General features: G+C 35.4%; 12 protein-coding genes across 22 annotated transcripts; 6 read left to right on the top strand and 6 right to left on the bottom strand.

Moving 5' to 3' along the window:
* Positions 1-12,952: 12,952 nt before the first annotated feature.
* Positions 12,953-17,373, top strand: LOC116119940 (phospholipase D alpha 1). The gene is given in 4 exon segments (XM_031405876.1): positions 12,953-13,013; positions 13,016-13,044; positions 14,687-16,559; positions 16,687-17,373. Coding segments are annotated over 4 exon segments (2,397 nt in total). The 3' UTR covers positions 17,121-17,373.
* Positions 17,374-20,759: 3,386 nt separating this feature from the next.
* On the top strand, positions 20,760-21,745 carry LOC116119965. The gene is made up of 2 exons (XM_031405904.1): positions 20,760-21,247; positions 21,347-21,745. The coding sequence occupies exons 1-2, from the start codon at positions 21,103-21,105 to the stop codon at positions 21,568-21,570; spliced, it is 369 nt and encodes a 122-aa protein (XP_031261764.1). The 5' UTR covers positions 20,760-21,102; the 3' UTR covers positions 21,571-21,745.
* Positions 21,746-25,263: 3,518 nt separating this feature from the next.
* On the top strand, positions 25,264-28,860 carry LOC116119958. Of its 5 annotated transcripts, none has more exons than XM_031405898.1 (6): positions 25,264-25,387; positions 25,565-25,615; positions 26,891-27,147; positions 27,352-27,442; positions 28,415-28,523; positions 28,607-28,860. In XM_031405898.1, exons 2-6 carry the CDS (start codon positions 25,611-25,613, stop codon positions 28,658-28,660), a joined length of 516 nt encoding a protein of 171 aa, XP_031261758.1. In that variant the 5' UTR covers positions 25,264-25,387; positions 25,565-25,610; the 3' UTR covers positions 28,661-28,860. The 5 variants fall into 5 exon arrangements, with proteins under 5 accessions (XP_031261758.1, XP_031261756.1, XP_031261757.1 ...); XM_031405896.1 differs by having other exon boundaries at positions 26,886-27,147; XM_031405897.1 differs by having other exon boundaries at positions 25,490-25,615.
* A 719-nt stretch (positions 28,861-29,579) lies between these two features.
* Positions 29,580-30,671, top strand: LOC116119957 (26.5 kDa heat shock protein, mitochondrial). The gene is made up of 2 exons (XM_031405893.1): positions 29,580-30,053; positions 30,165-30,671. The coding sequence occupies exons 1-2, from the start codon at positions 29,780-29,782 to the stop codon at positions 30,575-30,577; spliced, it is 687 nt and encodes a 228-aa protein (XP_031261753.1). The 5' UTR covers positions 29,580-29,779; the 3' UTR covers positions 30,578-30,671.
* A 14,622-nt stretch (positions 30,672-45,293) lies between these two features.
* Positions 45,294-65,368, top strand: LOC116119977. Its single transcript, XM_031405914.1, has 2 exons — positions 45,294-45,522; positions 65,036-65,368. Exons 1-2 carry the CDS (start codon positions 45,294-45,296, stop codon positions 65,167-65,169), a joined length of 363 nt encoding a protein of 120 aa, XP_031261774.1. The 3' UTR covers positions 65,170-65,368.
* Positions 65,369-67,752: 2,384 nt separating this feature from the next.
* Positions 67,753-68,816, bottom strand: LOC116119943. Its single transcript, XM_031405882.1, has 2 exons — positions 68,250-68,816; positions 67,753-68,079 (listed from the first exon to the last, which is right to left on the bottom strand). Exons 1-2 carry the CDS (start codon positions 68,814-68,816, stop codon positions 67,753-67,755), a joined length of 894 nt encoding a protein of 297 aa, XP_031261742.1.
* A 10,600-nt stretch (positions 68,817-79,416) lies between these two features.
* On the bottom strand, positions 79,417-80,270 carry LOC116119942. Its single transcript, XM_031405881.1, has 2 exons — positions 79,956-80,270; positions 79,417-79,842 (listed from the first exon to the last, which is right to left on the bottom strand). The coding sequence occupies exons 1-2, from the start codon at positions 80,268-80,270 to the stop codon at positions 79,417-79,419; spliced, it is 741 nt and encodes a 246-aa protein (XP_031261741.1).
* A 5,774-nt stretch (positions 80,271-86,044) lies between these two features.
* LOC116119961 (aspartate, glycine, lysine and serine-rich protein-like) lies at positions 86,045-87,695 on the top strand. 2 transcript variants are annotated; one of them, XR_004126473.1, is made up of 4 exons: positions 86,045-86,701; positions 86,807-86,979; positions 87,066-87,303; positions 87,450-87,695. XR_004126473.1 is itself a non-coding variant. In XM_031405901.1 (3 exons), exons 1-3 carry the CDS (start codon positions 86,111-86,113, stop codon positions 87,229-87,231), a joined length of 930 nt encoding a protein of 309 aa, XP_031261761.1. In that variant the 5' UTR covers positions 86,045-86,110; the 3' UTR covers positions 87,232-87,443. The 2 variants fall into 2 exon arrangements, 1 of the variants encoding a protein (XP_031261761.1); XM_031405901.1 differs by lacking the exon at positions 87,450-87,695 and having other exon boundaries at positions 87,066-87,443.
* Positions 87,696-91,219: 3,524 nt separating this feature from the next.
* On the bottom strand, positions 91,220-95,400 carry LOC116119969 (ubiquitin-conjugating enzyme E2 13-like). Of its 3 annotated transcripts, XM_031405909.1 has the most exons (3): positions 95,112-95,400; positions 92,246-94,623; positions 91,715-91,848 (listed from the first exon to the last, which is right to left on the bottom strand). In XM_031405909.1, the coding sequence occupies exon 2, from the start codon at positions 94,621-94,623 to the stop codon at positions 92,278-92,280; it is 2,346 nt and encodes a 781-aa protein (XP_031261769.1). In that variant the 5' UTR covers positions 95,112-95,400; the 3' UTR covers positions 91,715-91,848; positions 92,246-92,277. The 3 variants fall into 3 exon arrangements, with proteins under 3 accessions (XP_031261770.1, XP_031261769.1, XP_031261768.1); XM_031405910.1 differs by lacking the exon at positions 92,246-94,623 and having other exon boundaries at positions 91,220-91,848; positions 95,112-95,391; XM_031405908.1 differs by having other exon boundaries at positions 92,246-95,400.
* Positions 95,401-98,780: 3,380 nt separating this feature from the next.
* On the bottom strand, positions 98,781-104,880 carry LOC116119941 (G-type lectin S-receptor-like serine/threonine-protein kinase SD2-5). 4 transcript variants are annotated; one of them, XM_031405880.1, is made up of 3 exons: positions 103,554-104,041; positions 101,880-102,954; positions 98,782-100,419 (listed from the first exon to the last, which is right to left on the bottom strand). In XM_031405880.1, exons 2-3 carry the CDS (start codon positions 102,715-102,717, stop codon positions 99,149-99,151), a joined length of 2,109 nt encoding a protein of 702 aa, XP_031261740.1. In that variant the 5' UTR covers positions 102,718-102,954; positions 103,554-104,041; the 3' UTR covers positions 98,782-99,148. The 4 variants fall into 4 exon arrangements, with proteins under 4 accessions (XP_031261737.1, XP_031261740.1, XP_031261739.1 ...); XM_031405877.1 differs by having other exon boundaries at positions 98,781-100,419; positions 101,880-104,044; XM_031405879.1 differs by lacking the exons at positions 98,782-100,419; positions 103,554-104,041 and adding an exon at positions 104,842-104,880 and having other exon boundaries at positions 100,435-103,190.
* Positions 104,881-108,438: 3,558 nt separating this feature from the next.
* LOC116119967 (G-type lectin S-receptor-like serine/threonine-protein kinase SD2-5) lies at positions 108,439-110,532 on the bottom strand. Its single transcript, XM_031405907.1, has 5 exons — positions 110,322-110,532; positions 109,933-110,278; positions 109,736-109,790; positions 109,397-109,678; positions 108,439-109,326 (listed from the first exon to the last, which is right to left on the bottom strand). The coding sequence occupies exons 1-5, from the start codon at positions 110,530-110,532 to the stop codon at positions 108,439-108,441; spliced, it is 1,782 nt and encodes a 593-aa protein (XP_031261767.1).
* Positions 110,533-124,975: 14,443 nt separating this feature from the next.
* LOC116119978 (G-type lectin S-receptor-like serine/threonine-protein kinase SD2-5) lies at positions 124,976-127,727 on the bottom strand. The gene has a single exon (XM_031405916.1). It carries the CDS (start codon positions 127,563-127,565, stop codon positions 125,139-125,141), a length of 2,427 nt encoding a protein of 808 aa, XP_031261776.1. The 5' UTR covers positions 127,566-127,727; the 3' UTR covers positions 124,976-125,138.
* Between the last annotated feature and the right edge of the window lie 7,773 nt (positions 127,728-135,500).

Genomic DNA, 135,500 nt, shown 5'->3' with positions numbered 1-135,500 from the left:
AGATCTGTTTTATGTTGACGTCACCAATCTAACCAGCCGGTCGGACTGCCCAACCTAGAAACCGACTCCTTGACTAGGTCAAAGCCCGGGTCGGGTTTAAAAACATTGGAGACAAGCCTTGACAACAAGAGCAAAGAATTTGGTCTTCTCACTTGACAGCCCCGTCCTATCTCCAACCATTAACATAACCTTAATATGTCGACGTTCACAAACCCAAATTATAATATTTAGGTTAAGTCCTTGCCTATCTCTAATTTTTATGAACTGTTCTGTGCACAATCTTTAATAAAACAATTGATAATTAGAATGAGTAATTTTAAACAAAATAATTACTACTTAATTCTGCCATGCCCCCTTTGTTTGCTTGAATCCTTAAGGCAAACATAAATTATGGAAACAGCTCATGGTGATTTATATTTTAACATTCACAATTAACTAACGCCCGACTGTTAATAGTGGTTTTCGTTTGGTTCATGAAATTTTGAGTTTTGGTTGATTATTTGATAACTAAAAGTAACGATATAATGTAATCCATTTATATATTGTCCCTAAATAATATATATAGATGGTAATATTTTATGTGTGAACATTCACATTTTATTTTAATAATATTAATTAATGGAGATTAAAAATTTTAACTGGAACTTCTGTACTTCAGAACTTTTGTGTGTGTGTGGGCAAAAAATCATCTTAGGCCTGACGAAGCTCAATAACGAAATAAACATGTCACGGTCTGTTAAGATTTGTTGAGATTTAATTAACATTAGTTTTGGAGATAATCTCTACTGCACATATTTAGGAATTTGTAATCCCTTCTTTCAAGGGAATTAGCTGAGTTTTATCTTCTTTCCTTGCTTATCAGATCATGACTTGATCTGCATATGTGTATATATTATAGCCTTTTGGCAAAGAAAAGCAATATAGAAAAATACAGCTTTCTTAATTCTCATTTCTTTCACGGTCCTTGGTTTTGACCTAATTCTGATTGAGCTTACGCTTAAATTCACTTTGTGAATTGCCCACTCTATGAGTTGGGCTATCATACAAGTTAAGCTAAAACTGGGTTACGGCCCATTAGCCTACTACAGTCCATAAATAGGAAATCAAAATCTCATTTTATTTCCTCTTTTACTAAGATTTCAAATCTTACTCAAATTAGTAAACTTAATCTGATAAAGACAAAAATCATATTTGTCCTAATAGGATTTCAACCCCTTGGGTTCACTATATAAAAAGAGGCATGCCCTCTCATAATTCATTCAATCCCCATTGCTCAAAATCACCTACTTACTCCCAAGTTCTTGCTCCCGAGAATTCTACACCTTCTCGTTGTGATCCTGGCCTTCGATAAGACTCCAGTAATCCTTCTTCTCGTTAACTCTTATTAAATATCCTCTTTCGGCCTTATTGACTTGAGCATCGAAGTACCTACGGCAAACACCACCCTGGTTTTTTCCGTAAGCTTTACACTGTCTCTTCACGTGTACAGATCCTACGGATTGTCAGTAGCTTCAACCTCACGGGATCAAACTCTATTTTCGTAACGGTAGATTTTTTGCATCAACAATGTATGTGTATGTGTGTGTATATATATAAACAAACACTTGATGTAAAAAAGGTTTCAAATACAAACAAAATACCGAATATAATTTTCACAAAAATAATCCCAAGTCACCATGTTACTCAAAGCTACATAATATATTCTTATATCAAAGCAAATAATAACGTACAGACGAGATCGATAGAGATGGTTTTACAGTGAAAATTGCTCCATTCGCGGGTGAATATCATGTGAATTACATAATGTATTGTATTGCATTTGCATATATAGTATAATTAATATTTGGAAAGGACCACCAGTTTGAACACCAAAAGCTAGCCTTGTGAAGTTGTCATCGCATTTAATCAACAGCCGGACAAGATGTTACAGCTCCCACCGTTGTTGCCATCAAATCCAAAAGATTGTTGTGTAAGTTCAAGATATATGATATATTTCTATCCCGTGTGAAATAATTGATTCATTGTTACAAATTAAGAGAGCATTGAGCTTAATTAGTATTGTCACTATTGCATATGTATAAGATATGGTTTTCATGTGTTTTGGTTTATTGGGGTTAACAGTGGAGGGGATTTTTTTTTTTTTTTAATTATCGGGTGTATCGGGTCAGCTTGTGCACACCTTAACTAATCTACGGGACCCTGAAACTACCGACTGAATAAATGATCCAGTGGCCCAGAGATTAACATCAATTATAAGTTATGTCTAGCTATTTGAAGATGAATTTGGGTTTAATTTGACATATATACATATAGATCATTATCATGTACTAAAATTCTACATATCCCCAATTTCCCTCTGTGGTGAAACTGAAGGCTTTGTTCAGTCCAGTTTTAGAAACAACTTTTTTCTATTAATAAAAATTGGAATCTGAATTTTGTTTATTCAATATCTGAGAATGTATCTTTTAATATAATTGAGAAATAAGTTATGAGTATAAAACACATTAAAAGCGTGGTACTAGTATTTTAGAGAAGTAAAAGAAATGTTTTATGTGTTATCCCAAACTGTTTCCAATGGCATAGAAAATATCTCAAGTGGTTTCTGAATTTAAGAATAGTACTTGGAGAAGGAATTTTTGTACCTTTGAGATGTGTTTTCAACTACAATAACCAATGTGTTTCTTTGTATCTGTTTTTTTATTTGTTGAACAGAAAGCATGTTTGTAAACAATTATGAACAGACGCTATATTGTAACAATATTTTGGTTGATATTAGAATAGCATTTGACAGATTCGTCTCTCTGAAATTTTATTTGCTCAGTTTTTTTTTTTCTCTCTCCAATTTATTGCTTCCTTTACTGACTTAACTTATAGTCATGCCCTTTGATCTATCTGTAATACAGAAGTTAGTGATATTTTTTCTACTATTTGAATTGCCGTCAAATATTTTCATCTGTATTATTTGTTCATTTACTTTTGTAACACTTACTACATTCCTCCTTTTTTAAGTATCATTACAGTTTTTGCATATTGTTCGGGGGAATTTTCCATTTCAGTATTTTTTTTAGCTTTTAGATTCATTCAATTTTTTTCTTGTTGACTCGTGTTATGTGATCTGTCAATTGGTATTTGGTTACATATATCTGTTTTTGCACGCTGACTGGACCTTACGTCAGCCCTGCATTCTTTGGGCATAACATCATATATTTCTATCCCATGTGAAATAATTGATTGATTGTTAAAAATTAAGAGAGTATTGAGCTTAATTATTATCGTCACTATTGCATATGTATAAGATATAGTTTTCATGTGTTTTGGTTTATTAGGGTTAACAGTGGAGGGGATTTTTTTATTTTTTATAAGATATAGTCAACTTACGCATATCTTAACTAATCTACGGGACCCTGAAACTATCGACCGAATAAAAGATCCAGCGGCCCAAAGATTAACATCAATTATAAGTTATGTCTAGCTATTCGAAGATGAATTTGGGTTTAATTTGACATATATACATATAGATCATTATCATGTACTAATTACTTAATAATTGATAGATCTCTTGTAAATTTGAAAGTTAGGAAGATAAAAGAAAATTATTTGATTTGTTAAATTCTTTTAGATGTTCTAATGTTAGAACAGACATATAGAAGAGACTATACAAGGAAGCTCTTTCAGATTTGTACGTATAATGATCTATAATCATCAATAGTATTAAACAAACCCAGTTAAACTTGTTCCCCTAAGCTTCGGCAAATGAGATTTCGGTGCATGGGAAGAAGCGTAAGTTGGAGAAAGTCTCAAACAGAATTGATATTATATTATTTGTATACTCATCAATAGAATTTTATTGCCTATATATTGATTTTAAATTAACTTATTTTAATTTGATGGTACTAGATGGAAATAATAATAAAATAAAATAAAACATAATAAATACACAAGTGAATAGTTATTAAACGAGATACATGCATGTTTGTATAGATAAGTTAATACGAGGAGTTTATATATATGATATTATTCTTATAAAGTGACTTATAGGACAATGCAACCAACACAAAATTTCAAAATCCAAAATCCAAACGCAAAACCCTAGATTCAAAATAAAAAAATAAATTGAAAACCAACCAAGACATTCACCGATTTGTCTGAAGGAGGCGATGATAGGTGGAATTGATAATGACCAGCTTCAGAGTTGTGTATAATTAGAGATTCGTTAAAGTCAAAATGTGAGAAGAGATAATCGATTTTGGGTCTAAAGAAAGAAAAATCACAAAACTAAAGAAGAAGAAGAATTGAGTTATTTATATTACGAATCCAGGTTGATCCGCTTTCAATATTTGGGTCGGGCTAGGTAGGACAAATACAGGGATAATAGACATCTCTCCCCATCCTCGCCCTGTCCTCAGGGACAGGGAATTTTTTTATTCCTGTCCCTGATTTTTTTGAGGAATCCTCACCCCGTACGGGGTAGGATGGGACCCCAAAAATCCGAGGACAACACCCATCTCTAATTATGCTTTAACCCTAAACCCAGAGCCGTCTTAAGAACATTTGTGACCCTAGACAAAAGTTACTTTGAGGACCTTCTAATAATATAAGCATATATTAAAAAAATTATTTCAAATTTATTTTTCTTGCCTTTTGAGATGCAAAATCACTAGGAGAGGTGGACGACGATCAACGGGCTAACGAGGTCAGGTTGGTGGGGGGTTTTGGAGAGCAGATGCTGGAGAAGCGATGGGTGGTGAAATGGGTGATTTCCAATGCCAGGATTGACCGGAAAACACTTGAGAAGTCACAGCCCAAAAGGTTTCGGTGGCCGGCGTTTAGCAGAGTAAGCGGATAGGTATGATAGGGGTTTTGGTGAGAAGGCAGAGAGGAGGAAGATGGTGGTGTTGGGGAAGGCCAACGATGCCAAGTACATGCCGAAAAGGCCAGAAATTGTTGTCGCAACAGTAGAGCTAGGTTGCGAGATTCGTAAAAAATGGCCAAATCGAGGGCTATCAAGGCTGGAAAAATACTTGGAAAACGATAAAGTGATGGTTCCGATCGATTTTGGTGAAAAAATTCGACCGAAATCATCTCCAAACGGCCGGTGACGGAAGAGGGGTGGAGATGATTTATGTGAATGTTAAATTTTGGGATTGAATTGGGGTTGAATAATTTGAGACATATAAATGACCATTTTAATCTTTTATTGTTAAAAGAAATTTAATGTGTTAATTTAAGGGTGTAAATTAAAATATATGAAACTAGAGGTACAAACTTACTATTTCGTTAAATTTTGGGTGGGAATATATGTAAAATGTTAATAATAAATTTGGGTCTTTTTGATTTTTTTTTTTTTTTTTAAGCCCCTTGGATTAGCCTAGATAAGAAATTATATACTTTTTTTTATTTTTGTAATGTATTAAAAAAAAATTATAAAAAATTTGACCCATTTGGCCTTATGGTTTTGGGGGCCCTAGGCAGGTGCCTCAACTGCCTACCCCTTGAGCCGGCCCTGCCTAAACTAAACCCCAATTGAGCGAGACAAGCATTGACGCTTGGGTGGGATGAACATTGACCCATAACAAACTAGACATGGCCCATACGTTTTGGACAATAGATTTGATAACCCAAACTAAAGGCCCAATTACAAAAGTCATGCAAGATTCACCATAAAATTAGGTTGTCTAATATCAATTTAAAAAAAATAAAAAAAATCAAGGTAGATATGAATAAATTTTAATGATATAAACTTGTTTTGTTTATGATCTTTTAATAAATGCACTAAATTTTCTTTAAAAAAAAAAAAACAATTATAATAAATAATAATAGTATGAAGGCCATGGGTTATATTGTGCAAGCCTATTTAACATGGAAATAAATCCAAGTATTGAGATTTATTGCGGATCCCTAACACCACTTTGGATTTAAGAGAGAAAATATTAACATTTTCTTACTCACTAAATACAATACTTAGAATTGTTTAATACACCCTTTGTAATTAATAAACTATAGAAAAGAGTTTTATTCTCGAGAAAATATAAATTAGGCAAAATAAATTATTATTAAAACTCGATTGGAAAACGAAGACTTCAGTTTGAAGCAAATTAAATTTAAAGTTGCTCCTAGAGATAACTCACCCGGACAAAGACTGAAAATTAATGAAGGGATTTTGTCATTTGTCGGCATGAAGTAAACCATTTTAAAGAGGATGGATTTATAATTGGACCCATTGGCTCATAAGGTGTACCGACTACCGATTACACATTAGCTACGTGTGTAATGCGCAACTTTGCAGCCTGATTTTGGGGCAGTTACGTCAATAACATGTTGAAATTCTTAATGAAATTAATGTTGTATCAAGTAGTGTTTTAAAACTTGGCCCACCCTAGCCGATTCAATCAGTTGACTCGGGACTTGGGGCCTTCACCGGATTGGGTTATCACTTTTAACTATTCATCCTAAACCTTAGAATTATGGATATCGATTGGTAAGCATACTGTGACAGGGATGTTGGGGTTTTTGAAAAGGGAGTGTCGGTGAGTCCAAAGGTGGTGAAGGAAGTGATTTTCGGTGATTGAATCAAACTGGAAAAAGCAAAAATCGGTTGGCCAAAACAAGAGGTTGTTGTCGGCGATTGGCAAAGCGAACGAGAGAATGATGAGATGGGTTTTGGTCAAAAGGTTGAAGGGAGTGTTTTTGTGTGAGATACTGAGATGGGTCATACTTTTCAAGAGTTTTTTTTTTTTTTTAAATCGGTTAACCTAGTCACTTTGTCATGTTTCACCCTGGGTTGGCTATTAAAACATTGGTTCCAATGCCAGTTGGCTTTCTTAAGACATCCTTCAAAAGTTGCCAAGGAAAACTCCTAAGAATGGTGGTCACTTGAGTCCTCGAGGTCGTTTATGTTGAGAGATAGTATTGCAACGAGGACATTATAAGAAAATGTTTTATGTAATTAGAAATTTAAGATTTTCCTTGCAATCCCATATTCAATAGAAATAAACAAAGTGCATTTAAATATTTTAACTACCTTTGAGTGGCCGAGTACTCTTAGGTGTATTACTCAATGGGTCTTGAGTTTAAGTCTCTCATCGGTTGTTAATAAGGGTAGCTACTAGAGTTCTTATCTGATTGATAGTTTCAGGGTCCAAAAAAATTAATTGAAGTATGTGTAAGCTAGTTCGAACACTCTTGTCATCCAAAAAAAAAAAAAAAAAAGTGTTAGTGACTATTTGGTAGGTAGATATTATACCTAATAAACTATATATTTAATGGTTACTCTAAGCTCAACTATAATCAGGGCGGATCCTAACACTTGTTGATGGCCCACCCTCAATTTTTTTTTTTTAAATACATTTATACAATTTCTGAATTTTAGCCTACCCTCAATTTTAAAAAAAAAAAAAAATTATAATATATACAATTTCTGAATTTTGGCCCACCCTAACAGAAATATTAATAGATAAAAATATTAATGTGTAATTAGTTTTTATTTTAGTTCATCCTAAAAAAAATTTCTAGATCCGCTACTAACTATAATAACGACAACTTATAATTCAAATTAAGGAACCAACCAAGTTGGACAAGTGCTTATAGGAATTAAAAACAAAAAGGAAAAAAAAAAAGATCATATGTTAATTAATTCGTATTTATTTATTTCATTTTACCTTCACGTTTATAATTAGTATGATTAGGATATTGAGTAATCTTTTCTAATGGACATGACATATCCACTTTTTCGATTTTAACAATTTACCAATACTATTTCTTTAACTTTTTCTTAATTAATTATAATGTATTTGACCTTTTACTTTTGTCCTATAATTCATAAAGATAATCAAACTCACATAAAACGTTTATAATTACTTGTGGGCCGAACGTTGCACCCACCCATAGTTGCAAAGACAAGTTGGTACCCAAAAAGTTTAGAAATGACAAACGCCTACTTTTTGTTAATATTTATTCATTAAGTTTAACTGAAGAAGGATAAAATAGTAAATTTAAAAACAAATAAAAGGCAATTATGTTATTTTACCCATTTCTTCTTCAGTTAAAAGCTTGAAAGTCTCATGTGCATCAGGTAACTGCTCAGTCAAATGCTTGAACGGAATATAAATTAGATTCAAGGGATATTTTATAAAATTAATAATTGACAAGAAACACAAAAACGATTTTAATTCCTGATATGGATTCAAGCATTTTACAACTCATGACAACTAATCTCAATCAGTGGGATTGAATTGAATGTCAACTCAATTCTTTCTACACTATGAATGTTACATTATAAGTTCATATATTTTCTTGCCATTAAAGATCTCTTTGGTTCTATTCTTTCAAACTCCAGATATTTTTTGGAATCTGGATTTCTGGGTTTTTGTTGTTTTTTCTTTTTTCAGTCTCAGTTTGTTTCAGTCTATCTTTCTTCTTCAAAGCCACCACCGTCAGCATTTTTGCTGGCTTTCTTTCCATTTTCCTTTACCTTTTCAGTTGTTCTCACCTCCCATCACCATCCTCCTCCATCCCCAGCCGGTTTGACCACCCCTGTCACCACCGTTCGACTCCCCATCCTCTCCTCTTCAAAATCCATCTCTCCATTAACCCTCCCCACTCGTCGTTTGCCGCCTGTAACCCATATCTGCCGCCGTGAGACAGTCGCATTTTGCAACCTTTTCTTTTGCGCTTTGTTGGTTTTTTTGTGTTTGATCGGTGGGTTGCTGTTTATAAGTGTTTTGTGTTGTTGCTGTGATGTTTTTTAGTCGTTGGCCGCTCCGCCATCGCTCCAACCTTGTTGCTTCATCGTCACCCACCACGTGTTCGACCTTTTGCCGCATCCAGCTCCTAGTCTACACAACAACCAACTGTTGGAGTCTAGGTTTGTTGGTGAGTGATTGTAAGATTTCTCAGCCATTTCCCTACTACTAGCAACCAAAAGGTCCAAAAGTTTTATGGTTTTGAAAACGTCCACTTTTTTTTTCTCAACTAAATAAGCAATTACAATTACCACACTATCCTTTGGCAGATGGAATTCACTAACAGAACTTGAAAGAAAATAGGTATTTGTTATTTCTAAACTTTTTAAGTTTCAATTTGTCTTTATAACAAACCATGGGTAGGTGCATGTCGTTACCAAAGATTTCGAAAATTATAAAACCAACCCACTACGTGTCTCGTGTTTATAACCCACTAGGCCGCTACCTGCTGCAGAATAAACGACGGAGCGTGCCACGTCATGATCGGAGGACTGGTTAATTAATTGATTGAGGCTTTATAAAGTGGGCCATCCTTATCCTCTACTTAAAATCACATTTTGTGGGCCATGATTGGACTGTTTCTCTCACCTCAACCGTGTGACCGTGACATTAATTCACCACACGGTGTCGGCACTGTTTTTCTACTACGTGGACCCATCTTTATGGTCCACGCGGTAGGTTATTAATCAAAAAAGTCAATCTGATTATTATGACTAGCTTATGATAACCGTTAATTTATTTAGCTTTACCTGAGGCATGAATCATGTTCTGATGTGATAATTAAACTTTGATTAAATCTAGGGGATTTTTTACCCCCCTAAGGTATAATTCTTAATTATTCTTTAAATATTATTATTATTATTATTATTATTATTATATTAGATCGAGTGACTAATTACATAGTTAGTAAATACGGGTACGGTAAAAAAACGGTACGGAAATTTTACGGGAATGATACGGTAAACGGTGAAAAATACGTTTATAAAAATTCGGTCTTAAAATTCGGATACGGGAAAAATATTGTACGGATATATACGGGTTTAATACGGTATATTGTCAATAATACGTTTTGAAAAATACGGTAATATTAATCCTGATTTTAGTATTTTTTATGATCATTGAATTAATTATTCTCTATCTTTCTTTATAGGTGTATGATTTATATTTTTTTAATTATAATATTTTAGTTTATTATTATAAATATTATAAAAGTGATTAATTATTAAATAAAATAAATAATTTTATTTGTCTTTTAAGTTGAAGAAGAAGAAGATAAGACAAACAGTGGTGTTTGTTGAAGTATAGTTGAAGAGGAAGAGAGGTAGAGACGCCAAAAAAGAGAAGAAAAGAGAAAGAGGGCACAAAAAAAGGGAAGAAGAAAGAAGAGGGCGCCAAAAGAAAGAAAGGGGGCCAAAAGAAAGAAAGAGAAAGGAAGCGGGCGCAGAAAGGGAAGAAAAGGCGCCAAAAAGAGACTGATATTGCGCTTAAAAGATTGAGCATAAAACGACGTCGTTTTGATCAAATTTCACCTAAAACGACGTCGTTTTGACTCAGTAAATAATAAAATTTTATTTTTAAAAATATGATCGAATTATACGGGAATTATACGTGAATTATACGGCTAAGGCATATAATTCACGTATAATTCGACTGTGCTTATAGAATACGAAAATTCGTATTTTATACGCGGTTGGGCGTATAATTCGCGTATAAAACGCGAATTTACTAATGGACTAATTATTCTTTCTTTTGTCCTTGCAAAATAAATTAAATAAAATATTGACCAGTGGTTGAATGTGAAAGATTAAAGAAATCCAAAGCAGGACCCCACTACAAATAATAGCACTATAGAGGGTGAGATCTTCAACACGTGTTAGAATCTTACTCACCCGCAACTGTACCAAAATATCGTCAAGTCTTGGGGGCATGATTACTTTCCAATATTTTTTTAGGTGGTATAATTTCATTATCTTTCATTTGACACCCCAAAGTTTCACCTATTTTTTTTCTTTCTATTTTTTTTAAAAATAATACTAGATACATAACCTTCTCTCACAACCCTCGAATTGGTTAGTTCACAAATGGACAGGCAGAATCCATTTTTCGAGTTGACAAATGACGAGTTATCATGTCGGGGATTATAAGATTGGGTTATGGACTTAACATTACTTTTTATTAATCATCTTCCTCATACCAACCTTTTCTTCATCCAAGCAATTAAACCCAAATCAAATAATTCTCTTTTAAGGTTTTTATAAGGTAGAGCTCATTTAGGGATAATCAAATACTATGACACATGGTTTGTTCTTAGAAAACACCTATATGATCAAATTGATAACTATTTTATGTTTCCCAAATATTGTAGAGTTTGACACTTGCCTTGTGCCAAATAGCAATACTTTAGTCATTTGTATGGGTTACCTAGAGGTTTTGTATTCGAGTTTCACATAATGGATACCTACCATATTTGTAATTTACTTGGCCTATTGAATTTATTGGGTGTTCAATGGACCCAAGATGTTCAATAAACCTATGGATCACTTAATGTGTACGCAAACTGGTTTGGATGTCCCGGTTATCAGAAGAAGAAAAAAAAAAAAAAAAAAAAAGCTACCATGATACTAATTTAATCACTCGTGGAAGAAATAATTTCAAAGAGAAAATGACAAATTTGTTTGAAAGTTACTAAAGTAGAAAAAAAATGGACATCCCTAAACTCAAAAGTAGCGGCTCCGTTTGGTTCACATTGGGGTTTTTTGGGAAAAGTTTTTTGAAAAAAGTAAAAAAAAAGTTGAATTGGGCGGTATTACGATGTAGGATTTTAAATTATAAAATACCCCCTATATTTGTTTCTTTACAAAACACCCCCTATAATAAAATCTTAAAAGTTAACAAAACACCCCCAACCCAATGTCAAATACGGCAGCCGGCCACTACCGCCGGAGGGTGGCCGAGTTTGCTGTAACAAAAACATTAAAAATATTTAGGGGTATTTAATTGAATTACAAATTTAGGGGTTAAAATGTTGAATAAAGTTGAATATATTGTGGTTTTTGGGTATTTTACTGTTTACTTTTTTGGAATACTAAAAGTAGTATTCCCAATTGGCAACCAAACGGACCAGCTTTTTTGTTTTTTTGTTGAGGTGGGGGGTGGCGTGATTTTTTTATTTATTTGTTGTTTTTTATTGAGCCAATCGGAAAAATTTGCTGATCTTTCCTGTTTTTACATTAAATTAAAGGAACTCTATATGTAATATCAAATTAATGGTTAATCTATCAAGATTATTTTAATTAATCTATATACTATTATTATTAGTATATACTTGGAGATCCACAATATGCCTCCGCCATGTGCTGTTCTTATGAATATTTTCTTCCTAACCTTTTGGTCAATTGTTATCATTTGGCCTTTGATTTTCACAATTTTGTGCAAAACTATAAATTTATTCTCTTTCTTAATCTTTTTAATAATTAATTTGATTTTAAAAATTAAATTTTTTAAAAACTAAGGTATGGATTCTTAAGAGTTTAGTGAACTTGTAAGGGGTTAACATGAACATCTAAGGAGGTGAAGATTCTACATGTCCATCAAAAGATTTAAACAAATCATAATAATATTTATTATTATCTGTAAATTTACCAAACAAAACCGAAATTGTATAGTTTTCTGCTTTCCTTTTATGGTTGATAGAACGAGTAGAAATCAATGGGCTTCATTGTAAAACCAGAAAGATGAAGAGCCATAGGAATCGCACACACGTACTAATTATTTATAATAATAAATAATAAAAATAAATCTTTTTCGATACTCGTTTCGTTTCCTCCACGGAGAGAGAGCTTTAAGATCTGTATTCGCGGATCTTCTTCACTTCATTTGAGTGTCCCCATACTCTGTTTTGCCTCTTCCTCTTCTGCTTCACTTCTGCACAACCTCCTACTCAGTGTAAATCAATCTTCCTCTCTTTCTCACTCTAATTTTGATTTCATAATTTTATACGACAATCTCTATTTTGAATTCAGTATTTTTATTTCATGTTGTGATCAACTTTCTCGTTGGTTTGAGTCCTTTTTAACCTTTTTGAGTGTTGAAGGCGTTTCCATAGTTTGTCTGATATTATACATTGTAGATCTATGTGGGGGTGTTTGAATTCTGGATTCTGTGCTTTATTCTTCTTCTTTTTTTTTTTTGGTGATTGATACAGGTGAAAAATGGCGCATATTTTGCTCCATGGAACTTTACATGTCACGATCTATGAAGTGGATCATCTAAAAAAAGTAGTGGAGGCCACTTTTTCCGTAAGGTATAATATTCATACGATCCCAAGTTTCTTTTCAGATTTGTGTGACGGATCAAGATTTATTGAATTCTTTCTGCTGATTGCAGTGTTGATTCGATCCTGTTTTGCTTTGTGGTGCTAACTTTTTTTTTCCCTAAGATTCTGTAAATAATATCAGTGATTGATGAAGTTGTGTTGTTGTGTGGTGATCGATTTTAAAAATTAAGTTTGTGTCTTACTAAATGCAGTTTGAATAGTGATGATATACTATCAAGTGATCTAAATTTTGTAACTGTTAAAAAATTTGTACGTGAATGTGAAATAAATTTGTAGACTTGTAGTTTTAGTTGTCACAGTTTGTATATTGTGTTTACATACTTGACTGTTGATGATTGATGCATATTTCAATATCCAATCCTAATAAATAACTATTTTCCCCTGTTTTCTTGATTTATTCTATGTTGCCACAGGATGCCAAGTAATTTCAGTTTAATTTTTTTTTTTTTTTTTTTTTTTTGGGCTTTAGAAAGTTATTTTATTTATTGGATTTGTGTGATGAATTACCTTGACTATGAGTTATATTGTTGTGTTTACTCAATTTAATGGTAAATGATTTTGTTCTCATTAGTCTTTTCATCCCAAATAACCTTTTTTCAACCTTGTTTTAAAAATGACAGTGGATCTCTTTTTATTATGGTTCTGTTGCCTAAATTCTACATATCCCCAATTTCCTCGGTGTGAAACTGAAGGCTTTGTTCAGTCAAGTTTTAGAAACAACTTTTTTCTATTAATAAAAATTGGAATCTGAATTTTGTTTATTCAATATCTGAGAATGTATCTTTTAATATAATTGAGAAATAAGTTATGAGTACAAAACACATTAAAAGCGTGGTCCTAGTATTTTAGAGAAGTAAAAGAAATGATTTATGTGTTATCCCAAACTGTTTTCAATAGCATAGAAAATATCTCAAGTGGTTTCTGAATTTAAGAATAGTACTTGGAGAAGGAATTTTTGTACCTTTGAGATGTGTTTTCAACTACAATAACCAATGTGTTTCTTTGTATCTGTTTTTTTATTTGTTGAACAGAAAGCATGTTTGTAAACAATTCTGAATGGACGCTATATTGTAACAATATTTTGGTTGATATTAGAATAGCATTTGACAGATTAGTCTTTATGAAATTTTATTTGCTCAGTTTTTTTTGTCTCTCTCCAATTTATTGCTTTCTTTACTGACTTATCTTATAGTCATGCCCTTTGATCTATCTGTATGACAGAAGTTAGTGATATTTTTTCTACTATTTGAATTGCCGTCAAATATTTTCATCTGTATTATTTGTTCATTTACTTTTGTAACACTTACTACATTCCACCTTTTTTAAGTATCATGACAATTTTTGCATATTGTTCGGGGGAATTTTCCATTTCAGTATTTTTTTTAGCTTGTAGATTCATTCGATTTTTTTCTTGTTGACTCGTGTTATGTGATCTGCCAATTGGTATTTGGTTCCATATATCTGATATTTTGTCAGCTTCTCTCTTAGTTAATTCTTTTAAATTGCTAGCAATGGACCAATGGTGCTTTATGATGCAATCTTTTTTCATTATCAAAAGATATGGTCATTTGCTTACCTTCTGTTTCTCATGGATAATTTCTTCTTACAGCTAATTGGTATTGGCAGAGGAGAAAGTAGAATCTATGCAACTATCGATCTAGAAAAGGCTAGGGTTGGAAGGACCAGAATTTTATTTAATGAGGCTTCCAACCCCAGGTGGTATGAGTCTTTTCACATTTACTGTGCTCATATGGCTTCAAATGTCATATTCACTGTGAAAGATGATAATCCTATTGGAGCAACTTTGATCGGTAGGGCGTACATACCTGTTGAAGAACTCTTAGGTGGCCAAGAAGTTGATAGATGGGTTGAGATCTTGGATGAAGAGAAGAACCCTATAGAGTCAAAGATTCATGTGAAGCTTCATTATTTTGATGTAACAGAAGACCCTAACTGGTCTCGGGGTATCAAAAGTTCCAAGTATCCTGGGGTGCCATTTACATTTTTCTCACAGAGAAAAGGATGCAAGGTTTCTCTGTACCAAGATGCTCATATCCCAGATAATTTTGTACCTAAAATTCCTCTTGCAGGAGGCAAGTTTTATGAGCCACACAGATGTTGGGAAGATATTTTTGATGCAATCACCAATGCGAAACATTTGATCTACATCACTGGATGGTCTGTATATTGTGAAATCAGCTTGGTGAGGGACTCAAGGAGGCCAAAGCCTGGAGGAGACATCCATCTTGGTGATCTGCTTAAGAAGAAGGCAAGTGAAGGTGTTAGGGTCTGTATGCTTGTTTGGGATGACAGAACCTCTGTTGGTTTACTTAAAAAGGATGGACTGATGGCCACTCATGACGAAGAAACTGAAGCTTACTTCCGTGGTAGTGATGTGCACTGTGTTCTATGCCCACGTAATCCTGATGATGGTGGTAGCTTTGTTCAGGATTTACAAATTTCTACCATGTTTACTCACCACCAGAAGATTGTGGTGGTGGACAGTGAGATGCCCAATGGAGATTCAGAAAGAAGAAGAATTGTGAGTTTTGTTGGAGGTATTGATCTTTGCGATGGGAGATACGATACCCCCTTCCATTCTCTTTTCAGGACGTTGGACACGGCACACCATAATGATTTCCATCAGCCAAACTTTACCGGTGCTTCAATCACAAAAGGTGGTCCAAGGGAACCTTGGCATGACATTCACTCCCGTCTTGAGGGTCCTATTGCTTGGGATGTGTTATTTAATTTTGAGCAGAGATGGAAAAAGCAGGGTGGGAAGGATGTACTTGTTCAGCTTAGAGAGCTTGGAGACACCATAATTCCGCCATCTCCTGTTATGTTCCCAGATGACCATGAGACATGGAATGTGCAGTTATTTAGATCCATTGATGGTGGAGCTGCTTTTGGCTTCCCTGAGACACCTGAAGATGCAGCCAGAGCTGGGCTTATCAGTGGGAAGGACAATATCATTGACCGAAGCATTCAGGATGCTTATATCCATGCTATTCGACGCGCAAAGAATTTCATTTATATTGAAAATCAGTATTTCCTTGGAAGCTCATTTGCTTGGAGTGCTGATGGTATTAAGCCTGAGGATATCAATGCTTTGCATTTAATTCCAAAGGAGCTCTCTCTTAAGATTGTTAGTAAGATAGAGGCAGGGGAAAGATTCACTGTTTATGTTGTTGTCCCAATGTGGCCAGAGGGGCTTCCAGAGTCTGCCTCAGTTCTTGCAATATTAGATTGGCAGAGAAGGACGATGGAGATGATGTATAAAGATATTGCTCTGGCTCTCAGAGCTAAGGGCCTTGAGGAGGATCCCAGGACCTATTTGACATTCTTCTGCCTTGGAAACCGTGAGGTGAAGAAGAGCGGAGAATATGAATCTTCAGAAAAGCCAGAGCCTGATACAGATTACCTTAGAGCCCAGGAAGCCCGCCGCTTCATGATCTATGTTCATGCCAAGATGATGATTGGTAAGTCATTTATTTGAATTAGTTTTAAGCTAACTGGTGAGTGATATAAATTCTGTTTAACACAGAGACATCTCTCTGTTGCTAATATTTTGGTGACTGACAAATGGATTAACTCTTTCATTTGCAGTTGATGATGAGTACATTATTATTGGATCTGCCAATATCAACCAGCGATCAATGGATGGTGCTAGGGACTCTGAGATAGCCATGGGAGCGTACCAACCATATCAATTGTCATCAAGGGTGCCTGCACGTGGCCAGATCCATGGTTTCCGTATGTCACTGTGGTATGAGCATCTTGGTATGCTTGATGACTCCTTCCTCCAGCCGGAAAGCCTTGAATGTATCTCACAGGTGAACCAGATTGCTGAGAAATATTGGGACCTGTACGCCAGTGAGTCACTGGAGCATGACCTACCAGGTCACTTACTCCGCTACCCGATCGCTGTTGACAATGAAGGGGAGGTCACTGAGCTGCCAGGAACTGAGCACTTTCCAGACACTAAAGCTCGTATTCTTGGTGAGAAATCTGAATATCTTCCTCCAATCCTTACTACTTAAATGGCATTCTCTACTTGTTACTAAAAATAATTTTTCACTTGCCGCTAGTTTTAAACTGCTGTTTTTAGTAGCATAGCAATAAAACATGTATCAGAACCTGTGAGGTACGGTATTATATTTCTGCCGGGTGTTGATATCAGGATTTGTGGAGACGTGGAAGTGTGTGGTTTTGTTATTGACTGCTATAAATTTGTAAGCTGTTTTGATTTTATTCATTTATGTGTTACATGGTCCTAGATTTTGCTGTTGATTATTATCATACTATTTGTTGGTCTGGTTTAAATAACAAATCTATGATCAATCTAACATTGAATCACCCTAGAATTTCTTGTTACTAACTGGTAAATAACAGTACCCTTTTGTGCTCCAGATGAAGATGAAGATTCAAAGGTTAAACAATTACGATGTTCTTGTTATAAAATTGATGTCTTGACAAACAATCAACCACAAATAAGCGAAAATTCTAAGAGCGAAATTTAATCAAACACAAGATAAGACGATAGTTCACCCAATTGGACTACATCCTATGGTATGGTATGAAGAATATTTCACTATGACACTCAAGAAAAGGTTTCTTGCACCACAATTCTCATTCATTTACCGCACACAATTCTATCGTAACAATTTTCTTTAGGGCTAAAAATTACATTTATATACATGGCCAAACCATTTCACCAACTCTGCGGTCAACTTCCAGAATCTTCAATGCCACCATTTCAAGCACTTAAGTTGTCATTATGAGGTAGCTATGTCACCGTTCTGGTAGAGGAAATGAAATTTTAACTTCTTGTGGTATTTAGGGGTGTTGAGCAGCTTGACTTGACTCGGGAAAAGCTCGAGCGGCTCGGCTTAACAGACAAGCCGAGTTCGAACAGCCAAAGCTTGGCTTGCGAGCTGCAGCGAGCTTGAAAGGGTCCAAAATGTTAGTTTTATATTTATTAGGGGTATATGAACTTAGAAGGTTGTAAAAATGACAGAGACACCCATAAATCATAATTCCAAATCAATGAAAACAATGTAAACTCTCTTTAAAAGCAATTCAATAGCAAAAGAAAAATTCAAATTTTAGCCAGCGATTGATCTTTGAGATGGGTATGGAGTAGCCATAAACTGGCCATGCCATATCTGGCCTAAGCCGCGCATGGCAAGGCTAGATCTCACTTGAGCCACGCATGGCTAGGCCGGATATTGGCCTAAGCCGCATGGCTTGGTGTTAGACAATGAATCAACCTCTCAACAACCAGATTCCACCGTCTTTCTCTTCCAAGCCGATCATCATTTACCGTCAAGCATTACGACGGCCATGGCTACCACTTACTGCATATTTTTTTTTTTAAAAAACTTTTGTACTTTGATACGAACAGTCGAAGCTCAACTCGGCTCGGCTTATTTACACCTCTAGATTAATATTAAATGTTTAAGTGAAGAGGATTAAAAAAGAAGTTGGGTTCTTGTGAAAAAGGAAAATAACAACAATCGCAAATTGAATTTCGCCATGGTTCTAAAACTCAATCTGCAAACATTTTCAAACCTCGACGACTCTACATGTTTCCCATCTTCTTAAGAGTTATATGTTCTTGGCATTCGACAATGACATTGTTGATTGATGGTTTGGAATTCTTTCTTTCTTTCTATTTCCCTCATTTAGCATGCCAATTTTAATTTGCTTTCTTCAACTCACCACATGGATCTTATTTCATAAATCTTCACTTTCTTCTAAATTTTATACAAATACTATATTCACGTCTTTCAAATTCATAACATACTTCCTTTAAACACTTACTTCTATAGATAAGTCCATAAATTAAAAAATTTTCGATTTGCAATTAAGATAACAAGTAAGAGATTAAAGATTTCAAAATATATTTGATTTAAATATTTTTCAGATTTAATTTCTTAAAATATAAATAATTATAAAAAAAAAATTCTAATTTTTTAAAGATTAAAATCAACTACTATTTGTGGCTCCTAATGTCTAATGTTAATATAAATTTAATTATTTTTAATGACTGGGAGTCTTCAGACCAATTTACATTTACCTCAACTAATCATCTGAGACTTTAAAACTATTGATCGAGTAAGAACTCGAGTGATTGCCCATATTAACAACTGAGAAGGAACTCATGTTAATACAAACTGTTTTCATTGTCATTAATAACTAATTAAATAATTAGTGATAAAACTAATATTATAGATAATTCATTTTTCAATAAAGATTGACTCACAATCTTTAACGTGATAGTTCGTAATTAGGTAACTCGTAATTAAATAGATAAGAGCTGTTATTGAATAAATGATATCTATTATAAACTGACCAATTATAAATTATTAAGCCGAAATTATGGAAGAAAATGTGTGAAATTGGATTACAAATGAATTATTCTCTTTTTTCTTTTTTTTAAGTCCAATAACAGAAAGCTACAAGGCTCCACTTCAACCAAAAAAAAATCTAGATGACATTCCACTGCAAGTCACGGGCGAACTTACTCAAGAGTTTCAGTTGGGAAGGTATTGTTATTTGGAGGACACGTGTTGAAGGTGTCAAATCACGTACGCCTGATTCTATATGATTACTTGGAGACGTGGTAAAGGGTCATTTCCAACCCGTGGGCCTTCCTGTTCCTGACCTAATCTGCATCCACGTGGAAAAGGATGATTTTGATGATAAGGTTTTTATCCGCTCTGTTTAATTTTTTTAGCATTCTAAAATGGCCCATTTCTTTTATTCACCATTCACCAATCCGCCTTTTTCCATTATTGAATTTTGAGATCAGAAGAGAACCGTATAAAATCTTGTCGCATATTTGGTCCATTAATTATGTAAATTTTAGTTTAGCTTTTATTTAATTTATTCACTATACGAATACGGTACAATATGATGTTGAACAGTTCGATAGAAGCTTTTTGATATATTCTCAAGAGATTCTAAGTTCGAATCTTTTTTCGGTTGATAATATGAGTAGTACTACCACTTTTATCTGATAGATAGTTTTAGAATCCTAAGAGATTAGTTAAAGTACACATAAGTTTACTCGGATACTCCTAGTAAAAAAAGAAATGAGTACGATGTTTTAATTAAATTAAATTCTAATTTATAACTAATTTTAATAAATATATGTATGATGTAATTCTGATTTTGTTGAATTAACTCTTGAGGAAAACTTTGTTTAAAAAAGAGTAAAATTGCACAAATTCATGACCGTTGATTTATAATAATTAATGATGATTTTTAATAATAATTTTTAAAATTAGATATCGTACTGAAATAGTTTTTTTTTTTTTAATTGCTTTAAAGATTTATATATATAGTTAAAACTCTTTTTAATGATGATGATTTTTTTTTTTTTTGTGGGCGGGGGGTTTAAAATAATAAAAAAGGCAACTTATACTAATAAAGTATTATATTATTGATTATAGATTTTACGTTGAGTAATGTTACGCTTATAATATTTTTTTATAATTCTGATATAACAATTTATAATTAATCAATCATAATTAATCAGATTGAATTTAAATAAAATCTATTATAAATTAAAACATGGAGGAGAAAAATTTTGTAAAAAAATATACCAAAAATAATACTTAAAAAGAAGCGCTTCGGGAGGCTTGACCATTCCCATATTCTAGACACTCCCGACAACTCTTTTGACTACCGACTTCTCCAAAAAGCCCTTCTCCCTCCCTGCCTTTGCCGTGTGGTTCACACTCTGAACTTCTCCCCCAAAAACCCAAACCACAGCCAAACACAGCCTTACCACAACTCCAGATTCCCACGCAAAAATACATTCTTTTCACATTGTCTTCCATCTATATATATATCTAACACTTCTCCCCATTGCTTATTCTTCCACAAACCCCCCCACCAATATTTCAAACCCTTCTCAAAAATTACTTTTTCTGTTTGACGCAGCTGAATTTGGGTAGGCAGATGTTTTATGGTTCGTGTTTAGGAACAAGAAAGCTGTAAACTAGCACAATAATCATGAACTCGCAAGCAGTAGTTTTAGCCACAGCCATGGTTGTCTCCAGCACCGTTCTCTTTCTTGCTTTTGGAAAGCAAAAAGCTTCATCTACGGAGAATCAAGATGATTCTCCATGCCAAACTCTACGGTCTTGCTTGTATTCAGGTAAATATTATAATAAAGAGTTGTAAATAAACTTCATCAATTTCTTGATAAGTAGAACGAACTGAGGTTTAATTTGGTTTTTGGTTTGGTTGCGTTTAGAGGAGAAGAAGAGGCAAAAGAAGAAGAAAAGAGTGCATTTTGCGGAGAATGTGAAGGAGACGAGTGGTAATGGAAAGGAGTACAGGAAAGAACGCAGCAAGAATTTTATGAACAAAGTAGATAGAAATTGCAGGAATGAAATTCCAGGAATGCCAGCAAATAGAGTTGCTTTGTACAATGGAATTCTCAGGGACAGAGTTCACAGAACGCAATGCTCTTGTTGATCCCTATAATTTAATTTTCTTCTTTTATTTTCTCAGTCAGAAACCATGTAAATTTGTAAAGAAATATTAGGAGCTTTGCCCGATTAACCCTTTTTTAATCTAGAAAATTGGACAAAATCTGAACATTTCTTGTTGAATATTCAAGTTAGTTTCCGGTCCTCTCTGTACAGAAAAATAATTTATTGAGTACAGAAAAATCCAGTCACTTCGGCAGCATAATCCAATCTTAGATTAAAAATTTAACCAAATTGACATCCTCGAAGGTTTTAGTCAATTCAGAAGAATCCTATAAATTTGGACACAGTTGCTTCCAATTTTCTCTGTAAAAGAGACTTTTTTTTTCCTTTTCCAATCTTCTGCAGATTTAATCTCAACCCTTTTCATTTTATTTTACCAGATTTTTTTTTTTTTATTTTACAGTAAATAAAAATTTGTGGGGTTGATAGACATGGGTGAACAAATGGAACACAGAAATAGTTGAAAGAATTACATCATGATTCATGAATGATGTGTAGAATGAGAAGAAAACAAAGAAATAATGAATGGACCACATTGAATCTTTTAAAATTATAAGCAAGTTGGTCGTGGGATGGCCATGGTTGAACCAGAGACGATTCAATAATGGAGTCAGAGTTGTATGGGAGAAGTAATCCATGAAGCCGCCTAACAAATTTGACCAAACAACTACCTTCGCCTTTTATTATCAAATTTCTCTTTTATTTATTTATTTATTTATCTATTTCATAATTAAGAAAATACCTGTTTTGTAAGTCCGACTTTGAAATTGGAAACCTGGTCGAAAACAGGCAACTACCCCTATTAGTAATACACTTGGTCACTAGAACTAGTTTTCAAACCTTAAACTTTGTCTGAAAAATCTAAGTTTTTTAGTTTCATGAATTTGGATTTGTGGTTAAGGTAAGAGAGATATTAATGGATTGAGGGTTTTCGGTTTAAGGAAATGAAGAACAGCTGGGACGCCATGCAACCACAGGCCAACAAAACCTAATATTGTGGACAAGTGTTAAATTATTGAACCTCTCCATACTAAAGATGAAAATGAAATCTATTGAACTGAATTTTTTCCTTAACATAAAAAAGTTAACATATAACTACGATGCTCGTAATTTTAGTAGGTTTATTGAACATTTTACAAACTTAGAGATTAAGTAAGTTCATAATGTGATAAATGATTTAAGGTTTGAACTTAAGAACTAATAAAAAGCAAACTTTTTTACTATCAGACTACCCTTTAGAGTTAAAGATATATGATATAGTAAAATCACCCTAGTATTTTTTTTTTTATTTTTCAATCAAGTGTAAATATTAGAGTTAAACTTTTTAAGTGTATATATAAAACCATGTTGACTAATCTTTATCCACTTATTAATTAAAATCTAAATTGTAGTGGTTGGTGCCCATATGCTGCCACTTGTTATTTTGGTCGCCCATCATTTAAAGCTATTTAAAATAAGCTTTCCTTCTTTAATCACTTTAATTCAAGGAAATTTGTCTTCACTTTGCCTCTCTATAGAGTTAATTTGTGATGTATATGAATTCTTTAAAAGTGTTTTGTTTTTGTTTTTTTTATATGGTTTGGTAATTTAAAAAACAAAAATCTTAAAATGTAATTTATCATAAGTTTTTATTAAGTTTTATCATTTTGAAATAAGGTAAAAAGACGAAAAACAACTTAAAAGACCGGAACCTCTCAACCTTTACAACTCAACTTCAACGAAAAAAATTACTGTTAAAATTAAACCCAAGAAAGACTGGTCTAATAGGGGGTTAGCCTTAGCTTAAATACATAGTAGAAGTGTGAATCCTGATGTGGGATCCTAATATAATTTTTGAAAAATCTTTTTGCCCATATTTTCTCTTTCTTTTTTAAATACTCCTACATATAAATCTTATATTAAGTTGTATTGAACTGGTAAAATTGATACTAAAATATAGTTTATGAATCATAATAAGAAAAAAATCTAAATTTATTTTTGAGGTCATTGGCCTTGACCAAATGACGCTGTAGGTAAAGTTAGAAATAACCAGAGAAGAAAAGTTGTAAGATTAGATGAATAAACAAAACAAGATATTTTCAAGATGTAGTTGAACAAAAAAAAACTAGAATGTCATTAGCAAAACGACAGCACTTTGACAGAGCCATCCCCAAGTTTATGCAATATTCCCGAATTGTCACTAGCATGATTGGGATTTGGGACCCTCCATTTTGAGTATCTTATTCTACTTCGTCTAAACCATCACCAACGTTTACATCACTTTTTTTTTTTTTTTATTATTATTTCACAATCATTTAAAATACATATATTTTTTCTAATTTTTAAGAAAAGACTTTTATTTATAGCCTTCGTTTGAATGATTTTCGAAAATTATAAATACTTTTATTTGAAGGGTTTTTTTTTTTATATTTTTAAAAGTATTTAATAATTTTCAAAAATCATAACAGATCAAAATTAAATTAAGCATTAGGACGTTATTCAAGTATAAAATATATATTTTTTAATTATTTATTTATTTTTTATGATAGGTGTTTGGATATACTTGTGCGCACTTTGACTAATTTTCGGGTCATTGAATATTCTACAAACCTAATATTCTAATATATGTCATAAATGTGAAGATGACTTCAAGGTTCAAACTAATTTTTGATAATCAGGTGTTTTGACCAGTTTTAATATTTTACTAATCTTCAAAGTCTATTGAATACCTTACAAACTCAATATTCCAATATATGTCACAAATATAGTAGATGGTCCCAAGGTTAAATCTAAAAAGTCAATAAAAATAAACTTTTTAGTAGATCAACCCTTAGAATTTATAAAATTACTTCAGTGCTTTTAAAGAAGCACTTAGTGAAATATTCCACAACTTTTAAGTCAACCAGTGTGAAACAAATAAGAGTGAGAACTATAAAATATGCTTTTCATCACTTGGAAATAAAATATTATTTAATAAAATATTTATGAGTAAGAGGGAATATAAAACTCATTAATCATATTCCAACTTGAACTTATATATCCAGCTATAAATACGAATAATATTGGCTAACGGAGAGTAAGATATCAATCAAATTAAACAAAAAATAACTATATTATATAATATATATATAATATATATATATATAATATATATAATATATAATTGAATGAAAAATCAGTGGATATTTGTTCATAAATGGTTTAAAGAACTGATTTCCTAAATTGTATATTTTTAGTATGATATCTTTATTTATTTTTTTGGTATTTAGGGGTATTCGAGTCAACTTACGTGCACCTCAACAAATTTTTCAGGGTCCTAAAAAACGGTAGGTAAGTCTCTAATGCAATATCCCTTATTATATTAGTAGTCGTAACGAATCGAACCCATGACCTCTTGAGTAATATACTTAAGAATTTCATAAAAATGCCAAATTATCTAGAAGTAGTTTATGGTGTATGTGTGAGCAAATTATTGTTAATTGGTTCCTACCAAAAATAAATAATTTTTTTAACTTATTACTTGTTTAATATGTTTTCTTACTTAAGCCTTGCGAAGAATAAAACCCTTTACATAAAACAATTAAAAAAAAAAAAAAGCTTATTATGTATATACTTTATTAATATACTAAATAATTAATTAATATTAAAAAAAAATAAAAAAAAGGGGGTTAAACAGGCAAGAAGAGACGGACTGAAATTCACTGTAAGTTTAAAACATTTTCAATACAGAACAACTTTAAAGTCTTCCCATAAGCCATAATTGCCAACAACAAGAAGAAGAGATTTCAGGGAAAAAAGATACAGAGAGATTAAGAGAAAGGGTAAAAATTTAATCTTTACTTTGGAAGTTGGGAGGTTATATTTTATATATTTCTATTGTTTTGATGATGTTTATTTTATGAGATTCTATTTGTGTTTGGCAGTTCTCTCTGATCTTTATTTCCCGGAATTGGATTCTTATTCAACTTTCATTTTAGAGAAAAAGTGTTTATTTGCAGATCTATTTGGAGCTTTTGGCTTGTGGGTTTTTCTTCTATTGCATGCATGGGGTAAGTTTTTCTGATTCTATTTATGGGTTTGGAATTGTTAGGGGATATTTTTTTTTTTTTTGATGGATTTTGAGTTTTGTGGGTTTTTTTGTTGTCTCTGTGAGATGGAGTCTGTTTTGCTTGATTTGTTGGTGGGTTAAAATGTTCTGGGTGGGTGGGTTATTTTTGGCAGCCTAGAAAATGAGGAAAAAGAGATTTTTGATTTTGAGTTTTGGGTTGTGCTTGGTTTCTTAAAAGTTATGAAAATAAAAATTGAGAGATTGGAGATTCATATTTCTTCTTAGAGATTGAAACAATCAGCTTAGGTGTCTTAGTAAATGTGTAGAGCTCTAGTTCAATCTGTTTTGTGTTTCAAAGGTGTTTTATGAAGAGTTGTATTTAACCAGATATATGTTTGGTAAAAACTGATTCACAATTACAATCCTTTTGGGGTTTTATTATGTGGTTTAATTAATTTAGTTTTTAGCATGTAGGAATTGTTATTAGCATTCTTGGAGCTAATTGGCATGTACTGGAGTCTGGATATGGTAAACTGATTAAGCATCATACTTCTTGTTGGTTTTGGAATAGCTTTTGCTGTAACTTTTGATTGACAAAAGTTGAGGAATATTAATGGCATATATAAACTCATCTGATAGGTGTTACCATTGGGGTATTAGACGTAGGTGTTACCATTGGGGTTTTATGGTCCTATTTGAGGGACAGATGATTTGTTATGTTTTGTTTACCTGACATTTTGAAGTATATATTCGAGGATTATTTTTAATAGATTGTCCCAACCATCAGAATTTTTTTGTGGGAGAGTTTATTTGGTTAATCTAGTTGTACCACAGTAAAAGAGTGTTCGAGCACCAAGGTAGACAAACAACACTTCTATGAGATTACCTGGTGCCTATTACCTTAGTTGAGGGTGTTTTTAAGGGATTGTCTAATCATCTCCACCTGCATTAGGGTCAAGTTAGACATGCCAGTTGATAGTTTTTAGGTGGCTTTGAACTGTTGTTTATCCAAGTTTTGGCATAAACATTGCCTTGGGTGGTTTCTCGGGCTTTAGGCCTAGTTAAGCAGATATGCAGTATTTCAAGTGAGTTATAGATGATAATAATTTTGACATACAAGTAAACTGATATCCTGGTGCCTTTTTGGGCATTAGAAGGGAAATAATTGAGAATATACTTTCTATATGAAGTAATTAGGTATGGGATTTTGTTGTTTGAGCTTGTGGTAATTGGTATTTTATTGTTTTATGACTTTATCTCATTTGAAACAGAGCAGTGGTTGTCTTGGATGCTATACTAAGCCCGAACTGAATACCTCTGAAAGTAAGACATTGAAGGAAGTCAGAGTCAAAAGTCACTCAGCAAGGAAGCCTAGCTTATCAGAAGATTTTTGGACCACCAGCACTTGTGATATGGACAATAGTGCATTTATGTCACAGGGAAGCATCTCGTCAATTAGCATAAACAACCAGGTCCTTGATGCACATGGTGGTGCTGGCATCGCTAATGCACCTTCTGAGTTTGTAAACCATGGCAAGTTCTCATTGCTCTTATTGAAAAGAAAAAAAAGTTGTGATTGCTTGGATGTGTAGTGACTTAATCGTGTTTGCATGTTCGTAACTTTGATGGGGTTGTGTGCATTGGCACTTTTGCAATGTCTCACCATTTGGAGCCCTATTTTACACTGAACCAGATCAAGCTGCCTTTGTCCTATCTTATGTGACCTCTTGGTTGCAGGTCTTCTTCTCTGGAATCAAACTCGGCAATGTTGGGTAGGAAATAAAAGATCTGAGAACAGAGCACAGCAAGTGCGGGAATCCAAATTAAAGTGAGTTGCTTGAATATTCTAAATTAGTCAATTAATCAGGGCGTCGACTATAATATCTGCATGCAATACTTTTCGTGCCTACTTGTTTGTTTGACAATGGTCATGGCAGCCAAAAAACCAATTTCACAATTTCAATTAAGTAGGATATTTATTATCACATGGGAGCAAGTATTCAGTGTTATTCCAATTTGTCAGGTTGGAGATTCTAGGGAGTCTATGTGGTTTGGTAGGTCATGAAATTAAGACAGCTACAAAGGGCTTAGCAATGAGTTTGCCAGAGAGTTGACTTTGTTATTATGAATTAAGACCATTGATTTCAATTTTTGTTTTGGTTGACCCTTGTCCTGAGGGAATAGGAGATGTACCATTAGAACAGGTATCTCTCCGGTGGAGAGACTAGTGTACTGACTTGTGTAAACCTTTAAGAGAATAGATTTTATGCTGTTTAGGACCTTTAGGTGTCTCTAAATTTCACTTGATGTCTATGCTGCACATTTGCCGTTATAACTATATCTACCTCCTCTTTCTCAATTTAACGGATCTAGTGGAGAGACTAACATATTGACTCGTGTCTAAAAACATATTAGACACTATACTGGTAGTTTTCAATTCATGTCTATCCTACACTTACCATAATTTTCCTAAATACCATTGCAATTTCATGGTTTTTATGTTCATAAGTCTTGTGAAAACTCAATTAATAATAGGAAAGACTAGTTTACACCTCCTTGCCATGACTGATCCTAGTTTGGTAGGTGTGATTATGTGTTTAGTAGTGTATCAAGCATCTATTATGTTGGAATTGGATTTATACTTGTTAGCATATATTGTAACCTTTATGTATAATTGAAGAGTCTCAAGTAGTCAAGTAGGTGGCACATGTATGTAATACGAAACCATCTCTGGATTATGTACTTATCCTCACTAAGGTAGACAGTAATCATTCATAAATTGTTTTCTTTTACTTCTCAGCACTCATTGTCTCAGCATGGTTAAAAACTTCTGGCTTTGCAGTTGGAACGCGACATATGATAGTTTACTTGGGAGCAATAAGCCGTTCCCTCAGCCTATTCCCCTCTCAGTAAAGAGTCTCTGCCCCTCTACTAGTTTGTATTTTCTATATAACATGCTTAGCTTATCTCTACTTGATCTCAATATTGGCAGGAAATGGTAGATTTTCTTGTCGATGTTTGGGACCAGGAGGGCATGTACGACTAAGGCACAGAAAGTACAAGATATATCATATTTGAAGGTTGGTCAAAAATTGAAACCCATCTCAGCTGTAACATTTGATTTGCTGTCATAGTGAAAAAACAGTGAAGCAGAGCCATGGAATATATATCTATTATCAATTGTAACATGATTGGTCATACGCCCTCTGGTGGATTTTTGTTTCAATTTAAAGGCCTTTTCGGACATGATCTTGTTATGTGTTGGAAATTGGAACTAATACAACATTGGTCTGTTTTTGAGCAACAAGTTTTCCCTTAAGTTATGTTGTTCCTAAATGATTCATAGCCCTTAACAGCTGAGTGGTAAATGTCAACATGATGCTAAATAAAAGTACGGCATTTAAAACAAATGCTGAGCGAAAGCATTGCTAAAATTGCAGAACCTTGGGCTCTTCATGCCAGGACTGACTTGGAAGATCGAGAACTGGGCATGTTTGGTTGTTTTCAACCTTTTGAGTTCCTGAGGCAATTAATAGATTTTCATTTTTTTTAGGAACTTTATTTGAATGGATGATTTCATTGTTCCTGATGTGTCTTGTCATTCAAAATTTCAGTATACTTGACCAATTTATGCCAAATTACAAAATCAATCTCATGCTACTTCATTAATCAGCCATATTTGTTAGGTTCATCCTCATATTTAATCATGTTTAGGATTTTCACAAGATATTGCCGAAACTAGATGTAATTACATATTTTATTTGGCCGTAAATCTAAGCAAAGCCCTTCTAGAATCTCAGTTAAATGTCAACGTACCAACTAAACTAGTCATTTCCCTCAGTTAAATTTTATTGGATGTATGAAAGGGATGAATTGACAGAAAGTGTTGGACGTGGCATCAGATTCATTTCCCTCTGGAGCACTCTTCTCATTAGTTAAAGTATTTTGAATGTTTGAGAAAGACCGAGAACCATCTCCATGATGATGTGTAAAAACATCCCAGAACTTCTCAGAGACTTCTTTACTTCTCTAAAAAACCTCCAACTGCCCGACTCACTTCTCGCCCTTTTAAGAACTCTTCGCCTCGTTTCACTTTCACCAACAAGACAAACAAACCAAAAAAAAAAAAAAAAACAAACAATCTGAACTTGGAAGTTGATCACAAATGTCATTGGCTCGTTTCGCTTTGAGGAATTTGCAGCAAAGGGTGTCATCATCCTCGTCTTCTTTGGTGAGTCATAATAATAATGGTGGTGTTGTTGGAAGGCAAAGATGGAGTAATGAATTGTTGAAGAGGTTTATGGCAACTTCTGCTACTGGTGAGAAAAGTGAAGGGAAAGAAATCCAAGTGACTGAAAAGAAAAAGAAGTCCAGGCTCTTTCCAAGGAGAAGAAACAGGAAGAGTCTGTGGAGGCAAAATGACATTCCTTCTCTTTATGGTAATCTATCTCTTTTCACAAGATTTACAAAGAAACGAATTTGTAGATCCATTGAAAAGGGTTTTGTATGAAAAGGGTTTTGTACTAACTCATTTTCTTTTCTTTCCCCAGAATTCTTTCCCTCAGGGCTGGGAAACGCACTCTTGCAGGCTACAGAAAACATCAACAGGCTATTCGAAAACCTGAACATATCGCCTTCGCAGCTGATGGGCAGAGTTAAAGAACAGGATGAATGCTACAAGCTGCGGTACGACATGCCAGGGCTGGGAAAAGATGATGTGAAGATCACCATATATGATGGAGTTTTAACGATAAAGGGAGAGCACAAGGAGGAGGAAGAAGAAGGTTCGGACGACGAGTTCTGGTCAGCCAAGAGTTATGGCTACTATAACACAAGCCTTTTGTTGCCTGATGATGCAAAGGTTGATGATATCAAAGCGGAGTTGAAGGATGGTGTGCTCAATATCACCATTCCCAGGACTGAAAAACCCAAGAAAGATGTGAAAGAGGTTGCAATCCATTAATGGAGTTTATGTTCTTGTAAATTTTGCTGGCTGGTTTGGTTTGTTACTCTGTCGTGATTGAAGTAATGGAAGTTTGCTTTTGATTTATCAATGAGATCTTGAAACTATAGTTCGAGTAAGAACTTTATTAGTTATCTTTATCAGTAATCGATGAAAGATTTGAACTTCAGACCTTTTGAATAATACATCGAAGAATCTCTATCGAATCATTCGATCATTTAGAGGTTGATTTATCCAACACCTTCCAAAAGTTCGTACAACTAACATCTAACCGAAACCAAATTGAACTGAATAAAAATTTAAATGGATTTGCTTGGGTTTACTCTTTAATCCTAAACAAAGATTGAGCCGTAATATGACAATAATATTTCAAATGAATTTATCATAAATAAGTCTATTAAATGTGCTTATTATGTAGTTGTTGAAGACAAATTACTTCATTAGAATTTATGATCAAAATTCGATCAACTTTTAATTGTAACCTAAAGTCAATTGTATTGAAAAATAAAATACTTAATGATTTGTAATATAAATTTGATAAAGAAAAAAAAAAAAGATTTTATATAAACTTAAACCAAGTAATTTGAACAAAACCAATCCGATTTAAATTCGTTTTATTCGTTTTAAAACCCAACTCGCCAATTTAACCAGTCTAACCAGGACTTGGGGCCTTGGCCAGGGTAGGTTCCCACAATTTCCACTATTCACAACCGCAAAAGCAAATCCTAGATTTACTGACGGTGATCGGCACACAATTGGTGGAGGGGTTTTGGAGAGGAAGTGTTGATGAGTTGAAAGGTGGCGACGGAGGTGATTCCCGGTTAGTGAAACGACCAGAAAAGGCAAAAGTCACGCACCAAAACAGCGAGCTGTTGTTGGCGATTGGTGGGGCCAACAAGGGGAGGGTGAGATGGGTTTTGGTAAGGAGGTTGAGGGGAGTGTTTTCACGATGATAGGGAGTGTTGTCGACACCGGAAACATGCCTGATTTGGCTTAGGTTGTCGACATCGGCGATGGTGTTTTTTGTCACAAAATGGTTTGATTTAGAGCAGATCTTGGGCATATTTGTTGGGAAATGGCTCAAAAGATGAGTAAAATTTGCATTTGGTGTATCGTTGCTGTCAACTAGTCATCTGTCGATTTGCATTTAAGGTATTTTTGTTGGATTTCAAACTTGTAGGGATTGGTAGAGTTTTCTAAGAGTGTGTTTGTTAAATTTTAAACTTTTGGACATACTAATGTCATCGATTTGACCCCTCGATCAAACCGGTTCAACCGGTCAACTCGAGACTTGACCAATTTGTCGGGTCTCAGATTGGGTCGGGTTTTAAAACATTGTTTCTAATAAATATAAGTTGGTTTGGGTTTACCTTTTCAAACCCAAGAATATTTGGTTCCATTTGGTATTGGCAAAACTCTAAGCAAATCAGAATATACTCACCCTTAATCAAAGTAATTAAGAAAAATGAGTTGCCTTAATAATAAGCAAATAAAAAATTTGATTATCACAATGCATTTTATTTATAAGAGGATAATATAAAAATCATATCTTTCAATACATTAATCGGATCAAATTTTTTATCAAACATTGTCACAATGCATGTTAATATATATAATGTCTGAATTGGAAGTAGTAATGCATAGTATTATTAATTCTAATTTATTAAGTAATATTAAAGCACATGTCATCCTACCACGTGGCTAAATTAATGTTTGGCTTATAGGAAATTAATATTTAGCTTAACCTTGGTCAATGGTATTAATTACCTTTACCCTTATCTCCCTCAACAGAAACTCATTAGATAAAAGGGTATGTGGCACCATATATATATCAACGATTTTGTCTTTGACAAATAAATTTGCAGGCACCAAAAAGCGTCTAATAAATAACGAAATAAATTTGTAGCCATTGCTAAGAGTTGATCGTTGTTCTACTTTCTAGGGTATCAACCCATAATTGTGGTAAAACTAGGGTAGGAAAATGAAAATAAATCATTACAATGCTTCTGAGGTGCATTAAAGTTGACCCTTGGCCCAGGTCACCTAATTTAATGCGTCGTATTGTGGACTTGCCATATATGGGTCAAACATTAGACAATTGCACCAAACATTAGGCCAAATTCATAGTCCAACAGATAAAATAAACACTCCTACGTATTAAAGCATATGAGTGAACTTAATACATGAATACCCTTGTATTGTGCGTATGTCCTAAAGTTTTTACGTGCAGACCAACGGTGAGCGACCAATTATGGAAATTTTGCATTCTGTGAAGATAGCCCGGCTCTCACTTTTAGTTTGCATGTTAAAAAATTCAATACGTCTGCACAGGAGTCCACCAACATCCAGTCACAGATAATATATACTTCAACATTTCATCTCCAATGTATGCATGAAGGGAATTCTAGGAATATACAAAGGATACGGGGGACTTTCATCTTTGGTTGATGTTGGTGGAGGAACTGTGTTTTGCCTCCGTATGATCATCTCCAAGTACCCTTCCATTAAAGGCATTAACTTTGATTTGCCTTGTGCTGCACCATCTTGTTATGGTATTATAACATTGTTCCATAATATTGATGTAGAGTAGTTTTTTAGCTAGTTAGGACATACTCATATAATTTTTATCAAGACCATATTTAAACATTGTTGGTTTTATCTCATTGGACGGAAATAATTTTTTACACCGATCCAATAATATACATGCATGGTCCTGACAAAATTATATTAAGATGTTTTGACTAGAAAATTATCACATTGATGTATATCTTATAATTCGTAATGGATATCATATCTTTTTATTTTATATTCTCTAGGTCGTTAATTCTATGTAGGAATTAAACATGTTGGAGGAGATATGTTTTCAGGCAACCACCTCTGGGTGGCCAGGTGGACGATATAAACTCTTGGGTGTTATGAAGTGTTACTATGTAGGGAAAATTGATCATTATAACCGCAATATTGCCTGAAATACCCGAGACAAGCGAAAGTCCTATACATGTTTCGAGACTTCACAATGCTGTATTAATAATACTTGAAGGGAAAGAAAGGACACCAAAAGAATTCGAGACCCTCTTCAAGAAAGCCGGATTATCAAACTTTCAGGTTGTTTGTGCTGCTAATGATATCTGGGCAGTCATCGAATGTTATAAAGTAATAATAAGCCAATTAATCCATCATCAATCGTTCTTAACTAAATTATGTTTTAATTGTGTTATGTATTTTCCATTATCTATCTTGTTGTACAACTTAATTAATTTGATGTTTCTGTAATTAAATGTTGCCAGTTGTTTGTCAGAAATCAAGTTTGAATCCAATTGTTGTACCTGTAAAGTAGTAGTCAGTACTTGAACAGAATTTTCACTTTGGAGCACTGATGGATCGAAGTAATTTTAAACAAGCTTTTTCAGAGTTTCTTTTGGATTCCTGAGCCTTTTTTTAATTTAGTAATACCGTTGTTGCAAAAAAAATCTTATAAAAATTTACATACAAAATGAGATAACAAAAAATGAATGTAAAAGTAAAATAAAAAATCAAACTCATTAAATTCACTATTTCATTTATTTTTTACCACATTACTTTGTACGGAGATCTTTGTAAAATTTATTTGTAAGTGAAGTATTACTCTTTTTTATTTTACTAAATTTGGTAAAGAAAGAAAAATGATCAATGGCCTCATTGTAAGATTGAAAAAAGAAAAGGTTTAGAGATGAAATGTTGAAGTATATATTATCTGTGACTGGATTCTTTGGAGTATTTTTCTTCTTTTTTTTTAACTACGGTGTTTGGATCAGTTTGCTCGTACCTCAACTCATCCCTAGGATCTATTGAATACCCTAAAAACTTAAAGGATTAAGTAAGTCATAATATTATTGTAGTATGTGACTCCAAGATTTGAAGCTAAGAACTTAAGAAGTGAACAAATCGTCTATGACCGTTTGATAAACCCCTTAGGGTTATTCTTTGAGTCTTTGAATAAGGAAAAAGTCTTTTATGAAAAAGAAATTAATTTTTTTTCTTAATATTTTGACTGTTAGCAATTGAGAGATGGTTTATGAAGAAAAATTCCCTTGAGATAAAGTAAAAGGTTGAAGGTGAAAAGCATTTTCGCCTGGCCATTCTCAGAACTGTTTTCATTTCTTGGGCAGACTGTAGGAACTGTTTTCAAAATCTAAAAAATAACTGACAATAAATATTTCTATTACGTAAAGATATCAGATGGCCCTTACTGTACATCTGAAGAGAGAGACATTATATGGATTGTGTTCGTGCAAACTGTTTTCCTAAACGACAATTAATTTTGCTTCTCTATGCGTTAGAAGCAAGTTTCCACGTTCAAGCTCTGCTCTGTTTTGTTCTGTTCACCAAGTTAAAAAGAAAAAAAATTAAAATATTCTTCAGAGCTATTAATTAATAGAACCTTTTAATTAATGTGGGGGGTTTAAGAGGCAGAGTAATTCAGTTTTTCATTCTTTTGCTTCTGCATAAGAGTACTAATTAACTAATGCTGTCATAACATAATTCTTCCAACTTAATAATTTGAGTTAACGACTTTTTCTCACTCAAATCATGGTTTAATGATATTTTTTTGACTCACAAATTTTTTAAATATTATTTTATCACCTAAATTTATATTTTAACATCGAACAAAGAGAAAATTTGGTCTAGGCTATTGAGGGTTTTGAAGAGAGGAGGTCGATGAGTTTTTGGATGATGGAAGGTTAGATTTTGGTGATTGTGATTGATCAGAACTTGACTTGGGAGGGATAACTGCGTAAATCCTAATTACTCGATTGTCGGTGATTGGCAGGGTCGATAAGAGTAAGATTTGAGAGGTTTTAGTGAGTGATCAGAAAAAAGAATATAAATTTGGATAGTAAAGTGGTATTTTAAAAATCTGTGAGTGAAAAAGTTCATTAAACCATTATTTGGGTGTGAAAAAGTCGTTTACTCTTAATAAATTATAGCATTGATGAAGGTTTGATTAATTCTCTTATCATACGTGAAAATCAAAAGAAAAAATTAATGAAGTTCAAACATGCATGTGGTCTGATTAATTATAAAGAATCAACTTTATTTTCCTATGTTATCATTTATTAGTACGTGCCAATATTAAATAGCTAAATCTAATTGCAATTATATATATGCTGTTGAAGAGTTTCAGTCTCGGTGAACAGAGGGAAAAATTGCTTTATGGATTCACTTTGTATAGTTACTGTGCAAAATGCTTTATATTACAGTAAGATAAATTAACTTAACTAACTAGTTAACTAAAGTAACTCAAGTAACTAACTAACTAATTGAAGTGAATACAGTAACTGAACTGATGCAGTTATAACAACTATTTAACATATGCCATTAATGGCTTAATTTTTTGAGATGTCAAATTGTCGATACTTACATATATATAGCATTATATATTTAATTCTCTCTTAACATCCTTTTCTTCACTCTTAACTTTCAGAAGAAAAAAAAGGAATCTCAATCATGGTGAAGAATCCTTCAAGAAACTTCCCACTTGGCCCAAAAGCAGCATTTACTGTGGCTTTCATCGTTTTGCTCACGTTTCTGTCACTCAAATCTGGTAATTTTATTAATTTATAAGCTTTGTTAGTTTTGAAACTTGTGTACACGGCGTCGGGCGTCGGCGTATGGGGAAAGAAACAGTATTCCCATGCTGCCGGCGTCAGGGTTTTGCCCGCACCAGAGGAATATCATTACCCTGACGCGTCCGACATGACGTCGGGTTATGGATTCATTTGTTTCTTTTGTATGCAGTTTCAGGTGATGATGAGAGCTCTTTCGAGATGAAAATAGGTTCAAGTCCTCCAACTTGTGCAAACAAGTGCTTTGATTGCAGGCCTTGTACAGCGACTCTTGTTCGTATTAATGACGGTCAAATCCGTTCAAGGGAAGCACCAAATCATGATCTTCAAGATTATAAGAGCTACTATGCCCAAGTTTGGAAATGCAAATGTGGGAATAAGATCTATGACCCTTGAAAATATTAATAAATATATTATATCTATGTATATTACTAATTATTACGGATTGAGTATTTTATCTTTCTTTTTTATCATATTAAAGATAATACGGCAACAAAATTCAGTAAGATATATATATTACTAAATATTTATGCAGTATTCAGTAATATGTGCATTTTTATGGTACTCATTTACTTGTCAGAAATTACATATTTTTCTTTTAGTTAATAGTTGATACTAGAAATGGGAGTAGCTGTTGTTAGAAAACCACCCCTAAGTACCTGAGTGACAAGAGTGATTGACTGATTGAACAATGATTCTTAATGTATTACTCAAGAGATCATGAATTTGATTCGTTTCGGTTGTTAATAATACCCAGTATACCAGGTCATTAACTTCAGGGCTCGGGAAATTCTATTTATTCAAATGTTATACTTAGGGAATAGAGAGAGGAAACAAACCAAGATTTCATATTGTACTTTTGATCGTCAATCTGATTTTTTTGTAATTAATTAAGTAAATAAATAATTAATACATCATTTTAGTTGATTAATGGATTGGGATTATTACAATAGTAAAGGAAATTGAAATTCGTCCCTAAAGTTTGGTAAGTAAACTTCAGTCTTTGAAAATTTTCAGTAACGCTATAATGCGCTCCGTTTGATTCACTTTTTTGATATTTTTTTATAATAGTATTTGAAAAAAAAATAAAGTTGGTTTATCTTTTTGAAAAAGATAATAATTTGTTTGGGAGTTAAATAAAGTAAATTGAATTTTGAGAATATTGAACAAATACATTTTTTTTGTTTTTAAGATAGAATGTGGAATATGATAGGGTAATAATAGTGAACCAAAGGGCCTATTATGCAATTATTAATAACATTCTGGTCCTTCAAAAAATAGAAGCTTTAGGGACCAAATGACCAAAATTCCTACAAAACTTGAACGGATGAAATTGTAATTGTCCCTAGTGAATAGTGCTGTAAAGTCGACACTGGGGCCAGATCACTTAATGCGCCGTAAATAGTTCGATTGATGGTGGACTCCCCATATTTGTATGGGTCAACATAGAAAATGTACCCGAAATTCTTTTATATAAAATAATACATATGAAAATAAATAAAGCCTTATAGAGTTGTACTCTCCTCATGCAGCTGCTAGTTATAAATACGCGTTTTATACACGAATTATATGCTCAACCGTATAATTCACATATAAATACGTTTTAACATATGTATAAAAATTATCGAATTATATACGTTAATATGAATACCCGTATAATTCACGAATTATTCGGCGTATAATTTGCGAATTATTCGCGTATTATTGCAAAAAAAAAAGTCTATTGCTCACCCAAAACGACGTTTTATATTCGCGTATTATTGAAAAAACAAAAAAAGCCTATTGCTCACCCCAAAACGACTCGTTTTAGGGGTTTTAATTCAAAATTACACGGTATCTCTTCTCTTCTTCAGTTCTTCTCCTTCCTCATTTCTGCGAAGGATGACATTTTCAGCTTTTTTTTCCTCAGATCTTCGACGTTTCAGCTTTTCTGCCAATACTTCTCCTTCCTCAGCTCGGACGGCGACACTGGTTGAGATTTTAACGGGTTTGTGTTTGTGTTTGGGGAGAAGAATAAATTTGTGGAAGGCGAACTGGTTGAGGGTTTTAACAGGTTTGTGTTTTTGTTGGGGGGAGAAGAATAAGTTTAAAGAAAGGAAAGTATTGGCAAAAAAAAATACCCTGTAAAGCAGATGCCATTGTTGAACTCTGGAAGAAGCAGTTGGCTTTGTGGGTGAGACCGTGAGACACTGAGAGAGATTTATTGAGAGAGAGAGAGGAGGGGGTTTTTCAAGATGGTCCGGTGTTTAATTTGTGTTTGTGGTGGATTTCAACACTCAACACTGTACTGTAGATTATGTTTTATAATTCTATTGCATAAAACAAAATATATATATATATATTTCTATTGGTGGATAGAACAAGACATAGGCCTGGAATTTGTTAGGGCAAAGAAAAGATTAACGTTACCATAGGCAAAGGCAAAAGCAAAAGCAAAAGATTTAATTGAAGTTAATGCTGAGATACATAATAATTAGTTCATAAAATTATCAAACTAAGATCAATATTACCGATTTTTCAAAACGTATATGATAATATACCGTATTAAACCCTTATATACCCTTCATATTTTTTCCGTATCCGAATTTATGACCGAATTTTATAAACGTATTTTTCACTGTTTGCCGTATTATACCCGTAAAATTCCCGTACCCTTTTTTTACCGTACCCGTATTTACTAACTAGGGCTGTAATTAAAGTATTGATATTCTTCTACAAAAAATCCTTGGACATATTCTTATAGCTTTCTACCGAATACAATCCAGCCTCTTTTTGTCACATATCATTGAAATTACGTGGTACCCTTGTACTGTTTAGGTTTTCTAGTAAATAAGTTAAATATTTTTAAAGTATGAAGTGATTGCACAAAAATGGAGTTAAGCAAAGAGTATATATGATATTATTTTCAAACTTAAGGGTCTATTTGATAAAAAAAATGTCAAAGTTTGTTTTTTTTGTTGACTAGAGTGTAGGGTCAACTTGCATACACCTCGATTAATCTACAAGATCCATTAACACTTTATAATCAATGAGTCAGTAAGTCTTAATGGTGGTCATTTAGTGAGACTCGACACAAAACTTCTAGATAACTAGTCTTTATTCGGCCACAATCGAGTGGTTCAAAAAATATGAAAATTATCAGCAAATGTTTTCTTATAAAAAATGTATATGATTAAGTGTTTTTTATCAATTTATTGTATGAAAATCCACATGCGTATATATAGCTAAGTGATTAATTCTCAAAATAATATATTCCTTGCAGCTGCAGGACGTATGCCACAGTTGGAATGATGAAAACTGCGCAAAATTTATAAAAATTCCTATGCTTGTTACCAAGTAAAAGAAACTGATAACTATAACCACAAATATTGCTTGAAAATACCTGAGTGGCTGAGTCAAGCACAGTTGTATACATGTTTCGAGACTCGATAACGCTATGTTAACACAAGTTGAAGGAAAGAGAGACGACAAAGAATTCGAACCCTCTGTAAGAAAGCTGGATTTTCTAAGTTTCAGGTTGTTTCTACTGCTTTGATATTGGTTTTTCAAGACGTCTAGAATTAATCGAAGACTAAAGAACTTAATGCTACAACAGTATGTTTAATGAACTGTAATTAATATGGTAACATATATTAATAGAAATTCATTCTCTCATGGCTCCAATTAAGAAAAATCCATCATCTCTCCATAATTATAATTTCATATATATTAATAGAAAGTAACACACCTTCTTCATTGTTATTTATACCATAATGATCGATGTTTTACGAAGAAAATTGTATTCTTTCCTTGGGATAAAGTAAAAAATTAATTGAAGTTGTAAAGCAATTTTACCTGGCCATTCTTAATTAGAACTGTTTTCAAAATCTGAAAACCAACTGGCAATATTTCTAGTGTACGTAAAGATATCGAGGGACTTTTCTGTACTCTGAAGATTCATGAGATATTATATTATTATATATATTTAATATATATATATATATATATATTATATATATATATATATAATATCTATATATATATATGTGGATTGTATTTGTAATTGTGCAAGTGCAAACTGTTTTTCAAAATACGAGTTTACTTTTCTCTATACATTTAAGTTTCCACGTTCAATTTCTGATACTTTTTTTTCATTTCACCAAGTTAAAAAGATAGTTTTTGGGATAATAAATATATATATATATAAAAAATTAAATTTTAGAGCCAATGAATTGGGATGGTTTAATTTACAATTAATAATTTAATTAGTGTATGAGTTTAAGAGGCAGATTACTTCAGGTATTACAGTAAACTATATACTTAGTATTGTTCGTACTTTCAGGCATTTGGTCTAATTGATGATGAAGGTTTGACTCTCTGATCATCATATGAGAAAATCAAAGGAAAAAATTAATGAACTCAAGACATGCGGACTAATTTAAAGATTCAACTTTATCTTGCTATGTTATCATTTATCTTAGGCACAATTATGATGATCGATAGTCGAATAGACTCTTGAGTGTATTACTCAGAGGTCTGGAGTTCGAATCCCTCATAGGTTATTAATAGGAATAGTCACGGAACCTTACCTCTCGATAGTTTCAAGGTTTCGATGATTATTAAAATACGCGTAAGCTTGTCTGAACACTCCTATCGTATAAAAAAATAAAAAAATTGCGATCATATATGTACAATATATGCTATTAATGGCTAATTTTGAAGAGTCATTCAATAGTAATGTATATACATCCCTTACTTCCGGTGACTTTCAAGAAAACTACCTTTTTGGCCCAAAAGCAAATTCACTGTAGCTTTCATTATTTTGCTCACGTTTGTGTCACTCAAAACTGATAAGAATGAAAAAGTATACAAACCCTATTCATTATATTAATTTCCAGGCTCCGTTAGTTTAAAACTTGGATGTTTTTGTTTCTTTTGTCGCAGTTTCAGGTACAAGTCCTCCAAATTGTGAAACAAGTGCTTTATTTGCAGGCCTTGTGCTGCTACTCTTGTTAGTATTCCTGGCGGTAAAAAGCTTTCAAGAGCATCTCCAAATCATGATCTTCAAGATATTGGGAATTATTATGGTCAAGTATGAAATGCAAATGTGGAAATAGGATGATGACGCTTGAAAATTAATATTTAAAAATATTAATACATACAAATAATATTAATTAGTTATTCTACTTGATGAATGTAATTTTGTTAGGATCCACACGATTAGTGAGTGGTTTATCGACCCTTGGACACCTTCCTTCACAAGCTGGTTTTAAGGGTGAGTTTCTGCCCAATGGGTTTGTAACAATTTGTATCAAACCCAGCCATCCCGCGAACCCGTCCTCGTAGCAAACGGAGCGACCAACCACCATGTAGACACAGCCCTCGTAGAGGGCGAGGCAACCTGGAGGGGTTACCCGTGGGCAAGAGAGATTGTTAAGTCATCCAACTGGGAAGATGGCCACCGTGGGCGTCCTCCCTTTACAAGCCGGTATCCAATGGATTCGTAACATAATGTGCGCCCCCAAATACTGATTGGGTATACATCTCTATCTTTCTTCTGATCATGTGAAATTAAAGATCATACTGCGACACCATTTACTAGATATATATTACTATCACTTATGCATTACATATGCAGTATTCAGTATCAATATGAAGACTGCAACAATTGCAAGTTGAATTTGACATAAATATGATTAACCTTATTAGAAGTATTTTTACTGTTAATTGGTACTTAAAGAGATGGTAGAAAGCAAAACTCCCTTGAGATGTAAGTAAAAAGACGAAGGTGTAAAGCATTTTCATTTTCACCTGGGCCACTCTTGGAGCTGTTCTTCATTTATTGGCAGACTGCAAAAACTGTTTTATAATAAAAAAAAAACAACTGACTATTTCCTGTACGTAAAGATAAAGGCACCTGAAGAAATGCACGAGATGTGTATTTACATAATATATATATATATATATATACTCAATCTTTATGTTGTATTCATGCAAACTGTTTTCCGAAACGACAAATTTTTCTCTATACTTAAAAGTAAGTTTCCACGTTCACTTCTGCCATGTTTCGTTCTATTCACCAAGTTAAAAAAGAAAGTTTTTGGGATAATAAAAATATTCTTATCGTATTCAATGAAACAAAAAACTTTATTATTTTATACAGATTATATGTTTTATATTTTAATTTATCCGTGATTTAAGAAGCAGGTTAGTTCTCTTTTTAAGTAGTAATCCTGTTATAACTAATTATTCGTACTTTATTTTATTATTCTTTTTATTGGGTCATGAAATGGTTTTAAAAGGTTGATGAATTACCAATTAAAGTATCTCGAGTCATTCACAAAGGCCTAAAGTTCAGAGTTTCACCATTTCCGAAGGGAAAGAGTTAATATTTTCAACACAGGAAAGTGTTTGATTGGTGAAAAGCCATGGAATCAGAGTCGTGTCTCCTCTTCTACAGGCAAAACGGTGTTTGAAAAACACCGTACTTTTGTAAATATATCCTGATCTTCCACATCTATTCCTTCCCATATTTAATCAATACCCATATCCAATCCTTTTTCAACGTCCTCCTGTTCTTCTCTCTCTCACTCCCTTTCTTCACTGTAACCTTTCAGGGAAAAAAAAAAAGAAAAAAGAAACTCTATCAAATCATGGTGATGGATCCTTCAAGAAAAACTACCCACTTGGCTCAGAAGCAGCAGTTCTCACTGTGGCTTTCATCTTTTTGCTCATACGTTTCTGTCACTCAAATCAGGTAAAGAATCAATTAATGTTAACCCTATTCATTAAAATTATCTCAAGCTTATTATTAGTTTCAGACTCGCATGTTTTTTGTTTTTTTTAGTTTCTGCAGTTTTTGGTGAAGTTCCTGATGATGAAAAGAGTTTTTCTGTCGAATGAAAAAGAGATTGGGTTCAAGGCCCCGACTTGTGTTCACAAATGCTCCAATTGCAGGGCGTGTACCGCGACTCTTGTTATTTCTCCTGCCATAAAAAGGGTCGTCAGAGATCAGCAAAATCAGATCATGATCTTGAAGATGATGAAAGTTACTATCTCCAAACATGGAAATGCAAATGCGGCAATAAGCTCTTTGAGCCTTAGAATTTTTTTTTTTTTAATATTATCAAATATTAAATGTTATTAGTTGTCTCCTTCCAAGAAATAATGATTAGGTGAATTTCTGAGGGAAGGAATCTCCATCTTTCTTCTGATCACCATCATCATCATCATGTTGAGTGTGTTCTGTGTAAGATGGATGATACTGCTGTCCGTGACATAGTTTATTAAGACATGTAATATTATATGTTAATAATTATTACTTTACTTAATAAATTATATTTGGTGTTTCAGAATTTTTCTGGGTAGTTGCTTTTGTTTTCTTCATTTTTAATGCATGCATACTGTACAATCTAACATTGAAAAGACTTGTCGTTTCAATCTCTCTCTCCCCATTACTGGGAAAGAGACAGATCAAATTTTCATAAATGCGAATTCCATGTTTGGTTCAATGAATAAATTCGTAAATAAATTCAGATGATATCAAGTAATAATAATATAAATTCATAATAAAAACAACATAAATTTATTATAAAAACAAGATAGAGCACTTGGAGCTTGTCATGATGATTATAAATTCATAATATAGTGTGGTAGGATCACTCCGTTAAGAGGAAAATTAGGTGGATATGTGGTTTAAAAGGAGTTAAATACCCTCTTTTAACAAGCCGGTATTCTAAGGAAAGTTCTACTTAAGTCTATAAAAAAACTACTATCCAACATAATTTCTATCAAACACTCATTGTTTAATCAAATTCCTATCATTTGAAAGTGGGATACCATTAAATAGTATTAGAGTAGGCCCCACCTTTCGAGTTCGTGTAACAGGGCCCAATGGGCCCCTTGAGAAGGGATAGCCAATGATGGTGTTCCGAGTCCAAGCAATAGGGCTCAGTGGGGCCCCAAGGGGAGATAGTTGATTAGGGCAGACACTTTGGAAAGAAGAGTTATGCCCAATCCTACAAAAAGACCATTACCCAACCCAATAAGGAGTTTGTTTGGCTGAGTTTATGAAAATTAGCTTATAAGTAGCTAATGCTTATAAGTTAATTTGAGTTTATAAGTATTTGAAATATTAAGCAGTTACATATTTGATTAAAATACTTATAAATGATTAATAAATCGTTCACGCGTTTAGTAAATTATGGCTTATAAATATATTTTATTATTAAAATGACTAAAAATGATACTATTATTTTATCAATTAATAAATTATATAATAAAATTTTAAAATTAAATAAGAATAATATGATAACATATTTGATTAAATTAGCTTATAAACAAAATGCTTATAAGCCGAAAAGGAAGGAACATTTTTTGTCTTCCGGGTTCTATCTTAAATTATAGTGGCACTGAAATTTGAAAGCTGCCTTTGTCTTATGAATGTTCATAACTTGAATTAAATGGGTAGTTGAATATAGTCTTGTATCCAACAAGGAATAAATGCTACGTGCATCCTATCTGCACCTCAAGTTTCATAAATACTTTGGGACAGATAGGCTATAAAATTAATGGACAACTACTTTTAAAGCTATTGAATGGTTTGAATAGAGATTCTTCGGTCTATTATTCAAAAGGTTTTAAATTTGATTTTCTTCTTGATTATTAATAGGGATGATCATTAAAACTCTTTCTCAATCGATAATTCTAAGGTCTTTGAGATATTAGTTAAAGTACATGTAAACTAGTTCGGATACCCCTAGTCATTAAAAAAAAAAAATAATAATAGACAAGAGTAAAACGTTGTAATATCACATCAAAGAGAAGATGCAAAGGAAATTGGTAACTTAAATAAAAAATTGTGTAAAAGAGTAAATTAAACATACAATATAATTGATATTTTAATATCAATTTAATGATATTGTAATAGTCCTATTGAATCAACGTATAAAACTACGGATGCAGACGCTATCAAATTTTATCAACAATGCAAATATATATATATATATATATATCAACAATGCGGGTAAATTTTGGGCCCAACAATCAGCAACCCTAAGCCCAACCCACCTCATACTTTTTCACTATATCACACACTGAAAATCTGAAATAAAAAAAAAAAAAAAATCAAAATGGACATTCTTTCTCCGACGCCGTACACACGCCTTAAATCACCGTTTACGGGTTTCCACACAAATCAATCTCCTCCGTCCATCTCGCTTCCGCCTCATCCCCGTCGACCATCTCTCCAACTCATCCGTACGTCTCCAAGTGCTCCTCGCCTCCGCCGTTGTCTCGCCGCTAGTCCCGGCCCGCCCCCGTCCGACCCGCCTCCCCAACAAGATCCCGTCCAACTCGCCGGTTAGTTTGCTTTAATTAAGCATTTCTTTTAATTAATTTTCTGTGATTTTAAGTTATGGAAATTAATATGTAATTTCGAGCTTGAAATTTTCGGTTTATGTAAATTATTCCTTGGAAATTAGTTAGTTACAGTGGCGAATTGTTGTATGAAAATGTTTTAAATGAAATATTTATATGCTTGAAATTAGGAAAATTTTCAGAAACCACCTCGAGGTTTGGTTTAATATCATGCGTATAAAAGTTTCGATTTTTTTAATCACAAGCCATCCTCCCGTAACTTGCTTTCAGAATTTTTTATTTCATAAATCACCCCTGTAATGGCCTGTGATAAAAAAACTAAAAAAAAAAAAAAAAATAATAATAATAATTGGAACTTTTATNAGTGCAGTAAAGTCGACACTTGGGCCAGATCACTTAAACGCGCCGTAAATAGTTAGATTGGATGGTGGACTCCCCATATTTATATGGGTCAAACATAGATAAATGTACCCGAAATTCATTTAATATAAAATAATACAATATGAAAATAAATAAAGCCTTATAGAGTTAATATTTTAAAGTATGATTATCAAATCGTATATCGTATCGTGTATTAAAAATCTAATTTTTTGAATCATGTATCGCGTATAGTATCGTATCATAAGATACACATTTTTCAAAAAAATTAATAAAATAATCAAAATTTTCTAAAAATTAATATAATCCCCAAGACTAATTAAAGAATTTTGTGGTATTATTGACTTTAAATTATGGTATTACATAATCAAAATTAATCACAAAATTTCAAGATCAAGATCAATGTCAATATCTATATCTCCACTTATATTATTATTATCATGTAAAATGGGCAATATATATTCCTCTTCACTTTCTCCATACAAAATAGGTAAATTTGGACAAGTTTTAGTGAATCGGGTTGGGTGACCTGGTTTCGACCTGGAATTTTTTTTGGACCTTTGGCTCAAATTAATAAATTCGTATCGATTTATATCGATATTTTTAAGGATACGAACGGATACGTATCGTATCGTAGGATACATATCAACGTATCGAATGGTTTAGGATACACTCTTTGATATGTATCGTTGACGACCTGTATCGAATCGTATCGTATGATACGTATCGGGTATCGTAGGATACTAACAACCATGTTTTAAAGTATGAAGTGATCTGCACAAAAATGGAGTTAAAGCAAAAGAGTATATATGATATTATTTTCAAACTTTAAGGGTCTATTTGATAAAAACATGTCAAAGTTTTTTTTTTTCTATTTTTTTTGGTGACCAGAGTGTATAGGTCAACTTGTCGTATACTTCAACTAATCTATAAGATCTATTAAACACCTTACAAACTTAATGGGTCAGGTAAGTCTTAATAGTGGTCATTTGTGGGACTCGTATACAAAACTTCTGGATAACTTATCCAACTTCAATTGAGTGGTTAAAAAAAAAGTGAAAATTATCATTGCAAATGTTTTCTAATAAAAAATGTATCATGATTAAGGTGAGTTTTATCAATTTATTGATATGAAAATCCACATGCGTATATATAGCTAAGTGATTAATTCTCAAAATAATATATTCCTTGCAGCTGCAGGACGTATGCCACAGTTGGAATGATGAAAACTGCGCAAAAGTTATAAAAAATTCCTATGCATTGTTACCAAGTAAAAGAAACCTGATAACTATAACCACAAATATTGCTTGAAATACCTGAGTGGCTGAGTCAAGCAAGAGTTTTATACATGTTTCGAGACTCGATAACGCTATGTTAACACAAGTTGAAGGAAAAGAGAGGACGACAAAAGAATTCGAAACCCTCTGTAAGAAAGCTGGATTTTCTAAGTTTCAGGTTGTTTCTACTGCTTATGATATTTGGTTTTTCAAGACGTCTAGAATTAATCGAAGACTAAAGAAACTTAATGCTACAACAGTATGTTTAATGAACTGTAATTAAATGGTAACTTAATATATTAATAGAAAATTCATTCTCTCATGGCTCCAAATTAAGAAAAATCCATCATCTCTCCATAATTATAAATTTCATAATATATTAATAGAATTAACACACCTTCTTCATTGTTATTTATACCATAATGATCGATGTTTTACGAAAAAAATTGTATTCTTCCCTTGGGATAAAGTAAAAATTAATTGAAGTTGTAAAGCATTTTACCTGGCCATTCTCAATTAACTGTTTTCAAATCTGAAAAAACAACTGCAATATTTTCGTTATGCCGGGAAAATAAGGCTACGTGGGATTCACGTGAAGGGTGACCTGCTCCCGTCAGAGCAACACGCACACGCAGACCTGCCAAATGATAGGACTCACACGCGTCCATTTCCCTGCAATAAGTCGTGCGAAGTCAGCTTGGAAAGGAAAAATGGGACGTAACCGGATTATATCCTGACAATCACACCAAACCATGGATTTAATGATGATTACACGCTTCATTTTGATATAAAATGAGAAGACCCCTTCATTAAGGATTCGGCATTTTCATACAAAGAGAAAATCTCTTTCTCCTGTAAAGACTTTTCTTTTCCACTCTTTTGTAAGTCAGTCCGCAGTTGCGACCTGACCCACACTAATATCATACAAATAAGTGGACGTAGGACTTGCTACCTTAGCATCCGAACCACTTAAAAACTCCATTTGCATTTTATTTCGCTCTATATATCCATTTTCACTTGTATTTAACAACCAATCAACGTTACGCACGTGAAATTCGTTGGTGCTTAAACGACATCACAGTTTTGGCGCTAGAGAGGGCATATTTAGTGTCTACCCTTCATTAGGAGAATCTTTGACCTACTGATCCTACAGCTCACATGGCCCGCCAATCTGAACCTGAGCAGGGAACCACATGCGGAAAGAGTCCCCCCAGCTCAGAGGGACACCCCTTCCAACATACCTCCAGTTTTCGCAAATGTTCTGGGAATACCCTAGCGCTCCGCAACTGGACCCCACCATCAAAAGCTACCTAGAGAGGTTCGCAATACTCTCTAACGGTTAACCAGAGGTTGGACCTTCTGGACCAAGGCATGTCATCTACACAGCCGGAGCGGTACAACCGCCAAAACGCCCTCAGGTGGCGCGAAAGCGCGCAAAGGCGCTAGCCCTGCCGCGAGCACTGCAGCGCGTAAGCGCAAGGGTAGCAAGTGGCAAAAAATAAGCCTAGCGGCTCCCAAGGCCGGCGAATACAAAGGTGCCCCAGCGGTATCGGAAAAGCTAGACTCGGTGAAAAAGTAAATCCGAGCTGTCCCATGCCACGTCGCAAGCAAACCACAAGCGAAATGCTGGGCGCGATGATTCCGACCACCAACAGCAACAATCCCATCGTTCTCATGCTGGCCCCCACACCTCGCGGGGCGGTTCATACCACCGCGAGGGTCGTGAAAATGCCCCGCACATACATCGTCTTCACACGCCTCTAGTCAGCTTGTGTCAAGCGCGGCTGGGAATACCGCCGAGGCGAGAGGGATCCCCCTCCGAACTCTCCTGAACCGCAACCGAGCGGGCTCACATGGGTGAAAGCAACCCAGGTATGGCTCCGTTACCACAAATTGAGGACTGCAGCGAGCTCTGGACAGTTAAGGGAGCAGCAAAAACACAGGTGCAGGTCGCCTCTACATCCCCATTTTCTCCTGAAGTACTAGCCGCTCACCTCCCACCAGGGTTCAGAATGCCAGATATGCGGCCGTTTGATGGAACATGATCCGCAGGATCATTTATATGAATTCAACGACCTGATGGAGCCCACCAGGTTCGACCTTGCGAATGTCGTGTTTGGCCGTGATGCTGACTTCTCACGCTAAACGGTGGTTAAGGTCGCTCCCAGCGGGATCGGATTTCGTGGCCTCAGATGAGCAGCACTTCTTGCGGCATTTCCAGCCAACCGAAAATTTTCAATGCCTTTGCTACCTCAGCAACTAAGCAAGAAAGAGACGAATCCCTGCGTCTTACGTTGACCGTTCCACAGGGAACTCAACAAAGTGGCTCACGCTCCAGAAGAGTCCATCCGAACCCTTATAATGCTGAGTTCGCCCGCAATTGACCTGTGGAAAGAACTGCAGGCTGAGGACGATATTTCCCTCACCAGGTTCTATAACCTGGCAGAAAAGTACTCCAAATAGAGAATTCGCTGGGCGCACTCCGCCTCGCGATCGCGGCACTTCCAGCAGTACTGTCGGGAGATACAGCGAGCTGACCGCAAGGAGACGCTGACGATCAGCGAAAAGGGAAAAAAAACCCCGCGACGAGCAGAAAAAATCCTATGCTCCTGTTCTCGTCGCGACCGGGACGGGGCTCAATATACTCCCTGAAGGTGTCCATATCGACATCCTTGATAAGTTCGAGGAGGCCAGCCTGCTCGGTGAGCCCAAACCCATAAACCCTTGCTACGGCCAAAACACAAAAATACTCGCCGTTACCATCGGGAAATGGGCACCACACTGATGATGCCGAGCTCTAAAGCAGGCTATTGAAGCTCATCAAGAAGGGCACTTCAAGAGTACATTGATGACTCCCCAAAGAAAACCAAGGGAGCGAAGAAAAAGCGCCGTGACTGCAGCGGGTACAGTGTTAACATAATTTTCGGAGGTTCGCACCTCACGGGAAACACGCGAGGAGCGCAGGAAAGATTGCTCGCGAAGCGCACCACACGACCCGATCAGGGTAATGAACACTTCCAGCGACCTCAGAAAGCCCGAAAAGAGGAACCGTAACCTTCTGGGAGAAGGAGGCAGCTCCCTGCCCCACCCCACGAGGATGCTTTGGTGATCACCCCCCTGACAGGGTGTCATAAGTCTGCAGAATGCTTGTGGACAATGGAAGCGCTATAACATTCTGTTCAGTCCGCTTTCGATAGAATGAACCTGGTCAAGGCCGACCTGAAGCCAGCCTCGATGCCTCTGTACGGTTTTACAGGGGATCACTTCCCCCACGGAACAATCCAGCCCCAGTCACGCTCGGTGACTACGACGAGGTGACTAGGGTTACAGAATTCTTGGTCGTGGACTGCCCATCGGCCTTCAATAATCTTAGGGCGACCTCTACTGAGAACTTTCAGGGCAGTCACTTCCATTTATCATCTCAAATGAAGTTCCCCACTCCAACGGGGATAGGGGAGGTAAGCGGATCACAAAGCGCATCTCACGAATGCTATGTGAAATCGGTCCAAATGCCACAAAGGAAGGGCATTTCCGGGGTGCACCCCGCCAAGCTATGGCGATCAGCCGGTCGAGCCACAGCCTGGTCCACGGAGGATATATAGACCACGAATTCGGAAATCCCCCGAGCGGCCCGGTTGAGGAATTGTCCGAAGTATTGGTTATCCAAAAGAGCCGAGCCGAATGCTAAAGATCGGAAGCTGTCTCAACCCTCAGTTCGCTTCCGAGCTGGTAAGCTTCTTGAGAGAACATTGATGTGTTCGCCTGGTCGCATGCAGATATGTCGGGATCACCCGAACGTTATTTGCCATTCACTGAACGTCAGCAGTGAAGCCAACCAGTTCGCCAAAAGAAAGGCAATGGATCCGGAGCGTACCCGCGTTAAAATCAGAAGTGGGAACCTTCTCCGAAATGGATCTGTTCGCGAGGCTCTCTACCCGACCTGGTCGCTAACCCGATCCTGGTAAGGAAGCCAAATGGCAAGTGGCGCCCTGCGTAGACTTCAGCGACCTGAATAAAGCTTGCCCGAAAGATAGCTTCCCCCTGCCAAGGATCGACCAGCTCGTTGATGCCACCTCGGGGCACGAGCTGTTAAGCTTCATGGATGCATACTCGGATACAATCAAATCCCGATGTATAGCCAGATGGAAGCATACGACCTTCATTACGACCAGGGCTATACTGCTACAAAGTCATGCCCTTCGGCCTCAAGAATGCGGTGCGACCTATCAGGTTGGTCAACCGAATGTTCTCTGACCAGATCGGAGGCAATGGAGGTCTATGTGGACCATGCTGGTCAAATCCCAGGTCGCCTCAGAGCACATTACGCATCTCTCTGAGATGTTTGACATACTCCGGCTCTACAAATGAAGCTGAACTCTCTCAAATGTTCATTCGGGGTATCGTCAGGAAAATTCCTAGGATATATGGTCAATCAGCGGGGCATAGAAGTAAACCCTGAAAAGATTCAAGCTCTACTCGATATGGAGAGCCCGACCAGCAAAAGGCAGGTCATGAGTCTGAACGGGCGAATAGCGGCGCTAAGTCGCTTCATATCAAGACTACAACAGCCTGTTTCCCATTCTTCAATGTTCTGAAGGCCAATAAGAAATCGAGTGGACCTCCGAATGCGACAGGCTTCCAGAGTATAAAAGAGCATCTGGGAAGCCACCTCTCCTCTCCAAGCCTCTTCCACAAGAAACTGCTCATCTACCTGTCCGTGTCTCAGTTCGCGGTCAGTGCAGCTTTAATACGGGAAGAGGAAAAAGTCAATGGCCGGTATATTATGCAAGTAAGCGTCTATCGGATGCCGAGATGCGGTATCCAGAAATGAAGCGACTAGCTTTTGCCCTGCTGTTCTCGTCCAGAAAGCTGCGACCTTACTTCCATGCCCATACAATCAATGTAATGACAGTTACCCTCTCAGGCAGGTCCTCCAGAAACCGGAGGCCTCGGTAAACTGCTTAAAGGGCCATGGAGCTGAGCCAATTCGACTTAAATTATACGCCCAGGTCGACCATCAAAGGGCAAGCTGTTGCAGACTTCATCTCAGAATTTTCCTATCTCCCCAGCGAGCAACAGTCTAGTGAAGTCGGACAAGAAACTTTCGGAACCTGTCGACCTGGAACCTCTACGTCGACGGGTCCGAACAGAAAAGAGCCAGTGCAGGTCTTCTCCTGGTGAGCCCCGAGGGGATCCGTTCATGGTATTCTCCGTTCGGGTTTAAAGCGATCAACAATGAGTCCGATACGAAGCTTTGCTCGTCGGTTGCGACTCGCCAAAGAAATGGGTGCAACCGCGATCAGTTATTTATAGCGACTCTATGCTGGTCGTCAACCAGATCTAGGGGAATACCAAGCTAAAGAAGAGAACATGGTCCACTACCTGAAAGAAGCTAAAGTCTCTCTGGGGTCGTTTAAGCACTTTGAAATGACTCAGATCCCCAGGGAAGCAATTCTATAGCAGACGCCTTGGCAAAGATGCCTCGTCACTAGATTCAGAGGCTCCTGATAGCATTCCGGTTCGTTTTGTTAAGGCTCCAACTATCAGCTCGACCGAACAGGCCGTGAGCGTGGTTCAGCCAGATTCCTGGATGACCTCCGTTGTCCAGTACCTCAAGGATGGGACCTTGCCTAGCGACAAGGTCAAGGCAAGGGTCCTACGAGTAAGGTCTGCTCGTTTCGTACTCAGGAGATCAGCTATACAAGAGAGGATTCAGTATCCCTCTCCTCCGATGTGTAACCAGTGAAGAAGCAGACTACATGAGGAGGAAATTCACCGAAGGAATCTGCGGTAACCACACAGCAGCTCGATCTCTTGCGAACAGGTTGTTCGCCAGGGATATTATTGGCCCCGAATCCAAGAGGATACACACAACTTTGTCAAGAAGTGCGACAAGTGCTAGCGGTTCGCGAACGTTCCGCGGGTCCCATCTCACGAGCTGATTACCATGTCTAGCCCCTGGCCATTTTCCATGTGGGGGATCGACCTTATCGGCCCCATGCCAGTTGGAAAGGGAGGGGTCAATTAGCCGTGGTCGGCGTAGACTATTTCACAAAATGGGTCGAAGCCGAGCCATTAGCCGCGATCACGACCAGAAAACTGAAAGACTTCGTTTTCAAGAACATAGTGTGCCGCTACGGAATTCCTCACACCCTCATCTCAGATAATGGAAAACAATTCGATAATGAGGAGTTTAAGCAGTTCTGCGATGAGCTGGCCATCCAAAAAAATTTGCCTCAGTCGCCCCCGCAAGCGAATGGCCAGGTTTGAAGCATCAACAGACCATCAAGCACACTCTGAAGGTCAACTCAGGGCAGCCAAAGGAAATTGGGCTGACATCTCCCCGAGGTCTATGGGCGTACGGACAACTCCAAGGACCTCCACCTTGGAAACCCCATTTTCGTTAGCCTATGGCTGGAAGCGATGATCCCCGTGGAGGTCGGACCGTTCTCTTCGGAAGGACCTCACACAGAAGACGAAAACGAAACACTTCTGAGAGCGAGTTGGATCTGATCGAAGAGCTCGCAGCAAGGCTTCGCTAAGGAGCAAGGCTTCGCTAAGGAAGCAGCCTACCAGCAGCGAGCAAAAAGGTTCTTCGACTCAAAGGTCAAGCAAAGCTTCCAGGCGGAGACCTGGTGCTAAAGAAGTTCTCCTCGGGAACCAGAGAGCCAAGTGCGGGGTACTAGGGCCTGACTGAGGGTCCGTACCGGTCGACAAAGTGATCAGACCGGGGACCCTACCATCTCAAAAGATTGAACGCTCCAGGTACCCAGCTTGGAATGCCGAGCACCTCCCCATACTATCAGTAATCCTGAACTCAGCTCTCAGTTTTTGTTATTTCTTTTTTAAGTATTACTCTGTTCGCTTAAAACAGTTCGCATGTGTTCTGTTCGCATGTAGAATTATATGTAATCGCTCATGTAAATCCAATTGTAAATAGTGCATATTTATGGAAAACGAACTGCAATTGTAAAGAAAATTTCTCATTTATATACAAAAAATCAAGACTCGAGTCAATGGGAACGACTCTTAACGCTAAGGCTGGTCGGGAAGATCCTTTGAGCCAGAGCCGCCTGCCTAGTCGGGTCCCTGGGCCGGCGGGCGCCTGGTCGTCCTCCTCGGCCATGATCCGCAAGTGCCCTGCCAAACCTCCGGAGGTCGGAGAAGTCCAAAGCAGGGTTCCTTGCTCGCAGGTGTAGATGGACCCTATGCCCAGTCCGCGGCCTTCTCCTCCATCTCCTCAGACTGATTCGCATTTCTACAGTCGAGAAGCGACTCTCTCCCGCCTCTCCTGAAGCTCGGCCTCAAGAGCCAGCCTTTCCTGTTCGGAGGCCCCTTTGTCTTCTTCAGCTCGCTGAGCCCGTTCGAAGTCGCCCGCATCTCTTGGTCCTTTCTCCGACCTCCTGGAGGGCCGGGGTTGTCCTTTGAAGCTCTTTAATTTCCTCCGCACGTCGGTCGAGTTTTGTCTTTGGGAAATCCACCTTCGTAAAGCGCGTCCTTTTGGTTCAGATACCTGTTCGCCGCTTCGAACGCTTGTGTTCTTTCAGCTTCGACGGACTCTAAGCTCTGCTTTAGCTTCGTGACCTCCTCTTCCGGTCCTGTCCCTTTTGCGTCCCCAGCCGCGTCTTCTCCATGGACATCCTCATCGCAAGCAATCCCTACGAGCAGGTACAGTTAGAAATAAAAGATTGAAATTTCAAGTACGGCTAGTTTACCTTGCTCAGATGCTGGAACGACGTGGCCATCAGGTCTTCGCCCGTGTCGCAAATTCGTCGTACGACTCCGATAGCTCGACTCGAGCAGGCCATAAACGATCGGCTGCAGGTACTCGGACAGACCCCCACGAGTCTAGAACAGGTGCGTCCTTCCCTTGTCGCTAGCACCCGCCTCGCTCACGGCTCCTTGCCCGACCTCCGGGATCCCTGGCCGACTCTAGGCTCTCCCTCAGATTCAGTCTCCGACTCTTCGGGCTGAATCTGCTTTCTCTTCTTCCCCTCTGGGCCGGAGCCTTCCGCTTGGGGCGAGCAGTTGGCGCCTAAGCGGCCTGTTCCGTCCTGGTTGCTCCTTGCACAAGACGGGGCTAGGAAGCCGGGACTGTTGGCACCGGCTGTGCCGGGATAGTACGAGCAGCGTCGGCCGCCCTTCCGTCCTCGATCGAGGAAAATGAATGGTGCTCGGCGGGGTTCCCGGACTCCTTTGGGGGCAGTTCTCTTCTGCATTTAAGTTCGTTAGTAAACGAAATCGTTCTAGACCAGAAGGGAACAGTATACTTACCTTCTGGGGTTCTAAAGACGCCTTGTCGCTGAAAAACCCGTACTCCGCAAGTTCGCGGTCGTCACAAGCCTCCTCGCGTCCCGGCTCTCCTCGTCCAGTACTCTAAGGATACAGCCTATTTGGGTCGGCGAGTAAGTTTTGGCGGTCGTTCTGTTAACTGCAAAAGAAAACAGGTCGTTACTATAGATCATGCGAGCAGATACTAGACCCAGCGAAGAGAAACCTACTTGGGTCCTGAAAACGGCAGTAGCCGTCATAGCAAAAGAAGAAAAACTTTGTCTCGTAGGCCCTCGGTTGCTGGGATAGCTGTGTATCCCCGCGCAATGGTAGGTCGCCGAGACAATAGTATAGGAGTCCTTGTCCCTGCTCTTTTGAGATAGTAGGCGATGCCAGCTCCACTGCAGTTGGCTCGCCCAGTCGCTTTCGCAGCACGCGATATCATTGCGACAACGATGACGTATGCGTTTGGCGTCAGCTGCATCGGCGCGATCCCGAAGTGATCAGGACCGACCTGATAAAAGGATGAAGGGAATCCTTCCCCCACCCTTAAGATCTCTTCAGAGATCGCGGCAAGGCCATTGGTAGGGCGCCGTGGACACCTTGTATGGTCGAGGAACACCTCCGCGCGGACGTCAAACTGCTGTTTAATCCATCAAATTCCTCCGAGGTGGAGACCGAAAAGACGTCAAGGGACGTGTCCTCGGGAACTTCCGCGAGGACGACGGTGGCTCCTTCCTCGGGCCTGGATGTTGACGGTTCCATCCTAGTCTGCAACATCGACAGACGGTCATTTGGCTTTCGTGTTTGTCCCAGCGGCGGCAGGGGACAAATTCTTAAACCCTAGCAGTAAGACGAGTCTCGTCCATGGCTCGAATCCAATGACGGCGTCACGTCTCACCAGGAGACCCAACGCCATCGCCTAACCAACAAATACAAAGAAAAGAGAGGAAGAAAATCTTACCTTCTGCGATAGATAACCGAGACCGAAGCTCGTTTCAGTTGCCTGAGAGGTGCCGATCGGGAAAGATGGTCTCTGGTTTGCAAAGGTTCGTCACTTGAAACAAAAGAAATTTCGGTGACCTCATCTGAAAAATGCGATTTTTATATGGATTGCGAATCGACGGTTACCACCCCTCGGAACCGAATCGACAACCCACTCTCTCTCCCCGCATTAAATGCGCCCCACGTCGCATTAAATGCCGTGATAATAGTCGTCGTTTCGAATGCGCTGCGCAACTAATGCTGTCAAAACGATGTCGGGTCAGCCACGATGCATTTAATGTGTCTGACAAATGCTTCAGCGCGTGCAGAGCGCCTGACAGCGTAGAATCGGTTCATTAAATCTCTAAGGCATAGGAGGAGCGTCCATCGATCCAGGTGGCTAAGATGAAGATTGTCAGGTCGCTTGGCAAGGAATTGCGCGAGATCGGTTCGCCAAGAGTTCCGTGCCGAGTTCATCCCATCAGGTCGGAGCGATCAAAAATTCCAGTGTGACTTAGTTTCCAAGGTCTGATCCTCAAACCTTAAAACTAGGGGCTTCTGTTTGCCCGGAAAATAAAAGGCTGACGTGGGAAGTCACTGAAGGGTGACTTGCTCCCGTCAGCAACACGCACACGTCAGACCTGCCAAATGATATGGAGCTCACACGCGTCCATTTCCCTGTAATAAGTCGTGCGAAGTCAGCTTGGGAAAGGGAAAATGGGACGTAAAGCCGGATTATATCCTGACAATCCCACCAAACCATGGATTTAATGATGATTACACGCTTCAGTTTGATATAAAATGAAGAAGACCCCTTCATTAGGGGGGATTCGGTCCCATTGCATACAAAGAGAAAAATCTCTCTCTCCTGTAAAGACATTTTACTTTTCCAACTCTTTTGTAAGTCAGTCCGCAGTTGCGACCTGACCCACACTAATATCAATACAAATCAGTGGACGTAGGACTTGCTACCTTAGTATCTGAACCACTTAAAAAACTCCATTTGCATTTATTTTCGCTCTATATATTCCATTTTCACGTGTATTTAATAGTCAATCAACGTTACGCACGTGAGAATTCGTTGGTGCTTAAACCGAGTATCAACAATTTCTAGTGTACGTAAAGATATCAAGTGGACTTTTCTGTACATCTGAAGAGATTCATTATATATATTATGTGGATTGTATTTGTAATTGTGCAAAGTGCAAACTGTTTTCAAAACGAGGAGTTTACTTTTCTCTATACATTTAATTTTCCACGTTCAAGTTCTGATACGTTTTTTTCATTTTACCAAGTTAAAAAGATAGTTTTTGGGATAATAAATATATATAGTATATAAAAAAAATTAAATCTTTAGAGCCAATGAAATGTGATGGTTTAATTTACAATTAATAAATTTAATTAGTGTGTGAGTTTAAGAGGCAGATTACTTCAGGTATTACAGTAAACTATATACTTAGTATTGTTCGTACTTTCAGGCATTTGGTCTAATTGATAATGAAGGTTTGACTCTCTGATCATCATATGAGAAAATCAAAGGAAAAAATTAATGAACTCAAGACATGCGGACTAATTATAAAGATTCAACTTTATCTTGCTATGTTATCATTTATCTTAAGCACAACTCTGAATGATCGAATAGTTTGATAGGGACTTTTGAGTGTATTACTCAAGAGATTCTGAATTCGAATCTCTCATAGGTTGTTAATAGAAGTAGTTACTGGAGCTCTTACCCGATCGATAGTTTCAAGGTTTTGGGAGATTAGTTGAAATACACGTAAGCTAACTTGAATACCTCTGATCGTATAAAAAAAAAAAAAAATTGCGATCATATATGTACAATATATGCTATTAATGGCTTAATTTTGAAGAGTCATTCAATAGTTATGTGTATATAACATCCCTTTCTTCGCTGTGACTTTCAAGAAAAGCTACCTATTTCGCCCTAAAGCAAAATTCGCTGTAGCTTTCATCATTTTGCTCACATTTCTGTCACTCAAAACTGATAAGGAATGAAAAAGTATATAAAGCCCCATTCATTTATATTAATTTCCAGGCTCCGTTAGTTTAAAACTTGGATGTTTTTGTTTCTTTTGTGCGCAGTTTCAGGTACAAGTCCTCCAAATTGTGAAACAAGTGCTTTAGTTGCAGGCCTTGTGCTGCTACTCTTGTTAGTATTCCTGGCGGTAAAAAGCTTTCAAGAGCATCACCAAATCATGATCTTCAAGATATTGGGAATTATTATGGTCAAGTATGAACATGCAAATGTGGAAATACGATGTGTGACGCTTGAAAATTAATATTTAAAAAATATTATATACATAACAAATAATATTAATTAGTTAGTTACCTGATGAATGTAATTTTGTTAGGATCAACACGATTAGTGAGTGGTTTATCGACCCTTGGACACCTTTCCTTCACAAGCTGGTTTTAAGGGTGAGTTCTGCCCAATGGGTTTGTAACAATTTGTATCAAACCCAGCCATCACGCGGAACCCGTCCTCGTAGCAAACGGAGCGACCAACCACCATGTAGAACAAGCCCTCGTAGAGGGCGAGGCAACCTGGGGAGGGGGTTACCCGTGGGCAAGAGAGATTGGTAAAGTCATCCAACTGGGAAGATGGGCCACCGTGGGCGTCCTCCCTTTACAAGCCGGTATCCAATGGATTCGTAACATAATGTGCGCCCACAAATACTGATTGGGTATACATCTCTATCTTTCTTCTGATCATGTGAAATTAAAGATCATATTGCGACAACATTTACTAAGATATATATTACTTATGCATTACTTATGCAGTATTTAGTATCAATATGAAGACTGCAACAATTGCAAGTTGAATTTGACATAAATATGAGATTAACCTTATTAGAAGTATTTTTACTGTTAATTGGTACTTAAAGAGATGGTAGAAAGCAAAACTCCCTTGAGATGTAAGTAAAAAGACGAAGGTGTAAAGCATTTTCATTTTCACCTGGGCCACTCTTGGAGCTGTTTTTCATTTATTTGGCAGACTGCAAGAACTGTTTTTATAATAAAAAAAAAAACAACTGACTATTTCCTGTACGTAAAGATAAAGGCACCTGAAGAAATGCACGAGATAGTGTATTTACATAATATATATATATATATATATATCTCAATCTTTATGTTGTATTCATGCAAACTGTTTTCCGAAACGACAAATTTTCATCTCTATACATTAAAAGTAAGTTTCCACGTTCAACTTCTGCCATGTTTCGTTCTATTCACCAAGTTAAAAAAGAAAGTTTTTGGGATAATAAAAATATTCTTATCCGTATTCAATGAAACAAAAAAACATTTATTATATTTATACAGATTATATGTTTTATATTTTAATTTATCCGTGAGTTTAAGAAGCAGGTTAGTTCTCTTTTTAAGTAGTAATCCTGTTATAACATAATTATTCGTACTTTAATTTTATTATTATCTTTTTATTGGGTCAATGAAATGGTTTTAAAAGGTTGATGAATTACCAATTAAAGTATCTCGAGTCATTCACAAAGGCCTAAAGTTCAGAGTTTTCACCAGTTTCCGAAGGGGAAATGAGTTAATATTTTCAACACAGGAAAAGTGTTTGATTGGTGAGAAAGCCATGGAATCAGAGTCATGTCTCCTCTTCTACAGGCAAAACGGTGTTTGAAAAACACCGTACATTTGTAAATATATCCTCGATCTTCCACATCTATTCCTTCCCATATTTAATCAATATCCCATATCCAATCCTTTTTCAACGTCCTCCTGTTCTTCTCTCTTCACATCCCTTTCTTCACTGTAACCTTTCAGGGAAAAAAGAAAAAAGAAAAAAGAAACTCTATCAAATCATGGTGATGGATCCTTCAAGAAAAAACTACCCACTTGGCTCAGAAGCAGCAGTTCTCACTGTGGCTTTCATCTTTTTGCTCATAACGTTTCTGTCACTCAAATCAGGTAAAGAATCAATTAATGTTAACCCTATTCATTAAATGATTATCTCAAGCTTAGTTATTAGTTTTCAGACTCGCATGTTTTTTGTTTTTTTAGTTTCTGCAGTTTCTGGTGAAGTTCCTGATGATGAAAAGAGTTTATCTGAGATTAAAAAGAGATTGGGTTCAAGGCCTCCGACTTGTGTTCACAAATGCTCCAATTGCAGGCCGTGTTCCGCGACTCTTGTTGTTTCTCATGACGATAAAAAGGGTCGTCAGAGATCAGCAAAATCAGATCATGATCTTGAAGATGATGAAAGTTACTATCTCCAAACATGGAAATGCAAATGCGGCAATAAGCTCTTTGAGCCTTAGAATTTTTTTTTTTTTAATATTATCAAATATTAAATGTTATTAGTTATCTCCTTCCAAGAAATAATGATTAGGTGAATCTCTGAGGGAAGGAATCTCCATCTTTCTTCTGATCACCATCATCATCATGTTGAGTGTGCTCTGTTAAGATGGATGATACTGCTGTCCGTGACATAGTTTATTAAGACATGTAATATTATATGTTAATAATTATTACTTTACTTAATAAATTATATTTGGTGTTTCAGAATTTTTCTGGGTAGTTGCTTTTGTTTTCTTCATTTTTAATGCATGCATACTGTACAATCTAACATTTAAAAGACTTGTCGTTTCAATCTCTTTCTCTCCCCATTACTGGGAAAGAGACAGATCAAATTTTCATAAATGCGATTTCCATGTTTGGTTCAATGAATAATAAATTCAGATGATATCAAGTAATAATAATATAAATTCATAATGTAGTGTGCTAGGATCACACATTGTGAGGAAAAATAGGTGGTTATGTGGTTTATAAAGAGTTAGATACCCTTCTTTAACAAGTCGGTATTCTAAGGAAAGTTCTATCTAAGTCTATAAAAAAAACCTACTACCCAACCTAATTTCTATCAAAGACAGATTGCTTAATCAAATTCCTATCATTTAAGAGTCGATTCCTATTAAACGGTATTAGAATAGGCCCCACCTTCTGAGTCCATGTAACAAGGCCCAATGGGCTCTCTGAGGGAGGATAGCCAATGATGGTGTTTCGAGTCCACGCAATAGGGCTCAGTGGGGCCCTATGGGAGGGATAGCTGAAGAGGGCGTACGCTCTCTGGAAAAGAGAGTTATACCCAATCCTACAAAAAGACCATTATCTAACCTAATAAAGTTCAAGGCCGACCCAAGGGGAAGGCAGGTGAGGCACCTGCCTAGGCCCCCCCCCCCCCCCCAAAAAAAAGCCCCAAAAATTGGCTCAAAATTATTTTAAGATTTTTTTTAAAAAGATTTACAGAAATACTATTGGGCCTAAAAAAGTTTATAATTTTTTTATCTAAACCGGTCCAAAGGGCCCCAAAAAAGCCGAAAAGGCCCAAATTCATTATAATTTTTTTTACATAAATTTACAAAAAAACCATGTTTCATATTTTCCATTCACACCCCTATATTAACTAAACTAGTTATTTAAGTGTCTAAAATTTCAAAAGACCCATTCAATCCCTAAAATGATGAAAACATTGCATTTCCACCCCTCTACACTGCCATAGTGTCCCTGTCGGCATTAAAGTGATGATTCTGGTCAATTTTCTCACCAAAATCGACTGGATTCATCACTTAATCATTTTCGAAACGTTTTCCCAACCTTGACAACCCCCAATTTGGTCGATTTTTGCTGATTTTCGCAACCCATTTGCATTCTTCACTGCGTGCGACAGCCATTTCTGACATGTATCCGCTGTCGTTGACCTTCCCCGACACCACCATCTTTGTCCCCTTAGTCCCCTCAGCCCCATCCCCCAAACCCCTCACTTACCTGACCCCGGTAGCCCGCTGTCCATCTCTCGCCTTCACAAAAAAGATTAGGTAATTTGGCTATATTATCAATTGAAAAAGATTTGATTTCTAAACTTGAATATAAAAATTTAATTAGTGATTTTGCATCTCAAAAGGCAAGAAAAATTAATTTGAAATAATTTTTTAATATATGCTTATATTATTAAATGGGTCCCAAAGTAACTATTATCTAGGGTCACAAATGTTCTTGAGACGGCCTTGATAAAGTTATTGCATTTACATTTTGTCTTCGGGTTCTATCTTAAATTATAGTGGCATTGAATTTTGAAAGCTGTCTTGTCTTATGAATGTTCATATCTTGAATTAAATGGGTTGTTGAATATAGTTTGTATCCAACACGGAATAAATGCTATGTGCATCCTATAGCACCACAAGTTTCATAAATACTATGGGACAGATAGGCTATAAAAATTAATGGACAACTACTTTTGAGTAATCGAATAGTTTGATAGGAATTTTTATTTTGAGTGATCAAATAGTTTGATAAGAACTCTAGGTGTATTACTAAAAGGTCTCGCGGTTCGAGTCCCTTTTCGATTACTAATAGGGATAGTTATTAAAACTTACTTAATCGGTAGTTCCAAAGTTTGGGAGATCAATTAAGGTACACATAAACTAGCTTAGACACCTCCTGTCATTAAAAAAAAAAAAAATAATTGGACAAGGGTAAAACTTTGTATATCACATCAAAGAGAAGATGCAAAGGAAATTGGTAACAAATAAAAATTGTGTAAAGAGTAAATAAACATACAATATAATTGATATTTTAATATCAATTTAATGATATTGTAATAGTCCTATTGAATCAACGTATAAAATTACGGATGCATACGCTATCAAATTTTATCAACAATGCAAATGTGTGTATATATATCAACAATGCACGTAAATTTTGGGCCCAACATCAGCAACCCTAAGCCCAACCCACCTCATACTTTTTCACATATCATACTGAAAATCTGAAATAAAAAAAAAAAAAAAATCAAAATGGACATTCTTTCTCCGACGCCGTACACACGCCTTAAATCACCGTTTACGGGTTTCCACAAAATCAATCTCCTCCGTCCATCTTGCTTCGCCTCATCCCCGTCGACCACTCTCCAACTCATCTGTACGTCTCCGAGTGCCGTCGCCTCCGCCGTTGTCTCGCCGCTAGTCCGGCCCGCCCGTCCGACCGCCTCCCCAACAAGATCCCGTCCAACTGCCGGTTAGTTTGCTTTATTAAGCATTTCTTTTAATTAATTTTCTGTGATTTTAAGTTATGGAAATTAATATGTAATTTCGAGCTTGAAATTTTCGGTTTATGTAAATTATTCTTGGAAATTAGTTAGTTACAGTAGCGAATTGTTGTATGAAAATGTTTTAAATGAAATATTTATAGCTTGAAATTAGGAAAATTTTCAGAAACCACCTCGAGGTTTGGTTTAATATCATGCGTATAAAAGTTTCGATTTTTTAATCACAAGCCCATCCTCCCGTAACTTGTTTCAGAATTTTTTATTTCATAAATCACCCCTGTATATGGCCTGTGATAAAAAAACTAAAAAAAAAAAAAAAAATATAATAATAATTGGAACTTTTATCCGCCTGATGTTCAACTGAACCTGAGGTGTGTGGTTTAGTTGAATATCTCCCTTGAAATTATGTCTGTGTTTAGTATTATAGTTGCACAAAGACATGCATAATATGTTTGTGTTAGAAGTTTTTCGGGTTGTTGAGTTTGATAGCTTTACCTTGAAACACGGTACTTGTATGAGTTTAGAGATTCTAGTTTGTTATTAGTAGGGATTTTTTTTTTTTTTTTTTTGGAAGAATTTCATAGGTTTAATGTAATGGGCTGTTGGTCATCAATGTGTAGTGTTGGATGGTCTTTCTTAATTGAATTATAGAGGCTTTAATTCTATGACTATAAGAATAGATGAAGCTCAGAAGAAATGAATAAACTTATCATCAAGTTTTTGAATTGCTATCAGGAGTGGTTGGTTAAGAAATCTAGGTGATTGCGTTTCTTGTTCATTTTCTACTACTTCTTTTTGACTTTTTAACCGGCCTGGCAAAAGCAGATGAGATGTACTATGGATGTAGTAACGCTTCAGAACAATTTGTGGCTGATGGGTAGCAAGAGAGGCTTAATATTGATTCCTAGTATGGAGAAGTTGGGAAATTTGTTTTAGCCCCAACAAGATTTTATATCAGATTCACCTTGTGTATTAATTTGTGATAATGACAACAACTAAGATACTGACTTGTTTCATCTAGTAACATGGTAGATATTAGTGGATCATGCAATTTTTTACAGAAATATATGCTCTCACAATATGTTATGGTGAGACGTTGTGGTTTGTAGATTCAGTGCATTCAAGATTATTACCAAATAAATTGATAACTGTCCCGCCAACCTTGTGCATGGTTTCAAATTGAATTATCACTTAGTGGTGTTATCATGATATCATATTGAATATATGGTACTTCATATGAGTAGTGGATGGTTTGGAGGTTAGGGAATAACAAGTTCTCCTAAGTAACATAACAAGTGAACTATTGCACGTTATGTTTTCTAGTTAATATTTTCTTCCTTATGGGTAAGAGTTGAATTGCTGATAGAATTAAGCCTTTTTTATTTGACTGAATCTTCCCTTTCTTGATTGTGTTTTAAAATTCAGAATTACTATCGATTTTTTTTTGAAATCGTGTTTCTCTAGTTGGCATTTAATGATATATTTTTCTTTACAGGCTTCTCTAGACTTCAAGATCGTGTTCGGATCTTCTTTGCAGTTCTTTTCTGGATGTCTCTATTTTTCTGGGCTTCTGCATTTGATAAGAGGAATAATGGTAGACGAAACAAGGGATCAAGGTTTAAAAGATGACCAAGAAGCAGTTATCCTGTATATATGTAAGAGTTGAAGCAATATTAGGAATACATGAAGAAAATTCATCGTTGTTTACATACTTAGTGATCAGAAACTTGTTTGAATTTGTCTTCACTTTTGTAACGTGTATTGAACAAAATTTCAGAACTCTAAAATACAATTTTTCTTCTGCTGGTATTATGACAATGTCTTGCCTCATTGTTGCCTTTTCACTAAAATTCTTTCATATACCATCTTACATATAATGTTTCTACTTTTCGGGGAATCAAATTTGCAATGTTGTCACTATGAATGCAACCTTTGGTTCATTGGAACAAAATAATGATTTGATAATGAGATTGAATCACAGGTAAAGGGCAAAGAGGGCATATGATTGATTTCCTGAAGAGCTGGAATTTGTATTATATTCTTTTGTGATTGATAGCAACTGCAAAATGATTCTGTTAGGTGTGGCATAATGTGGTTCCAGATACTTGGAGCTCTCTGGCTGATTTGAGTGGTCCTGGAATTACCAAAGGTAGGCAATCTACAGGTTTCCAACTTCCAAGCACTTAGATCCAGGTCCTTGCTACGAAATATCCTGACTGTGACCTTTTAATCAACTTTGGTAGTTTCCACTTTCCAGGGAAGGCCACTTTGAATTTGTTTCACCATCTACGTGAGGAAATGAATGATACCTGGAACCCGGCTATTCTACATTATTTTGCAGATTTTGGGCATGATATAGTGCCAATTTTACATGGTTGGTTCAAATTCATCCAGGGTTCGGATCCTAAAATGTAAAAAACAGAAAGTACTCTCGAAGTACTTTGGTTACTATAAGAAATCCCTGGAGATTTATTTCAAGTTTTAGAAGCATAACTTATGATTCATGCATGAAAATATGCGATGGGCTTGACCGGGGAATATTTAGTGGCCCAATTTCGGTCCAAGAATGTCTAAATAGCCCAAGATTTTAACTAGCAAATAGGGGTGGGAGAAATAGTCCGAAAACCGAACTGAAAATTAAGTTTTCTTGTAAATCGGTTCGATCTTTGGTTTGTAGGATTTTAAAAACCAGAAAACTGGTTCGGTTTGGGATATTTTCCCAATGTTTTAACAATCGACTCGAGACAAAACTCGACAAGCTTGCTGGGTCCTGGGTCGATCGGTTGAACCAGCTAGTTCAACTGGTGACGTCATCATGCTGATGCCAGCATGATGATGTCAGCAATATTATTGTTCACAGAATGCAAAATTCCAAAATTTGGATCCAAATCATAAACTCTTGTCAGCATGATGACGTCAGCAACATTACTGTTCACAGAATGCAAAATTCCAGAATTTGGATCCACATCATGAAATCCTGAATAAAAAGTCATTAGCAAAGCATCATCAAACATCATTACATCAATAATACAATAAATTACAAATCAAAATAACAAAATGAAGGAAGAAATCACATAATAGTTGTTTCAACACTTCAACATTCTAACAAAAAATGATCTTCACCCAATGGTCTTCAATCCATCATTCCATCCTCAATTAAAATTCACAGTTCACACACCATCTGACAGATGATCGTCATCATTATTAACATCGGCAACATTATCTACAAAAAATTCTAGCAAAAAAGGAAAACCATAAGTTAAATCTTCCCATTTAAACTAATTGAATATAAACTAGCTACCACCAAATTGAGATTGCTTAAAAAATTGGAAACAACCTTCTAAAGCATCTATTGAGTCATAATAAGAAGGGTGATCACCACCATCTATAGGAATAGCTCCTTTTCCATATAATGATTGTTCCAATTCATCATAATTAAGCTCACCAACCTCTTCTTCCTCATCAACTATCCACCATTCAGTTTTATCAATACTCTCATAATCAATAGGATCATAAGTAATTTTCTTGTAACAACTCTTGAAATAGCAAAATTAAATATTCAAATCATGACCAATAAAGACATCAATGAAAATAACAAAATGAAGAAGGCTTTATACCTATTTTGCAAATGCAAGTTATAATGAGTGAAAACCAAATCATTCAACCGTGGATGCTCTAATATGTTCCTTTTTCTAGTATGTATGCGTTCAAAAGCACTCCAATTTCGCTCACATCCGGAAGAGACCGAAGTTTGACTTAGAATTTTGATTGCAAACTTTTGCAAATTCGGAGCACTAAACCCAAATGTCTTTCACCATTCATCTAATTGAGAATAAAATTATAAATTACATAAGAAATAAACACAATTTCATAACTTAAAAATTAGAATTAAAAAGTTAATAACTATTACATACCCGGTCGTGTGGTTTTGCAAGTTTGAAGAGCAAGCTCACGAGAAAAGCTTTCTAGACGGTCTCGATATAATCTACTCCTCTAGTAATGTTGTCTTGCTCATTTTGAATGCACTTGCTTTACTGTCAATAGTGTCAAGGAAACCATACATGACCTCAGGTTTTTTGGAAAAAGTATCTTCGTCATATTTAAAAGCAGGATTCAAATAATATGCTGCTGCATGAATATCACAGCGCAACATCCTATCCCAACGCATCTTAATAATTGTTGTATAAGGCTTGTACAAATTTTTCTTGTTCTTTAATAGCTTTTTGATCCCCATCCTTGTCTGTACATGCCATCATACACATATCTTATTGAAGGCCTCTCATCTGAGTCTACAATCTGGAGCATATGCATCAATGGACTCACAACTTTGGAAATTATATCAATGTCATCCCAGAACCGGTTATCTACAACTATGGAAATAAAGGCTTTGCCTTGATTAGTTTTTGCATATCGAGACTCCACAAAAGTTTTATCTTTCACTGTAGATTGCAAGTCATGTTTGTGTTGATGTAGGCTGCTCAATGCAATGAAAGTTGTGGCAAAATTGGTTGCACTTGGGCGTATAATTTCTGTCCAACCCTATTCAAGTGATAAACAATAGATGTTAGTACTTGGTAAATTATTAAAAAATGTACATATATAATATGACTTGACAATGTAAATTATAAACATATGAGGTAAAGGAATATAACATGTTTTTTCCTCAGCAAAGCTAGCACAAAGGAATGATTATATACAAACTTTGTAACCTCAGATGCACGTTTCGAAAGGTTAACTATATGACTCATCTCAGCTATGTCTTTTAACATCAAATTGATGCAATGTGCTGCACAAGGACACCAAGTAATACTGCTATATTTTTTAGACAACATTCTTCCAGTAGCTTTATAATTTGCTCTATTGTCAGTGACAAGATGGACAATATTGTTTGGTCCAACCCATAAAGCTATTTCCTCAAACAAGCTGAACAATGTTGCAACATCCTTTACAACATCTAAAGCATCCACTGATTTCACAAAACACACTCCTTTAAGACAGTATACTAGAAAATTAATCAGTGACCTATGTGAATTATCTGTCCAACCACCAGCCATTAAAGTACATTCAACATCGTCCCAAGTTTTCTTGTAACCATCAATAAGTAATTGCTTTTCTTTCCTAGCATCTCTCAATAAATTTACACACAAATTATGATAAGTTGAAATTTTATACCCAAGACCAATTGCAGTTATAGCATCCACAATAGGTTGAAAATAAATTGAATTAATAACATTAATTGGGATGCAAGAATCATAAAATAACCTTGCAACAGCCATGTCTGCTCTCCACTTAGCTTCTTTTCCGACTAAAACGCTCTTAATTGAGGGCTGAGACTCAGGCTTAGTCCTTGGAGCAAAACAATCACCTATCCCATAGATCTTTTTCTCTTAGTGCTTGAAGTTGAAGTTGGAGCTAGACATGGAGAAACCTCTTCACACTCTTGATATTCATCTAACATATCACCCTCAAATTGTTATACACTAGCTCCATAAGGATTGACATTCTACGAAGTTCAACATTTTGTTTATTCTTGGCCCCAATTTCATTTAGTGCTTCTTCAATCTTGAATTTAACATTGAAAGGAACTTTAGAGCACTTTCCAACTTCCCCATTTATACCCACTAGATGTAATTTCACTCGATAAATTCCTCCACCTCTGATTATCTTGCCACAGTAAAGACATGTTAATATCTTCTTCCCATTTTCATCCACGCCCTCATTAACATGTCCCCCATGCTATATCATTTTTTCCTCGAAAAGATTGTGAAACATCCATGGAATCAGATTGTTGACAAGACCCAGATGATAACATATTCTTTGTCTTTAATCTTGATCTCTACCTTGGCGACACAAATAACAAATAAGTTAGTATCGATCATAATCGAAAACATCTTCATAAATTAAATTAAAGATTCAATATGTTTGATTAATTCATAATAAGTTAGTGTTCATTTATCATCATTGACCCCTTTTTATTTAACCTTAAAAAAAAAAAAAAAAAAAATTCCAAGAACCTTAAGCCGTCACTTTCCATGAAATCAACATCTTTAATTTAAATCTATTAGCCTATTTAAAAGCAATTCCACCAACAATGCCTTTATAATATCATACATATAAATAAACAAAAGTGCTAAAATTTGATATGCAATTATAACTCATACTCAATGAGGTTAGCCATTCAAATTTTTAACATGTAAGTCTCAACATTCAACACTTCTCATTCTGCCCATTTCATAAAGTTTTCTTCATCTGCTCTTAAAAAACAACGACATCACAACTCATTTCTATGTGTAACCGACATCCCAAAATATTAAAATCCAACACAAGCTACATTCTACTCATTATTTTTAGCTCAATAGAAACTTTGAAAGGAAACTTCAAGCACTCTCTTCGAACTACTTGACCAAATATCCAAGGAAAGCAATTAATAAACAAAATTAAATCGTTGATATTTGCTTTGGGATGGGGGTTTAACTGTTTAATTTATATAATATGGGTTTAAATGTTTAATTTAAATTTTTAATTCTTTAAATTAGCTGACTTGGTTTTTTTAAAATAACGGTTAGATCGATGGGTGTTAAAGTGCGCCGGTCTAACCGCGGGTGCAACTGGGCAGACTCATAATAACGGGTCTAAGCCTCACCTGGCCCGACTCACCGGCCAGGTCCCAGTTGAACCGATTGGGTCGGGTCAAGTTTTAAAACATTGTATTTTCCAAATTGGTTAACCGGAACCGGTTTTACCCTATGTATATAAGCAAAATGTGTTTTGATTTTTTTGCCTTTATGTTTTGCAATATCTCATTTCTTTACTCTTATTCTCTATTTCGCCTTTATGTTTTGCAATATCTTATCTCTTTACTCTTATTCTCTATTTCGCCTTTATGTTTTGCAATATCTCATCCCTTTACTCTTATTCTCTATTTCTCTTCTCCACCTCCAGTCTCCACACTCCAGAATAGACTCCATCTTCGCACTTTGCCAGCAGCGCCGTCCACACCCATCAGGTAGGGGGGTTCAAAAGAACCGATTAGAACCAAAACCAGTGGGTATTCAGGGTTTGATTCCGGTTCCTACCCAGAACTAGTCGTCAACAGGTAGGTTCCAGTTCCAAATTTTTGGAACCGTTACTGTGCGGTTCCAGCTCCTATAGTTAGGAACCAGAACCAGGAACCGAGACTAATATAAAATAAAATTAAAGAGTAGGAGGTTAATAAAAACCTTTGTAGAAAAAATAATGTGAATACATTTATATTTATATTTCATAACATTTAAAGTAAGTTGGTTTGACTTTTAAGAATGGAGTTTGTAATTTTGAATTTATAATTTGTAATTTTATTTTGATTAACAAGTGCTAGGTTGGGGGGGGTGTGTTATTTGTAAATTTTTAAGGGTTATTTTGCCATTTTAAAAACTTTTAGGGGTAAGGAATTTTACAGGATACCTAGAACCGGAACTAGAATCGTTGTTATAGGTTTCGGTTCTGGGTACCTAGGAACCAGAACCGTTAGTTCCAGTTTCGGTTCCAAATTTCAAGGAACTGTCGGTTTCGGTTCCTTCAAAAAGTGTAGGGTTTCCGGAACCGAACACCCCTACCATCAGGCCATCACCAAACTCAATCTCCAAACCCATCCAGCATCCAATTTGCCGATACCCAGCATCACCACTCACCAACGACGACCATAGTCCACAGTTGTTGTGCTGTAGTTCAAAGCAACCACCCACTCACCCGCAGTCCACAACATCACCACAATAACCACCCACTCACCCATAGACCACAGTCCACAGCTGTTGCGTTGCGCTGGATTTATTCCTTGAACTAGGAACAACAACGATGTCATAGCAGTCAACCGCAGCTATAGTTTCCATCACCATTCAGATCTGCAATCCTCAACTGCTCGCCTGTTCTAAATGTAAAAATTGAAGAATATTAAGGGTGAATTTGAAAACCGGTTAATCGAACCGAATATTCGGTTCAGTTTACAATCGGTTTATTCTATAAACAGGTCTGGTTTCAGTTTGTATTTTGTCTAAACCAAATAATTGGTTCAGTTTCCGGTTGCCTTATCTGGTTTGGTTAGCCAGATTATCCCACTCTTACTAGCAAACAAAACCAAGTTTTCTTCTTTTTTCCTTTCCCCAATGGTAGAGCTTAGGGTGAAAACCGAGCCAAGTTGCTCGCTCAAATAACTTGAATATTAATTGGAGTCGAGTTCAATCACTGTACAACTCGACTTGAACAGCTTGATTAAAACTCAATTAAGCTCGATTATATGAGTTCGAATTCAAACTTGAATTCTAATTTTATGTATGGAGTTCGAGTTTGAACTCGATTTCTCAGACTTGGTCAGACTCGAATTTGAACTTGATTTCATATACTCGAGTACTGTAGCAATCTAGTCGAGTTCGAGTAGCCAAATATTCGACTCAATTTCACCTCTAGTTAGAGCTATTTACACCCACAAAAAGTTATATACTTATTCTTTTAAGAATAAATATTTTAAAAATTTATTTATTTCATCATTTTTTGAACAATATTTTTTTACTGTATTTGATCATTCAAATAAGAATTAATTCTATTGAAAATTTGATGTATTTAGGTCCTCCTAACATCAAATTTGACTTGGAGACTACATAATAGACAAAAAGATATTCTTAATCCAAACATACCCACTACACATCACTCTCATTCTCTCAACATCGGCCATTTCATTATCTAAAAAATTATTATTATTTTTCTTATTTTCTTCATAGAATGAGTCAAACTCATCCGGGTATCTGATTATTTGCAATGCAACAAAGATGAGAATGATGCCTTTGTTTCTTCTCTTTCGTTTATCCTATCATTTTTTTATGTCAAACAATATTGAATTTTCTGCAACTTGTGCTAATATTTTATGTTGGTCTCATCCATATGGACACACCATACTTTTAATTAGTATTATTATTCTCTTATAAAAGGATGGTTTTCCTATAATATTTAATCAATATTGATATCAAAATTTAGAGGGAACGAAGATTGAGATGAACAATTTCAAGGGGTTGGTCTAGTGGTTAAGAAGGTTTACTACTTTCATTGACTTCTTGGATTCAAATCACATTAGGAATTCACAGTTCACACACCATCTGACAGATGATCGTCATCATTATTAACATCGGCAACATATCTACAAAAAATTCTAGCAAAAAAGGAAAACCATAAGTTAAATCTTCCCATTTAAACTAATTGAATATAAACTAGCTACCACCAAATTGAGATTGCTTAAAAAATTGGAAACAACCTTCTAAGCATTTTGAGTCATAATAGAATGGTGATCACCACCATCTATAGGAATAGCTCCTTTCCATATAATGATTCCAATTATCATAATTAACTCACCAACCTCTCTTCCTCATCAACTATCCACCATTCCGTTTTATCAATATCTCATAATCAATAGGATCATAAGTAATTTTCTTGTAACAACTCTTGAAATAGCAAAATTAAATATTCAAATCATGACCATAAAGACATAATGAAAATAACAAAATGAAGAAGGCTTTATACCTATTTTGCAATGCAAGTTATAATGAGTGAAAACCAAATCATTCAACCGATGCTATATATGTTCCTTTTTCTAGTAGTATGCGTTCAAAAGCACTCCAATTTCGCTCACATCCGGAGAGACCGAAGTTTGACTTAGAATTTTGATTGCAAACTTTTGCAAATTCGGAGCACTAAACCCAAATGGCTTTCACAATTCATCTAATTGAGAATAAATTATAAATTACATAAGAAATAAACACAATTTCATAACTTAAAATTAGAATAAAAAGTTAATAACTATTACATACCCGGTCGTGTGTTTTGCAAGTTTGAAGAGCAAGCTCACGAGAAAGCTTTCTAGCGGTCTCGATATAATTATCTTCTAGTAATGTTGTCTTGCTCATTTTGAATGCACTTGCTTTACTGTCAATAGTGTCAGAAACCATACAGACCTCAGGTTTTTTGGAAAAAGTATCTTCGTCATATTTAAAAGCAGGATTCAATAATATGCTGCTGCATGAATATCACAGCGCAACATCCTTCCAAGCATCTTAATAATTGTGTAAAGGCTTGTACAAATTTTTCTTGTTCTTTAATAGCTTTTGATCCCCATCCTGTCTGTACATGCCATCATACACATATCTATTGAAGGGCTCCTCATCTGAGTCTACAATCTGGAGCATATCATCAATGGACTCACACTTTGGAAATATATCAATGTCATCCAGAACCGGTTATACAACTATGGAATAAAGGCTTTGCCTTGATTAGTTTTTGCATATGAGACTCCACAAAATTTTATCTTTCACTTTAGATGCAAGTCATGTTTGTGTTGATGTAGGCTGCTCAATGCAATGAAAGTTGTGGCAAAATGGTTGCACTGGGCGTATAATTCTGTCCAACCCTATTCAAGTGATAAAAAATAGATGTTAGTACTTGTAAAATTATTAAAAATGTACATATATAATAGACTGACAATGTAATTATAAACATATGAGGTAAAGGATATAACATGTTTTTCCTCAGCAAAGCTAGCACAAGGAATGATTATATACAAACTTTGTAACCTCAGATGCACGTTTCGAAAGGTAACTATATGATCATCTCAGCTATGTCTTTAACATCAAATTGATGCAATGTGCTGCACAAGGAACCCAAGTAATACTGCTATATTTTTAGACAACATTCTCAGTAGCTTTATAATTTGCTCTATTGTCAGTGAACAAGATGGACAATATTGTTTGGTCCAACCCATAAAGCTATTTCCTCAAACAAGTGAACCATGTTGCAAAATCCTTTACACATCTAAAGCACCACTGATTCACAAAACACACTCCTTTAGACAGTATACTAGAAAATAATCAGTGACCTATGGTGAATTTCTGTCCAACCACCAGCATAAAGTACATTCAACATCGTCCCAGTTTTTTGTAACCATCAATAAGTAATTGCTTTTCTTCTAGCATCTCAATAAATTTACACAATATGAAAGTTGAAATTTATACCCAAGACCAATTGCAGTTATAGCATCCACAATAGGTTGAAAATAAATTGAATTAATAACATTATTGGGATGCAAAATCATAAAATAACCTTGCAACAGCCATGTCTGCTTCCACTTAGCTTCTTTTCCGCTAAAACGCTCTAATTGAGGCTGAGACCAGGCTTAGTCCTTGGAGCAAAACAATCACCTATCCCATAGATTTTTTCTCTTAGTGCTTGAAGTTGAAGTGGAGCTAGACAGGAGAACCTCTTCACACTCTGATATTCATCTAACATATCACCTCAAATTGTTACACTGCTCCATAAGGATTGACATTCTACGAAGTTCAACATTTTGTTTATTCTTGGCCCCAATTTCATTTATGCTCTTCAATCTTGAATTTAACCTTGAAAGGAACTTTAGAGCACTTTCCAACTTCCCCTTTAACCCTAGATGTAATTTCACTCGATAAATTCCTCCACCTCTGATTATCTTGCCACAGTAAAGACATGTTAATATCTTCTTCCATTTTCATCCACCCCTCATTAACATGTCCCCATGCATATTCATTTTTTCCTCGAAAAGATGTGAAACATCCATGGAACAGATTGTTGACAAGACCCATGATGATAACATATTCTTTGTCTTAATCTTGATCTCTACCTGGCGACACAAATAACAAATAAGTTAGTATCGATCATAATCGAAAACATCTTAAAATTAAATTAAAGATTCAATATGTTTGATTAATTCATATAAAGTTAGTGTTCATTTATCATCATGACCCCTTTATAACCTTAAAAAAAAAAAAAAAAAAAAAATTCCAAGAACCTTAACCGTCACTTTCCATGAAATCAACATCTTTAATTTAAATCTATTAGCCTATTTAAAAGCAATTCCACCAACAATGCCTTTATAATATCATACATATAAATAAACAAAAGTGCTAAAATTTGATATCAATATAACTCATACTCAATGAGGTTACCATTCAAATTTTTAACATGTAAGTCTCAACATTCAACACTTCTCTTCTGCCCATTTCATAAAGTTTTCTTCATCTGCTCTTAAAAACAACGACATCACAACTCATTTCTATGTGTAACGACATCCCAAATATTAAAATCAAACAAGCTACATTCTACTCATTATTTTTAGCTCAAAGAAACTTTGAAAGGAAACTTCAAGCACTTCTTCGAACTACTTGACCAAATATCCAAGGAAAGCAATATAAACAAAATTAAATCGTTGATATTTGCTTTGGGGGGGGTTTAACTGTTTAATTTATATAATATGGGTTTAAATGTAATTTAAATTTTAATTCTTTAAATTAGCTGACTTGGTTTTTTAAATAACGGTTAGATCGATGGGTGTTAAGTGCGCCGGTCTAACCGCGGGGTGCAAGGGCAGACTTAGGTTTAATGTAATGGGCTGTTGGTCATCAATGTGTAGTGTTGGATGGTCTTTCTTAATTGAATTATAGAGGCTTTAATTCTATGACTATAAGAATAGATGAAGCTCAGAAGAAATGAATAAACTTATCATCAAGTTTTTGAATTGCTATCAGGAGTGGTTGGTTAAGAAATCTAGGTGATTGCGTTTCTTGTTCATTTTCTACTACTTCTTTTTGACTTTTTAACCGGCCTGGCAAAAGCAGATGAGATGTACTATGGATGTAGTAACGCTTCAGAACAATTTGTGGCTGATGGGTAGCAAGAGAGGCTTAATATTGATTCCTAGTATGGAGAAGTTGGGAAATTTGTTTTAGCCCCAACAAGATTTTATATCAGATTCACCTTGTGTATTAATTTGTGATAATGACAACAACTAAGATACTGACTTGTTTCATCTAGTAACATGGTAGATATTAGTGGATCATGCAATTTTTTACAGAAATATATGCTCTCACAATATGTTATGGTGAGACGTTGTGGTTTGTAGATTCAGTGCATTCAAGATTATTACCAAATAAATTGATAACTGTCCCGCCAACCTTGTGCATGGTTTCAAATTGAATTATCACTTAGTGGTGTTATCATGATATCATATTGAATATATGGTACTTCATATGAGTAGTGGATGGTTTGGAGGTTAGGGAATAACAAGTTCTCCTAAGTAACATAACAAGTGAACTATTGCACGTTATGTTTTCTAGTTAATATTTTCTTCCTTATGGGTAAGAGTTGAATTGCTGATAGAATTAAGCCTTTTTTATTTGACTGAATCTTCCCTTTCTTGATTGTGTTTTAAAATTCAGAATTACTATCGATTTTTTTTTGAAATCGTGTTTCTCTAGTTGGCATTTAATGATATATTTTTCTTTACAGGCTTCTCTAGACTTCAAGATCGTGTTCGGATCTTCTTTGCAGTTCTTTTCTGGATGTCTCTATTTTTCTGGGCTTCTGCATTTGATAAGAGGAATAATGGTAGACGAAACAAGGGATCAAGGTTTAAAAGATGACCAAGAAGCAGTTATCCTGTATATATGTAAGAGTTGAAGCAATATTAGGAATACATGAAGAAAATTCATCGTTGTTTACATACTTAGTGATCAGAAACTTGTTTGAATTTGTCTTCACTTTTGTAACGTGTATTGAACAAAATTTCAGAACTCTAAAATACAATTTTTCTTCTGCTGGTATTATGACAATGTCTTGCCTCATTGTTGCCTTTTCACTAAAATTCTTTCATATACCATCTTACATATAATGTTTCTACTTTTCGGGGAATCAAATTTGCAATGTTGTCACTATGAATGCAACCTTTGGTTCATTGGAACAAAATAATGATTTGATAATGAGATTGAATCACAGGTAAAGGGCAAAGAGGGCATATGATTGATTTCCTGAAGAGCTGGAATTTGTATTATATTCTTTTGTGATTGATAGCAACTGCAAAATGATTCTGTTAGGTGTGGCATAATGTGGTTCCAGATACTTGGAGCTCTCTGGCTGATTTGAGTGGTCCTGGAATTACCAAAGGTAGGCAATCTACAGGTTTCCAACTTCCAAGCACTTAGATCCAGGTCCTTGCTACGAAATATCCTGACTGTGACCTTTTAATCAACTTTGGTAGTTTGCACTTTCCGAGGAAGGCCACTTTGAATTTGTTTCACCTTCTACGCGAGGAAATGAATGATACCTGGAACCCGGCTATTCTACATTATTTTGCAGATTCTGGGCATGATGTAGTGCCAATTTTACATGGTTGGTTCAAATTCATCCAGGGTTCGGATTCTAAAATGTAAAAAACAGAAAGCACTCTCAAAGTACTTTGGTACTATAAGAAATCCCTGGAGATTTATTTCAAGTTTTAGAAGCATAACTTATGATTCATGCATGAAAATATGCGATGGGCTTGTCCGGGGAATATTTAATGGCCCAATTTCGGTCCAAGAATGTCTAAATAACCCAAGATTTTAACTAGCAAATAGGGGTGGGAGAAATAGTCTGAAAACCGAACCGAAAATTAGGTTTTTTTGTAAACCAGTTCAATCTTTGGTTCGCAAGATTTTAAAAACCAAAAAAGCGGTTCGGTTTGGGATATTTTCCCAATGCTTTAAAAAACGACCCTGGAGAAAACCCGGCAAGCTGGCCGGGTCCTAAGTCTATCGGTTGAATCAGCTGGTTCAATCGGTGACGTCATCATGCTGACATCAGCATGATGACGTCAGCAACATTACTGTTCACATAATGCAAAATTCCAGAATTTGGATCCAAATCATAAACTCCTGAATAAAAAGTCCTTAGCAAAGCATCATCAAACATCATTACATCAATAATACAATAAATTACAAATCAAAATAACAAAATGAAGGAAGAAATCACATAATAGTTGTTTCAACACTTTAACATTCTAACAAAAAATGATCTTCACCCAATGATCTTCAATCCATCATTCCATCCTCAATTAAAATTCACAATTCACACACCATCTGACATATGATCGTCATCATTATTAACATCGACAACATCATCTACAAAAAATTTTGACAAGAAGGGAAAACCATAAGTTAAATCTTCCTATTTGAACTAATTGAATATAAACTAGCTACCACAAAATTGAAATTGCTTAAAAAATTGGAAACAACCTTCTGAAGCATCTGTTGAGTCATAATAAGAATGGTGATCACCACCATCTATAGGAATAGCTCTTTCTCCATATAATGATTGTTCCAATTTATCATAATTAAACTCACCAATCTCCTCTTCCTCATCAACTATCTACCATTCAGTTTTATCAATACTCTTATAATCAATAGGATCATAAGTAATTTTCTTGTAACAACTCTTGAAATAGCAGAATTAAATATTCAAATCATGACCAATAAAGACATTAATGAAAATAACAAAATGAAGAAGGCTTTATACCTATTTTGCAATCGCAAGTTATAATGAGTGAAAACCAAATCATTTAACCATAGATGCTCTAATATGTTCCTCTTTCTTGTATGTTTGCGTTCAAAAACACTCCAATTTCACTCACATCCAGAAGAGGCTGAAGTTTGACTTAGAATTTTGATTGCAAACTTTTGCAAATTTGGAGCACTAAACCCAAATGTCCTCCACCATTCATCTAATTGAGAATAAAATTATAAATTACATAAGAAATAAACACAATTTCATAACTTCAAAATTAGACTTAAAAAGTTAATAACTATTACATACCCGGCCATGTAGTTTTGCAAGTTTGAAGAGCAAGCTCATGAGAAAAGCTTTCTAGACGGTCTTGATATAATCTACTCTCCTCCAGTAATGTTGTCTTGCTCATTTTGAATGCACTTGCTTTACTGTCAATAGTGTCAAGAAACCATACACGACCTTAGGTTTTTTGGAAAAAGTATCTTCATCATATTTAAAAGCAGGATTCTAATAATATGCTGCTGCATGAATATCACGACGCAACATCCTATCCCAGTGCATCTTAATAATTGTTGTATAAGGCTTGTACAATTTTTTCTTGCTCTTAAACAGTTTCTTGATCCCCATCCTCGTTCTGTACATGCCATCATACACATATCCTATTGAAGGCCTCTCATCCGAGTCTACAATTCGGAGCATACGTATCAATGGACTCACAACTTTGGAAATTATACCAATGTCATCCCAGAACCGGTTATCTAGAACTATGGAAATAAAGGCTTTGCCTTTATTAGTTTTTGCATATTGAGACTCAGCAAAATTTCTATCTGTTACTTTAGATTGCAAGTAATGTTTGTGCTGATGTAGGCTGCTCAATGCAATGAAAGTTGTGGCAAAATGGGTTGTACCTGGGCGTATAATTTCCGTCCAACCCTATTCAAGTGATAGACAATAGATGTTAGTGCTTAGTAAATTATTAAAAAATGTACATATATAATATGACTTGACAATGTAAATTATAAACATATGAGGTAAAGGTATATAACCTGTTTTTTCCTCAGCAAAGCTAGCACAAAGGAATGATTATACACAAACTTTGTAACCTTAGATGCATGTTTCGAAAGGTTAACTATGTGACTCATCTCAGCTATGTCTTTCAACATCAAATTAATGCAATGTGCTGCACAAGGAGACCAAGTAATACTACTATATTTTTCAGACAACATTCTTCCAGCAGCTTTATAATTTGCTCCATTGTCAGTAACAAGATGGACAATATTGTTTGGTCCAACCCATAAAGCTATTTCCTCAAACAAGCTGAACAATGTTGCAACATCCTTTACAACATCTAAAGCATCCATTGATTTCACAAAACACACTCCTTTAGGACAGTACACTAGAAATTTAATCAGCGACCTATGTGAATTATCTGTCCAACCCTCAGCCATTAAAGTACATCCAACATCCTCCCAAGTTTTATTGTAACCCTCAACAAGTAATTGCATTTCCTAACATCTCTCAATAAATTTACATGCAAATTATGATAAGTTGGGATTATACACCCAAGACCAATTGCAGTTATAGCATCCATCATAGGTTGAAAATAAATTGAATTAATAACATTAATTGGGATTCAAAAATCATAAAATAACCTTGCAACAACCATGTCCGCTCTCCACTTAGCTTCTTTTCTGGCTAAAACACTCTTAATTGAAGGCTGAGACCCAGGCTTAGTCCTCGGAGCAAAATAGTCACCTATCCCAATAGATCTTTTTCTCTTAGTGCTTGAAGTTGAAGTTGGAGCTAGACATGGAGAAACCTTTTCTCACTCTTGATCTTCATCTAACATATCACCCTTAAATTGTTGTACACTGGCTCCATAAGGATTGACATTCTTACGAAGTTCAACTTTTTGTTTATTCTTGGGCCCAATTTCATTTAATGCTTCTTCAATCTTGAATTTAACATCGAAATGAACTTTAGAGCACTTTCCAACTTCTCCCTTTAAACCCGCTAGATGCAATTTCACTTGATAAATTCCTCTACCTCTGATTATCTTGCCACAGTAAAGACATGTTAATATCTTTTTCTCATTTTCATCCATACCCTCATTAACATGTCCCCATGCTATATCATTTCTTCCTTGAAATAATTGTGAAACATCCATGGAATCAGATTGTTGACAAGACCTAGATGATGACATATTCTTTGCTTTTAATCTTAATCTCTATCCTGGCGAGACAAATAACAAATAAGTTAGTATCAATCATAATTGAAAATATCTTCATAAATTAAATTAAAGATTCAATATGTTTGATTAATTCATAATAAGTTAGTGTTCATTCATCATCATTGACCCCTTTTTATTTAACCTACAAAAAAAAAAAAAAAAAAAAAATTTGAAATTCCAACAACCTTAACCCGTCAATTTCCATGAAGTCAACATCTTTAATTTAAATCTATCAGCCTATTTAAAAGCAATTCCACCAACAATGCCTTTATAATTTCATACATATACATAAACAAAAGTGCTAAAATTTGATATCCAATTAGAACTCATACTCAATGAGGTTACCCATCCAAATTTTTAACATGTAAGTCTCAACATTCAACACTTCTCATTCTGCCCATTTCATAAAGTTTTCTTCATCCGCTCTTCAAAAACAACGACATCACAACTCATTTCTATGTGTAGCAAACATCCCAAAATATTAAAATTCAACACAAGCTACATTCTACTCATTATTTTTAGCTCAATCGAAACTTTGAAAGGAAACTTCAAGCACTTCTTCGAACTACTTGACCAAATATCCAAGGAAAGCAATTAATAAAAAAAAATTAAAGGTTTGTTGCTGGAATGTACATTAGTAAGGCGACAGTTACCTGGTGCCGGTGAAGATGAGCTGCCATTGATAGTTGATTGTCGGAGACATGGAGCTCGACTGTGAATAGTGTCAACTGTGTTGTGAAAGTGTGAAGAGCTGACTGTTGAGATCAAGCAAATGTGAGGAAGAGGCGACAGTTCTAGGGCAAGAAGAAGACGAGAACGACAGTGTAGCTCCGAGATTGACGATGACAGATGAACAGAGTAGACCAGCGGTGAAGAAAAGTGAAGAAAGGACAAAGAAGATCGCAAAATGGGAGGAGATTTGCGGTACCTCAACTGACAACGAACTAAGCAGTTGACGGTGAAGGCAAAAGTGACGACATTCGATGGTGAAGGGGAGACTCCGATGGAAGATTTCAGTTTTAGACCAAAAGTGAGAGAAATGGGGGGTTTAACTGTTTAATTTATATAATATGGGTTTAAATGTTTAATTCTTTAAATTAGCTGACCCAATTTTTTTAAAAATAACGGTTGGACCGGTGGGTGCTACAGTGCGTCGGTCCAACCATGGGTGCAACTAGGTAGACTCATAATAACGGGTTTAAGCCTCACCCGGCTCGGCTCATCAGTCAGGTCCCTGTTGAACTATCCGGTTCGGGCCAAGTTTTAAAACATTGTATTTTCCAAACCGGTTTTACCTATGTATATAAGCAAAATGTGTTTTGATTTTTTTGCATTTATGTTTTGCAATATCTCATTTCTTTACTCTTATTCTCTATTTCGCCTTTATGTTTTGCAATATCTCATCTCTTTACTCTTATTCTCTATTTCTCTTCTCCGCCTCCAGTCTCCACACTCCAGAACAAACTCCATCTTCGCAATGCGCCAACAGCGCCACTCACACCCATCAGGCCATCACCAAACTCAAACTCCAAATCCATCCAGCATCCATTTCGCCGACACCCAGCATCACCATTCACCACAACAACCACCCACTCACCAGCGACGACCATAGTCCACAGTTGCTGCGCTGTAGTTCAAAGCAACCACCCATTCACCCACAGTCCATAGTCCACAACATCACCGCAACAACCACCCACTCACCCATAGACCACAGTCCACAGTTGTTGTGTTGCGCTGGATCTATTCCTTGAACTAGGAATAATAACGAAGTCACAACAGTCAACCGTAGCTCCAGTTTCCATCGTCATTCAGATCTGCAATCCTTAGCTGCTCGCCTGTTTTGAATGCAAAAATTGAAGAATATTAGGGGTGAATTTGAAAACCGGTTAACCGAACAGAATATTTGGTTCGGTTTACAATCAGTTTATTCCATAAACCGGTCCAATTTCAGTTTGTATTTTGTCTAAACCGAATAATTGGTTCGGTTTCCCAATCTAGTTTGGTTAACCAGATTATCCCACCCCTACTAGCAAACAAAACCAAGTTTTCTTCTTTTTTTTCCTTTCCCCAATGGTAAAGCTTAGGGTGAAAACCGAGCCAAGTTGCTCGCTTGAATAACTTGAATATTAATTGGAGTCGAGTTCAATCACTGTACAACTCGACTCGAAAAGCTCGATTAAAACTTGATTAAGCTCGATTATATGAGTTTGAATTCGAACTTGAATTCTAATTTTAGGTATGGAGTTCAAGTTTGAACTTGATTTCTCAGACTCGGTCAGACTCGAATTCGAACTTGATTTCTCAGACTCAATCAGACTCGAATTCGAACTTGATTTCATATACTCGAGTACTGTAGTAATCTAGTCGAGTTCGAGTAGCCAAATACTCGACTCAATTTCACCTCTAGTTATAGCTATTTACACACACAAAAAGTTATATACTTATTCTTTTAAGAATAAATATTTTAAAATTTTGTTTATTTCATCATTTTTTGAACAATATTTTTTTACTGTATTTGATCATTCAAATAAGAATTAATTCTATTTCAAATTTGATGTATTTAGATCCTCTTAACATCAAATTTGACTTGGAGACTACATAATAGACAAAAAGATATTCTTAATCCAAACATACCCACTACACATCACTCTCATTCTCTCAGCATCAGCCATTTCATTATCTAAAAAATTATTATTATTTTTCTTATTTTCTTCATAGAATGAGTCAAACTCATCCGGGTATCTGATTATCTGCAATGCGACAAAGATGAGAATGATGCCTCTGTTTCTTCTCTTTCGTTTATCCCATCATTTTTTTATGTCAAACAATATTGACTTTTCTGCAACTTGTGCTAATATTTTATATTGGTCTCATCCATATGGACACACCATACTTTTAATTAGTATTATTATTCTCTTATAAAAAATGGTTTTCCTATAATATTTAATCAATAATGATATCAAAATTTAGAGGTGACGAAGATTGAGATGAACAGTTCTGGTCTAATAGTTAAGAAAGTTTACTCATTTTATTGATTTCTTAGGTTCAAACCACATTAGGGTTACCTATCACATTTATGACTTACTACTTGGAACATTAAGCTTATAAAGTTAATGAGTTCCAGGGATTAGTTAAGATACGCGCAAACTGGATTGAACACCTCCGTTATAAAAAAAAAAAAAAAAAAAAGAGATTGAAGTGAATAATTCTACAAAGAGTGATGAGTATTTTTAAATATGAAATTTGTAAATTCCTATTTGCAATCCAATGAATAGATAAGGAATATATGATATTTGAAGATGTAAACTATGATATCATCATATTTCTTTATTTGGGTGTATAATATAATATATGATGCTTCCTTAGTGGGAGTTGATGTTTGCATTATTAATTATTTTATGTCACGATAGCGATAAGCATGCTTAATTTGGTGGAAACAGCTTAATATGACTTATTGCGGCTGGCAAGTGGCATTATCTACGATTGCAAGTTGAAAATTATTTTTCTATTTATTTTTTGAGAATTTATAAGTGTTGATTTAAGCTTGGAAAATAGAATTATTACACAAGCTACATATAATATTGTGTCACTATGGACGACAAATATACCAGATATTCCATCCTCGTCCTTGTCCATTGATGGAGATAATTGCAAAAACTGTTCTTAATTCTATAGAAAGGTCACCGATTGCTTGGTGACGAGGAAAAATGAAGGAGACCGAAAAATATGATGTTAAACGAAATATAATGCTGAACCAATGAGTAATAATAATAATAATAATGTATAGAAAGAGTAGACAAAAGGAATTTTTAAAGTAATTCAGATACAAGATGCAAGTCTTACGTCCACTATTATTTTATTGCTTTTGTTGTGTGTTTTTTTATGTGTTTACAAAAACTATTTACTCTCGAGTAAGACAATCACTCTTAGCTATTGAGAAAATGAAATTTTGGGATCCCTTATTTCATTTGGCGTGAGAGACCTCTATTTATATTGTTGCATTAATGGTTTTGCTCATGAAACAACCTTCTCATTACACTACACGTGGCTTGATAAACTACCCTTTATTAGAGACTTATTAGTGAAGTAGTCATCTCATCAGGTGATACGTGATCTGGATGACAGCTTAATCCTAAACTTTACTGTTGAAACAATTTATGACAGTCTTACAAATAAAGTAATCTGTTTTTAGTGTTACATACGATGGACAAATGCATCATCACATAACATGTGACAAGAGCTCATTCTCCATTTGCATAGTCACACCCACAGGACATGTGACGAAAATTTATGCCCTGTAAATTAATTCTCTGTTGTAATAGGCTCGATGAACTCTGAAAACGAATGCAGAAAACTATGGATTATGAAAGAAAACAAAGTTGTTCTAGTGTTGATAAATGGAAGTGGTGGGTGTGGTGTGGGCACTACTACATCTCAACTGTAAAGTAAACTGCAAACTCATGGCTAGTCCTTTTCTAATCATCTTTCGAACCCTACAACGTGTCAGTCTCCGGTTGGGAAGTACAATTACCAGCTTCACTTCAATCTTTATCACATACACACAGTTCTATTATTTCTGTCATTTACCAATACCAATCTTCCACCGTCCATTCTCTCCAACAAGACAAAACCCTTAATAAATCAACCTCCCCATGGCGGGCCCATCTCCCCCGAATCATGAAACGTGTCACTTGATTAGAGGCCGGATGCAGCTTACAGTTCCATGTTTGATAGGTGGGTTTATACAGAAATGACAGCACATACGAACACATCTGTACTATCGGTATTGTTTTTTTCACTTATCATTTGGCTTAATCCAACGGCCCAGATTTCTTCTTCTTACTCTATATAAAACCCTCCTCAGTCTCCTCACAACTTGTATTTTGTTGCTCTCTTCACTCAACACCGTCTTCTCACTTCCCATAAGTGCTTCCTCTCGAAACTGCTTATTTCAAAACCACTTTTTTAGTCATGCTTCTGAGAAGCTCATCTACACCAATTTTGAATTCGTGGCTGCCCAAGTGCAGTAAAGACTCTTCACCGGAGCCGGAATTTCAGGTTTTACAAAGAACCAAGTCAGTTTCTTTATCAAACTCACCATTTCAGTGGTCTCCGCAATCCACTGATGATCACTCAACGAAGAAGCTTTTAACAGCTTCGCCGGACCTGCCAAAGCGGAAAAAGAACATCTTTCCGCCATCTAGTAAAGAGCTTGATGAAGAGAAAATATTACCAAGTCCAAGAATTCAAAGACTGTTTTCGAGTTCTGGTTTGGGAGAGAAACTTCTTGTGAATGACGATGATAATAAAGAAGGAGGTGGGTTGGAAGAAGATAGCGTTTTACAAACTATGGTGATGGGTGGTGGTATGGGGAGTAATGGTGGGAAAATTTGTGGTGGTAGTAGAGACGGTGCTGGTGGTGGGGGTGATGGTGATGGTGGTGGTTCTGGGTTCTTTGAGAATAATAAGAGTAATAGTACTGATGCCTATTATCAGAAAATGATCGAGGCAAATCCTGGAAATGCACTTTTGCTAGGAAACTATGCCAAGTTCTTGAAAGAGGTAAATAAGATAAAATCTTTTTATTCTTAATTTAATCTTTTGGTATGCGATCAGAGTTCTAGTGGGATTTTTTATTTATTTATTTATTTTTTTGGTGATGAGAAGGCTAGAGGAGATTTTGCTAAAGCTGAGGAGTTCTGTGGAAGAGCAATTTTGGCTAACCCAAGTGATGGAAATGTCTTGTCACTCTATGCTGATTTGATATGGCAATCACATAAAGATGCTCACAGAGCTGAAGTTTACTTTGATCAAGCTGTCAAAACTGCCCCGGATGATTGGTAATTGTTTGATCAAACTCTTAATTCACATTTTCATCTGTAGATATGGCTGAAATTTGATGTGGAACGTTTCAATTTTGTTGCAGTTATGTGCTTGCATCATATGCTAAATTTCTGTGGGATGCTGAAGAAGAAGAAGAAGAAGAAGAAGAAAAAGAACAGGATGAAGATGGAAGTGACCACAGCCGTATGTCTCCACCAAACTTCTTCCATGGAGCTCGTCACTACCTTCCTTTAACTGCTGCTTCTTGAAGATCATAAAGATGTTTTAAACACTAGCTGGAGTTGTAACTAGCCAAATAACATATCAGCAACCGAAAAATGGTAAGAGAAATAGTAGAGGTAACTTGCTGACTGCAACTTACTGTATATTTACGGAGCATAAATATGTAAAAATGTGAAAGAGTACTTGCTTTTACATCTTTTTTGTACTTATGCAATGAAGAAATCTAATGTATGAGGGTTGTCAGGTTCCCCTACGTGTTGAATGGAATTCTCTGTCCTGGAAGAGTGTGATTGCAGAAAACTTGATTGCTAGAGATGATAGTCTTCCATACACTGACACATATGCATCCATCTGACAATTAGAGGTGTGCATATGTCACTTGGATTAATACAACTCTCCTTTATAGATTGGAGATATGTGAAATATGGTGTCTATTAGATGATGAAAATTTTCAAAATTAATCAGAAAAGGAAACAGATTTCAGATTGAATATGCAAGAACCAATTCATTTCCTCATGTCTCTCTGAATCCCTATTCATTAAGTCAAAAGTATTTAGATTGTAATGACTCATTTCATAATAGTCGTCTTACCAAACTAGTAATTTCTTGAAAGAGTATACGATATATTTTCATATGAGATTTAGCAAAATTTGTTATTGATACTACTTATTTTGGACTATTATTTTTAAATTAACATTGTTAGTGAATATAAACAATGGTGAGTGAGATTGATAAGTGAAAGTATGAGTTTTTAGAAAAGATTGTTGAAAATCTAATGATAGTCTTGAAAGTGATTTTAAATTTTGGAATCGGTCAAAAAATGCTATAAACAACATCAGTTTGGATGTTGCTAACATGAGTCGCTGTTTGCTAAAATGAGTTTATCTTCACTTAAAGAAAGCGTCGGTGTACTTTACATTGAAAAATTGAGAATCCGATAACTCTTTTAACATATACAAATATAATATCTTTAAATGCAGAAAAGCCAGGGTAGGTGACTTTATGCCAAACAAATCTCGCTCTCTCTTTCATAAGAGAAATTGATTTTCTCTGTTTGTATCTTGATATTTTTTGGTGCATTCCTTCAAGTTTTGATGGGTCAATTATACTTTTTTTTATTTATGATATCAGGATAAGTTAGATAACGATCGTGTAATATATATATTGATGTTGTTGTCGTCTTCTGCTCTGAAGTTATGATTAGGTATGGAGCTGCTGAGATAGAGAATTAATGTCATCAATGAACCATCTAATCTATTTATTATCAGAGTGTTTGTTGGTAAATAGGTGGGGCTATTGTAGGGTCTGATTTGAATTACTATTGGACCTTTAGTACCGCATCTCACATTACTTTTAACATTCTATATGTGAAAAATTGGCTTTTGAACTTTTCAAGTTTGGCCTATGTGGATTGGCCTTAATAATACACTGAAAAATGTCAAGTTGATGATGTTACTGTTTTCATCACATTGCCAAATTGATACAAAAAGTTTATGCAGTGTTGAATTGGTAGGGGAATAAATGAATATCCATCACACACTTGTAGTAATACTTTTTACGGTTAAGTATCTTTCTTGAAGTTTATCTAGAGTCTCCTAATGTCCCACATAATTACACTATTTTTCTACTGTTAAATTTTAGTAATAGAAAGAATACAGGGCAACTTTTCTCAAGATCTCAGAGTGTTGAGGTGGAATCACATCCTATGTAAACTTTTTGTTGTTTTGGAAGAAAATAGGAAGAATGCTGATTTAAGAATAGGCATGGCAATGGCCCTCAGAATTCCGGGGACCTATCCTGCCCACCCCATATGGGGCAGGGAAGCCCCAATTTTTTTGGGGATAGGGGCAGGGGTGGGGGGCGTTTTAATCCCCGTCCTCAGGGATGAGGCGGGGGTGGGTGATGCCTTTCCCCCGGCGTATATAATATATAATATATATTTACTTTTCACTAATACCCTTATATTTCACCTAATTGCACAATTATCCTACTTACATAAATCCATATTTTCCCAATTTCTCTCACCCTAAACAATTGAACAAAAACAAAAACAAAAACAAAAACAAACCCAAATCATATTTATGTAAAATTAATTATGTTTAAACGATTAATTTAACTGTTTGTCATGTGGATGAACATTAGCTACTGTATAGCCAAAGATATGGCCGTAAAATGGCCATAGAAACGGCAGATCTAGCCGTTTCCAGCCACAGATCACGAATCCATGGCCGAAAAATGCATTACCGATGCATGACCGACCAGATCCCGTGGGTCGTGCACCATTACGATGACTGACGTCGGCGGCCGGCAGTGGTCTTCGGTGGCTGGGGGTGTTTTGTTAACTTTTTAACTTTTTTGTGGCTGGGGTGTTTTAGTTAATTTCTCAAATGTAGGGGGGCTAGCTATTTGGTAGATATTTGAGGGTAATTCTGTCCAAAATAGTTTTTAATTAAGGACAAAATGAGTAGAAAAATCATCTCAGGGGTGGGGGAGGGTATCAGATTACCCCCCACATTACTGACAATAAACACTATTTGTAATAAAAGATTCTCGTAATATTTTATTACTTGCAAACCAAACACCGGAATCTTGCAAAATAAACGAAGATTACCCATGTTATCTTATATACCCACAATCCAAACGCTCATTTAATGGAAAGATAGATTACCTTGAAGATTACTGGGAATGTTTAGAGAAATGTGTTTGATTCGGTTGGAATAAATTGGGGGGAGGAATAAAGTTGTGAGTATGTTATGTAAATTACTAAATTGCCCTCCATTTTAAATATTAATATAATATCATTTTTACTATTATTTTTTGAATCATTTCTTTTAGCCCCCTACATTTGAGATTTTGCTAAAACACCACAGCCACATAAAAGTTTAATTTCTTACAAAATCACCCCCACCCACCCCAAGCCACTGCCAGCCATTGGCCACCACCATCGGTTGTGGTGGCAGTGGTCGAAACGGGGCACGACCGATCGGATTTGGCCGGTCATGCGCCATAGATCCTACCGACCATGGGCAATAGATTTGGCCAGAAATGATCATCGATCTAGTCGAAAACAGTCAGATCAGCACACGATCGGCTAGATCCGATTGATCGTGTACCATTCCGATGACATCAACCAGCGGTGGTGGTTGGTAGGCGACGGTGGTCCTGGGTGGCCTGCAATTTGTTTTAAATACAAGGGTATTACTCTAAAAAACTTAATTAATTAGGGGTAAAATTGTAATGACAGGTTCATGTAAATTAATTTCAAAATAAAGGTATTATTGTCCTATTTTTTTTTAATATGGGGTAAAATTGTAACAAAAATAAGATTACCAAATAGTCACAAAATGCATCAAAAAATAGTGGTATTCAGATTATCACCTATATAACCAACAGTAATTATTATTAGTTTTGAAAGATTACTAGAATTTTATATTACTTAACAACCAAACGTGATAATTTAAGTAATAGAAAATAACATATGAGATAACATTACCTTAATACTGGGAAATAATATATAAGATGATATTGCCTTAATAATAGGAAATAATATATAAGATGACATACTTACCAAAAAAGAAAAAAAAAAAAAAAACATATAAAATGACGTCACCTCAATAATTGGAAATAACTTCCGACCAAACGTCTCTTTAGGGTGATCTCGTAGTTTATTTAAATAGATGACTATGGACCGAATCCATAAATTTCCTTCTTTTGATTGCGTTTAGCTCAAAGGTTGAAAAGAGATAGTGCATCAAAAATTTTAAATATAAAGAATACAAGTTTGGGATTGATTGATCACAACTTCTCAATCAGTGGATGGAGTTAATGAAAAAAAAAATAAAAATTGCCGGCTTAGTTTAGTTGTAGCTTTTCATACGCTTTCTTCCATATTCCCAGAAATTAAATTCACCCGATCTAATGGAATTTATTAATAACATTAACTAAAGATTCTTGAATAAAATTTGATAATAAACATCATATGTTAATTCTAAAATTTTACAGGAAAGAAAAAGAATTAAAGGCTAAGGAACAAATCCTCTGATTTTCTAGCACAACGAGCAGCTTTCTTCTTAAAAACCTCCCTATTTTCTCTCCATTCTTTTGCAGCATCGATATTGGCCGGAGATTCAACATTCGGGTCAGAAAGCATCACAATAACACTCAAAATAATACTCTCAACAGTGTGCACGGCACTCCATCGCTCAGCTGCAACTTCATAGCCATTCGGATCGTCTCCCGGAGGATGAAGAATCGATATGCAAACTTTCCCATCAGGGTAAATATTCGGATGCCAGATCTCTGAAGTAAACTTCAAAGTTGGCGGGTTGCAGGGATAGTTTGAAGGGAAACTCATTATTGCACTGAAGAAACCTCCTTCATATAGCGTTCCAGGAGGCCCCATGATCAAAACACTCCATTCGAATACGTTGTTCTCGTTCAATAAGCCGGCGGAGAAGCCCTCGACAGGGTGTTTGTTCAGATCTTTCAGTTGTTTCTGGAGAAGAAGACTAGCTTGAGACGAAGCCATTGAATGAATTGATTGAGAGTTCAAGAGATTCATCAGTGAAGAATTCTTGAAATAAGATGTGGGTTGTGGATGCAATGACCCTAAATTTATAGTAATGGATATGAACCTCCAAATCCTATAGAAAAAGGAAAATTATACTATAATCATATTTTCCTTAGTAGGAATTTAAAAATACATTTAATTTAGGAATTGAAATCCATTTTAGGAATTGAAACCTTTTGTTTCCTAAAATATATTCTTGGGAATCTAAGCGTTAAATCTGTTGCAAATTTTCAAAACTACTAATCTACCCAGGATACTTAATAAAGAAAGAACAGAATGTCTTTTGAGTTTCAGCATGCAATTTAGATCAGAGATTGATTGGTCTTTTATAAAAAAAACACAACTAGAACAGATAGTAATTATATCTATAGAAAATTTTCACAGAAGGAGAGACTAATTTTTCCTAATGGTGAAATTCAAGCAGTTTCATGAGAAATAACTTATAAGCACAATGAAAAAATTATACATACAGTTACAGCTTCTATCATCTCGGGCATGATAGTTAGGCGTCTGAGAAAGGTGCACCGCAATTTTCATTAAGTGGTTCCAATGAATTACCATCATCGCTGCTCCATTTAATACCAGCTGAGTATGCCCGAGAATTCAGCTGAGAAGGCGTAGGGGCCTGAGGTACAGCACAGAGACCTTCAAGCATTTGGACTACTTTGCTCATTGGTGGTCTCAAATGCATCTCATCTTGTATGCACCACAATGCAACTTTGATTGCAGTGACAACTTTCTCATCTTTTTCATTGATATCTAACCTCGGATCAATGATTTCGCTTAGTTTTTCTTCTTCTTGCATCTTGAATGCATAAGAAGGGAAGTGTGCTTTCTCTGAATCAACCCCTGAATCATAATTCCTCCTGCCTCCTATGATCTCAAGCAAGACCATACCGTAGCTATATACATCACTCTTCTCTGAAATGGGACTGTTTGTTATCCATTCTGGTGCAAGGTATCCCCGTGTACCTCTCAGTGTTGTATATACAAGGCTTTCTTCACGGTTCATCAGCTTTGCCAAACCAAAATCTGAAACTCTGGCGTTGAAATTATCATCTAAAAGAACATTTTCAGGTTTTATGTCACAATGAACGATCTTTGCTTCACATTCCTCATGGAGATAAGCTAATCCCTTTGCAGTACCCAATGCGATGTTAAATCTTGTGTCCCAACTCAGGAACTGGTTCTCCTTATTGATCTTGAATATCCATTTATCCAAAGATCCATTTTCCATGTATTCATAAACAAGAAGCCTATGTGGCCCTTCGGCACAGAAGCCTCTGAGTTTGACTAGATGAATATGATGTACATTCCCAAATATATTTACTTCAGCTCTAAACTCCTTCATCCCCTGGCCGATGCGCTCCAACTTTTTAACAGCCAATTGAGTACCGTCAGGCAGTGTCCCCAGATAGACAGAGCCAAAACCTCCTTGACCAACCTTTATAGAGAAGATTTTAGTTGCTCTACAAAGGTCATCATAACTGAAACGAACAGGCATACCAGAAAAATTGTTTGAGAAACTATCCTCTTCAAAGTTTTCTTGAGAAATTTCCACTGATGTTCTCTTCCCGCGGTAATACCAGATTCCGACATAAAGAATACCAGAAATTACTAGAATGGTGGAAATAGTTATTAGGACAACTAAGAGGATATGTTTCCGTCGAGTCCCACCTACTTCAGTTCTAGGATCTACCCCAGCGTTTGCACGAGAGACCTTCATATATGAAACATAACCAGTAGAACCGTCCAGAGGACGTTGAAAACCACCTATGCTGTCAAATAGAAAGCAATTCCCACTATGATTTTCAAAGAACAGCACCGAACATGAGCAGTTACGAAGGCAAGCTTCTCTGCAAGTGTCAAGACTGTATCTTGATATGGGTGAAACAAACGCAAGTGCAAAATAATCAAGCTTCGTGCCAACAAAAAAAAGCTCTGTTGAATTCCGGGAGCTATTACAGGTTGAAGCAATCGGAGGTTTGCAATTGAAACGAGAGTTGAGAGATGCAGGGCACCGGCATTGATTAAAGAAATAACAGACATGATATCGGCCACAAGGCTCAGGAGTGCTGCAAAAGTTCTGTGGTATCTTGATTGCCTCAGGAATAGATGTGCTTCCCTTTCGAAGATTGGAAAATATGATTACCCCATCAGAGCCTAAAATCAATGCCCATGTAGCATTTCCATCAGTATTTTCAGAGAAGATGAATTTCCAAAGCAAGGCCTTATTCTGATCATAAAAATTCCATGAATTAGACTCCAGAATGGCAGACTGAATCTTACCACCTACACTGTTATTGGTTTTGCGGCTTTCATTCGCCAACGACCAATAGGTTTGTGGAGTTTGATACCCTGCATACAAAACCAAATCACCAGACTTGAACTCAAGGTAAACTCTCATATTATCTTTGTTCAGACGGCTTTCAAGTCTCATTCCTTCCGAGAATTCCTGTCCAGGTAAAAGGGTATCAGTTGGATTGCTAAAACTCTGCCAAAGAATACTCCCACTGTTCCCAAGCAACACAAAGTTGCCCGAGTCCCACAATTCCATCGATGCAACTTTCTCTCCAGAAGTATCAGGAGACCAAACCACATCATTTCCCCAATGCAAGGAAACATTCCCACTTTTGTCAAAAACAAACTTAGCAGAATCTTCAACCAATTTGCCTCTATTAGCAGTCCAAACCCCTCTTCCACTGCTAATGTGTTTGACAACCAGCAAAGAAAGTGTATCATTCAAGGCATGGGAAAAGCCGAAACCGAAAATCAAGTTGTTGGATAGCAGGAATCTCCCATTATTATTGCTCCATTCTTTTGCGGATGCTTCAAACCCAGGATACATCTGGCCAATATGTGGAGAGCCAGCAGTACAGGTTTTCAACACAAGAACTAGACATAAACAAAAGGTTCCAACACATTGGAAGAAACCCATAATTTCTACCTCATAAACTCACCAAGCTTTGTTAATTAATGACAAATCCGTCTAAAAATTGATACGCACTAAAAGTATCAGTGAACCTATTCAAATTTACATTGAAAAATTGCTAAATAATCACAAATTTTTTACTTCTGGAATATATACTACGAATTAACAATCACTGAGACACAAAAAACTTTAAAGACTGATACAAAAGAAACCAGCTAAAGGTTCAAGTGAAGGTTTTTTTTACATAGCAAAGATTACAAAATATGTAAAGAAAGCGGCGTATTGGCACTCTGTATTCAAAATCAAATCATATAAACCATCTAATGTATGAAAATCAAAGCGGCAAACAAACAGTATTAACTATAAACAACTACAAGAAAAAGTTCAAAATCATGGTGACTGACCTCATTAACTTGTTGATTCACTGACAGGAACAAAAGGGTATTATGCAGAGGGAGAGTTGTACTGTGTTCTTAGGATTTCTCTTTTGATTTAAAATATAAAGTTATCCGACATAAGTCTTTGTTTACATTAAAATTCATCTCGGTTGGCTTGGTCTTTTATTCATTATATAGCTTTAGTGCTTTTTATGTAAATTTAATAAGAGATGAAGGACAAAAGGGCTGAGTTTGCACTTGCGTCTTGCTTGTATATTTGAAGAAATGGGGAAGGAAAGTGGACGGAACTTGCAAATTGTTAGGTAAAGCACTCAACAACCATTACTATCCATCCAAGGATCCTCATTTGTTTTAAAGAAAAAAATTGTTGAAATTAAGCACTCAATAGTATTTGTGAATAATAAACTCAACAACTATACTATACATCCTGTTATTCACAAATACTACGGTATTTATTATACCTGAAATTAACTATATATTTAGATCATATTCTTTTTCAAATAACAAAAATAATATCAAAAGTTTGATTACAAAACTAATTGACTTAAAGAATCATTCTATGGTCATTGACGACCATATCTTCCTTGTTGTTGACAGGGAGATCTATGGCCTAATCGTCAACTATGGCTAAGAAATGGGTGGGTGGAGTGTTTTTGATAATTTTAAAACTTTTATTGAAAAAAGTAAAATGTTTTGAATTGAATAAAATATGATTAAATTTTGAAGAATATTAAAACAAATGCATTTTTGAGTTTTTAGGATAGGATAGTGGGAGAAGAGTTTGCCAAACGGACCTAATATTATACATACAAAAGTGATGCAATACAATGACATAATAAAATATGAGTAATGTTATATAATGATGTCAAACTTTCACATTGGCTAGGAGATGAGGGTTTTAGTTGCTTATATAGCATAATGACACTTTCATAAACCCGAAGGTGTATTTTCAAGATAAAATCGTGTCGGCTCAAGAATTCAAAGCAATCCCACCTACCATGTGTTTGGATTCAACGAACATCAATATTATATCAACGTGGTCATTGATTCTTTCCCATTGTTTAATATTTGTTGAAAGCTAATGAAAAGGGAGGGGAGGGAATTGGAATAGTCTTTAAAGCGTCCTAAACTACACTAGACAGATTCATTGAATCTATTGACTTTCATTGACCATTAATCTCAAATGAGATAGGCTAGGCTTATGTCGTCCTCGGGCCCAAACATACAAGCCCAAAGACCCAACAAGTGGGTTAAGAGATTTATTGTATTATATAATTTATTTTCTTATGTAATTTTTATAGTAACTAATATAAATTTAGTTAACAATAAAAAGAATTAAGTTTTTAAATGAATTATTAAATTTCATTGAATACTCGTTAAAATTTTAATTGAAGTTAATGATAAATTAATACAATATAATAATGTACCAAACATCCTACTATATTTCATATAATATTATTTAATTCTATACAATACAATACAATGTCATACTATACAATATCACATGTTGATCATAACCTTAGAATATAGTTTAATTGGTTTCAATAATGGGGCTCCATCAAAGCCCGTATACAATATTATTCTATACAATATCACATGTTAAACATAAAGGATTTCACAGGCAACTTTAATAGAATTTTGATCGCAGTATCTTTGAGCAAATCTCTGGTACTAGTTGTCACCATTGTTTTACAACCCGACCTGTTGTGAGATCTAGTAAGGTGATTGGGTCACTGGTTGATCGATTCAACCAGTGATGTTAGAAACAAAAATATTTAAAAAAAATTGAATTAGTTCTTTAAATTTTAGTTTATTACCAAAATACCCCTACAAAACTTATAAAGTAGTCCTTGAAATTTTAATTTATTTCAAAATTCCCAATAATTTAATTAGTCCCTAATATTTTGAAATGTTTAAAACACCCCTAAAAAATTCATTAGTCCCTATAAGTTTGAAGTATAACAAAAAACCCCCTATAACCTAAACCGAATTGGAGAGACTGTCGGTTCCCAGTAGGACTGATCCAACTGGCTAGTCCGGTCCAGGTTTTAAAATAGAGGTTGTTACCATTTATCTCTTGATGTTTGTGTTCTACATAAACTATGTCATGATTATTTTTTAAATATTATAAAATATAATTTCTAATTTGCTATTAAATTGTATAATAATTTTCAATCAATGATGATGACCAAAATTAAGCATGGAAATCTCTTCTGTGTATATTTAGAGTGAGAGAAAGGCAATGACAATCACCAAAACGTTTAATGTATACATGTGAAATATCATTCCAGCCCTCTAACAGTCTATTTCTCTTTAACGTCCATTACAATCAAGCCGGACTTAAATGTGGACCTAACTCGTATATCTAAATGTGTCATATTGCCGTTAGCCCACCATATCTTACTCTGTACATAAAGACATATTAAATAATCCCATCTAGAGCAGAAAGTCTAACCAAAACAATCTAAAATATCCCTTGAGAACCCCTATAGTTTGATATAATCCAATATAATACAACATGGTAAATTATTTATATTTATAATTCATCAGTTAAAAAGACCTAACCGGTCAGATAAAAGACCTAATGATCATCTCTATTAGAGATTAAGGTGAATCAAAGTCAAGACATTTTGAATAATATACCTAAAAGTCATAAATGACTACTCAATCACCTAATGGTGATTTGGCTATACATCGTTGTCAAACCCAATGTTGAAGCCTATCGTCGATGTAATTTTGATACATTGACACGACATGGGTGTTTGCATTTGAATTCCATAGCTCGACGTCGTCCGCCTTAGAGTAATGGTATTCCTTTAACGTTGGCAGCTCATTCAAAGGAATATCGAAATTTGTTAATACAACAACATCATGTGTGGTGACATTGTCGTATGGACAGACAGATTTTTTTCAATATATTCCCATAAATTTTCCTTTTACCTTAAAACAATTTTTGATACTTCTTAATTAAACAATAGTGTTCTTTATTTTCACATGAACTATTTTGGGAATTGAAAAGAATTACGGATAAAAGTATAATATAAAAACAAAACCAAAATAACTCCATACACGATCGAATATCTTGCTTGCAGTCTCTTGTTTCAAGGATGACATCTCATTATTAACAAAAGAAAATTCCCATCATTATATATCAAAGCCTTATGAACATAATATTAATCCAGATTCTAGTTTATCAGAAGTTTGTAATCCACAACCCTCATTTGGTCATGAAATATATAAAGGCATATTGCAAGAGAAAGGGAAAGCATTGATAGGCAACACGGATTTTTTTTTTTTTTAGGTCTTTTGATTGGGGGTGTCCAGACCAGTTTGCACGCATCTCACTAATCCTTTAGAGCTTCGAAGTGGTTATTCTTATTGACAACTGAGAAGAATCAAACTTAAGACATTTTGAGTAATATATTCTAGAGTCTCTATCTTCCCATTCGGTCACCTAAGGATGGTTGATAGGCAACAAGGTTGACTATTAAAGAACTAACACAATTTTTATGTTGATTATTATTATTTTTTTCTTTCTTTGTGTATTTTACTTAAATCCTGAAATGTATGCGAAGTTGGAGGAGAATTTCTGGGGCTAAATAGACAAAATATTATGAACAAATGTACAAGATTTTGGGCTATTAGATATGAGATGGCTAGTTGTCAGGCAAAATGTATCATATAGAATCCCCTGGACTTAAAATGAAAGAAACTTGGCATCATACACATCTAACATTGATCTTACACAAAAACTTGCTATTACATCTTTCACTAATGTTCAAGATTATCCTCGAAGTACTCAAGAAAGAAGACTTGGAATTCCCCCTTGAGATTGCACACAAAATGAAGACTAAATTTCACAATGGATAAAGCAGCTTCTGTAGATATTACAACTTACAAGCACAAAAAGACAGGCATTAGAAAACAAAGAAGTTTCATAATTCACAATGCTATGGAAGCTAATTACAGGAAACTTCTTATGATCGAAAGCTGAAAATTACAAGTATAGATTAATCTTCATCTGTATAACATTACTGCTTCTATCATCTCGGGCCTGATAGTTGAATATCTGACATAAATATGCCACTATTGTCGTCAAGTAGTCCTGATGAAGTACCCTCATCACCGCTCCACTTAATGAAACCTGAGTAAACCCGAGAATTCAACTGAGAAGGGGTTGGGGGCTGAGGTACAGCACAGAGACCTTCAAGCATTTGGACTACTTTGGTCATGGGCGGTCTCATATGCATCTCATCTTGTATGCACCACAGTGCAACTTTGATTGCAGTGACAACTCTCTCATCTTTTTCATTGACATCTAGCCTTGGATCAATGATTTCGCTTAGTTTTTCTTCTTCTAGCATCTTGAATGCATAAGAAGGGAAGTGTGCTTTCTCTGAATCAACCCCTGGATCATAATTCTTCCTGCCTCCAATGATCTCAAGCAAGACCATACCGTAGCTATATACATCACTCTTCTCTGAAATGGGATTGTTTGTTATCCATTCTGGTGCAAGGTACCCCCGTGTACCTCTCAGTGTTGTATACACAAGGCTTTCTTCACGGTTCATCAGCTTTGCCAAACCAAAATCTGAAACTTTGGCATTGAAATTATCATCTAAAAGAACATTTTCAGGTTTTATGTCACAATGAACAATCTTTACTTCACATTCCTCATGGAGATAAGCTAATCCCTTTGCAGTACCCAATGCGATGTTAAATCTTCTGTCCCAACTCATCAACTGACTTTCCTTGTCAGCCTTGAAGATCCACTTATCCAATGACCTGTTTGCCATGTACTCATAAACAAGAAGCCTGTGAGTCCCTTCGGCACAGAAGCCTTTGAGTTTGACTAGATGGACATGATGTATATTCCCAATTATACTAACTTCAGCTCGAAACTCCTTCTTCCCCTGGCCAATGCCCTCTAACATTTTGACAGCCAATTGGGTACCGTCTGGTAGCACACCTAGATAGACTGAGCCAAACCCTCCCTGGCCAACCTTTGTAGAGAAACTTTTAGTTGCCGCATGAAGATCATTATAGCTGAAGCGAACAGGCATGCCAGATAAACTATCCAAGAAATCATCCTCTTCCAAGTTTGCTTGAGAGAATTCAATCAATCTTTTCTTTTTGAGGTGATACCAGAATCCCACATACAGTAGACCAGCAATTATCAGTATGGTTGCAAGAACTATGAAGAAAATGAAGATAATTTTTTTCCCTTCATTACTTCTTTTGTCACCACTTCCTGTAGAGACTTTGATATATGAAACATAACCAGCAAAACCCTGCTGAGAGCGTTGCAGGCTACCTATNACAGTGGATAAAGCAGCTTCTGTAGATATTACAACTTACAAGCACAAAAAGACAGGCATTAGAAAACAAAGAAGTTTCATAATTCACAATGCTATGGAAGCTAATTACAGGAAACTTCTTATGATCGAAAGCTGAAAATTACAAGTATAGATTAATCTTCATCTGTATAACATTACTGCTTCTATCATCTCGGGCCTGATAGTTGAATATCTGACATAAATATGCCACTATTGTCGTCAAGTAGTCCTGATGAAGTACCCTCATCACCGCTCCACTTAATGAAACCTGAGTAAACCCGAGAATTCAACTGAGAAGGGGTTGGGGGCTGAGGTACAGCACAGAGACCTTCAAGCATTTGGACTACTTTGGTCATGGGCGGTCTCATATGCATCTCATCTTGTATGCACCACAGTGCAACTTTGATTGCAGTGACAACTCTCTCATCTTTTTCATTGACATCTAGCCTTGGATCAATGATTTCGCTTAGTTTTTCTTCTTCTAGCATCTTGAATGCATAAGAAGGGAAGTGTGCTTTCTCTGAATCAACCCCTGGATCATAATTCTTCCTGCCTCCAATGATCTCAAGCAAGACCATACCGTAGCTATATACATCACTCTTCTCTGAAATGGGATTGTTTGTTATCCATTCTGGTGCAAGGTACCCCCGTGTACCTCTCAGTGTTGTATACACAAGGCTTTCTTCACGGTTCATCAGCTTTGCCAAACCAAAATCTGAAACTTTGGCATTGAAATTATCATCTAAAAGAACATTTTCAGGTTTTATGTCACAATGAACAATCTTTACTTCACATTCCTCATGGAGATAAGCTAATCCCTTTGCAGTACCCAATGCGATGTTAAATCTTCTGTCCCAACTCATCAACTGACTTTCCTTGTCAGCCTTGAAGATCCACTTATCCAATGACCTGTTTGCCATGTACTCATAAACAAGAAGCCTGTGAGTCCCTTCGGCACAGAAGCCTTTGAGTTTGACTAGATGGACATGATGTATATTCCCAATTATACTAACTTCAGCTCGAAACTCCTTCTTCCCCTGGCCAATGCCCTCTAACATTTTGACAGCCAATTGGGTACCGTCTGGTAGCACACCTAGATAGACTGAGCCAAACCCTCCCTGGCCAACCTTTGTAGAGAAACTTTTAGTTGCCGCATGAAGATCATTATAGCTGAATCGAACAGGCATGCCAGATAAACTATCCAAGAAATCATCCTCTTCCAAGTTTGCTTGAGAGAATTCAATCAATCTTTTCTTTTTGAGGTGATACCAGAATCCCATATACAGTAGACCAGCAATTATCAGTATGGTTGCAAGAACTATGAAGAAAATGAAGATAATTTTTTTCCCTTCATTACTTCTTTTGTCACCACTTCCTGTAGAGACTTTGATATATGAAACATAACCAGCAAAACCCTGCTGAGAGCGTTGCAGGCTACCTATATTATCAAACAGATAGCAACTCCTTGAACTGTTTTCAAAGAACAAGGCAGAGCAGGAGCAGTTACCAAGGCAAGCCTCTTTGCAAGCATCAAGACCGTATGTTGAAATGGGTGTAACAAAACCAAGTGCAAAATAGTCAAGCCTCTCGCCTATATAGAAAAGCTCTGCTGAATTCCTAGAACTATCACACGATGAAGCAACTGGAGGGTTACAATTGAATTGAGACTTGAGAGGATCAGGACATTGGCACCAATTGTCAAAATAGCACACATAGTATGGGCTACAAGGCTCAGGAATGCTGCATGGATTTTGTGGTACCTTGAATGACTCAGCAGTAGCGGCATTCCCCTTTTGAAGATCAGTAAATGTAATTGTTCCATCAGAACCTAAAACGGCAGCCCAAGTAGCATTTTGATCAATATTGTCAGAGAAGACGAATTGCCAAAGCAACTTCTTATCATGATCATAGAAATTCCATGAATTGGACACCAGAGCTGCAGAGTAGACCTTGCCATCGACACTGTTATTGGTTTTTCTGCTGTCATTTGCCAAAGACCAATAGGTTTGTGGAGTTTGATAGCCGGCATACAAGATGAGATCGCCTGACCTAAATTCAAGATAAACACTCAAGTTATCACTTTTGGGAAAACTCTTAAGCCTCATTCCCTCAGAAAACTCCTGGCCTGGTAAAAGAGTATCAGTGGGATGGCTATAACTCTGCCAAACAATACCTCCATCGTCCCCAAGCAATACCAAGTTCCCTGAGTCCTGCAGTTCCATGGATGTAACTTTCTGTCCAGTAGTATTTGAGGACCAAGCTACACCGTTTCCCATTTGCAAATAAGCATTCCCATTATTCTCAAACACAAACTTATCAGAATCTCTAATCAGTTTGCCTCTATTAGCAGTCCACACTACTTTGGCACTACTAATGTGAATGACAACCAGCAAAAAGAACTGAGCATCCAAGGCAGTGTAAAATCCACAAGCGAAAACAGAGTTGTTAGATCGCAGGAATAGGCCATTCTTATCAACCCAGTCACCGTGGGATGCCTCAAACCCAGGATATATCTTGCCAATATGTTGAGAGTCAGCAATACAAGTTTTGAACACAAGAAGAAGACAAAAACACAAGACTCCACCATATTGGAACAAACCCATAATTTCTATAACTGAAAAAAATGCACTGAGCTTTGCCAAACAAACATAAGAAATCTGTCTAAAGGTTGATACCCACTTGAAGTTTTGGGACTTGCTTGAATTTACAACGGTAAAAATAGACACCCAGCACAATTCTTCGAGTTGTGCTACATAATAAAGGGAAATTTTAAAGCACAATTAATAAACTATCAAAATTCATCATTAAGAAATCTAAGTATCCATGTGAAAATTTAAGATTAGAAAACATGAAGAGGAAACTCTCTACAAGCTAAATACAAAACCAGAGATATTACAGATTTATAAGCTTTGTAAATGATGATTTAACAGGGTGGCAATTGAGAAAGAAAAAAACAATTCTGAATCTAAGCAAAAATTAGCAAGAAAGAATTAGAAATGAACAAAAGGCCTAATTTTTCAGTCGTTAAACAACGGTTTCAATACAAACAGAAATTACTGGAGAACAAATGAAAAACGAGCCAAGAAACAAAAAGTAACAGAAGGAGACTGACCTCATGTCTTGATTTCAGTTACAGAAACAGAAGGGTTTATGTAATTGAATGTATTTTTTGGATTTTTTCTTGATGTAAGAAGCAAAAGGTGTAAGTGACAAAGTTACCTGCTCATCTTGTCACTCAACAAGGTTTATATACAGATAGAGACAGAGACAAGGAGTTGGTAGGGCAGGTACACTGAAATTTGACTACCCAACACAGACTTTATTACGCTTAACTAATTTCATCCACCTATATTTTTTCCCTTTCTTTTATCTTCTTCTGAGGATTTTTTTCCTGTACTGCAATGGAGGATTAGCTGCAACTCTTTTGCTTCTCGTGTCTCCTGCGTGTCTTCCTTTATTATTTCACTGTTCATATGTTTTGTCTTGGAGCCCTTTCTTTCACGTGAATATTGACAAGGAACAGATTTCTCCACTCTTCAAAGAACAACTAATAAAAAAACAGAAAATTTATCCACTCCTGTTTTGGTTAACTACATCTGTGTTTCAAAACAAAACATGAACAATAGTAAACCTAAAGGGTGTCTTGCCAGCATCTCAACTAACCTCCGCTGAAATTGAAGACAAAGTAAGTCTCTTCAGTAGCCACCTTTAATAGTAACCTAATGGATCATGTTTCGGTTAATTACATCTATGTTTCAAGACAAGAAATGAACAATAGTAGACCTGAAGACAGTAGCAGATTTAGAAATTTTTGTTTAGGTGGGGCAAAATAAAAATTAATTATACATTAATATTTTTGTCCATTAATATTTCTATTAGGGTGGACTAAAATCCAGAAATTATACATATTAGTATTTCTTTTAAAAAATTGAGAGTGGGTCATGACCCACCCTCAATAAGTGTTGGATCTGCCCTTGCTTGAAGAGTGTCTGGACCAGCTTGTCAGCAGCTCAACTAATCCTTTGAAACTCTGAAGTTGACAGCCAAATAATTACTCCTATTAACAACCTAGTAGATCATGTTTTGGTTAACTACATCTATGTTTCAAGACAAGACATGAACAATAGTAGACTGGAAGGGTGTTTGAGTTAGTTTATCAGTATCTTAACTAATTCCCAAGATCCTGGTATTAGTNCTTTCTAAATGATGATTTAACAGGGTGGCAATTGAGAAAGAAAAAAACAATTCTGAATCTAAGCAAAAATTAGCAAGAAAGAATTAGAAATGAACAAAAGGCCTAATTTTTCAGTCGTTAAACAACGGTTTCAATACAAACAGAAATTACTGGAGAACAAATGAAAAACGAGCCAAGAAACAAAAAGTAACAGAAGGAGACTGACCTCATGTCTTGATTTCAGTTACAGAAACAGAAGGGTTTTATGTAATTGAATGTGTTTTTTGGATTTTTTCTTGATGTAAGAAGCAAAAGGTGTAAGTGACAAAGTTACCTGCTCATATTGTCACTCAACAAGGTTTATATACAGATAGAGACAGAGACAAGGAGTTGGTAGGGCAGGTACACTGAAATTTGACTACCCAACACAGACTTTATTACGCTTAACTAATTTCATCCACCTATATTTTTTCCCTTTCTTTTATCTTCTTCTGAGGATTTTTTTCCTGTACTGCAATGGAGGATTAGCTGCAACTCTTTTGCTTCTCGTGTCTCCTGCGTGTCTTCCTTTATTATTTCACTGTTCATATGTTTTGTCTTGGAGCCCTTTCTTTCACGTGAATATTGACAAGGAACAGATTTCTCCACTCTTCAAAGAACAACTAATAAAAAAACAGAAAATTTATCCACTCCTGTTTTGGTTAACTACATCTGTGTTTCAAAACAAAACATGAACAATAGTAAACCTAAAGGGTGTCTTGCCAGCATCTCAACTAACCTCCGCTGAAATTGAAGACAAAGTAAGTCTCTTCAGTAGCCACCTTTAATAGTAACCTAATGGATCATGTTTCGGTTAATTACATCTATGTTTCAAGACAAGAAATGAACAATAGTAGACCTGAAGACAGTAGCAGATTTAGAAATTTTTGTTTAGGTGGGGCAAAATAAAAATTAATTATACATTAATATTTTTGTCCATTAATATTTCTATTAGGGTGGACTAAAATCCAGAAATTATACATATTAGTATTTCTTTTAAAAAATTGAGAGTGGGTCATGACCCACCCTCAATAAGTGTTGGATCTGCCCTTGCTTGAAGAGTGTCTGGACCAGCTTGTCAGCAGCTCAACTAATCCTTTGAAACTCTGAAGTTGACAGCCAAATAATTACTCCTATTAACAACCTAGTAGATCATGTTTTGGTTAACTACATCTATGTTTCAAGACAAGACATGAACAATAGTAGACTGGAAGGGTGTTTGAGTTAGTTTATCAGTATCTTAACTAATTCCCAAGATCCTGGTATTAGTAATAGGATCTCTTGATTAATATATCCAAAAATTTTAGTTAACTGTGAAGTCATCTATTGGTGATTAAATTAACTAATTCCATTAATCTATAATGTTAGAATAGAAATTAAAAAATATTAGATGATTAAGTGACACGAACCTTATCAACAAAAATCTTGTGTCATTTGACGAGAGAATTTGGATGGCTTTATGGTGGAAGTGGTCATTACCCATAGGAAACGTTATGCACAAAATTGGGGTCATGGAAACTGACAAATGCACAGACATCAAATCATGAATGGAAGACTAACCCCACTTTGTTTATTTGTATCTGTTTGCTGAATGCAAGCTGTGTGTCAATATTTCTAAAGCCAACGCTCCAACCCAAGATTAATTAATTTGGTTGGTGTGGTTTCATTTTCACCATTGACCCTTTGTGGAAATGTAGCTGTAAAGTTGATTGTGAAATGCCATTATTATCCTCTTTATTAGATGCAAAATATATATTAATTGAGTATTTCATTCATAATAGAGCAAATAAAGATTAGTATTATAGTTATAAAGACTTAAACAAAGGCTAAAAATTACTCATAACATATTGAAACCACTAATAGTAGCATACTTAATAATGTTGATGGGTGTTGTGCATCATTTTTCGATTCATGCTACCTGTCTATAAACCATATCAAGATCTAGAGGTTAGGATTATCCCACATGCTACTCCTGTACAACAGATGACTTAATCAATAAGTTCATTAATCTTAAGCATGAGTGTTCTAACTTAAGCATAGGTGGAGACTCACTCAAATCCAGGTTATGGGGGATTATGCATGTAATCCACCTCGTAATACCAACTCCTAACCATTGTCAGATGATGTGTATAAAAGGGAGGTCTCACCTTTATTTTGGGGGATTGATCAATTATTATTCATACAAGTATAGGAAATCATTAAGAGAGAATCTCAACTCATTATTACGTGTTTCTTCATTGTAATCACTTTTCATATACAACAAACATAAACAGTAATATAGTAGTGAACGTAGGCTTGATTTTAAACTGTCAAATCACTTTAAAAATCTTGTGTTTTCTTACATCATGGATTCGTCAATCCATACATAATTGATTATTTATAATCACAAACACATAATATCCAATATAACCATGGTCGATTGGATATATCTGGTTGTTGTGACTAACAAGTTTTTTTAACAACAATGGGTATATTAGTAATATGGTGCAGAAACGTGTGTTTGACGAGTCAAGTTTGTTTGGAAAGAAACAGACTTTGTATTTAATTCAGTCACCAAAGTTCAACTCTTGATTGTAAAATTGTATTGAACTTTCAAACGAAAACGAAAAGGGGTATTATTTTAAGTAACGATTTGGGTCCGGAACTTGTAGACCCATGCACCCTCTTTAATATTAATATATAAACTAAAATTAGATAATTGGTCTTTAAATTTCAGCCAAATATATATATTTTTTATGATTAAAAGTATCAAAATCAGTTTACGCATATTTCAATTAATGTTTCTTGACCTTAAAATTATCAATTGGATGAAAGCTTTAGTGATCATCTTTATTTCAGCCGAACATTAATAAACATAAAGTTACCACTTTTATATTAACAATAATGTAGTTTATTGGTTAAATCTATATTTAGTAGGTTTTATTTCAATGTTTATATTAATAATTTATATATTTTTTATTTGAAATAATACTTATTGTTTGACTTGTTTACTTAAAATGTAACTCAGTAATGTCAAAAAAAGGTTGAATTATCAAATTCCCACTTCTTGAAAATTTCCTTTTCATTGGGAGCAGGTTTAAAGACCAGGAAAGACTTGATTAAAAAAACCGTCCACTTAGGAAATTCTCCAATTCAGTAGATGAAATAAATAATGTAGAACTAGAAGATTACAAGATAAAAATGGAAATTGAAACAAGGGGTTCTCGTGATTACATAAACTCGCTATTTCTGGTCAAATTAGGCTTCAATATCAAACATCAAAAATCTCTAAATATATCAAGTTGAAAGCAAAAATGGCTGGATAAATTTCTGGTGGCATGATGTTTAGAATTTGATTAGAGGGTAGTGATCATTTCAACTAGTAAGACTTGTTAATGTCACCCAAATCAACTATTTTTTAGGGTTCAAAACCAGAAAATGGAACATATGTACAAGTAGTACACAGTGTGGCAACAATAATATGAAGTGTAAAAATAAATCCTGGAATTTCCAGATTAATTGAACCGTTCCCATTAATTTTCTGGGAAATGTTTCAAATTGTTTCATCTTCAAAGTTCATACTTAAAAACAGATTGCTTTTGAGTTTTCATGATCATGCAGGTTAAAGACAAGGTCGATTAGAATATTGCAATTTCTAAAAATTTAGCATACAAGCACAGAACAAATTTTGAGGACAAATGCATTACAAAACTATGCTAGAGAGTCTGGTGGTTCATGATGCTATCACAGCTGAAAGCTGAAAACATCATGGATATTCTTCATCTGTATATAATGATTGCTTTCATCATCTGGGGCCTGATATTTGAACTTCTGATATAACTCCACCGTTATCGGCATCGACCAGTTCTAGTACTGTACCTTCTTCACTACTCCATTTGACAAAACTAGAGCATCCCTGGGAATTCAACTGAGAAGGGGTCGGGGGCTGAGGTACAGCACAGAGACCTTTAAGCATTTGCACTACTTTAGTCATAGGTGGTCTCAAATGCATCACATCCTGTATGCACCACAAGGCAACTTTTATTAAATTGACAACACTCTCATGATTTTCATCGATGTCAAGCCGCGAATCAAGGATTTCGCTTAGTTTTCCTCCTTCCAACGTCTTGAAGGCATAAGATGGGAAATGGGATTTCTCTGAATCATCCCCTGGATCATAACTCCTCCGGCCACTAATGATCTCGAGCAAGACCACACCATAGCTGTATACATCAGTCTTCTCTGAAATCGGGTTGTCTTTAATCCATTCTGGTGCAAGGTAACCTCTTGTTCCTCGCAGTGCTGTATAGACGCGGCTTTCTTCATGTGTCATCAGCTTAGCCAAACTGAAATCTGAAACTTTAGCATTGAAATTATCATCAAGAAGAACATTTTCAGGCTTTATGTCACAATGGACAATCTTTAATTCACATTCTGAATGCAGATAGGCTAGACCCATTGCTGTACCCAATGCAATATTAAGTCTTGTGTTCCAACTCAACAACTGACTTTCCTCATTAATCTTGAAAATCCATTTATTCAAACAACCATTGCTCATGTACTCATAAACAAGAAGTCTGTGACTCCCCTCAGCGCAGAAGCCTCTGAGTTTGACCAAATGCAGGTGATGTACCATCCCAATTGTACTTACTTCAGCTCCGAACTCCTTCTTCCCATGGCCAAAGCCCTCCAACTTTTTAACAGCCAATTGGGTTGCGTGGTAGCACACTTAGATAAACAGAGCCAAACCCTCCTTGACCAACCTTCGTAGAGAAGCTTTTAGTTGCCTTACTAAGATCATTATAACTGAAGCGAGTCGGCATGCCGGAAAAACTGTCCAAGAAAGTGTCTTCTTCAAAGTTTTCTTGAGAAAACTTCATTGATTTCTTCTTTCTCCGGTACCATAGTCCCAGATAAAGTAGAACAGAAATCACAATTATGCTTGCAATAACCATGAACACAATTAATAGAGTCTTCTTTCCCTTGTTTCCACTTCCATCACTGGTTCCATTCACAATCTTCACATATGAAATATAACCCTCAAACTGTCATAAGAGCGAGCAAAGTACCTATTTGATCAAATAGATAGCATTTTTTATTACGTCCAAAGAACAGTGCAGAGCAGGAGCAGTTACGAAGGCAAGCTTGTTTGCAAGCCTAAAGATTGAATGAAAGGGGTTTAACAAACCCAATTGCAAAATAATAAAAGTCCTCGCCGGCAGAGAAAAGCTCCGCTGAATCCTTGGAGCCATCACAGGTTGATGCAATTCGAGGTTTACAATTGAAAGATTGAAGAAACCAAGGGCACTTGCACCAACCCTCTAGAGAGCACACATAATAGGGAGAACAATGCTCAGGATTGCTACAAGAATTTTGGGGTATCTTGATAGCCTCAGAAGCAACTTGATTTCCCTTGTGAAGATCAGAAAACGTAATCGTCCCATCTGAGCCTAAAATGGCAGCCCAGGTAGCATTCGGATTAGTATTTTTAGTGAAGACGAACTGACAAAGCAATTTCTTATTCTGATCATAGAAATTCCACGCATTGGACTCCAGATATGCAGAATGGACCTTGCCACCAACACTACTATTTGTTTTTTGGCTATCATTCGCCAAGGACCAATAGGTTTGTGGAGTCTGATAGCCTGCATACAACACCAAATCACCAGACTTTATTTCGAGAAAAACAATCATGTTGTTGCTGCTGGGAAAACTTTGTAAGTCTTATTCCTTCCGAAAACTCCTGGCCGAGTAAAAGAGTATTGGTGGGATGGCTATAACTCTGCCAAACAACACTTCCATCCTCTCCAAGCAACACCAAATTGCCTGAGTCCTGCAATTCCATGGATGAAACTTTCTGCACAGTAGTATATGAGGACCAAGCTACACTATTTGCCATTTGCAAATAAGCATTCCCATTATTCTCAAACACAAACTTATCAAAATCTCTAATCAATTTGTCTCTATTAGCAGTCCAAACTACTTTGGCACTACTAATGTGAATGACAACCAGCAAAAAGAATTGAGCATCCAAGGCAGTGTAAAATCCACAAGCGAAAACCGAGTTGTTAGATCGCAGGAATAGGCCATTCTTATCAACGCAGTCACTGTGGGATGCCTCAAACCCAGGATGTATCTTGCCAACATGTTGAGAGCCAGCAATACAAGTTTTGAACACAAGAAGTAGACAAAAATACAAGGCTCTACTATATTGAAACAAACCCATAATTTCTATAACTGAAAAAAAGCACTGAACTTTCCCAAATAATCAAAAGAAAATCTGTTTAAAGATTGACACCAACTAAAAATTTAGGGCTTACTTAAATTACGAGCACAATCTAGTTCCAAACAAGGAAGAGAAGTTGATATGCCAAAAAAAAAAATATTGTGTTCTGCTATATATCCTGGACTTTAGTGTAACGGAGGGCAAAATACTTAAATTACGAACACAATCTAGTTCCAAACAAGGAAGAGAATTGATATGCCAAAAAAAAAAAAAAAATTCTGTGTTCTGCTATATATCCTAGGACTTTAGTGTAACGGAGGGCAAAAATTCAATACACAAGGAACTCTGGAGGTTACAAAAACCCCAATATATCTACTGTGGCAAAAGTGGCTTAAATGGTTATCGAATAGTCAAAGATTTTGTTCACACAAGACTTTGTCACATGGTAATAAATGCCATGCATTTTTCTTCACAGGTTCACACGTCTTTCTCTTGATGAAGATAAACTTTTTTGGTGGTAATATATGCCACCAATTGGAAGCAAAATTTTAGCTTCATGTCTCCCAACATTTCAAAATTCTCAACTTTGTTGCGATTTGGGACTAATTAAAGACTAATCAACCAATTAATTACAAAAGAAATCGAACAAGTAAACACACGAGTTTACCATAGTTCACTTACTCAAGATTTGAGCAAGCTACGTTTACGTTGAGCTCCGAAACACTAAGACTCGCTGCACTAAAAAGATCAATAGCGTTTACAAAGTACAATTTCAGATTCTCAAACACTACCAATCCCTTTGCTAATCTATCACTCAACTCTTTTACTGTAACCTTTAAACCCAAAAGAAAGACTCACTAAGCTTCTCTACCTGTGAAGGAAACACCACCTTCACTGAACAACCCAATTGGTTGCACCAAGATTACACTAAAGAACCCAGCAAAGCAGAATTTTACAGAGTCGAAGAAGAAGAGAAAAAACTGATTTGTTCATTGTAGCTTTAATTGGAGAGTTGCCCTCTCTTATACCTTTGACTTTTCAGGGAAATTTCAGCCATTAGATGAACCTTGAATCAACCATCAGGATTGCATGAAGCTTGGACCAAAACAGTAGCGTTAGACTTAAACTTATGCGACTGTGGTTTTTTAGCTTCACACTTTTACATACTTATTTGGTGGCTTCACAAATTCACACTCCGGATTTTGTACCTAAAATCTTGACAAGTTTTGGCCTTCCCTTCACTATAAATATGGGTGCATTTTGAGGGAAAAAGATCATCACACACATTCTCAAGCAATACAAACACTAGAGACAGAGAGCTTGAGTTAGAGAGAAAATAGAGTGTGTGAGAGTGTGAGAGATATTGGGTGTATTTGGGATTTGGGATTGAGAGTTTCATCAAATGTTGTATACTCCATTTTGTTAGTGAAATTCTTCTTTTATCTTTGCCCGTGGACGTAAGCTAAAAAGTCGAACCACGTAAATTATCGTGTGTATTGTGTGTGTTAGTATTTTCCCTGTGTTTTTCTTGCTGTTAATTTTATCAGTGGGGTTGGGTCTGTCACAACAAATTGGTATAAAAGCCACGACCATTTTTTGATCGAATTTACGATGTTCACTACAATATCGGTAACAAACAAGATCGAGAAGTCTGATGGCAACAACAACTTTAGTATTGGGCAACTCCGTATGACTACTGTTCTTGTACAACAAGGACTTGATGTTGCTTTAGAAGGAAGGCCGTCAAAACCTGATGACATGACATATGGAGATTGGGCTAAACAGAAACTTTCGTATACAGATTGGGAAAAGCTGGATCAAAGAGCCTTGTTAGAGATCCGGTTGAATTTGTCTGATAAAGTTTTGTGGGAATGCCTCAATGAAAAGACGGTGGCATTATTGTGGTCCAAATTGGAGAGCATACACATGACCAAATCACTCACCAATAGAGTTAGTTTGAAGCAATCATTATACACACTGCGTATGGCTAAAGGTATGTCTATCAAGTCTCATACTGATGAATTTAATTCAATTATTACGGACTTAGAAAAAATTGATGTCAAGATTGATGATAAGGATCAAGCCCTATTATTATTATGTTCTTTGCCACCCTCATACAAACATTTTAGAGACACCATGATTTATGGTAGAGATATAATCTCTACTAAAGATGTTAAAACCAAATTAAAGAATAAGGAAAAGATTGATGGACAATTAACATCAACTAGTAGCAATGATTATGGTGTTGGTCTAGTTGTTAGAGGGAGAACACATAATAGACATCTAAATAATGGCAAAAATAGGTCTCGATCAAGTTCCAAATTTAAAAGTAATAAAATTTGGCATTACTGTCATCAACAATGACACATTAAGAAATATTGTTACAAGTTGAAAAATAAAAATAAAAGTTTCATTGAAGATAAACAAGGCAAAGAAAAATCTATTGAAGCTGATACTGTTGTAGATTGAAATGTTTCGAATTTGCTTATGGTAACTGATAGTTGTGATGGATCTCAAGATGAATGAATCCTTGATTTGGATTGTTCCTACCACATGTGTCCCAATAGGGAGTGGTTATCCACATATGAATCAATTGATGGTGGAGTTGTTTTAATGAGGAATAATGCCTCATGCAAAACTGTTGGGATAAGAACAATTTGAATAAAGATGCATGACAGAGTTATTAGAACCTTGTTGGATGTCAAACATGTTCCTGACTTAAAAGAAAAATCTCATCTCTTTGGGCACGCTTGATTCAAAAGGGTGTAGGTATACAACTGAAGGTGGTAATGAAGATCAGTAAAAGTGCTATTCTCTTGATGAAAGGGAAGAAAGTTGGCAATTTATATTTTTTATAGGGTGTCACAGTCACTGGAACAATTGCAATTTCTTCATCATCAATGTCAGATCAGATGTCAATGGCCCATGAGGCTGGGCCATATGAGTGAAAGAGGGATGGTAGAATTGAGCAAGAGTGGACTTCTCTTTGGCCAGAGTATTGGAAATATGGAGTTATATGAACACTGTGTCTTTAGGAAGCAGAAAATGGTTAGTTTCAAGATAGCATTCACAGGACCAAAGGAACACTGGATTACATTCATTCAGACCTATGAGGGCCACCTACAACTCCTTCCAAAGGTAAATGTGCTCACTATCTACTCACTTTTAGTGATGATTTTTCCAAGAAAGTTTGGGTGTACTTCTTGAAGCAGAAAAGTGAGGTGTTCACAACCTTTAAGCAATGGAAGTTTTAGGTTGAGAAACAGTCTGGAAAGTAGATCAAGAGATTCAGGACTGACAATGGTCTTGAATTTTGTAATGAAGAGTTTAACAAGTTCTGCGAGAATCAAGGCATTGTACGACACCACACAACTGTGAACACACCACAGCAAAATGAAGTTGTAGAACGTATGAACAAAACATTGATTGAGAAGACTCGATGTTTGTTGTCAAATGCAGGTTTGGGTGAAGAGTTTTGGGCAAAAGCCATTAATACTGCATGTTGGTTGGTGAATCGATCTCTTAGCACAACCATTAAGTGCAAAACACTAGAGGAGGTATGGTCTGGTAAACCTACAGACTATTCTAATTTGAGAATATTTGGTTGTCTTGCTTATGCTCATGTAAATGAAGGAAAGTTGGAGCCAAGAGACAAGAAGTGCATTTTTCTTGGTTATGTAGATGGTGTGAAAGGATATAGGTTATGGTGTCCTAATCCTAAAATTCCTAAATTCCTTATTAGTAGGGATGTTACTTTTAATGAGTCTTTTATGTTTCATTATGGAAAAGATTCTCCTAACAATTGGGATACAAAAAAGGAGGTGGAGCTAGAAATTTCAAAATCTACTACTACTCAGCATGTTTTTATCGTTCTTTCTTAATCATCTTCAATTCAGCAGCCTGTTGAGGAAATTCAACAAGAAGGAGATCAAGAGTACAACATTGCTAGAGACAGACCAAGAAGAATGATTCAACCACCTAAAAGGTTTGTTGAAGCAGATATTGTGGCTTATGCTTTGTCAGTGATGGAAGAAAATGGTGAGTTGTCATCATATTCAGAAGCTATCTCTTTAGATGACTTTGCTAAGTGGTTAGTGGCTATGAATGAGGAGATAGAGTCTCTTTGCAAGAACCAAACTTCGGAGCTTGTTAGATAGCCTAAAGGAAAGAAGATTGTTGGCTGTAAATGGGTCTTTAAGAAAAAGGAAGGTATGCATGGAATAGAAGATACTCGATACAAGGCATGGCTAGTTGCAAAGGGATATAGTCAGGTACACGGAATTAATTTCAATGAAGTATTTTCTCTTGTTGTGAAACATAGTTCTATTTGTGTCTTGCTTGCTTTAGTTGCTATGCATGATTTAGAATTGGAGCAACTTGATGTTAAAACAACATTTTTTCATGGTAATTTAGAAGAACAAATTTATATGCATCAACCAGCACATTTTGAAATTACAGGAAAGGAAGACCATGTGTGTTTATTGAAAAAGTCTTTAGCTGGTTGAAACAGTCTCCTAGACAATGGTATAAGAGATTTGAATCCTTTATGACGAGCATTCAATATTGTAGATCCAAGTATGACAGTTGTGTCTACTTCTGAAAGCTTCTAGATAATTCGTTTATATATTTGCTGCTTTGTGTTGATGACATGTTGATTGCAGCAAAGAATATGTCAGAGATAAATATTCTGAAAGAACAACTTAGTGAAGAATTTGAGATGAAAAATCTCGGTGCAACAAAGAAGATTCTTGGAATGGAGATTCAGTGAGACCATAAATCCGAGAAGTTGTATCTGTCTCAAAAGAAATTTATTGAGAAGGTCTTGGAGCGTTTCGGCATGAAAATGCCAAGCCAGTTTCTACTTCTCTTGCTGCACATTTTAGACTCTCATCTGCTCTATCCCCTCAAATTGATGAGGAGAAAGAGTACATGTCATATGTCCCCTACTCCAGCGTAGTTGGTATCATCATGTATGCTATGGTATGCATTCGTCCAGATATTTAACATGTAGTCAGTGTTGTGAGTAGGGATGAGCCATGAGCCGAGTAGCTCGCGAGCTACTCGAGCTCGACTCGAAATCAGTTGAGTCGAGCTCGAGCTCGAGCAGCTCGTGAACAGTGACGAGCTGAGTTCGATCCGAGTCGAGCTCGGCTCGTTAGGCTCGCAAGCTTAAACGAGCTTAGGGGGTAATTTGCAAGATTTCAAAAGTTTTTTTATTTTTAAGTTGTTAAAATTGCAAATAGCACCCATATAGACAAAAACGCAGAAGTGCAGAACCCATTTCAATTTTTCAAAGCTGAAACAAAAACTCAAAAAGTAAAACTTAACCAACTGTAACCTACCAGATTCAACAAGCTTAACCACAACCTCCCTCCAGGCCTCCACCTCCTCTTTCAAAGTTAGGTTCCGCTATTTTACATGCTAGGCCCCTCTGGTTTCCATTTTGCAACACACCTGAAACAGTTGGGTGGGAAACACCCATTTTCTATTTTCTCTTTTTATTTGCCGCCTCGTGCTTTTTGTCAAGTTCCGTTGATGGGTTTCGTAGTTCAGAGGCTGTTCTCAAATGGGTAAAGATTATTTTTTCGGTAACTTGGGGAAAAATAGGTTCTTTTATGGTCTTTGGCTGGATTTTTTTTTTTTTTTTTTTTGAGAAATGGGGATGTTTGATGGGTTTGGCAGTACATGAGATGTTTTGGATTGGGTATAGCTTGCAATTTTGACAAATTGGGATTTTTATTTTCTTTTTGTTGGGTTGTTGCTGTTTTTGATAAGTGGGGATCTTTTATTTTTTAAAGAAATGGGGTCTGTTCAATGATGGATTTGTTAGTGGAGAAATTTCTTTCAATTGGGTAGAGTTTTGATTTCTGGTATTTGTTAACAAATGGGTGTGTTCTGTAGTCGTCGTTTGTGACATGGGTTTTTGTTTGATTATCTGAAGAATTTATGGACTGAGGGAGGTTATTTGTTTAATGAACTTGTTCATTTTGTTATTTTCTTTTTAGTTTTATTGATTGTTCTTTTTTGGAGCTCAACAGTGTTTTTTAGTTCCAAGAATTGGATACTAATATTGCACTGATTATTGTGGTTTTTGATTATTGGCCGGAAAAGGTGGAGGACTTCTTATTCTAAGATTCAAAGATTCAAAAATACTTATCGAGCTTTGATCAGGCTCGAGCTCATTTGAGCTTGATTAAGCGAGCTCGAGCTCTAGCTCGAGTACCCTTTCACACTCGCGGGCTCGAGCTCAAGCTTGATTAAGCTCGAGAGCTCGGTACTGTTCATCACGAGCCAAGCTCGAGTACCGAGATATCGGCTCGGCTCAACTCATATACATCCTTAGTTGTGAGTAGGTACATGTCTTATCCTGGTAAAGTTCATTGGCAAGCGGTGAAATGGATCCTCAGATATTTGAGAGGCACTTCAAATATTTGTTTAGAGTTTGGAAAAATGATAATACTTTAGTTGGATATATTGATTCTGACTATGCAAGCGATCTTAATCGAAGAAGATCACTCACCATATATGTTTACTCTTGGAGGTTGTGCAGTCAATTGGAAGGCTACTTTGCAGGCTACAATTGCATTGTCTACAATAGAGGTAGAATATATGGCAGAAACTGAAGTAGTTAAAAAGGCTATTTGGCTTAAAGGCTTATATAGTGAACTCAGCATGGATCTTAGAATGACTATCATTCATTGTGATAGCCAAAGTGTTATTCCCTTGACTAAATATCAAATGTACCATGAAAGGACAAAGCATATTGATGTTCAGTATCATTTCATTCGAGACATTATCACTGATGGTGTTGTTCAAGTTTTGAAGATTAGTACCTCAAATAATCCAGCTGACATGATGACAAAATCTCTTCTAGTCACAAAGTTCAAACATTATTTGGACTTGATTGACATTTACGCCAAGTAAATCCTCCAAGATAATTGAAGAAGTTAAATATGGAGTTTGATACTATTTAAGCCAAGGTGGAGATTTGTAGAAAAAGTAGCTTAAATAATTATTGAATAGTCAAAGATTTTGTTCACACAAGACTTTGTCACATGGTAATTAAATGTCCTGCATTTTTCTTCACCAGGTTCACATGATGAAAGATAAACTTTTTGTTGTTGTAATAAATGCCACCAAAGCAAAATTTTAGCTTCATGTCTCCCAACATGTCAAAATTCTCATACTTATTTGATGGCTTCACAAATTGACACGCCGGATTTTGTACCGAAAATCTTGACAAGTTTTGGCGTTCCCTTCACTATTGATACGGGAGCATTTTGAGGGAAAAGATCATCACACGCATTCTCAAGCAATACCAATATTAGAGACGGAAAGCTTGAGTTAGAGAGAAATTAGAGTGTGAGAGATACTGGGTGTATTTGGGATTGGGGATTGAGAGTTTCACCAAATGTTGTATACTCCATTTTGTTAGCGAAATTCTTCTTTTATCTTCGCCCTTGGACGTAAGCTAAAAAGTCAAACCACGTAAATTATCGTGTGTTATTATTTTCCCTGTGTTTTTCTTGCTGTTAATTTTATCCGTGGGGTTGGGTCTGTCACAACAACTACAATATGATAAACAAACTAAAAGCAAACTTATAATTCAACACATTGAGCGTGATGGAGAACAAAGAAGAAAACAACCCGAGAAAGAAAAAAGAAATTGACAACTCCATTTGTTGATTAGTTTGCAGAGACAAATGTATGTATTTCCAAAATTTTAAAGGAGACTTCGTATTATTCAAGTGGGTTTGTCAGAAACTCACCTTCAAACGATAGTTGTTGGGTGTCCGGACCAGCTTAAGTGCATCTCTACTAATCCCCCAACCCTGAACAAGGCAAGCAATGCGGTCCGTGGCCAACAATATTAGCAACCGTTCTTGTGATTCGAACTTGAGATCACAAAGGGAGCAAATCCCTTGACCTCAAGCCTTTACTATTCAGCCAAGCCATTGTTGGTTAAGGAAACGATAGTTTTTACTATTAAAATTAGGGGTGAGGGGTTCTGGGTACCCTATATTTTTTCGAGAAAACTGGAACCGGAACCGCACAGTGCAGGTTCTTAAATTCAAGGAACTGGAACCTAAAATGTAGGTTCCGGTTCTTTTCTTGGGTACCATGTAAAAAATCAATTACCCTATGTTAGTTTAAAAAATGACAAAATACCTTAAAAGTTTACAAATACACTTCTAACAAATTTTGATTACTCATTCATTTGTGTCCAATGTAACTCATAAATCCTCTAATCTCTAGGAAACACTTGAATTCAATCAATTCATCACAATTCACATAAAATTTCTCAATCAAAACCAAGACACAAACAATTATTTATCTGTAAATTGTTAATTTAATGTTATAAATTGTTAATGTTTGTAATGTAATATAATAATATTGGAAAATTTTTAGCCGAGTCTTCGCCTCGGCGAAAACTTACAGCAGCTACACCGTGAGTTGTAGCACCTCTTTGCCACGACGAAGCTTCTTCTTCGCCCCGGCGAAGACTATAACATCAAGATTTCGCCAAGTCTTTACAATTGTCAGGACAACCACTCAACCAAACCAAACAATTAACAACATACAAACTCAAATGAGGGTAAATCAATAAACATTCAAGTCATTCATCAAGTCTTAACTACGTACCTCAAGTGGGGCGTTACATATTCTGAAAGAACAACTTAGTGAAGAATTTGAGATGAAAAATCTCAGTGCAACAAAGAAGATTCTTGGAATGGAGATTCAGTGAGACCATAAATCCTGGAAGTTGTATCTGTCTCAAAAGAAATTTATTGAGAAGGTCTTAGAGCGTTTCGACATGAAAATGCCAAGCCAGTTTCTACTCCTCTTGTTGCACATTTCAGACTCTCATCTGCTCTATCCCCTCAAATTGATGAGGAGAAAGAGTACATGTCACATGTCTCCTACTCCAGCGTAGTTGGTATCATCATGTATGCTATGGTATGCACTCGTCCAGATATTTAACATGTAGTCAGTGTTGTGAGTAGGTACATGTCTTATCCTGGTAAACTTCATTGGCAAGCAGTGAAATGGATCCTTAGATATTTGAGAGGCACTTCAGATATTTGTTTAGAGTTCGGAAAAATGATAATACTTTAGTTGGCTATATTGATTCTGACTATGCAAGCGATCTTAATCGAAGAAGATCACTCACCAGATATGTTTACTCTTGGAGGTTGTGCAGTCAATTGGAAGGCTACTTTGCAGGCTACAATTGCATTTTCTACAATAGAGGTAGAATATATGGTAGAAACTGAAGTAGTTAAAAAGGCTATTTGGCTTAAAGGCTTATATAGTGAACTCAGCATGAATCTTAGAATGACTATCATTCATTGTGATAGCCAAAGTGCTATTCGCTTGACTAAATATCAAATGTACCATGAAAGGACAAAGCATATTGACGTTCAGTATCATTTCATTCGAGACATTATCACTGATGGTGTTGTTCAAGTTTTGAAGATTAGTACCTCAAATAATCCAGCTGACATGATGACGAAATCTCTTCTAGTCACAAAGTTCAAACATTATTTGGACTTGATTGACATTTACGCCAAGTAAATCCTCCAAGAAATTTGCAGAAGATAATTGAAGAAGTTAAATATGGAGTCTGATACTATTTAAGCCAAGGTGGAGATTTGTAGAAAAAGTAGCTTAAATAATTATTGAATAGTCAAAGATTTTGATCACACAAGACTTTGTCACATGGTAATTAAATGCCATGCATTTTTCTTCTCCAGGTTCACATGATGAAAGATAAACTTTTTTTTGTGGTAATAAATGCCACCAAAGCAAAATTTTAGCTTCATGTCTCCCAACATGTCAAAATTCTCATACTTATTTGATGGCTTCACAAATTCACACGCTGGATTTTGTACCGAAAATCTTGACAAGTTTTGGCCTTCCCTTCACTATTGATACGGGTGCATTTTTAGGCAAAAGATCATCACACACATTCTCAAGCAATACCAACATTAGAGACGGAAAGCTTGAGTTAGAGAGAAATTAGAGTGTGAGAGATACTAGGTGTATTTGGGATTGGGGATTGAGAGTTTCACCAAATGTTGTATACTCCATTTTGTTAGCGAAATTCTTCTTTTATCTTCGCCTGTGGACGTAAGCTAAAAAGTCGAACCACATAAATTATCGTGTGTTATTATTTTCCCTGTGTTTTCCTTGCTGTTAATTTTATCCGTGGGGTTGGGTCTGTCACAACAACTACAATATGATAAACAAACTAAAAGCAAACTTATAATTCAACACATTGAGCGTGATGGAGAACAAAGAAGAAAACAACCCGAGAAAGAAAAAAGAAATTGACAACTCCCTTTGTTGATTAGTTTGCAGAGACAAATGTATTTATTTCCAAAATTTTAAAAGAGACTTCGTATTATTCAAGTGGGTTTGTCAGAAACTCACCTTCAAACGATAGTTGTTGGGGTCTGGACCAGCTAAGTGCATCTCGACTAATCCCCCAACCTTGGACAAGGCAAGCCCTGCGGTCTATGGCAACAATATTAGCAACCGTTTGTGATCGAACTTGAGATCACAAAGGGAGCAAATCCCTTGACCCCAAGCCTTTATTCAGCCAACCCATTATGGTTAAGGAAACGATAGTTTTTAATATTAAAATTAGGGGTGAGCGGTTCGGGTACCTATATTTTCGGGAGAACCGAAACTAAAACCGCAACGTGCAAGTTCCCAAAAAAAGAACCAAACCGCACAGTGCAGGTTCTAAATTCAAGGAACTGGAACCTAAAATGCAGGTTCCGGTTCTTTCCTGGGTACGCTGTAAAAATCAATTACCCCTTATTAGTTTAAAAAATAACAAAAATACCTTAAAAGTTTACAAATGCAACTCTAACCAATTTTGATTACTCATTCATTTGTGTCCAATGTAACTCATAAATCCTCTAATCTCTAGGCAACACTTGAATTCAATCAACATCACAATTCACATAAAATTTCTCAATCAAAACCAAGACACAAACAATTACTTATCTGTAAATTGTTAATTTATGTTATAAATTGTTAATGTTTATAATGTATATATAATATTGTAGTTAATTAAGTAAGTAATTATTAATATAAGTATGTTATAATTAATTAAGTAATCATACTATAAATGTATAATATAATGTATAATTAATTAAATTTTAATTATTTAATTAAATATGTACTGGTGTTTTAATGTAATATTATAATTAATTAAGTAATCATACTATAAATTTATAATGTAATGTTCACTTAATTAGATTTTTAACCATTTAATTAAGTAATGTACTAATGACTAATGTAGTAAATTAATAATGTTTATAAGTAATATTATAAATTTAAACTATTAAGTAATCATTTAACATGTAATACTATAATTAATTAAGTGATCATAATATAATGTAATGTTTATATTAATTACGTAATAATTTAATTAAGTAATCATTTGTCTATAATGTAATGTTACAATTAATTAAGTAATTGTATTATAAATTTATAATGTAATGTTAATATGTTAATTAATTAAATTCTAATCATTTAATTAAGTATTGTGCTAATGTTTATGTAATAAATTACTAATGTTTATAATATAATGTCATAATCAATTAAGTAATCATTTAATTATATAAGTTATAATTAGTTATGTAATCATACTATAATGTAATGTTGTAATGAATTAAGTAATTTACATAAATTTATAATTATATTGTAATTAATTAAATTTCTAATCAATTAATTAATATACTAAAATTTATAATGGAATGTTATAATTGATTAAATAATCATACTATAACTCTATAATGTAATGTTAATTAATTAAATTTTAATCATTAATTAAGTGATGTAATAATGTGTAAATTACTAATGTTTATAATGTAATGTTATAAATTTATAACTAATTAAGGAATCATTTAATTATGTAATGCTATAATTAATTAAGTGATCATCATATAATGTAATGTAATAATGTTATAATTTAATAAGTAAATTTAATTATAATATAATGTTTAAAAGTAATCATGTTTAAATGTAATGTTATAATTAATGTTTAAATACAATGTCATAATCAATTAAATAATAGTAATCAGTAATGTATAATAATTATTATGTGATCATACTATAATAAAATGTTACATGAATTAAGTAATCATATTATAAATTTTAATATAATATTATAATAATTTGTTTATAATAGAATGTTTATAATAATTAAGTTATCATTTATTATAATGTAATGTTACAATTAATTAAGTAATCGTATTGTAAATTTATAATGTATTTATAATTAATTAAATATCTAATCATTTAATCAAGTAATGCTAATGTTTATAATATAATAACTAATCAATTAAAAAATCATTTAATTATGTAATGTATAATCAATTATGGATCATACTATAATGTAATGTTATAGTGAATTAAGTAATCATACTATAAATCTTTAATGTAAAATTATAATTAATTAAATTTTTAATCATTTAATTAAGTATTGTATTAATGTTTGTAATGAAATGTTATAATAATTAAGTAATTAAGTAATTATACTAGAATCTATATTAATGCTATAATATATTAAGTTTCTAATATTTAATTAAGTAATGTAAACTGTTATAAGTCAATTAATTAAGTAGTAATCAATTAATGTAATGCTATAATAATTATACTATAAATCAATAAGTAATGTTATAAAATTATAATTAATTAAGTAATTTTAACTATAATGTAATGTTTTATATTGATTAAGTATGATATTTAACGTAATTAAATTTATAATGTTATCAATTTATCATATATAATTAATTAATGCTAATTTATAATAGATATACTTATAACTTGATAATTGAAGTAAATAACGAAATTTATTATATTCAATCAAATATACTATTTTATTCAAAAATGATTCTTTTAATAACATTAAAACACTTTTAATTGGATCTAATTCTAATTATACACTTAATTAATCAAACTTTAATATTAATATATTATAATATATTAAAGTTTTTAATATGGTGTAGTTTATATGTAATAAGTATCATTGTATATTTATTAATTAAGTTATTTAAAATTTTATTTTTTCTATTTTAAATTTTATATGTAAAATAATGAAACCCCCATTATTCACAAATATTCTTGGAGCCCAGGTTCCAAAACATGTTCTAAAAATCGGTTCCAAATAGGTTCCAAATGGGTACCCGTTACAGGGTCCAAGCAGGTTCCAAACTGGGTACCCATTTTAGGTTCTTTTTCCAGTTCCGATTCCTCCACACACAAGAACTGAAACCAAAACTGCACAGTGTCAGTTCCAATAAAATGAAATCGGAACCTACCGCACAGTGCCAGTTCCGAGTAGGTTCCAGTTCGATTCGGTTCTATCGTAGCCGGTTCTACCTACTACCCGTGCTTATTTATTTAAAATGAATATCTGAGAACACGTTTATACTATTAAAGCTCAGAAGAGAATCTCTGGTCTGGACCCAAGCTTCCAAGCGGTTCGTCTAGCTTGGTTGACAATTGCTTAACTGGGTTATGTAATAAGCACTCTGATGATGCTTGCTTCCGAATCAGTCACAGATTGAAGAAGAAAATGACCTGAGAAATAAAAACAAAAAGTCACGGACGTCATTTGTTAATTGCCTTACACAAACAAATGGATTGCCAAAGTTACAAGGAGTGACTTCAATCTGTAAGGTGGTCAAGTCAAAACAATATAACTCGTTGGTTTACACACAGGAAAAAGAAGCATCTTTAGTCATCACCTTGTTTCTTTCTAGCTTCAGCACAAAGACTTCTATGCCAGAGAGAAAATTATAATTGGAATATATATATATCGGCAATAAAATTAGTTTACAAGATTACGAATTGTATCGACTAATGTATAATACAAATACTAATTTATCAATCAAATGCCCATTTCTCCAGCTTGGTTGACAATCAGTGTGCTTGACTGCAGGATTGCTCATGGCATGTTTTTTACTTGTGAATTTGAAATAGATTCAGTTCTTTTTTGGTTCTTGATCAGTTCAATTAGTATTCTCCTATCATAAAAACCAGCAAAAAAGGAACAATGAAAACCTTGAAATGGGAAATTTTCACAAAATTGACAAACTAAAATTTCATTGGGGCATAAGTGATTTCACTTGATATAACTTACAAGCTTAATGAGCAAAGGAAGTCTAATGGTTCAAATGCTACTGAGAAGTAAAAAGAACCTTGTTATACTGGAAAGCTCACAAATCTATATATATGTCTCCTATATTACATTGCTTCTATTATCTTGGACCTGATAGTCGAACAGCTGACATAAGTATGCCACTACTGTCACCAAGTATTCCAGATGAACTACCATCATCGTTCCACTTGAAGCAACCTGAGTATGCCCGAGAATTCAACTGAGAAGGGGTAGGTGGCTGAGGTACAACACAGAGCCCTTCAAGCATTTGCACGACTTTAGTCATTGGCGGTCTCAGATGCATCTCATCTTGTATGCACCACAATGCAACTTTGATTGCAGTGAAAGCTTGCTCATCGTTTACATTGACGTCTAGTCTTGGATCAAGGATTTCGCTTACTTTTCCTTCTTCCAGCATCTTGAAGGCATATGAAGGAAAATGGGCTTTCTCGGTATCATTCTCTAGCTCAAAGCACTTCCTGCCGCCAATGATCTCAAGCAAGACCATGCCATAGCTGTATACATCACTCTTCTCAGAAATAGGATTGTTTGTTATCCATTCTGGTGCAAGGTACCCCCTTGTACCCCTCAGTGTTGTATATACAAGGCTTTCTTCACGGTTCATCAGCTTCGCCAGACCAAAATCTGAAACTTTGGCAGTGAAATGATCATCAAGAAGAACATTTTCAGGTTTTATGTCACAGTGGACAATCTTCACTTCACATTCCTCATGGAGATAAGCTAATCCCTTTGCAGTACCCACTGCAATATTGAATCTAGTATCCCAACTCAAAAATTGACTTTCATTGTCAGTCTTGAAGATCCATTTATCCAAAGACCTGTTTGCCATGTACTCATAAACAAGAAGCCTGTGAGCCCCCTCAGAACAGAAGCCTTTGAGCCTGACCAGATGGACATGATGTATATTCCCAATTATACTTACTTCAGCTCTAAACTCCTTCTTCCCCTGGCCAATACCCTCCAACTTTTTAACAGCCAACTGGGTTCCATCGGGTAGCACACCTAGATAAACAGAGCCAAACCCTCCTTGACCAACCTTTGTAGAGAAGCTTCTAGTTGCTTTACTGAGATCATCATAACCGAAGCGAATAGGCATTCCAGAAAAACTGTCCAAGAAAGTGTCCTCTTCCAAGTTTTCTTGAGAAAAATTCATTGAATTCTTCTTTCTGCGGTACCATAGTCCCAGATAAAGTAGAACAGCAATCACAATTATGCTTGCAATAACCATGAACACAATTAATAGAGTCTTCTTTCCCTTGTTTCCACTTCCATCACTGGTTCCACTCACAATCTTCACATATGAAATATAACCAGCCGAACCCTGCTGAGAGCGTTGAAAAGTACCTATTTGATCAAATAGATAGCAATTTTGAGTACTATTTTGAAAGAACAGTGCAGAGCAGGAGCAGTTATGAAGGCAAGCTTCTTTGCAATCCTCAACATTGAATTTTGAAAGGGGTTTAACAAAGACAAGTGCAAAATAATAAAGATTCTCGCCAACAAATAAAAGCTCTGCTGAATCATTGGAGCCATCACAGGTTGAAGAAATTGGAGGTTTGCAATTGAAAGATTGAAGAGACGAAGGGCACTGGCACCAATTCTCGAAATAGCACACATAATACAGGCCACAATGCTCAGGATTGCCACAAGAATTCTGTGGTATCTTGATAGCCTCAGAAACAACTTGATTTCCCTTGTGAAGATCAGAAAACGTAATCGCCCCATCTGAGCCTAAAATGGCAGCCCAGGTAGCATTCGGATTATTATTTTCGGTGAAGACGAACTGCCAAAGCAATTTCTTATTCTGATCATAGAAATTCCATGCATAGGACTCCAGATATGCAGAATGGACCTTGCCACCAACACTACTATTCGTTTTTCGGCTATCATTTGCCAAGGACCAATAGGTTTGTGGAGTCTGATAGCCTGCATACAACACCAAATCACCAGACTTTATTTCAAGAAAAACACTCATGTTGTTGCTGTTGGGAAAACTTTTAAGTCTCATTCCTTCCGAAAACTCCTGGCCGGGTAAAAGAGTATCAGTGGGATGGCTATAACTCTGCCAAACAACAGTTCCATCCTCTCCAAGCAACACCAAATTGCCCGAGTCCTGCAATTCCATGGATGAAACTTTCTGACCAGTGGTATTTGAGGACCAAGCTACACCATCTCCCAGTTGCAAATAAACATTCCCATTCTTCCCAAACACAAACTTCTCAGATCCTTTAACCAATTTGGCTCTATTAGCAGTCCAAACTACTTTGGCACTACTAATGTGAATGACAACAAGCAAAAACAGTTGAGCATCCAAGCCAGTGTAAAATCCACAAGCGAAAACTGAGCTGTTAGACCGCAGGAATAGGCCATTCTTATCAACCCAGTCACTGTGGGATGCCTCAAACCCAGGATATATCTTGCCAATATGTTGAGAGTCAGCAATACAAGTTTTGAACAAAAGAAGAAGACAAAAACACAAGACTCCACTATACTGGAACAAACCCATAATTTCTATAACTGAAAAAGAAGCACTGAGCTTTCCCAGATAATCAAAAGAAAATCAGTCTGAATATTAACTACAAGCACAATTTTGTTCAAAACAAGTGAAAATTAAAAAAAAAAAAAATGATGAGCAAGAAAGTAGTAAAAGAAAGTGACTGACCTCAACCAGTGATGGAATCAGAGAGACAAATGGATTGGCAGAGTCAGGATTTTTTGGGATTTGTGTTGATTTAAGAAAAATGAAAGCTTTAAGATGTGAAGCGTGATTCTGAAACTGGTTTTATAGGAGGAGAAAGAGACAGAAGAAACAGGGTTGGGAGGGCAGGTAGTGAAAATTTTATGATCTACTTTAATTTAAACTTAAATAAATCCAGCTACCAATGTTTTGTCCGTTTTTTATTTCTTCTACATTTGAATGATCTCTTCTTTTACGTTAGTTCATTTCATATGTTGTCTGGTTCTGAACATAGATCATGATCAAACGATATGTTTTCACTTGTTTTTTGACCAGTTTTCAAAGGGTCCTTGTTTTCTTGGTATTTTCCTTTTCATAATAATTATTGGCATGAAGAAGTCGATAGATTTCTGAGATGTGAATAACCAGTGGCCATTTTTTTAATTAAAAAATAAAATATGAATAATCAACGAGAAACTTGAAGGAGATGCCAAGAAATTTTAAGGACAGAAGCAAGGAAATAATATTATAGTGGTTTTTTTAAGAATGATAATTTATGTTAATTAATTTTTGGTTAGTCTTAAATCTTAATATAAATACAATTACAATCTTAAGAGATTCGAATAATAATTTTATTAAATCCGACAAAAAACACCCTGGTTCTATGAAGTAATTAACTCTATGGATTCCTTTCATATATTCTCCCTTTAATTCAAAACTATAATCCACTTGTATTAGATTTCATTATCTTCAAAATATTTGTATTATGTAACTTATATTATTGAATATAAAACTTATAATATAACATATAGTATCAAATATTAAGGAAAGCACTAACGCTTGTGGGTGTTGGTGTGTCAAAATTTTGGTATATTAATCACTACTAGGTGGCCTAATAGTAAAAGAGCAATAGTACTATTACACTCATAAACCTCTCTCACTAACATTCCCTCATAAACTCGACGTGTCAACTCATAACTGATCAGCTCGCAATGGGTCCTGTCTACTCAACAATGGATCTCGCCTAACCAATTACAAGCTGCTACGTCGGCGTTTATGAGAGAAGAGAATGATCTAACATGATCTTCCAAGTTGAGTCATCTTGATAGTAAAAGAGCAAGAAGAGGATCTAACATAGTCTCCCAAGTTTGAGTCCCCTTGAGAGTAAAAAAGCAAGAGGAAGATCTAACATAGTCTCCCGAGTTCGAGTTTCCACGGTTGTTAATAGGAGTGATCATTGAAGTTCTTATTCAACCGATAGCTCCAAGGTCTCGAGGAATTAGTTGAGGTGTCTGTAAGCTGACTTGGACACCCCCGATCACCAAAAAAAGAAAATCTAATATGGTTTTTCGAGTTCGAGTCTCCATGACTACTAATAGGGATGACCATTGTAGCTCTTACTTGATCAATAGTTTCAAGATCTCGGGAATTAGTTAAAATACATGCAAGCTAGCTTGAACAACCCAATCATTAATTAAAAAAACAAAAAAAAAATTATTATATTAGAAAAGCTTTGTGGAATTAATCTTGAGTACCAAGTAATATATTGACTAGGGTTGTAATAATTAATTAATTGTAATTAAAAATCAAATCAGAAAACCACTAACACAAACTACTCCACTTTGTGTATTATACTATGGATTTAGATAAAAAGTTGTGGGAATATAATCTTTATTTTCCAACACGCCCGAATCTTTCGATTTTCCTGTTTGGTATCGTTACATTTTCACATACATTCTAAATTTCTAATTGGCTGGCTGTCCGTTTCCATAAGGTGGAATTATATAATATTAAATGGATGATTTTGATGTTAACTTCGTAATACAATGTGAAAGCGTGTTGAAAAGAGTGACTTTTCACAGAAGACTGAAAGTTGAACTATAATTTTAAATAATCTTTAAACATAAACGACAAGAGGTAATTATTTATGTGACGCTTGTCCCTAACTTTGGACTCATTTCGAAGAAGATATCTTCGTCTCACTGTGACGTAATTTATACATCAAGTAATAGGTTAATGACATAATTTATACATCATAAATAATAGATTAGTCATTAGTGAGATAATTTATTAATATTAATGTGTTTTTTTTTTTTAATTTCCCATATAGTGTTCTAATAATTGACTCGGGGTGAAACTCGATAAAGTGGTTGGGTCTCGGATTGACCGGTTGAACCGATTTTGACCGATGACATCAGCATGTCCAGATGTTTGAAATCCAGTAAATACACCCCTAAAAATTACGCATCAGTCCTTATAGGTTTGAAATCCAATAAAAACACTCCAAATGCAAATCAGCAGTCGACTAGTTGGCAATGGCGACACACCAAAATGTAAATCACACTCATCCTTTGAACCATTCCCTAGAAAATCTATCTATGATCTGGCCGAAATCGAACCATTTTGCGGCAAAAAACACCACCGTCGATGCTGACAACCCACGCCAAATAGGGCTTGTTTTCGGCGTTGACAACACTCCTCATCACCACGAAACCACTCCCTTTAGTCTGCCGACCAAAACCCATCTCACCCCCTATTCGCCTCGTCAATCACCGATAATAGTCCGCTATTGTGGCCATGTGACTTTTGCATTTTCTAGTCGTTTTACTTATCAGAAATCACCTCTATCACCACCTTTCAACTCACTGACACTTTCTCTCCAAAACCCCTACCAGCCTTTCCACCGTCTGCTCGCCGATTGTCGCCCTCCTCTTTAGCTTTTGCTTATTCGGATTGTGAATAGTTAAAATTGGTGACCTAGCCTGGCGAAGGCCCCGGGTCTTGGTTAGACCAGTTAAACCAATCGAGTCGGGCCAGGTTTTAAAACAAAGTTCCCATATAATTAAAAACTTGATATAATTTGTATATATGAAATGGGTTAGTTGAATAAAAGGAAGTCTATATTGACTATATAGATTAGTAAGTTAAAAGTGTGGAATTTGAGATGTCAAACAAACATTAAGTTGTCTCGCACTTCCATTGCCATGTAAATGTCTTTTTGTTGGAATTTGCTTCCTCGTATATTTGTTTATGGAAATTAATTAATTGGATAATATTTTAATTTTGTGGAAGTAGGTTAAAGATCACAAAGACTTTATTTATAAATCATCCATTTTAATTAAATAACGGAAGGGTTTATCTAATAAAGGCTCTAGTGAGATAGTGTCTTGGATAAACTTAAGAACAACTCGACTATTCCTTAGAGAGAGCTATCCCACAGCAACCCACAATACATCATGAACAAAAGTACTAACTTTGCACCGAACGAGGAATCGAACCTAAGACTGTGAGTTGAAGTCATGCACAACCGCCTTGATTTGCCTTTACCGTTGGGCTACCCATGGATGGGTAGATAGTTGCTTTCTTTAAAAAGTATTAAGAATACCCCTATCACTAATAATATGTTAGATTTGATCAAATTCATATAACAATATGGGTGCTTTTAATCCCTATAATTGGAAATGTCAAATCTTAAAAAAAAAAAAAAAAAAAAAAATCAACTGTTAAAAAGATAACAAAAATAAAATAATATAAGAGCTTTTTATCAGTATTTCTATCTTGACTATAAACACACTTGAATATAATGCTCCACACACCCATACTATTTTTCATTATCATAATCATCTCCTTTTTTGTTATACCTAATTCAACCCGGTATCTAAGGGTGTGTTTGGGGCATTAAATACATATTTGTTTCCTTATTCTGAAAATCTGATTCTCTTTTATTCAACTATTTTTAAACCTCATAGATTTGTTAATTTAACTAAATAACCCCAATAATAAAAGTTTATAAATTGATAAAAACACCCCCACCCACCCACATATTCCCAGTAGCCGACCACTGGTTGCCGGCATTTAATGGGTGAGTGGAGGTGTTTTTATTAAGTTTAAAACTTTTATTATAGAGGGTGTTTAACTAAATTAACAAATATAGGAGATTAAAAGATAATCTTATAAAATACATTTTCAAATTCAAATCTTACCTCATAATAATAACTCAACTTAACTTTTTCAAAAATACTACTCAAAATAATAAAACAAACACACCCTAATAAATGTCTTCTCTCTGTTTGACCTATTTATCTAGTAAAACCATCCAATCTAATATATTATTTATATAAATCAATTCATATGTGGAACCTTAAGACTTTGAGATAAAGTTATTTACCCAATTTATATTTGTGATTAATTATCTAACCAATTAGCCCAATAATTTGACTCTAGCCATCTAATATTTACAAGTTTTAAATTAGGTTAAAGTTTTACTTTAAAGTATATTTAGTCTAAATCTTATGTAAATTTCAACTTTGTTTTGACTATTGGAGATTAATATCATAATGTTATGATTAGGAATCAGGGGATGTGTGGCATTAAACTTTCTTTGTTTTTTTTTTTTTTTTTTTTTTTTTTTTTTTATGACCAAAGTGTCATCTCAACAAATTCCCAAAACTTATTGAACACTCTACAAACTTAATGTTTTAAGGTAATCGATAAATGTGATAAGTGATCTCAAGATAGTTTAAACTCAAAAAACCAATAAATAGATCAAACCTTCTTGAAGGCCATCTGGTCAACCTCTTAGCGTTATATTAAACTATTTTTAATTAGTTATTATAGCTAATCCCTCTAATCTTTATCTACTCACATGTCCCATACCTTTTAATGAACTGATAATATTTTTTTTGTAAAACATAGGATACGCGATCTCTCTTATGATACAAAATTACATAAAAGTTAGCATTAATTAAAATTTCATAACCTTAATTTATTTGTAAAAAATCTTTTATGTACGAGAAAAATAATAACATAATTTAGCATGAAATGATCATATGTTCATGTGAATGACACGTTAAAGAAAAAATTATTATCATAAATCATACTTTAATTATTTAAATAATTCTATAGGAATCACCCTATAAAAAGGCAGAAATGATGACAAAGCATCACAGGCTATCACATGATCATTCTCACGATTCTATTTAATGTAACCGGTTGCCGTTTGGGAACTAACCAAATTTTACCTTATCCCACTCTTTCTATGCATTTCTAAAGATTGGCAAATACAGAGAATTGTGGGCTTCAATTCAGATCTAATTAATGGCCACTGAAGGCCCTGGCCCAGAACCCACGACAATAGACTGATACCATTTGCTTATATCACTATTTTTTTCTCTCCAATAAGTAATATTATGCATATATACGAGTAAAGTAGACCACCGTGTGTTTGAATATGCACGTTATATACACATTAGGTAAAACTCACCTTTAGAAACGATTTGTAACAGAAGAGTGACTTATTGCTTATAAGCTCAATTATCATGCCTGAGACCTAATTAAGTTGTTACAATTTACCACATTTTCCAACTTTTGGAAGGTATGTCCATTATACCCAATCACTCAATTAGATGACTTTATGAATCCTGCTCACAGAGTCTATTACGTGCCAAACATTGGGAGTGAGTGGTAGGAGGGGATGGTAAAATGGTCTGGGGTTCCTTCCTGGAACAACCTATTTTGAGATGAGTGAGTATAGAAAAGAAAGAGAGAAGATTAGGATTGTTAAAGGAATCCTTTTCCTACCGAAACTCGGTAATTGGGGTAAATTTTTTTTATGCTCTTTCATTACTGATTGAGTCCTTTAAATAAGAAATACATTAACACCCATACATGATCGTGGAAACCTTCCCCTTTTTCTTAGGAACAACTCCCTAAAGACTAACTACTTTAGCAATAATCTTATGGAAGAAGTCTATTACTATTAATGCTTGATTTTGATACTAACGACTTGCATGTGCAAAGTGCTAAGTTGTTTTTAGAAATTACACGTGAATGATTGGGATAATCGAATGCAAATACTAAATAATAAATGAGACATGGTTTTAAAAGTGGTTCGGATGCTTAAAGCGAATCTTACGTCCACTGTTTCTTTTATATATGAGAGATTACAATAGGTTACATATAGCGAACAGTAAGTAGAGGTACAATAACTTAATATCCAGAGAGAATATCAAGTCAGTCTCTTTCTTGTAGGTTGTCTTTGCTCTGAAAATAAAAATTACAATCAGAATAAGGTTTCAAGATCGAAATCCCGAAAATGAGAGGGAGAGTCCTCTATTTATAGTATAGGAATTCAAGGTAATGATTACAAATCTGTAAGTGGGTAGGTGCCATGCAAATCCTTCCTTGCCTCTCATCGGCTGATAACTTATGAAATATCTTCAAATTACCTAGGGCTTTGACAAGTGTGCGGTCCTCTATCACTCATAGACAAAACTTGAATGTGCCAAGTTGATGACAACCATATCTCTTAGACGGCACAAAGCCTTCCTAAACTCTAATTGGTGCTTGTTGACGTAGGCTAACATCAGTCCTTATTTTTTAGGCATAACAAAAGCTCCCCAGTTCTTAAGGTTCAAAGATTGAATTTTGAGAACTTCATGATTATGCCGCGACCTAACTTGTCCCGAGAAGCATTTGCCTGAACTAACAGTTGAGATTAGCCACATTGTTACAAACGATGTGAGGCTGATAGTCTACCTCGACCAGTGGACTGAGTGTAGATTGTGACATGGGTCTTCGAGAATTGCACAAGCAACCTGACATGATTGTTTCACAAAGGTCCAACGACCTGGTTCAGATCATGATCAGTGATACGAAAATGCATTTCGAACTCTACTTGCCATTCATGACTTAAAAACACTTAGAATATTTTGCTGTCGAAAACTGAGGATCACCTCGCTCGAATTTGACATGTGGAGAAAAGTGTCTTATTCAAACGACCTCTTCAGATGTTATACGTCATGCTTGACAACTGTCTTGGTCAATAAAATAAGTTTTATCTGACAGACGTGTCTCTGCATAATAAGTGCCAGCCATGAGCATTAAATGCTAGCCATGCTGAAACGACATTCCCTTTCGAAACATTAAATGCAGATGAGGGCACATTTAATGTGGAGGAGATAATCACGCTGACACTTGACAATTTCAATAAAGAAAGACACTGGTTGATCTTCACAAACCATGAAGGTTACTCTTCACGTGGATTAATGACACGTGGTCACAATTAATGGCTGGAAAAGCGTTCCTGCCCAAACATTGCTTATAAAAGAAACCAAACGTCGCCTTCCACTCTATAAAACGAAAACCCCATTCTAAGTTTTTTTCACAGAACTCAAACTTTTAGAAAGAAAAAATGACTTTTTGCACTCAAAAGATCAGTTCATCCCCTTCTCGGTTAATGTGCACTTGACATTACGACAGAGTAGCTATTCCCAGCAATCAAGCGGTAAAGAAAATTTCTTCTCTTCCTCTCCTTTTCATTTTTGTCAAAAACTTAATTTTTACAATAATGGTGGGTATGGATGTTTGTTAGGCTTAGACGATGAACATTCTCAGGTAGTGTTTGAGAAGAAACACTATTAAGAGTCAAAACTTAGAACATAGATCTTTAGAGAATCACCCTTAAGAATTTTTAGGGTTTTAGCGGCTATGTAAGAGAAACCAAGGTTCTCTTACTCTCTTGAGTTGTTGTACGAGGTAATGTATATGGAGATTGAGTCAACTCTACATGTCGCACATTTACAAACTCGAAGAGCAATGGACACCCCTGTGGTGAGAACAGCCAGAGAGGGAAGCTCGCAACCATCGGGCACCATGGAGGGTCCCAAAAAGGTGATATGATCAACAGTCACGAAGGATGAAATCCAAAAAGCAATAACTAGTACACGATCAACAGAAACGTGTATCGGTACAGGTTGCACACTG

The sequence above is a fragment of the Pistacia vera genome, unplaced genomic scaffold (genome assembly GCF_008641045.1).
Source record: "Pistacia vera cultivar Batoury unplaced genomic scaffold, PisVer_v2 Contig913, whole genome shotgun sequence".
NCBI lineage: Eukaryota > Viridiplantae > Streptophyta > Magnoliopsida > Sapindales > Anacardiaceae > Pistacia > Pistacia vera.
The sequence above is the reverse complement of the archived record's forward strand: the minus strand, read 5'-3'. Positions and strand labels throughout refer to the sequence as shown.

Excerpts from the sequence above, each read along its gene's own strand:
- LOC116119965 (XM_031405904.1), top strand. The coding sequence starts at position 21,103 with ATGAACTCGCAAGCAGTAGTTTTAGCCACAGCCATGGTTGTCTCCAGC. Across the intron at positions 21,248-21,346 it reads ACGGTCTTGCTTGTATTCAG|AGGAGAAGAAGAGGCAAAAG; the intron begins GTAAATATTATA and ends GGTTGCGTTTAG.
- LOC116119958 (XM_031405896.1), top strand. Across the intron at positions 27,443-28,414 it reads GTGCGGGAATCCAAATTAAA|CACTCATTGTCTCAGCATGG; the intron begins GTGAGTTGCTTG and ends TTTACTTCTCAG. Across the intron at positions 28,524-28,606 it reads CTCAGCCTATTCCCCTCTCA|GAAATGGTAGATTTTCTTGT; the intron begins GTAAAGAGTCTC and ends CAATATTGGCAG.
- LOC116119957 (XM_031405893.1), top strand. The coding sequence starts at position 29,780 with ATGTCATTGGCTCGTTTCGCTTTGAGGAATTTGCAGCAAAGGGTGTCA. Across the intron at positions 30,054-30,164 it reads TGACATTCCTTCTCTTTATG|AATTCTTTCCCTCAGGGCTG; the intron begins GTAATCTATCTC and ends TTCTTTCCCCAG.
- LOC116119977 (XM_031405914.1), top strand. The coding sequence starts at position 45,294 with ATGGACATTCTTTCTCCGACGCCGTACACACGCCTTAAATCACCGTTT. Across the intron at positions 45,523-65,035 it reads AGATCCCGTCCAACTCGCCG|GCTTCTCTAGACTTCAAGAT; the intron begins GTTAGTTTGCTT and ends TTTTCTTTACAG.
- LOC116119943 (XM_031405882.1), bottom strand. The coding sequence starts at position 68,816 with ATGGCTGTTGCAAGGTTATTTTATGATTCTTGCATCCCAATTAATGTT. Across the intron at positions 68,080-68,249 it reads TTTCGAAACGTGCATCTGAG|GGTTGGACAGAAATTATACG; the intron begins GTTACAAAGTTT and ends TCACTTGAATAG.
- LOC116119942 (XM_031405881.1), bottom strand. The coding sequence starts at position 80,270 with ATGGATGCTTTAGATGTTGTAAAGGATGTTGCAACATTGTTCAGCTTG. Across the intron at positions 79,843-79,955 it reads CTTTGCTGAGGAAAAAACAG|GGTTGGACGGAAATTATACG; the intron begins GTTATATACCTT and ends TCACTTGAATAG.
- LOC116119961 (XM_031405901.1), top strand. The coding sequence starts at position 86,111 with ATGCTTCTGAGAAGCTCATCTACACCAATTTTGAATTCGTGGCTGCCC. Across the intron at positions 86,702-86,806 it reads ATGCCAAGTTCTTGAAAGAG|GCTAGAGGAGATTTTGCTAA; the intron begins GTAAATAAGATA and ends GGTGATGAGAAG. Across the intron at positions 86,980-87,065 it reads AAAACTGCCCCGGATGATTG|TTATGTGCTTGCATCATATG; the intron begins GTAATTGTTTGA and ends ATTTTGTTGCAG.
- LOC116119969 (XM_031405908.1), bottom strand. The coding sequence starts at position 94,713 with ATGGGTTTCTTCCAATGTGTTGGAACCTTTTGTTTATGTCTAGTTCTT.
- LOC116119941 (XM_031405879.1), bottom strand. The coding sequence starts at position 103,044 with ATGGGTTTGTTCCAATATGGTGGAGTCTTGTGTTTTTGTCTTCTTCTT.
- LOC116119967 (XM_031405907.1), bottom strand. The coding sequence starts at position 110,532 with ATGGCAAATAGTGTAGCTTGGTCCTCATATACTACTGTGCAGAAAGTT. Across the intron at positions 109,791-109,932 it reads GGTTGGTGCAAGTGCCCTTG|GCTTGCAAACAAGCTTGCCT; the intron begins GTTTCTTCAATC and ends TTCAATCTTTAG. Across the intron at positions 109,679-109,735 it reads CTCTGCACTGTTCTTTGGAC|TTTGAGGGTTATATTTCATA; the intron begins GTAATAAAAAAT and ends CTCTTATGACAG.
- LOC116119978 (XM_031405916.1), bottom strand. The coding sequence starts at position 127,565 with ATGGGTTTGTTCCAGTATAGTGGAGTCTTGTGTTTTTGTCTTCTTCTT.